The following is a 144,179-nucleotide window of genomic DNA, read 5'->3' as shown; positions in this document are numbered from 1 at the left end:
CGCTGAGCTCCATCCCCCACCCGCACTCAGAGCCAGGACCAGGGGACAGCCTGGCAATTGAATTATACAGCAGAGGGAGTATCTGGTGATTGAATTCTACAGCAGAAGGAGCGAGGAATTTGTACTATGGGAAATTTTAGCTTAAGTGGGTAAGATGTTTGACCTAGGAGGTGGCTATTTTTGCTTGTGGGGAGAGATGTGTGTTAGTTATTCCCGACTTCTGCACTGTGTTAGGTACTACTGACCTTTGTACTGTGCATTACATACTACTGATCTCTGCATTCTGTGTTACACACTACTGACCTCTGAGCTTTCAATTACTTACTACTGGCTCTGCACTCTGTTGATCTTTGCTGTTATAGCACTACCCCCTTAGGAGTTGCTAGAGTTTTGGGTCCTCCTTTAGTCCTGCACAGCCAGGCAACACGCATTTCCTTCCAGACTTGCACTCCAGAGACAGTAAACAGTCCTTGAACTTGTTTTTTTTTTTCAATTTTATTAGGGGATAACATGGATGGGGATGAGGGGTACACGGGATGCCCAAGGAACTGCAAAACAACTTCCTGGAACTATATACAAGTATTCAGAAAGGGTTTTCTCTTCTCTTCTTGGAGAACTAGCCAGCCTCTCCTGTGTACCTCCTCAGACCCCAAATGAAATCTCCTCCTCACCCAGCTGCCTGAGGGAATCCCTGGCCAAGAGGTCCCAGAAGATGCCACCTTAAATGAAAGTAGACCCAGACAGGGGCGGACTGACAACTCATGGGGCCCCTGGGCAATAAGGGATCATGGGGCCCCTGTGTCCTTGTCCAAACTCAAAAAAGCCTATGAAAGGTACCAGGGGCATCTCATTGGGCCCCCTACTGACCCCGGGCCCTCGGGCAGTGCCGAGTTTCCAAATGGTCAGTCCGCCCCTGGACCCAGATAGGACCTAGTCATGTTAACCACCTGAATGCCCTTACCCTTACCTGGCCCAGGGGGTGTGGGGTTACTCACTCAGTCTTTGCTGCAAGCTTGGGGGGGAACAGTGAGCTGAGAGATCCTCCACCTGTAGGCAGGCCCATTTCCAGGCTCCCCTCCCAGGCTCCAAACATCATCCTGCTCAGTTCATCTTCCACCCGAACTCTCCTGCTGCTGATCAGGCTTGGTCACTCTTAAGGGCTGTCCTGACCCAATGCCAAGCCTCCTGTTTGGGAATTAACCAGGATCTCTTGAGAGTGCAGACCGGCCACTCCTCACATCACCCACTGAGTTCTAGAGACTTCTCCAAGTCTCTAGGTTAGAGGGAAGTTCCAGAGAGCTGGATTGCAGAGCATCTCAGCCCTGAATGAACTTTGACCCCCTCTGACTATTCCAGAAGGCTGCTACTCAGCCTCTGACTAAATATAATTATCTAGCTCCCCCTAGCTACATAGGAGGGTGCTCCACTGTCTTCCACACTGTACAGATAGATAGCAACTCTCCAAGGTTGTCTCCCCCGTTACATGGTAAATATGCACTGATAATGCATTCCATAAAAATGTGGCTTTTTTTTTAAACCAAAAATTAAGCTGTCAGCACTCTGCTTCCTTCATTGTGACTTCCTACAAAGTTAAATACTATTGTGCAGGTCTCACTGGGGAGGGAAGACTAAACAAATTCTTCTTCCTGCCAGCAGCAGGCTGATGACATCTCTCTCCTATCATTTTCTTTTCCACTAACATGGGGTGATTATTAATGGCAAAAAGGAACATTTAAATTGTGACATTGTCACAATAGACATGTAAGGTCACCAATAGTTCACTTTAAAGTGTATGTATAGCAAACATTTTTTTTTTCTTTTTTTATGATCGGATAGAGTAGGTAAGGTGCCAAACCCCATCAATTTATTTTTTACTGTCTTTGTTCTGTTGGGGAGATTTACCTTCACTTCCTGTCCAGGAGTTACATTAAAGTGGTTGTAAAGGCTCCAGGTGTTTTACCTTCAAGTATTCAGAGAGGAGGATCGGGGCTGCTCTGTGCAAAACCACTGCACAAAGCAGGTAAGTATGACAAAAAAACAAGACTTTAGTATCTCTTTAACAAATATATGTATAATTTCTTTTTTTAATTTAAAGCACCTCCTCAACCATGCTCATACGCAAATGCGAAAGTGCATGTAAGTCCATCACACATATGTAAACAACTATTGAGCCACACATGTGAGGTATTGCCATGAACATCACAGGGACAGCAATAATGCTAGTCCCGAAGCTCATATTTAACCACTTGCCTACCAGGCACTTATACCCCCTTCCTTACCAGGCCAATTTTCAGCTTTCAGCGCTGCCGCACTTTGATTGACAATTGCGCGGTCATGCAACATTGTACCCATATGAAATTTTGATCATTTTTTTCTCACAAATAGAGATTTCTTTTGGTGGTATTTAATCGCCACTGGGCGCTTTACTTTTTGCGCTATAAATTAAAAATGTGCAAAAAATTTGAAAAAAAAGAACAAGTTTATTTGTTTCTTTTATAAAATTTTTCAAACAGGTATTTTTTCTCCTTCACTGATTTGCGTTGATGAGGCGGCACTGATGGGCACTGATAGGCGGCACTGATGGGCACTGATAGGCAGCATTAAAGGGCACTGATAGGCAGTACTAATGAGGTGGCACGGATAGACAGCACTAATTAGGGGTCACGGATAGGCGGCACTGATATGCAGCACTGATAGGCGGCACTGATAGGTGACACTGATGATGGGTACTGATAGACGGCACTGACTGGCATCACTTCTGGGCACTGACTGGCGGCACTGACTGGCACAACCCCTGGGCACTGACTGGTGGCACTGACTGGCAGCACTGCTGGGCTGCACTAGTGGGTGGCACTGGTGGGCAGCACAGGTGGGTGGGCACAGGTGGGTGGCACTGGTGGGTGGGCACAGGTGGGTGGCACTGCTGGGCACATGCAGGTGGCACTTCTGGGCACAGGTAGGTGGCACTGCAGAGTGGCACAGGTGGGGGCACTGCTGGGAACAGGTGGGGGCACTGCTGGGCACAGGTGGGGGCACTGCTGGGAACGGGTGGGCGGGGCTAGTGGGCGCACTGCTGGGCGGAACATGCGGGTGTCACTGCTGGGCACCGATCATCAGGGCACTGATCATCAGTGCCCTGATGATCGGTGCCGATCCCCGCTCTGACAACTGCCGGTTCTCGGCAGTACTTTCCTCACGATCTGACAGCGTGAGGAAAGTGCAGCCGAGAACCGGCACTTGCATTTCCCTGTGATCAGCGTGTCATTGGACACCGCTGATCACGTGGTAAAAGGCCGGTGGGATCAGCCTTTCACCACATCACGTGATCAGCTGTGTCACAGGTGGGGGCACTGCTGGGCACAGGTGGGGGCACTGCTGGGCACAGGTGGGGGCACTGCTGGGAACGGGTGGGCGGGGCTAGTGGGCGCACTGCTGGGCGGAACATGCGGGTGTCACTGCTCGGCACCGATCATCAGGGCACTGATCATCAGTGCCCTGATGATCGGTGCCGATCCCCGCTCTGACAACTGCCGGTTCTCGGCAGTACTTTCCTCACGATCTGACAGCGTGAGGAAAGTGCAGCCGAGAACCGGCACTTGCATTTCCCTGTGATCAGCGTGTCATTGGACACCGCTGATCACGTGGTAAAAGGCCGGTGGGATCAGCCTTTCACCACATCACGTGATCAGCTGTGTCCGTAGGCGCGCAGGAGAGCGCAGGAGAGCGCGTTCTGGGAGGACGTCATATGACGTCCACTCAGAACTGGCCGGCCGCGGTGAAGCCGTCATTCGGCTATGCGCGGTCGGCAAGAAGTTAAAGTTGATTTCCGGTCCCCGCCTCCCCCCAAAAAAATTAAAAGTCAGCAGCTACAAATACTGTAGCTGCTGACTTTTAATATTAGGGCACTTACCTGTCCAGGCATCCAGCATTGTCCTCACCCCAAGCCTATTCTGCAATCGGCTGTCAAGGGCTGGCACCACCATCTAGACCAGTGGTTCTTAACCTGGGTTCGATCGAACCCCAGGGGTTCAGTGAGTCAGTCTCGCGGGTTCGGCAGAGGTGAAGACCCACACCCGACTCATATGATTCGTGCAGTAAATATTCATTATTATGTTTTTGTTTTTGTGTGAAAATCATGTTTTAATGGTTTTGTTCTTTGTTCTTAACGGTTTTGTTCATTTTGCGCACCTATGTATAAATATATACCTATGTTTTGAATTTTAAAAATCATATTTTATTTTTCCAATTAAGAAGGGTTCGGTGAATGCGCATATGAAACTGGTGGGGTTCAGTACCTCCAACAAGGTTAAGAACCACTGATCTAGACTAAGGGAAACTGGCAGTGAAGCCTTACTGAGGGGATTGCGGCCACGAGTGAGCGGTTCTTGCATAATTAGGCGAAGACGTTAACAAATATGTAATAGGGAAAAGCTTAGCTGCAGGGAGACCACAAGCAACACTGGTGACTAATCCTTTGCGTTCTGCCTACCTTTTTTAGCCATGGCTTTCAGAGTTGAGTTCCTCTTTCAAGCCTCTCAAAAAAGTTCCAAAGGATAAGGGACATGGAAGTGAGAATAATGTCTGCACCCTACCAGCTAGCCAACTGGTTCTTATATTGCTTTAAATTCCGATTTTATATCTACGTAAAATGTTCATTTTTTTTATCTCTATTCTGCGTTTTCGCCCTTGGAAGCTGACCAATGCTAATAATTCACAAGTTTTGATTGTTTTAATAACACTTGTATAAAACTCCTTGGCTTCTGGTATGGTGGCACATTTAACACTCCTTCAGCCTATTATATAATTGCCTTTTATAAGTCGTTTAAAATTACCACCGAAGTGCACTGTGATGCTTCACAGCTGATTAAAGCTATTCACTCATGCCAATTCGACTGCTGTTCCTATTTTGAATTGGCCCTAAATAGCAGTATCATTGAAGTCAATCTCCACGCACAATGCCGAGTGGAATTATTAAGCAAGTATACACCAGCTAGAATATAGATACAGTGATATGAATACATTTTTAGACATTCTCTTCTGTTTTCTGTCCAGAATGTCAGCGGTGATTGTGCTGCAGGAGGCCTAGGTCTTGCCTGTGATAATGATGGTTCATTTGTTCAATATGGTTATTTCAGGACTGCAATGACAGATTTGACTGATATCTTTGTGTTCGCGACAAAGGTCTGATTACAGGGCGCAGTAGTTTTGATTAAATGTGAATCGCAAATAAACACAACATTTATGATGGTTGTGATTGTTATTCTATATATATATTGATGTTGTTGTTTGTTTCATCTTGGTTTCAGGGCTTTTAACTAGGGAAAGATATACACAGAGACTTCAGATCAACTAAGTATTGGAACATACACTCACCAGCCACTTTATTAGGTACACCTTGCTAGTACTGGGTTGGACCCCCCTTTTGCCTTCAGAATTGATTTAATTCTTCGTGGCATAGATTCAACAAGGTGTTGGAAACATTCCTCAGAGATTTTGGTCCATATTGACATGAGTTACTACTGCCTTTCTATCATCTCGAACCAGTCTGCCCATTCTCCTCTGACCTCTACAAGGAATTTTCGTCCACACGACTGCCACTCACTGTATATTTTCTCTTTTTCGGACCATTCTCTGTAAACCCTAGAGATGGTTGTGTGTAAAAATCCCAGTAGATCAGCAGTTTTTGAAATACTCAGACCAGCCTGTCTGGCTCCAACAGCTATGCCATGATCAAAGTCACCTAAATCCCCTTTCTTCTTCATTCAGATTGAACTTCAGCAAGCCATCTTCACCACGTTTAGATGCCTAAATGCACTGAGTTGCTGCCATGTGATTGGCTGATTAGCAATTTGTGTTACCAAGCAATTGACCAGGTGTACCTAATAAAGTGGACAGTGCTTTCCAGGCTCCTATAGACAAAAATAATAAATGCAATTTTTTTTACATGTACAAAATTTGCATTTATTATTTTTGTCTAAAAGGTGAACTTATCCTTTAAAGTGTTACTAAACCCACAGCAGTAAAATCAGTCTGTATATGCAGTAAACCATGCTTGTTATACTCACTGTGGAACCTAAGGGGTTAATCCTCTGCATTGTGTAAAAAGGCTGTTTGACCATCTCTTCCCTGCCCCTCCTCTCGTTGAAATGACCACATGATACAGACTGAATCCCGGGTCACATGCACATGATCAGTTTGGTGTGTACTGCTAGAGATGTTTCTTTTTCTTGGGAGACTGCATGTGATCAGCAAAGGGCCAATCAGCACTGTCAAGACAGAAGGTCAGGGGTTTCACATCCTCCTAGAGCAGAAAGAAAACTCCTCCTACAAGCTTTAACCAGTGCTCTGCTGAAGTCACAAGACTGCTTTAACTGCTGATGAGAAAAGGTATTTAACAGTTTATATTTACTAAAGAAAAAAAAACTAAAGTTTTAAGTATTAGTCTTAAAAACATTTGCTCCCTTCTAACACCTATACTAAATGACCTGTGTTAAAAAAAAGATGTATATACTTACTTATTTTCATCCGCACTGGTTCGATCACAGCGTCGGTCAGCAGCGGCTGCAGAGGAGTGGACAGAGTGCCTGACAACAGTTGTGAAAGCCAGGAACAATGACGACACCCATAGGCTCCCATGTTGTAGCCGTTGTCATCGTTCACTCCTCTTCCCCGTAGCACAAGTGCAGCTCTGTGTACATTCCATGGATGACTCTGAGCAGGCAGCTAAGTGTTTGCCATTACAGAAGAGTCATAGCATTTCTATTTTGTAATAAAGAGCATGCCTGCTTACAGTTTTTTTTTTATTAAGTAAAGGATAAATTCACCTTTGGGAACATGTTTCATGTTCCACCTGTTTTTAGGATGGAACATGTAACGTGTTCCCGTTCCTGAATCCACTCCCTGAACCCAGCACTCCCTGTGACATCAGGTCTGGGATTTTCTCCCCATACCTGCTGTCACTATTTAGACAGAACGCCACCATGCAGGGCTCCGCCCACACTGCAGTGTCATTCATTCTGTAAATGAATGAACTACAAGTACCAACAGCCTTTGCAGCTATCGGCTTGTATTTGTCAATGAACTACCAGGACGCTGTTGAGCACTCTGGTTAGTTCATTGATGCTTCCTTGTGTATTTGTTTGCTTGTATGAGGTATGAGTAGACAGATTACACTGACAGTCTGCAGGAACCTGAGCTTGCACATGCGATCTGCTGATTATAGGTGAAATGCTTTACAGACTCCTAAAGGTGAACGTATACTTTAAGTTTAGTTCTGCTTTAAGCAATGCTTTGAATTATATTGTAACTGTCACTCTTATCACCCAGCTTTTTTTCAGGAGGAATGTAGGGGAACGCAGTTCTGGCACCTTCAGCATGTAATGTATGTAATGGCAAGGGAGTCTGGGGTGTGCTGGAAGGTCTACAGTATTGTTGCTGGCTGCTGGAGGATCTAGTGTTGCTGCAGGGAAGTAGATTTATTGTTGCTGCGGGATCTATTGCTGTGGGGTGTCTATTGTTGCTGGGTAGGTCTTATGTTGCTAGGGGGATCAACTATTGCTGGGAGGGATCTACTTTTAAGTAAGGGGTCTATTGTTTCTGGCTGCTGGGAGGTCTCTGGTTGTTGGCAGAGGTCTCTTGTTGCAGGGCGGAGGTTCTGCCGTTGCAAGGAGAATCCAATGTTGCTGGGGGGCCTATAATTGATTGGGGGTCTATTGCACCTGGGTGCAGGGGATCTATTTAACTGCTTTTCTTGTTACCATTAACAAATTCCATACAAATTACTTAAACTCCATCAAAAGATATGTGGCTCTGTATTCTCTAAAAGGGGCGGTACTGAGAGGTGGGTAGGGGGTGGAACCAAGCAACAGTGTTCAAAGGTGGGTAGGGGGGCGGAGACAAGGGGTGAGTACCTGCACCTATTCTCTGAAAAAAAAAACTGTGAAAATAAAAGAAAATGCCAAATTTTCCATCAACAAATATAAAGCCTTTCTAACAATCCAGCTGTTTAATTCAGAAAAGGCTTGTATCCCTTTGTGTGGGAGATCTGTGAATCCACCTACAAGGTCTCTTTGGTATTCCAAAATCAATGAACTCAGAGACACCGAGGACCTCACAGCCACGAAGAGATTTTTCAGTACACCTGGAGACCGTGACAATATTATATTTATGCTGATGCCTATCTGCAGGAGGTCTCACAACCCAGTTGAAACCTCTCAGACTAAATAATACCTGGCCCTGGGTGAGAAACAGAGACTTTGCTTTTCTGGATTCTCTATATTTTTTGTGAACCGCTTTTCAATGAGTATTCCAGTGTTTGGCACGATCTTTTCTATGTTCCTCCTTTTTCTTTCCTTTATTCAAGGGTTGTTGGCCTCCCTTTATCCTTCCCTTCCACCTCTCATTACCTTTTCTCCTCACTTTTCCGCCTATCTTCTACTATCCCCCTCACCCTTCCACTTCTTCCATTTAGTTATGAGATATATTGTTTGCAGCTCTATGCTGCCTCCCTGCCAGCATACTTACGCATTTGGTGACACACTTTCCTTAAAGGCTTTTTTCTGACCTCTGGAACGGATTAATTGGTTTTCAATGCATTTACAACTTAATTTTTAATCATGTCCCTGTACAGTATTTATGCCTTTAAAGTGCACTTTATAAAGAGTTTTGAACAGATAAGACTTTTTTTTTCTTTTTTCTGACCTCTGGAACGGATTAATTGGTTTTCAATGCATTTACGAGTTAATTTTTAATCATGTCACTGTACAGTATTTATGCCTTTAAAGTGCACTTTATAAAGAGTTTTGAACAGATAAGACTTTTTTTTAACTTTTTTCTGACCTTCGGAACGGATTAATTGGTTTTCAATGCATTCCTATGGGAAACCTCGTTTCAGTTTACAACTTGTCGCAATACAAAAAGTCCCACAGAACGCATTAAATTCGTAAACCGAGGTACGTCTGTATAGGAGAGTAATTGTCCCAAAGCAAATATACAAATGGTTTCTTTGTGAGAACTATAAATCAAAGCAAAGGTGATGCGCCTTAAATCACCATGCATCTAACCAACCATGACCTAAAACATACCATTAATATGCTCAAGGACTTGTCTTCTTAATTGTCAGGTCGTTTTACCTACATACAGTAGGGGACACGGACAGCTGGCCACATATATTACTCTGTTCAAACTGCACTTATAGAATGATGTAATTTTGATATTTGCACCCGTTTTTTGGATTAATAAATTCCTTCATTATCGGAACAAAGGGGCAAGCTTTACAGGGGCCACATTTATGTGATCCCTTTGGTTTTTCTGGCAGCCAGGTTTTACTTTGCATTTGTGAATAAATCAAAGAGTGCGCTAAATGTAAGTAAATACAAAAATTATTAGTTTAAAATAATAATGTTCATGATAAAAAAATAATATATAATAGTCCATCCACCATCACAAAGTAATTAAACAGTTCTGAAATCTTGTATAAATCAAACACCGTGCAAAAAAAAAATCCATCACCGAATGAAATGGGTACACTCACCAGAGCTCCATGCTGACCAGATTATAAATCAGCAAAGATAGCGTTTGCTCTGGGAGCAATGATCAGCAGAAGTAATCCAAACTGGGAGCAATATACTGCAAGCAGCCAATCAGCACAATATGGAATAGCCTTAACAGCAGGTAGTCATCACGTCTCCATACCATAGATCATGTTTGGGGAATCAAAAAAGGAAATCATGGTGCAGTACGTTTAAAACCAAAATGTTTAATTAAAACGTCAGAAATGCACTCACAAACAGGGTGTCTAGCCGACACCAGCAATGACAGCCTCAAGAAAGCAGGGACGAGCCTCGCTCACCTCGATATCACAGCCAACAGTCTACGAGGAGAGTCCTGACGTCACATCCAAAAGAAGCCCCGCCCTACTAGTTTCGTCATCCAACGTCTTCACTAAAAATAAATAAATTTAGGCCAAAACGTATTCTGCTACATGTCTATGGTAAAAAGAAAATCCCAATAAATGTAAATTAATTGGTTTCCATGAATGTTACAGTGTCTAGAAATGGCTGTATATATGTATACTGAAATTTTTTGTTATTTATTTTTTTTATACCAGTAATGGCGGCAATCAGTGCCTTATAGTGGGACTGCAATAGTACAGTGGGCATTCTGACACTAACTGACACTGGGTGAGAACTGACTGTCACTGAGATCTCCAGTGACACTAATATAGTGTTTAGCACTGACACTGTACTAATGAAACTAGGAAGGAAGGGATTACCATCTGGGGCAATCAAAGGGTAAACTGTGTACTGTGTTGTGATTTAACTGTGTAGTGTTTTACTAGGGGATGGTGTTGGCTTTTATCTCCTTGTTTGCAGAGAGATAAAACCAGCAAGTTGATGAACTTCTCTCTGCAAAACAAGCCAATTTTCAGAGCAGAGGTTTGCTCCACCCCACCCTACCTGCAGCCTTCAGGCATACTGTACTTTGTGAATGGACTGCAGGACCATTCACAAAGTGCAGTATGCCTCATACATGCAAAGTGGGAAGCTGGCTGTGAATTGGCTGGGACCCCCTATCCCACTGATTTGTGTTTACTACGCTGGCATGCACCTTTCCAGCAGGTCAAAAGTGAATCAAAATGATTCCCCCTTTAATCCTATGCGACTGTTTACATCACTCTGCTGAGGTTTGAGTCCTGCATACTGCATCTTTGGTGCACTTTTTAAAAGCACAACAACAATGTACCCTTCATTTAAAGTAGAACTATAGACAAAGCTTTTTCTTCATTTTGGATAGGGTAAAGGAGGGTTATAACACCCGTCAGTTTATTTTTTGCCATCTGTGTCCCATTGGGGAGATATACCTTCACTTCCTGTCCCATAGCCATAACAGGAAGTGAGGGAAAAGCCCTGAAAATTAAGGGAATTCCTTGGCGACCCCAAGATCACTAGAACACTGCTCTTGTGCTGCTGAGTTTGCCTTGAGTTCTGCCCTCCTTCAGGAAGCTATAAGAGTCTTCCAGGACCTGGGAGGGAACTAGGCAAATGAGCAGCATGAATATAGATACAGCCCTGGCCAATTGCAGGGGAGGGCAGTTCTGTTGCATGCTGGGAGTGGGGTTTATGTTCTGTGAGCATATGGGTTCAGCGTCTTTCCTGGGAGAGGTTTGAACCGAGGCAGGCTTGCCTCACCTGGCACATGCTGTCATGTGGCCTCAGGTGGGTCGACCTGAGGGCCTGAAGCTAGAGAGAGAGTGACCCTGGTTCTACATTAAGTTGACTGAGGGAGGCTGTCTGCCAAAGCTCTGTCTGGTATCACTGGAGGGTTTCCCTTGGAAGATTGGAAAGGGGGCAACCATTCTGTCCTTGGGCCTTGTGAGTACAGACATTGAGGAATATGGAGACTTTGTGTGCTTGCTACCTCCCCTGGTGCTTGATAGTCAACATGGGTCTGGAAGGGAAAGGGGACACTGGCTAATGTTCTGAAGAGGCTGTCCAACTGTTGCTATTGCATAGACCTTTGCTCAGCTATGTTACCTCTGGGTTGTTGCAGTCTGTCGTAACTGGCTTGTACTTGAGGAGCTCAGCCCTGTAACTACTACTACTGAAAAAGGGACTTTGCTCACTCCTAAACTACTTGCTCCTACAAATAAAAGGGAAGTCTGCTATCTGCTTCAGCCAAGACTTCAACAGTGCTCAACTAAGAAATCAGCTGGATGTCCTCAGTGTGAATAGTTCTAATTTTGGAGTATCCTACTACATCCTCATCCCTATCCCCAATTCTACAATAAAACTCCAAAATCAAACATCCCCTAGACTGTGTGTGTGTGTGTGTGTGTGTGCGTGTGTGTGTGTGTGTGTGTATGCGTGTGTGTATCTGGCTGTGGAAAATACCTTGAGCCTGGCTTTGGGGCAAAGAAGGGGGAAAACCTGGGCACAAATACAAGCAGTCCTAGAGGGTAACACTACACATTCTATGCATGAAGGTAAAAAAGAAACTTCAGTGTACAGCTCTCCCCTCAGCCAACCCCCTCCACCTTATATTCATCTGAGTCTGATTCCAATCCAGCAATGTGCACAAGAGCAGAAGTTCTCTCGGGTCTCTTTCTCCTCATTGGCTGAGCTCCCGCTGCTGTCGGTCACAGCCAGTGATTGGCTACAGTGTTGATCGACTGAAAATTTACCAACTGTCCCATTGCCAATCATTAGATTAACTCCTCACAAAACGGGAATAGCTATAGATGGGTCAAATTTTGCCAATTCCTGCTGAACTGTCCGGATTTTGCTCCATCTATGGCCAGCTTTAAGCTTTATCCTTTAACACATACACCTGTAGGCAACTTGCCTACTACTAGTTTACTAGAAGCTGCCCCGGCCGGGAGGGATAGAGTTAATTCTGTGCTTCAGTTTCCTGGGTTGTTGTTCTCAGGCTTTCTGGGCCCAACCCACTAGTGCTGTGTGGCTATAAAAGAGACTTGGGTCTGGGTCCTAAGAGCTCACCTCCCTTGAAGCCAAGTCCAGAGTCCTGCTGTTAGGTCTGTTCTTGTCTCTACGTGTTCCCCTGCCCCAGGAGCCTTCAATCATGTAGGGAGGATTGCTGGGACCCATAGTCTGCCCTGAAGACATCAGCTGCTAGATATTGCCAATATGGACTTAACCAAGTATGGAATCATGCCTATGCAGGTATGCTGAGGCAACAACAAGCCTGAGTTAGGGATTAGGGTCACTAGGGTAATACTGATTTTGGTTCGGAGTTGTAATGTTTGGAACTTTCAATAAAGCTTTAAAACTTTATCTTTGCCTGGTCTGAAGTTATTTCAAAGAGGTGTATGCAAGTAACCGGCACACGTGGTTTCTATCCTGGGTCAGTAGGCACATTGGGGTATGAAAACACAAGTGGTTAACAAGGGTAACAGAGGTTTACCAAACAACCTGTCGTGAAGCATGTACCTATGGCAGGTGGGACATACTCTTATAGTGAGGGAGTTGTCGGCATTATCTGCCCTGGTGGTCTGTCTCCCAAAGCAACAAGAGCAGATCAGCATTCAGAGGTGTCCACCTTGTGCATAGGTACGAAAGAGTTAAGTAAGTGCACACATGGAGTTTGTGCTGGGTGCACAATGGGGCTCCATTCTGTTACTGGGAATGAGATAGTGGACATATGCTGGACAAGTGGAGTCGGCAACTGAAGGACAGTTTATTGTTCAAGTGTACACGGTGTACACAGCGATATCTAAAGTTGGAGGTCCACCTGAGGGTTAAATTTCCCTTTGCCTGGCCCTGGGCATTGATGGATACGGCATGAGTAAAAGGTACTCTATGTGCAGGAGAGTAACCCTATTCAAGGTGTTTGGCATAGCCCAGAAGAGCCCCAAGGGGTAGCCCTCCAACATTGGGTCCTGTTCCAGCTATGGAGAGGCTGATCAACCACTGTACCCCCCCTCCCTGCTCACACACCTAACAGTAATCCTTAACCTATTTTTAACCTTGTATTTATATATTTAAGCTTCGGCTATTAATCATCTATGTAAACTATTGCCTTTTTTCGGCAAGGCGGCTAATGTCAGCCTAGTAAAAAAAGCACACGATAATTGGAAACTATAAATATTGACTACTGATAGGCAAAAATTCATATTTAGCTGACTAAGGGCTGGTTCACACAAGCCCCATTCCTGTGAGATTCCTGCTCATTCCCGTGCACTGCAAATTTGCAGTCCATTCATTTGAATGGCCCGAAATCACACTGGAACACGGAAAAAGTAGTGCATGCACTACTTTTAGAAAAAGTCACACCAAATTTCAAGGTACTGCGGTACCATGCGAATTGGTGCCTGTAAACGCACTGTATTGTACATTTGGGGTCCTGTTAACATTACATTGGCACCCGATGCAGATTGCAAAGGCAGTGTGTTTTGAGCGTGGTGCAGGAAACTCTCACAGAACACACCTTTCCCACACCGTGTTCTAACACCGGCCCTAAAACAAAATTTTAAAAATATGTAATTATTATTATTTTAGCCCTTGGCATAATAAGCAAAATATATATACATATAAAAATTCCTACATTAGAGCTGTTTTACTTAACATGGTTTTTTTTTTCAGAGATGGGAGATTTTTTGGAGAGATTTTTTAGAAAAAAAAATGTTTTCAATCTCTAATCACTGATTATTTTTTGGACCCTTAGAACAATGGCTTGACGTTTGCTACCCAATTTGATCTGAGGTATTCTCGGACTGGTGGCTTCCTCCCCGGTGCTCAGAAAATCTCCCTTTGTGTATCCAATCACTACTGATCTTCATGTACGTCAGGTGCTGCTATTGAACAAAGTGCTATCACCAACTGGTAATTTGTTGCCTCTTTTTTCATTTATGTCTATTTTTGCTTTGTATAATTTTGTGTATATTGTTATGCTTTATCTGTATTTTCATTGTTTATTGGTTGTATATTTTTGATCCCACTGTAGGTATTGTTGCTCAGTTTTTCCTCTTTCCCTGAAGATGTGGATCACATCCCATGAAACGCGTAAGTTCTTTTGATTGAATATCCAGTTTTCGATTCAATTTTATGGAAAAGCACTTTTGGTTTCTAGTGGAATTGCCACATTTCCCAATTACACCCAATGGTGCATCAGTTGGGTAGTCTATATGAATTTAGATATTTCCACTAATTGCCAAAATCTTTTCATGTCTGTAATTGTTTCACCAGTTTGAGGATGATCATTTTTTTTGATGGTATCAATAGGGTTTTAGGACTCTTGCCCGTGATGTTCTCACATCCCGAGGCAGAGTCTGTGCCCACTATTATTTCTTTATATTTTTGTTGACTAATGTGCCTACATTGGCATTTGTATTGCTTACCACTTTGTGTGGTTTTTCTATAATGTCATAATAAAATATGCTCTATTTTATCCATTATTGTTTATGACTATGCATCTTTATACTCATAATGGTATGGTACCTTAAAAGACCCATTAATTTCTCTTACTACGGTTTGTTTTCTTCTCTTTACCTATAAATTTTAGTGTCCAGTTATATTCTGTGTATCTAAAATAGAATCCAGGCCCTTTTTTAAAGTAATCCACTGAGCTGGCCAGAACCTGCTCTTGAGGGAGTCTATTCCACATTTTCACAGCTCTCACTGTGAAGAATCCTTTCCATGTTTGGATATTAAATGTTTTTTCCTTCAGACGTAAAGCGTTCTCCCTTGTCCTCTGTGATGACCTCAGGGTGAATAAGTCTACACTAAGTTCACTATATGAACCGTATATATATATATATATATATATATATATATGAACTGTATTTATACATGTTGATCATATCCCCCCTTAACCACATGCCGCCCAGCTACTGTATAAATACGGCGGCAGGGCGGCACGGCTGGGCAAAAGCACGTTTTAAAACGTGTGTTTTGTAAACAGGTAGGGGGCATGCGTGAGGCGCGCCACCGCCCTACCTGTACCGCCGATCACAGCCGCGGATGTCAGTCGCCGGGTCACAGCCGGTCGTTACCGGCTATGTCCCGGCGATCGGCGGCAATCGCTGACAGAGAGCACAGCTGCAGTAGCTGTGCTTTCTGTCAGTTCCCTGACAGCTCCTGACACGCTGATCGGGACAGAAGAGTTTCTCTCTCCCGATCAGCAGTGTTCCCTGCAGTACACACCCCCGCCCCCTAGTAAAAAACTCCCCTCATACAGTTAACCCTTTCCCTGAAAAATAAACTTAACCCCTTCCTCCCCAGTGCCATTAGTACAGTGTCAGTGTTTTTTTTTTTGCACTGATCACTGTATTTGTGTCACTGGGATGTTAGTGACCCCAAATCAGTACTCCCCAATGTCAGAATGTCCGCCGCAATCCCGCAGTCCCGCCATAAGTCGCTGATCGCCGCCATTATTAGTATAAAAAAAACTATAAATCCCAGTATCTTTCCAGCCATTTGTAAACGCTATAACTTTCATGTAAACCAATTAATTTACACGTATTGGGGGTTTTTTTAGCAAAGACATGCATTTTGGCAGAAATTTATGACTAAATTAGATTTTTTAATTTTTTTTTACTGGACATGTTTTATAGCAAAAAGTCCAAAATATTGTTTTTTTCCTCAAAATTGTCAGCCTTTTTTTTTATAGCGCAAAAAATAAAAACCGCACAGGCGATCAAATACCACCGAAAGAAAGCTCAATTTGTGGGAAAAAAAAGAAGGATGTAAATTTCATTTATGTACCGTATTGCATGACCGCGCAATTGTCCGTTAAACTAGCGCAGCGCTGTATAGCAAAAAAATGGCATAAATTGCAGTATCTATACCATAGTTTGTAGACGCTATAACTTTCACACAAAGCAATCAATATACACTTATTGGGATTTTTTTACCAAAAACATGGAGCAGAATACATTTTGGTTTAAATTTCTAACCAACTTTGAGTTTACTATATATTTTTTATAGCTGAAAGTAAAATATATAGTTTTTCTTCCAAATTTTTGGCCTTTTTTTGTTTATAGCGTGAAAAATAAAAAGCGCACAGGTGATCAAATACCACTGAAAGAAAGCTCTATCTGTGTGAAAAAAAGGACGTAAATTTCGTTTGGGTGCAGCATTGCATGACTGCGCAATTATCAGTTGAATTAGTGCAGCGTCGAGTAGCAAAAAGAGGCCTGTCGTTAAGGGGGGTAAATCCTCTGGAGGTCAAATGGTTAATCTCCTCTTCTCAAGAGAGAATACATTCAGTTCCTCTAATCTCTCTGCATAGCTGAGCTCCTCCATGCCTCTTATCAGTTTGGTTGCCCTTCTCTGTACTTTCTCCAGTTCCCCAATGTTCTTTTTGTGAATTGGTGCCCAAAACTGAACTGCACATTCCAAATGAGGTCTTACTAATGATTTGTACAGGGGTAATATGATATCTCTCTCTCTGAAGTCTCTTTTAATTCGAGAGGATTTTGCTCGCTTTAGAAACCGCAGCTTGGCATTGCATGCCCTACAAAGATAGCATATGTGGTAGAGTGAATGTTCTTCTATTCAACAAGGATTCTTATGATGTATAAACAATTCTTAGATAATAAAATATTAAGATTGTATGTGGTGAAATGTGATTCAAGTAAATTTTCAAAATGTGACGGGACATGGTGCCACTACCCTATCGTCAGCCCAGAAGAATAACTGGAGGATCAGGTAAAGCCACCCATAGATTATGCAATTTTCATTCCTTCCACCACTGACTGTGTTGATGGGGAATCCCTCCCCCAGCGCTATTGTGTTCTGCAGGGGGAGCCTTCCCTGCCAGCAGAACACAATGATCATTCCTGGCAGCTATAGCGGCCAGCAGTGATCACACAAAAAAAAAATCAACGGGCTGGTTGTACCCAAGTTGATCGATGGATCAAATTCAGTACAACCAGTCTGCCCATAGATGGATTGAATCTCGGCCATCTATGGCTTGCTTAAGTAAAACAGTTTTTGGTTTTTTTAAACAAGAATTTAACTCTTGCAGTCTGGGGGCATCCCTACTGCAAGGGAGGATTTTTCCTTTCCCTGTATTTTAGCTTTAGCCTATTCAAATCCAAAGTTACCTTGCTGTTGCCAACAGTAATGGTTCATCCTGCACTGTGATCAATGGAAAACCTTCCTGGGCCATGAACCAAAAACATACAGAACCAGGTTTATAGTACCAGCAGGAACGTAGAGTAATGCAGTTCCAGGACCTCCAGCACTGAATGTATGTCATGGCAAAAAGGTGCTGGAGTGTGCTGCAGGGTCTATTTATGCTAGTGGGGATTTATTTCTGCGGGGGTGGATATTACTGCTGGGGAGGTGTATTGTTTCTGCTGGGAGATCTATTGTTGTTGGGGGTGGGTCTTTTTTGCTGGGGAGCCAATCGTTCCTTGGAGGGATCTACTGTTGAGGGAAGGGTCTATTGTCGCTCGCTGCTGAAGGGTCCATTGATGTTGGGTGTGAGGAGATCTGTTGAGCCAGAATTCTTGCTGTTTCTTAGGTGTTCAAATACTTATGTTCAGCAGTGCAAGACAAATACATTCTTTAAAAATCATGCAATGTGATTTCCTGAATTTTTTTTTTTTAAATTCTGTCTCTCAGAGTGGGAATGCACCTACAATGTGAATTTCCGACCCCTCCATGATTTCGAAGTGGGAGAACTTGCAAAATCGCAGGGTGTTCAAATACTTCTGTTCCTCACTGTAACTACATATGCATGCAGTGGTTCATACAGTGACAGCGATTGTTCTTTATTGCTCTTGTTGCTCAATGCATGTCTACCAGTATGATGACTAATTGGAGGCATTCTCTATGTGGCTATCTGATTATATCTCAAGGATTGTTCCACAAGCAGGCTGCCTATTCTACACTGTATTATATACCTTTAGTCACTTGAAGCAGCATCTACCTGTCTGTATATGAAATACAATCATGAAAATATGAAAACGGCAAACACGTGAATGCTTCATACAGATAAATGGTAAAATAATGTTTCTGAAATATATTCTGTAAAAAAAAATCATTTCTTTTAAATAAGGTCTCTGTAATGCCTAAAAGACACAATAAAGTGTAATTTCTCCACATATTGATTTACTGGCTCCTCATAACTCTGCATTACGATTGAACTACTTGGACTGTAAGATCCCACAAACATAATGATGAGGCTGCTTAATCCTTGTAATAACTTGTGCCTGTCAGCTTGGAGAACTTAACTATCCCTGTGGGTTCCTTTTTTGTGAATACTTAAAGTAAGGGAAAATCATACAGAAGGATTAGACCCATTATCTGCTGGCAAATTGCACTGTATATAAAATGTAAATGTGACTCATGAATGCTGAATTATTAGAACAATAAAATGTTCTGTTTTTCTCACTTTTGACATTTCAAAAATTCATTTGCAAAAATGGAGGGGAGGGGGTGTATCTTATACAGATTAGTGATAAATCATGTATTTTAATGAATATCAATAGGAAAAAACCCCAAGACATAACACACTATCTAATTTGATTAAACTGTGCTTAAGGCAACACCACCTTCCTAGCTTGGGAATAACTGGGTAATGACTTTGTGAGTTTTATTGCAGGCAGTTTAATGATTTAATGAATGTCCTCTAAATTTAGTACAATAGGCCTAAAATGATTAGTCCTTAAGAAAAATGACCTGACTTGCCATTTTACTGCAGTTGACAGTAAAATAATGTAATACGGACCCTGTATGTGCTTTGGCTTTATGCGAAATGGCATACTTTGATCGTCATATGATTATTTAACTTGTTTATGAGCCTGAAGAGAATATTATACTCACTGGGAGATTAGGTTGGGTTAATGATCTTGATCCTTGGTTCATTAAAATCTAAGTACACAAGCTGATTCTGGTGGGGGGACATCACACAACAATTAAAGCTGTTCCGTAGAATGTCTAGCCTTCTACATCCTTACCTCTCAGTGGTCGTAACTGGCTCACTTACGGGAAGGACTGGCTTTCACATTGTAACACACAACCTGTGAGCACCTTCATTTTTTCATCAGATACCCCAAGCCATACAAAGCAGGTTATTTTAATTGAAAGAGTGGCTATAATAAGGCGGCGGACAGCAATACGTGAATAACAAGGAAAGGTTAAAATAAAGCGAAGGGCAATTTTTTTTCAATTTTAGATAGAAGGGGATCATCTGTAAGGTGGGAGGTAGGGAGGCAGATAAAAATGGTGGTCATGTCCTCTAGGTTTTCCAGTTAACTCATTGGGCTCCAAGTCTGGGAAACATGAGACTTCAACCCGGGGTGGGTTCCTCTGGGCTATGCTAATCACCTTGTACAGGGTCACTTTATTTCACATATTTGGGGTACCTTTACTCTGTCCCATTTTCACCAATGGCCTGGGACAAGGCTGAGGCTGCCATCGGGGAATTCTCAACCTTAAGGCAGGCCTCTACTCTTAGAGATGAATGTACACCATGTATACTTGCACAAGAACTGTTCTCCAGTTATTTCCTCGGGTCCCCGTGTAAAAGTACATCTTCCCACTGTAGCTTGCAATTAGGCGGGATTTGCCGACCACAGCCACCTGTCCAGCGCTTCCCACCACTGGTCCCAGTAGCAGCATGGAACCTTGCCATGCACATAGTGCAGGCTCCAACGTGCACTTAACTTTAACTCTTAAACTTCCACACCTCTGTACAGGATGGGGACCTTTGCAAAGCAGTTCTGTCCCGGTTGCTTTGGAAGACAGAATGCGGAGTACGGAGTGCAGACAACATCTCCCTCGTGGCTATAGGCAATTCCACTTATAACAGGCACATGTTATGACAGGCTGCTTGCTGACTGTGCCTTCCGTTGCTTGTGGCAATTACATGTATAACTTGCATTAAGGGGACTCCTAGCAAAATCCCAATACGTGTAAATTAATTGGTTTCCATGAAAGTTATAACATTTACAAATGGCAGTATATATACTGGGATTTTTTTATCTTTACTAGTAATGGTGGCGATCAGCGACTTATAGCAGGACTGCGGCGGGCATTCTGACACTGGAGGGAACTGACTTGGTGTCACTGACATCCCCAGTGACACTGTCTTGAACTCGCTCCCCGTACTCCTGGAGTCTATGGGAAGCTATTCAAGCAGATAACCTTCTCTGCGCACACAATAATAGACAGTTTTAACTCGTCTGTATTTTATTGGCACAATGCAGAAAAGTGGTAAAACTATAACAAGAAGATAACATATAATCACAAACAAACATGACTACAAACAAATGCAAAACAACATACAATTATCACACAGGTCAATCTTGACCTTGAAGTCCTCAGAAGGGAATGTATTCTGGGGACAGAACACTCCCCGTCTGGCGTTATCCAACGCCACTGACATCGTCGTTGGGCACAAGTAATATCAGGTCTGCTATTGGTCTGATGAACAGTCTAACTTCGCCCTGTTTGGAAGTCTTAATTTCGACCTTCCTAACATGACCATCTTTGCTTAGGAACGTCTGGGTGATAAGTCCCAAAGGCCAGTCATTCCTGCGTGTTTGGCAGTCTCTAACAAGTACCACATCGCTTTGTTTCAGGTCAGGTTTGGCAACTTGCCACTTTTTTCTAGGTTGTAGGATTTGAAGGTACTGTTTCTTCCACCTGTCACAGAAGGTGTTAGCTAAGCATTGCACCCGTCTCCATTGGCGTTTGAAGAGATCTTTTGTAGTAAACTCTCCATGTGGGGCACTGTCTTTAGAGGTTGGCTTTTTGCTGTTAATACAGTCAATTTCCTTAACAAAGGTCTCTTGCTGCACAGTACTGATGATCAGATGTTTGGATTGCTCTAGATTGGCCACTGTGTAAGCACTTTTACAGTGGTGCCAGCCTTTGCAGTCAGTTTCTTTTTCAAAGGAATGCGCTATATCTGATAAGCAAGCGATGCCTCTAATAAGCGATCTCCATGTAGAAAACCTGCTAAACCGATGAGATCTGAGCTTTTGGAGTGAAGTCACTGTGACTTATGTAGACACTTGTGGACAGACCTCTGCATTCTCATTTGCATATATCAAGCAGAAGGTGTCAGAATCAGAAGTGCTGTGTTCTGAGTTGTACAGAAATGCAGGGCCTGTGAACCACACTGTATCCTTCAGACGGTTGGCTAGAACGGCTCTGATTGCTAAGTCTGCAGGATTGTGGTTGGTTGGTACAAAGTGCCACTGTTTTGGATGTGTGGACCTCCTAATCTTCAACACCCTGTTACTGACATAAATATTAGAAGTGTCTGGTTTTGTTGTAGATGTACCCCAGAAGTACTTTACTATCTGTGTAGAACTCAGTGTTTTTGATTTCTAGGCCCATCTCTCTAGTTATCATGTCAGCTAGCTCTACGGCTAACACTGCAGCACAAAGTTCTAGCCTAGGTATTGTGTGTTCTGGGAGTGGGGCAAGTTTCGCTTTTCCCATAACAAAACCTATATGGTAATGTCCTGTGGTGTCCTTAGTCTTAAGGTAAGCTACCGCGGCAATTGCCTTGACGGAAGCATCACAAAAAACACAAAGTCTTTGGCTTTGGACCTCTGTACTAGGCACAGGAGCATATGAGCGAGGAACCTGGAGGTTAGACAAGGCTGTTAAGGAATTTCTCCACTCTGACCACTGATCTCTTTTTTTGGGGGGAAGTGGGTCATCCCAGTTCACGGTCCCTTGAGTCAAATCTCTTAGAAGTACCTTACCTTCAATGGTAACTGGAGCTGCAAATCACAGAGGATCATACAAACTGCTTATGGCTGACAGAACACCTCTGCGAGTAAAGGGTTTCTTTTCTTGACTAACATGGAAGGTGAAGGAGTCTGATTTTAAGTCCCAGAGCAGTCCAAGGCTACGTTGCATTGCGAGAGAATCAGAACTTAAGTCAAAGTCTTTGAGCTCACTGGAGCGATCTTGAGAGGGGAAGGCCTCCATCAATTTTGTGCTGTTAGAAACGATCTTGTGGAGCCTCAAGTTAGAACAGGCTAGCATCTCCTGTGTTCTCTTGAGGAGACTGATAGCTGCTTCATTGGTAGGTAGAGATTTTAGGCAGTCGTCTACATAGAAGTCCTGTTCTACTAAGTGTTTCACATCCGACCCATAAGCTGACTCACCTTCATGAGCCGAACGTCTGAATCCGTAGATGGCCACCGCAGGGGAAGGGCTATTCCCAAATATGTGGGCTTTCATGCGGTATTCCACAATCTTGTTGGAAGGGTCGTTGTCTCTGAACCAGAAAAATCTAAAAAAAATCCTATGTTCCTTTTTTACCAGAAAACAGTGGAACATCTGCTGGATGTCCGCCATGAATGTAACATAGTCTTTGCGCAAATGGAGGAGTACTCCTATGAGTCTGTTCAGGCCTGGGCCTTAGAGAAGGACATCATTTAATGACACATATTTTTCTTTAGAGCAACAGTCAAACACCACTCTAATCTGTCCTGGTTTCTTAGGGTGGTACACCCCGAATATGGGTAAGTACCAACACTCCTCATTGTCTTTAAAAGCAGGAGCTAACTCTGCGTGCTTGTTTTCAAATACCTTGCCCATGAAGGTAATGAAGTGGTCCTTCATTTCTGTTTTTTTCAGAAAATTGCATTTGAGGGAGACAAACCGCATAAGGACTTGTTCCCTGTTGTTAGGCAGACGTTGCCTATGGGGCCTAAACGGTAGAGGTGCAACCCAATTATTTGACTCTCCCTTGACTATCTCCTTTTCCATCATTTGCAGGAAGAGTCCGTCTTCGAGAGACATTGCTACTTGTTGGTCTTCCTTTGTCCTGTGGAAGACTGTACATCCTAGGTGGTCTGGATCATTATCCCAGGCATTGTCATCTCTGTCTGGGTCTACAGAGGAGCAGGGCACATGAGTACTACCTGGCAGTTCCTTTATGACAACGCTGTTGTGACACGGTTGATAAAGGGAAGGATGTCCTTTGTCAAGTATGTTAGTGAACATGCTATTGACCATGGGGGACTTGCGCATACTTCCTAGGCAAACGTTCCCTATGATGACCCACCCAAGGTCAAGTCTCTGTGCGAAAGGAGCGTTGTCGGGGGCCTCAATTTGTTCTCTTACTTTGTGGACCTGCAAGATGTCTCTCCCTAGGAGCAGTATCACCTGAACTTGTTAATCATATTTTAGCAAGAAATGGACTTCAGATGAGGTTGGTGAATTGCTGCGTCTGATGTAGGAATCTCTGTTCTGTTGTCTGGAATCTAATTGCACTCGATTAGAGTGGGTAAAGGTAGGCAAGTCTGACCATCTAAGGATTCTACATAGAAAGCTGTAGCTCTCCTCCCCGCCGTCTCAACAGTACCTGCACAAGTCTTTAGGGAGTAGGGGAAGCTAGAACCAGTAATGCCAAAGGTGTCAAAGAATGTAGATCTGGCTAGAGATGAGTTGCTTTGATCGTCTAGGAATACATACATCTTAACAGCTTTGTTTTTGTGGCCCTTCGGATACACTTTAACAAGACAGACTTTTGAACAGGACCTTCCACCTGCAGAATGTTTGCATACCTCGGTACACTGTGAGGTAACTGCTGAGGTGCTTGAACCAATTACGTCTTGCTCCCCACCGTGCTCGTTGGTATTGCTAGCTGGCTGGATAGACCAAGGAGCAGGGCTAGGATGAAGTGCTGAGTTGTGGTTTTTGCTGTCACACTCAGTGCATGATACACTAACCTTGCAGTCTCTGGCGAAATGTGACGTGGATGAGCAGCACTTGAAGCAGATGTGGATCTCTCTTAGGAAAGCTTTGCAATCTTCTAGAGACATCTCCCTGAAGGATCTGCATTTCAGGAGAGGATGCGGCTTCCTGTGTAGAGGACACTGCTTGCTAGGATCTCTGATTTTGTCCTCTGGGCGAGTGAAGTTGGATGACTTGTTGGAAAGATCTGTAGGAGAAACATTAGTCTTGTGTACGGTCACCGGCATTCTGTGTTGTTTGAGGCTAGGAGCCGTGGCTTGTGGCAGTGTAAAGTCAAAGCTGGAGTCGTTCAATATCTTCGCTTGCTCTGAAACAAAGTCTTTAAACACTTCAAATGGTGGGAATGGTAGCTGAAACCTTTTTTTATACTTGGAACCATATGTTACCCACTTCTGTTGTAGGTCATAAGGAAGCTTCAAAACTAAGGGTTTAATCCCTCTGGCTGCATCCAAGGCGGTGAGGCCTGGCAGGTCTCCTTCAGCTTTGGCAAATAGTAGTTCCTCTAACAAGTCAGCTAGTTCTCTGAGTTTATGATAGCTTTTGCTTGGTATTCTGGGAAAGTCATCAGTCCTCTTAAATAGTGCGTTCTCTATCTCCTCTGTTGAGCCATAGCACTCTTCTAATCTGCTCCAGATCTTTTTGAGCCCAGTCTCTGGATTTTTTATGCTAATGTTGATGATCCTACTAGCATGTTCAGCAGAGTCTCTCAAGCCATTGGACTAGGAGGTCTATTTTCTCGGTGTGGGACACGTCTAGACGCTTTAGAGCATTTGAAAGAATGACTGCCAAGCTCTGTAATTTTCTGACTTATCATTAAACTTTCCAAGTCCCTTGGCAATCAGGTCACATCTGGCAAAGAACTTAGCAAAGTCCATTACAGCTTGGTTGGCATTAGAGCATGATGGCAATTCGCTGCTGCAATGGGAGTGTGGTGTGCGATCGTTCCTGTCAAGAGGTTCTACTTTGGGTCGACCTGTCTCATACTGGTTTGGGGTAGAAAGGTTGTTCTGACACTGGTATGGAGGTTGAGAGTCATTGCATGCAGAGGTATAGGTATGGTAGTCAACATAGACACAAAATATATAACCTCAGACCAGAAAACTTGAATGCGAGGGTAAGTCCAATACATATACTGAAAATCAGCCAGATCTTCTACACATCTACACATAAAGGCCCTATGGATAATCTTAAACGGAACTAGCCTATCTCTGGTGGCTACTAATTGGAGGAAGGGGTATTCCCATATACCCTCCCAATTCTCTCCGTCAATATTTGGAGCATCTGCCTACCATTGAGAATGTCCACATGAATCGAAGGCATGACAGCTTTACAGATCTCAGATAGAGGTTTAGACAAGGAGGACTCCCGTAGTAGAACTTCCATTTCAGGGGGAGTGAGATCCAACTGCTGATTTCCAAATTGATAGTTGTAGGCATAGCAGAGCTGCAGATACCAGCAAAAGTAGAGATTGGGAAGTCCAAACTGTTGTTTTAAGGTATCAAAAGACGTTAAAAGAGCCCCTAGTACAAATCTGACCTAAGGTTTTGATGCACTTGGATGCCCAAACAATTGGATCAGGTATGGAGTGGAATTCTGGCAACATAGGACTGAACTACAAGGGAGTGTGGGGGGACAAACATCTAGAGGCTATATTGCATTTAGTAATTGTATAATGCCATGCTCAGAGTACTGCCATCATAGAACAGGTTAACATAAAGGGGGCGTGGATATGAAATGAATATGTTTGAATGGACATATAATATGCTAGACAGCAACAACTGTTTGTGTGAAGGTCCTGTAGAGCTTATTAAAGTTATAGCCTGTGTTAAGGGGAGGATGCAAATTCCTGCTAATTTATTTTCAGGCATCTCTGTTGCCTCTCGAGTTTCAAAGCGGTGTGCATCCTATTCTGAGATTTCCCCCCAGGCTGTTAAACCTGTTGCCAAATTTAATTCTAAAGTAAGTTTACAGTCCCAGTCTCCTGTAGCAACAGCTAATGTCTCCTATTGCAACAGCTCATAAGATAACAGATTTTGGCATTGCAGTATCGGGTGCTCACTTCCTTGGAAGTCTCCCTCACTTGTGGATTCAAAGTGAGGAAAAGTATTCCTTTCTGATTTGGTCTCTGCATCTATAGCCACACATTAATCTAGTGACTCTGAGACTGCTGAGAACTCCAAAACAGTTGCCAACCCATGACAAGCAACTTGATCCAAAGTACTAAAAATTTGGTGAAAAAAATCATTTTAGGCCTGAAGATTACACAATGCTGGGAACTATGGTGCAAGTGGAGCCTTTGGTTACCAGAGACCCCCTTACATCAGAATTCCCTTTTACACCAGAGTCTGCAATGTTGCCCCTTACATCAGAATCCCCTCCTTATATCAGAATCCCCTCCTTACATCAGTGTTCTCAGTGATCCTGATTAAATCAGAGCCCGCAGAGTTCTCCCATACATCAGAATCTGCAAAGTCCCCCTTACAGTTTAAGGGAACTCTGCGGTTTCAGATGTAAAGGGGGAACTCTGCGGTTTCAGATGTAAAGGGGGAACTCTGCGGTTTCAGATGTAAAGGGGGAACTCTGTAGTTTCAGATGTAAAGGGGGAACTTTGTGGACTCTAATGTGAGGGGGACGCTTGAGATTAACTCTATATGGTTAGAAATGTTATTTAATCCAAAAATATAGGTATAGTGTATACCAGCTTTTCACAATCAGTGTGCCCAGGCACCCCGGGGTGCCTTGAGGTTTCTTCGGGGTGCCTTGGCAAAATGTCTAAGAATTGCCCAAAACTTGCATACAAGCCAGAGGGTAGAACAAGCCCACCTTTTAGTTACACAGAGTCATATGTTTTCATTTTGCACCATAACGACCTTCTAGTCATCAGAGTCCTGACAACCAGTGACATCATCCGTTGATGAGGAGGATGCCGGTTGCCTGCACAGCATCCTAGTTTGACCCTTCCCTGCCCCTCTCCATCATTGCAGGGGTCACATTTGCTCAGTAATGGAGAAAAACTGAGGGAGAAGAGAAACATTGGAATACTAGTCAGTGCCAGTGTGCAAAAGTGTATCTGCTTTGGAAGAATAAAATCACCTCTAATGTTGGGTGTCCTACATATGTGGATGTTGCTGCGTTATATAAAACTATTAGATACGTTTTTCACATTTTAGAATGAGGTGCCCTTTTAAAATTATGGACAGTTTTGAGGCACCCCATTTTAGAATGGGGTGACTCAAGAGTCCATAATTTTAAAGGGTGCCTCGAGACTGTCCATAATTTTAAAGGGTGCCTTGACTGAAAAAAGGTTGAGAATCAATGGTGTATACTACAAAAGAAAACAAATTTGGTGTATGACGCTAAAATGTTCGGGTTTGGCTTGAAGAAATAGTGGCAACCTTATATCCAGCTTGTCTGTGACACTTGTGCACTGGAAGTATAAATCTGAATACCTTGCAATTTCATTTAATAAGGTAAAACCGGGGACAGCTGATGTTGAGAGAGCCAAAATGGTAGAGATGGACTGAAATCGCTGAGCACTTATGGCATAAGGAGAAAAAGGTGCAGAGGAGGGACATACTGGACAGAAGGTCTAAAGCAAGGGACAACTGAGAAAATGCAGGGGGAGATGGAGCAGAGAAGGTGCAGAAGAGGAGAGCAGTGACACTGAGATGTAGAAAGATGAGGTGCCAAGAGTTGAGAAGAATGGCTACATAACAGAGAAGTGGAGACACTTAAAGTGACACTAAATGATATCCTTATTCCCAAAAACTATCCATATACATCCACCACTTAAAGTAGTGGTAAAGTTTGTTTCTCAAAAAATTGCTGACAGACAGGATATTTATGAAAGAAGAGACCCTATTGGTGTCTTCTGCTATAAATGCTTCCTCCTGTCTGGAATCCACCATATACACACACATGTGCATGCATGGGAGTGACATCATCGCGGCCCAGCCATTAAAGCGGCCGAAGACACAGAACCTGCAAGGAAGACCAGATGAAGATGGAAGCGCCCAGAACCCGCCGGATTGATCACAGAGCAGCACTGGAGGGCTCAGTTTGCCAGGTAAGTATGCCATAATGTGCTAATATGTTGTGCTGTACATTGAAGCATAACCCACCTGGGGGCCCCTAAAAAGAAGTAATTTTAGCTGAGCTTACTACCACTTTAACCAGGGACTTCAGTCCCCTTTCACTTTTGTTCTGCCCTCCCCCTCCAGCACCACCATTTTCATTGTTATGGCAGGGCAGAGCCCTTCAGCACATCTGCAGACATGCAAGAGATTTCCCATGCATGCACGATCACAACAAAGTTTTGAAACTACCATACCAGAAAACGGAAACGCAAAAAAAATGTATTTAAAAAATCTTAAATTAAAAAAAAAATGTAATCCAAATGTGAAAGGGAGGGGGAGGTTTGGGAAGCAGGGCAAAACAAAAGTTCATTTAGGGTGAAGGTCCTCTTTAACCACTTGCCCTCCAGAAGATTTACCCCCCTTCCTGACCAGGCCATTTTTCGTGTTACAGCGCTGTGATATTTTAACTGACAATTACGTAGTCATGCAATGCTGGACCCAAATGGAATTTACGTCCTTTTTTCTCACAAATAGAGCTTTCTTTCAGTGGTATTTGATTGCCTCTGCGGTTTTTATTTTTTGCGCTAAAAAAAAAAAAAACTGAAAATTTTGAGAAAAAAACAATATTTTTGACTTTTTGCTATAAAACATGTCCAGTAAAAATAAATTAAAACGCAAATTTCAGCGTAAATTTAGGCCAAAATGTATTCTGCTACATGTCTTTGCTAAAAAATATCCCAATACGTACGTGTAAATTAATTGGTTAAGTTATAGCGTTTACAAACGGTGGTATATATATTTAAATGTTTTTTCTACTAGTAATGGCTGTGATCAGCGACTTATAGCGGGACTGCGGTGGGCATTCTGACACTGGGGGGAACTGACTTGGTGTCATTGACATCCCCAGTGACATCAATACAGTGATCAGTGCTAATAAAAAGCACTGACACTTTACTAATGACATTGGGCAGGCGGGGGTTAACATCTGGGGCGATCAAAGTTAGCTGTGTGCTGTTTCACAGTATGCTGTCTGTGTGCTTTCAACTGTAAGCACACTGCTTTTTATAGCTCTGCTATGCAGAGACATACAAAAGCAGTGTGTCAGAGTTGACAGGGGAGAGAACTGTCTTGTTTACAAACGGATCTCTACTCCATTGGTAATACTCGGCGATCACCAGGTGTCGGCGAGTAATCACTGGCTGGGTCCCGGTAATTGACACCCAAAGGTCGGGAGGGCTTGAATATTTACATGATTTTGCGCACCCCTGCCACCCTGTAGCAGTATTTCTGCTAATGGGCAGAGGGAAAGCGGTTAAAGAAGTTTTATGGTCACGGTGTTCAATTTCATTTTATAACATCAGCATTGTAATAGCAATACAAACAATAGTTACATCTGACAATCCAACATAAGCTTACTTGAAAAATTTCCTTTCATGTTATGAGTGCTGCCTTTCTGCCAGTCATCTCTTTCCACAACTTCCTGGATTCCCTACATGCTTTGCAGCTTCTCCTCTGCTGTTAACATTCCATTTCTAAGGACTACATATCCCATGGTACCTTGCTGCCTGCAAGCAGTGCTTCCTGTACTGACTCCGCCTCATGAAACTCCTCCTCTCAGCACCTCTGTAGTTCAGAAGGCAGGCTCTGTGAATTCTGTGACACAGCCGTGTCTACTCATAGTGAATAGTGATTATATGTCACAGAAGCCTGGTAAAGTAGTTCAAGTTTACAAACTTCAAGATAATTAAGATTAATAGGAGTAGGCTAGAAATAATTGAATAACAATGTGGAAATGAATGTATTATTTTACATTTTTATTGTAGATATGCTTTAATGGGCCCTGTACACTTTTTTTTATTAAATTGTTTCTTACTGTGTTTTTCTGCTTCCTTGTAATGTCATCCATTCACTCCCAAATATCTCCCTTTCCCCCCACACTTCAAGTGGCACTAAAGGTTCTTTTTTTTAAATAACAAACATTCTATACTTACTTGCTCTGTGGAATGGTTTTGCACAGAGCAGTCCCAATCCCCCTCTTCTCAGGTCCCCCACTGGAGCTCCTGACTCCTTCTCCTTGACCAGTGTCCCCAATAGCAAGGCGCTTGCTACGGGGCACTGGTTGCTCTATACATCCATAGGACACAGAGCCATGGCTTGGCCCCACCCCTCACTCTCTCACTGGCTGTGACTTACAGCAGTGGGAGTAAATGGATCCTACTGCTGTGTTTCAGCCAATGAGGAGAGGGAGACCCAAGGCTCCCCTGTACATCGCTGGATCAAGGGGGTGGGGGGGGGGGGCTCAGGTATGCATGGAGGGGAGCTGCATACAGAAGATTTTTACTTTCATCCATTGAATGCATATAAAAAAGGTAATAAAAAACCTTCAGCCTTTAGAACCACTTTCAGTTTCCTTGTAATGAGCAGTGCAAAGTTAGTTGCGATTATGTGTACTGCTCTATGCACACTACAACTCCCATAGTCCATAACATAGGTACCAGGAAATAGGAAATACTAAATTATGTGTTAAATTTGAGGGTTTTTTAAAGTATAACTAAAGGCAAAACTTTTTTTTTTAGTTTTGGACATTTTTATTAGGTTTTTATTGCATAAATATGTAGCTTGTAAGTAGCTGTCTATTTGAGATAATAGAGGAGCTGTTTTGTACTCCACCATTGGGGTTCCTTTGTGCTTTGTCTTTTACATGACCATCTGAGAGACGTCCACATAGGAGGAAGGAAGCTGGCTGTAAACCATCATTAGATCCTTTACACAAATTGTCTGTCAGTGCTAAGCCATTGGGATACCCTGGAACAAGAGAGATTGTAGTGAGTTGGAGGAGGCGACTGTCATCGAGTATGAAAGTTTATCTTCTTGTGGATAACATCTTTTAAGCGATATAGCCAACCATAAGAGGCATGTTCATGTGGTGAGTGCACACCCAAGAGGGGAGACACTATATTATTTGAACATGTGGTGACTTCATTTGGAGGATCTGAATTATTTGGGATAAATAAATAGACTTTTTTCACTTGTATGAGTCTTCACCTTTACACTTATGTTTATGATATTTTGTGCTACTGAATCGCGTAGAGGAAACTTCCCTCTTCTTAGACTCGGTTCACACTATGTGGGCTGGCAACTACCCGCAGCTGAATTGTGCTGCTCTTGTGAGCCGCGTATGGCTGTCGTTCATTCTGAATGGTACCCCAACACATGTCAGCCCGCAGCAGAAACTGCAGGGAAAATGCATGGTCATTTAGGCACAGTTTGAAGTAAGCCTAAATGAGGAAATGAAAGGGAACACTGAGGGGTGGACTGACCATTCGAGCACTCGGGCACTGCCCCATGAAATGCCCCTGGTACCTTTATTATAGGCTTTTTTGAGTGTGGGCAAGGACACAGGGGCCCCATGATCCCCTATTGCCCGGGGGCCCCATGAGTCTTCAGTCCGACCCTGGGAACACTTAAGGGGCTAGTTCACCTTTACTGGCTTTGCCAGAAACATCCCCAAGCATTACAGGGGCTTCAGTACTTTATTTTGCAGAGCTCCGTTGTTCAAAAACATGCTTGCTTTTTCAGCAGCTCATTTCATTGCCCTCCACTCTATGTGCTGACGGCAGGACATAGTGAATATTGGATGCACGGCCTCAGGAACGAGTACTTGGCTTCCTTCGCTACCCATTCATGCACAGTCCACTCTCTCTTGCAGATCTGCAAGAGTGAAAAAGGGTGGACTATGCATGCATGGGTGAGGTGCGAAGCTCAGTGCTCATTCATGAGTTTCTGGACCCGTGCATGCAACGCATATTCTGCTATCAGGACAGAAAGGGGAGGGCAATGAAATGAGCATTGAAAACGTAAGCATGGAAAAAAACAGAACACTGCCTAGTGTTGTACTTAGGACACTATAATGTGTGGGGATGTTTTGGCAAGGTAAATCAACCTTTTAACTGCATAGATACAATCAGTCAAGTCTCAAATTACATTACAGAGCACCCCTTTGACATGATCTGTTCTGAAGAAGACACCTGCCTGTCTATACCCATCCTAGTGGAGATAAATATTCCTATCTTTAACACCCAAGGAAGCTGACATCTTAGCCTTTGTTTGATCTGCAGTTTCCATGGTGCTGTGGTCAATTATGACATCAACCACTTGATGGCTTGACAGTTAGGCCCCATTCACACCTGAATGATTTATAGCTCAAAGCAGAAAAAAATCAATTATTCTCAATGTAGCTGGTTAACATCTCCACTCCAAGTCGCCGGTAATAATAATAAAAAAATAAATCAAAGCTTATGGAAAAGCTAAAAAAAAAAAAAAAAAAAAAAAAAAGATGAAAAACCTAGCAACAAATTATGCAACAGCTGATATCATTCTCTATTGGCTAATAAAAAAAATGCCAAAGCTCAAACATTTTTAAAAACCCACTACCTGAAAACAAACAAAAATGCACAAAAAACGCACGACAAATGCTCAAAGACGCTATGTTCGAGTGTGAATCCAGACTAAGAGAGACAGCACAAGCATCTGTAACAGTTTTCATTCACGGCATGCTTTGAATGTAACTGTTTTGGAAGAATTCCAAATATGGAATAGTTACATTGGTCCCTCTAGAACACAGTTGTCAAACTGACGGCCCTCCAGCTGTTGCCAAACTACAAGTCCCATGAGGGCAGGCAAGATTTACAGTTAAAAGCATGACTCCCAAGAGCAGAGGCATGATGGGACTTGTAGTTTCTAAACAGCTGGAGCACCGACCGCCAGTTTGACACCCCTGCTCTAGAAGCTGGAAATCACTGAAGCAGAGACTTCTTCTCCAGTGATCTCCACTTTCTTCCAGGTCCCGTGCTGAGCAGCTGCCCTGCTGCACTCTGAACACAGGTCAGCCACTTGGCAAAGATGCCATTCAGTGAATGCTTTACATATATTCAATGAATGCAAAGCATTCTTGATTGGACAAGGTGGAGAGGCAGGGTGGCAATGTCACTCTATCCCCCTCATCCAACCAGGAATGCTTTGCATTCACTGAGAAAATGCAAAGCATTCTCTGAATTGCACCCGGCTGACCTCCAAAATACAGCAGGGCGACCACTGAGCATGGGACCTGGAATCTGGTGGAAATTACTGGAGCTACTTCAGTGATTTCCAGCTTCTAGGGCGGGTGTCGGCAACCCGCGGCTCCAGAGCCGCATGCGGCTCTTTTTCGCCTTTGCTGCGGCTCCGGAGCACACTGCCCACCAGGTGACAGGCAATAGGGTTGCCGTAGCTCAGTGGTCGGCAAGCCGCGGCTATTTACACTCTTTAATGCGGCTCTTCTGTGTGCCGGGCGCCCGCTCCCCTCCCTCCTCTCGGGCGGCCGCCCCAAAAGTCAGGACTCTGCAGAGCGGAGCGTGGCAAACATTGGCTGTCAGGATGTAGGCGGGGCAGCGTGACAAACTCCTCTCCTCTCACAGTCCGCCCTGAAGACCGGAACGGCGCGGGAACACGGCGAGAGGAGCGCGCAGAGCAAAGGTAAGTGAATTGACACAATATGGGGAATGAATTACTATAGGGGGGATGAATTACTATAGGGGGGATGAATTACTATGGGGGATGAATTACTATGGGGGATAAATTACTATATGGGGGATGAATTACTATGGGGGATGAATTACTATATGGGGGATGAATTACTATGGGGGGGATGAATTACTATGGGGGATGAATTACTATATGGGGGATGAATTACTATGGGGGATGAATTACTATATGGGGGATGAATTACTATATGGGGGATGAATTACTATATGGGGGATGAATTACTATAGGGGGGATGAATTACTATGGGGGATGAATTACTATATGGGGGATGAATTACTATGGGGGATGAATTACTATATGGGGGATGAATTACTATGGGGGATGAATTACTATAGGGGGGATGAATTACTATAGGGGGGATGAATTACTATAGGGGGGATGAATTACTATAGGGGGGATGAATTACTATGGGGGATGAATTACTATGTGGGATGAATTACTATATGGGGGATGAATTACTATGGGGGATGAATTACTATATGGGGGATGAATTACTATGGGGGATGAATTACTATATGGGGGATGAATTACTATGGGGGATGAATTACTATGGGGGATGAATTACTATGGGGGATGAATTACTATATGGGGGATGTATTTTCAGTTTTAAAAATGTGGCTCTCAAAATAAATTTTAATCGTGGTTTTTGCGAGATTTGGCTCAGTTGAAAAAAAAGGTTGCCCACCACTGACCTAAGGCTATGATGGTGATTATGACGATACACTGTGGCCCTGATTAACCCTTTGCTTACTGGGCCCTTAAACCCCCTTCATGACCAGAGCGCTTTTTGCAATATATGCAGTGTCGGATTTGTTTTAAATGTTGCAATGGTTTTGCGGCTCCCAGTCTTTTTTTCCCTCTCGGAAACGGGTCCAAGTGGCTCTTTATGTCTTAAAGGTTGCAGACCCCTGTTCTAGGGGGATCACATAGGTATGGTACTGTATATGCATAGTTTCTTCTTTTTTACTGCATGTTCCTTGGTCCTGAGAACACCATTGCAAGATTTGGTGAGTCGACCTAATTATTATTTATAATATTTGAGCTTCTCCCACATTTTGGGAATTATCTTGGTGAGGCATCCCAAATTTTCTTTTAATTAAATTGTTGCAATGGTATATGCATAGTTATATTGGCTCAGGATAACTATGTGAAAAATGCCATTCCTGGAATTATTCTTTAAGGTTTTGTACAGTCATAAGTTAAGAGGGGTCATTTGGTGAATTTCTGATTCTGTATGGCTCTCTGCAGCACTGGTGTCATGCTGCAGCTATTCCACGTCAGGCCAAGAACTGAGCGATCAATTGACTGTTGATTATAGCGCCACGTGCCGATAAGCGGAGCCAGCTGTTAATCACGCAGTCAGGGGAACCCTAACAATATGGTGGGGATCCTTCGAGTCTGGAGCGTTTTGGCTCCAGTAAGTAAGTGCACTTCTGTGACCCATAAGAGACATTTGACCAAAAAAAAAAAAAGCTTTGGCCATACTTCTCTTTTGACAATTCACATCATGTTGGATGAAATGTTGTGTACAACTTTTGGGACACATGGCTATTGACCCAAACCTAAAAGCATTCACTGAGCAGGTGGAAGCCAACTGAGAAACATACCTTTGCATGCAACACTTATATAACATAATAAAAAATCCAACCCTTAACCATTTCAATACCGGGCAATTTTACACCTTCCTGCCCAGGCCATTTTTCACGTTTCAGCGCTCTCACACTTTGAATGACAATTGTGCGGTCATACAACATTGTACCCAAACTAAAATTTTATCATTTTCTTCACACAACTAGAGCTTTCTTTTGGTGGTATTTAATCACCGCTGGGGTTTTTATTTTTTGCTAAATTAACAAAAAAAGACCGAAAATTTTGAAAAAAAACACGTTTTTCTTTGTTTCTGTTATAAAAGTTTGTAAATAAATAATTGTTCTTCATAAATTTAGGCCGAGATGTATTCTGCTACATGTCTTTGGTGAAAATAACCTATAATTAGGATGTATTTTTTAGTTTGTAGGAAAGCTATAGAGTTCACAAACTATGGTATAGATCTGAAAATTGATCAATCCTGAAGTACTGACAGCCAATCTAATTTCTTGAGGTCCAAGAATGTCAGAACAGTACAGATATCCCCCAAATGACCCCTTTTTGCAGAGTAGACAGTCCGACGTACTTCATAAGAGGAATGGCGCATTTTTTGAAGTTGTATTTTTTTGTCATAATTTTTCAGAAAATTTAAAAATTAAAAAAATTATTTTCACTATTTTTTTTTTACATACTGTCACCAGTGCAGTACAGCGTCATCATATAACTGGCATGGCGGTGAACAGGGACACTGACTGGTGACAGTATGAAAAAAAAAATATATATTTTTTTTTATTTTTTTTTATTTTTTTATTATTTTTAATGGTGAAGCATTTTTGCCGCCGCCAAGCGGCTATAGGCCGGGCGGCTAATGGTTAAAGTGTTACTAAACCCAGGACCCTGCATTCACTATATCTGGTCTTCTGCAATACACAGAACATGGAAATGCAAATATTTCAGTAAATATAAACTGCTAAATACCTTTTCTCATCAGAATATATAGCAGTCTTTGATTTCTATCAGTGCCCAGCCAAGCACTGGTTAAAGCTTGTAGGAGGAGTTTTCATTCTCCTCTGACTGACCTATGAAGCTCCATGACTCCTGACCCTCTGTCTGGACACTGCTGATTGGCCCTGTGCTGATCACATGCACCCTTCCCCCAAAAAAACCCCAAAAAACCCAAAACTCTAGCAATACAAACTGAACATGTGCAGAGTGCCTCTAAGGGCTCTATGTTATCAGCAGATGGATTGGGTACAGTAAACACAGTAAACGAAGGGGAGGATCAAAGAAGTCAGGATCAAACATCCTTTTTACACAATGCGGAGGATTAACCTCTTAGGTTCCATAGTGAGTATAACAAGCATGCTTTACTGCATATACAGACTGATGTTACTGTTGTGGGTTTAGTAACACTTTAATCTTTGTCCTGAGTACATGAGACCAGTCCTCACTGTGCTTGCTCTCCTATATTGTGACACTATTTGGTAAATTAACAACAGAAAATTGTGTTCAAATATAAAAAAAATTACATATAAAAGCAGACTTCAGACATTCTGAATACTGAATAAAACCAAATATACAAATAACCTGCAGAGTAGGCAGACAAGTCTGGACCAAGAGAGATAAGCCCATAGCAGAAGATACAAAAGAATAGATCATTCTAACAACAAAAATATGGACAGAATCCTATACAATAGCCTTTTACTGTAACAAATCATTCAACCTAGCGTTTGATGAGCTGGGGAATTTGTAGCAATGTGGAGATTGCTCCTTTTCTACAGATAAGTTAACCGCTGCTTCGCTTTTCCACATTGTCCCAAAAATAGACAAACCCCGAAGCTGTAATTACATCAGGGTTAAGTATAATGCAGAATATTATTATTTCATCTTGATTCTTACAAAAAAAAAAAAAAAAACTTTGTTGTTCAGAAAGCTTTGCTTTGTCGGATGAGCAGACCTGAGTTGACAAAAAAAAATGTATACGCACATATACATATTGTCTGCAAAGAATGCACTCCGATCTTGTCCTCAGCACAAACTCTGTCCCGTTATTTATGGACAAACAAATGTCAGCCGTTTTTGGTATTGCACTGTAATTGAAAGTGAAGTGACACAGGGTGCTGTGCTGCAGAAAAACAACCATTCTTTAAATTGGGAAATAAATATTCCTCTCATTTACATATTTTAAAATCACAAGCCGCTCATTGACTTAACCTGTCTCTGGCTATTATTTCATTTATTTACCAGTTCCTTCTGCATTCACTGTGTTGAAATATATTTGTTAATCCTTTTCTAGAGTTTTTCAATACAAATATGCTTTACTATAGACTTTCTCAAACAAAAGGCTGAAGCTTTGAAAGAGGAGCTCAACTTAAGGGCTCATGTACACTGCAGCTGATAAACTGACGTTCAGGAGCTGTTCAGCGTTTTTTTTCCAGCAGCCCCTGAACTCTCCCTAATGTCTTCCTATGTGTCCATGTAAGCATCGTCGTTTACAGACAGTTGAGTTTACAGTCGTTTTTTTGAACGCACCAAACTTGCGTTCAGGAGTAGATTTTATTAGAGTTTCAAATGCCAGATGCTTGTAAACACATGTAAACACGGCTAACCACGTTTAGAAACGTTTACGTTTAGAAGCGTTTAACTGTTCCATGCCCAGATGCTGTCCAGAGACTTTTTTCATCATCAGAAATGCATGCAAAGTGTTTTCCATGTATTCAAATTGACCCGGTACACCAATGCAGTCAGTTCCAGGTTTCACGCGAAGGAAAAAAAATGGTAGAATGTGCTGCATTATGCTCATGATGGGATCCATAGTGAATACAACCTGAAAAGACAGGTCATCTCAACACATACTGATCTCTCCGCTTCTGCTCTCTCCATTCCTCTCAAAATGTCTGAAATATTTAATTTTTTACTATTTTTCAGTGCATTCGGGAAGGTTTCCTGAGGTTATCTTTTAAAAAACGCTTCTAAAAACGCAAACGCGCATAAAAACCCGGTATGCAAACACAGCTAAACTGACATTTTTTAACCTACATTTCCCAGCAGTCAGTTTCCATCGTTCAGAAGAGTTTTCAAAATGCCCCGTGTACATGAGCCCTAAAGTGATATTAAAGCCAAAAGTCATTTATTATATTTCAGCCAACCAATTCTTAGAAGTGATGGCTGCTTTAGTTTTCTTTGTTAGGCTCTTCCTTTCTTCTATTTTCATCTGGGGATCTAGCCATTAAATTTGTTGTTTTTCACACACTCTCCAGCAGAATGTATCAGTAATGCCCCTTTCACATGGGGTGGTCTGCACTTGATTCTACTTTGCTTAGCGGGGGATCTGTACACTGATCCCTCACTGAGCAGAGCAGGCGAATGCAGAGGAGACATGGACACAGCCCGCTCTGCTCTATGGACAGCGGTGTGTAAACGGATCAGCTTTCAGTTTACACTCTACCACCCTCCAATCTGATCCACTAGAAGGAAATGGAACGGATCCCTTTCCATTTCTTTTTAGCAGACTGGATCAGATTGGAAGTAGGCGGGTGTTTACGGACACAGGTCGGTTGACACCTGCCACTCCATAGAGGTGAATGGAGGGTTTTGCCTGAAGAATATGAAAGAGGCTTTACAGAGATAAGACAAACCATGTAACACTAGCAGGAGTGCTTACAATGATCAGCTTTTATTTATTTATGTGAAACCTTTATCCCAACAGGCAAAAAAAAAAAAACTGTTTGCTGTAACCGCTTATAGAGTGTTAGCTGGAGTTTGGCTTCAGTTTGTTAGTATATTTAAATCTGCTAGTACATCTAAGGCTCCAAGCACACGGGGTGTTTTGGTAACGCTGGTAACGTTAGCTGTGTAAAGTCACGTTAAGTCCCATGAGTTTTTCAGCTTTTTTTAGCATCTTTGCATTAGCATTTAGCGGCGTTTTGCTGCGTTTTCCTGTGCTTTTTAAGCGTTTTTTTGGACCAAAACGAAAAATTTGGGGGGGTTTAAAAAATGTCCAAAAATGCCAGTTTGTGGTGTTTTACTGCATTTTTCAGCGTTAGAGCATTTTTAAAGCTAAAAAAAACTCCTCTAGAAACCCACTAGTCATGGGGGTTTTTTCCAGCCAAAAAATGTCCCAGCCAAACAGTCTATGTGTGCATGAACACACAGGATAACATGCTGGGGGGTTTACTAGCTGTAAAAAAAAAACATCAAAAGCCAAAAACAGCAGCTGTAAAAACGTGCAGTGTGCATGAGGACTAACACTCCCCTTCCCCTAAACTGACAATGCTGCTGTTCAAAGATGTCTCTGTTGCTCCTTCATCCAGAGTGGATGTATTTAATACAAGGTATAAAACGTACTGGCCAGATCACCAGGGGAAAAGCCTAAAAAATGAAAATGAATGCAGCCACCACATCTAATTATTGGAAAGCTGCAATAGATTACATTTTTGGTTTTGGGTTTAATCCCACATTAAAAAACTAGTTTGACTTTTTAATTTCCTTTATAAATCACGATATATAAAATGATCCTCCTTTGCGTCAGCTATGGCTAGGGTTCTGTATATGGAGCTTTTCTATTTTTTCTTTTTGGTTGGGTTACATTCACCAGCCTCTTTATTAGGTGTACCTGTTCAATTGCTTGGTACAGGGGCAGACTGACCATTTGGAAACTCGGGCACTGCCCGAGGGCCCGGGGTCAGTAGGGGGCCAGTAGTGGGCCCCATGAGATGCCCCTGGTACCTTTTTCATAGGTTTTTTTGAGTGTGGGCAAGGACACAGGAGCCCCATGATCCCCTATTGCCCGGGGCCCCATGAGTTGTCAGTCCGCCCTTGGCTTGGTAACACAAATTGCTAATCAGCCAATCACGTGGCAGCAACTCAATGCAATTTAAGCATCTAAACTAGAGATGAGCGAATCGAACATGACGAAGTGGAATTCGTTTCGAAGATTAGGAAATATTCGATTCGCGCCGAATCCGAAAATTAGCAAACTTCGGATGCACGAATCGAATTTTCCCAAAAATGGCGGCGACATGTGTGGCGACGGAGCGGGGATCTCTGGGAAGGCGTGCAGACAAGGCGCGCTGACCCATAATGCATTAATTCATGACATGTGATCGCATTAGCCAATCAGCAGCCAGCCAGCCAGCACTGTGTAATGGTGGAGCTATAAATCGCGGCCATCTTAGAATTCTCCATTAGCCTCCTGTCATTCAAGAGAGACAGACCTCTGTGTATTAGGGAAAGAGTTAGGGCCACAGAGACTTTAGGGCCACAGAATCGTTACTTAGGGACACAGAATCGTTACTTAGGGACACAGAATCGTTACTCAGGGACACAGAATTGTTACTCAGGGACACAGAATCGTTACTCAGGGACACAGAATCGTTACTCAGGGACAGACACAGAATTGTTACTCAGGGACACAGAATCGTTACTGAGGGACACTGAATTGTTACTCAGGGACACAGAATTGTTACTTAGGGACAGACACAGAATTGTTACTCAGGGACACAGAATTGTTACTCAGGGACACAGAATCGTTACTGAGGGACACAGAATTGTTAGTCAGGGACACAGAATTGTTACTCAGGGTCACAGAATCGTTACTGAGGGACACAGAATTGTTACTCAGGGACACAGAATCGTTGCTCAGGGACACAGAATCGTTACTCAGGGACACAGAATCGTTACTCAGGGACACAGAATCGTTACTCAGGGACACAGAATCGTTACTGAGGGACACAGAATCATTACTCAGGGACACAGAATCGTTACTCAGGGACACAGAATCGTTACTCAGGGACACAGAATCGTTACTGAGGGACACAGAATCGTTACTCAGGGACACAGAATTGTTACTCAGGGACAGACACAGAATTGTTACTGAGGGACACAGAATTGTTACTCAGGGACACAGAATCGTTACTGAGGGACACAGAATTGTTACTCAGGGACACAGAATTGTTACTCAGGGACACAGAATCGTTACTGAGGGACACAGAATTGTTACTCAGGGACACAGAATTGTTACTCAGGGATTCAGAATCGTTACTCAGGGACACAGAATCGTTACTCAGGGACACAGAATCGTTACTGAGGGACACAGAATCGTTACTCAGGGACACAGAATCGTTACTCAGGGACACAGAATCGTTACTGAGGGACACAGAATCGTTACTCAGGGACACAGAATCGTTACTCAGGGACACAGAATCGTTACTCAGGGACACAGAATCGTTACTGAGGGACACAGAATCATTACTGAGGGACACAGAATCGTTACTGAGGGACACAGAATCGTTACTCAGGGACGCAAAATTGTTACTGAGGGACACAGAATCGTTACTCAGGGACACAGAATCGTTACTCAGGGACACAGAATCGTTACTCAGGGACACAGAATCGTTGAATTAAAGAGTATGTCAGACAACACGCAGAGGAGTGGCAGAGGAGGCAATGTTTCAGGAGCGAGCAGACGTGGCAGCAGAGGAAGGGGTCGAGGCAGCACTAGTCGCAGCCAGAGGCCAGTGCTCCCGGTGTCATCCAGCGGTCGTGTCTCCACCGACAACCCTGCCGTCATCGATTGGTTGGCTCGGTCGTCTTCCTCTTCCCAGGTCACCTCTGACACCTACAGCCAACGGTCGGTGGGTACGTCAGACACAACCGTTAGTTGGCATGGCCCGGGAGCAAGCCCACTGAAATCACGTGTCCTCTACCTGCCCCTGTCCTTTGGTGTTCCCTCACCAAGCGAAGTATCGCATGCTGTGGGCTCAGCCCCACTGTACAGTGAGGAAGAGCTAACAGAGGGCGGTCAGGAACGGGGGGAGACATCCGCCTCTTCAGCAGCCAGGCGAAGAAGTACTGGCGAGGAGAGTGGCTCGGTAGCCGGTCTAGAGACAGGTCTGTCTCCTGACCCACACGCAGCCGAGGGGGCTAGTAGTGAGGCGGAGACCCTAATTGATGATGATGAGGCTGATCGCACTTGGCAGCCTCGTCGTCATCAGGCTATTGCTTCCGCATCATCAGGAGAAGAGGGTGCCAGCTTGGCAGCGAGCAAAACAGTCGGTGGGTTGCCCAGGAGGCAGCAGGGTCGCAGCAGTGTCAGTGGAGGCAAACGGCCACGGAGTAGAGCACCAGCTCCACTGCAGCCTACCACCACGGCCAGTAGTGGTGCCGGTGTGCACGGAGGAAGTAGCAGTCAGCCAGTGAGGAGTAGCGGGGGCAAAGTTTCCTACTCGGCGGTGTGGCAATTTTTCGTCAAGCCGCCCGAGGAAGTAAACGTAGCCGTATGTCGACTATGTGGCCAGAAAGTCAAGCGTGGCCAGGGGGCCCATGTTGGGACTACAGCGTTGCGTCAGCATATGCAGCGTCGCCATTCGGTGGCCTGGGAAAACCGTGATAAAGATACGGCGGTTCTGCCTGCCCCAGCCCCCGCTCCATCACCCGCTCCGTTACTTGCTCCGTCACCCGACGTCAATCGCCCTCTATCAGCCAGTCAAGGCTCCAACACCTCTGCTGAGGGGAGTTGTCGCTCGTTGGCATCTTCCGCTCGTTCAGATGCTCCTTCTCCTGCTACTCCTCTTCACGGATTCCGTCAGCAGTCTTTCTTGGAATCCGTTTCCAAGAGACAACAGTTTGCGAGCACGCACCCGACGGTGCAGAAGCTGAACGTCCTCCTGTCCAAGTTGCTGGTGCTGCAGTCCCTCCTTTTCCAAGTGGTGGACTCAGCACCTTTCCGAGAAATGATGGCTTGTGCCGAGCCGCGGTGGAGAGTGTCAAGCCGGCATTTCTTCGCCAAAAAGGCAGTGCCAGCCCTGCATTCACATGTAGAAGAGATGGTGGGCCAGTCTTTGAGCATGTCGGTCTCTGCCAAAGTGCACGGCAGCGCCGACGTGTGGAGCTGTAACTACGGTCAGGGACAGTACATGTCATTTACGGCCCACTGGGTGAACGTGGTGCCGGCACAGCCGCACCAGCAACTTGGACAGGTCACGCCGCTTTTGCCTCCACGTTTGCACGTCCTTGGTCCAGCAAAGATGTCCGCCTCTACCACCTCTTCTTCCGCCGTGTCCTCAGCCGCCACCCCCGTGCCAAGTCCCATTACCCGACCGGCATATCACATGTGCAGGGCGCAACGGTGTCACGCTGTGCTGCACCTGGTATGCCTTGGCGAACGTAGTCACACAGGGGAGGAACTTCTGAGTGTAATGAACAGAGAAATCGACAGATGGCTGTCTCCACGCAAACTGAAAATCGGAACCATGTTGACCGACAACGGAAAGAACATGGTGTCTGCTCTGCGTCAAGGAAGGTTGTGCCATGCGCCATGCATGGCTCACGTGTTCAATCTGCTTGTCAAGCGGTTCCTAAAATCCACCATCCCACTGCAAGACATCCTTAAAATGTCACGTAAACTTTGCATGCATTTCAGCCATTCCTACACCGCAAAGCACACCCTCCTTGAGCTGCAGCGGCAGAACGGAATTCCACAGCATCGCCTGATCTGCGACGTTGCAAGAAGGTGGAATTCAACCCTACATATGTTAGACCGCCTTTACGAACAGCGAAAGGCCATCACCGATTTCCTGATGTTACAAGCGGATAAAGGTACTCCCCTGTGTAACTTAGATGTCAGCCATTGGCAGCTCATGCGTGACACCTGCCGCTTGCTCAGGCCCTTTGAGGAGGCCACGCTATTCGTGAGTCGGCAGGACTATGGGATGAACGACGTCATTCCTCTGTTGCACGTCCTGGAACAAATGCTGTTAACAATGGCTGGTCAGGGTGCGGTAGACGTGGCGCACAGATCTCAACGCCACATGACCCCTGTGGGGGCAGGACAGGAAGAAGAGAAGGAGGTAGAGGAGGACATTGGTGCTCAGGAATTATTGAGTGAAATGGGTGGTTTTTCCACTCAGCGGACAGGAGTGGAGGAGCAGGAGCATCTGGTAGAGGAGGAGGAGGAGACAGAGGACCCAGACGCACCGTGGCAGTATGCTGTGGAGATGGAGGCAGGGAGTCTCTCGCATTCCTTGGCACAAATGGCCCATAGCATGCTCGGTTGCTTGCGTAGGGACAGCCGAATAATAACCATCAGACAGAGGGATGACTTTTGGCTGTCCACCTTGTTGGACCCTCGCTACCGTTCAAAAATGGTGGCCTTTTTCACACCTGCTGAGAGGGAGGCCAAAATAACGAACTATAAAAACCACCTATGTAGTCAGTTGGTCTCTGCCTTTCTGCGCCAACGTCCATCCTCAGACACTGTGGGCCCTGTGCGCTCGCGTTCCGCTGCCATGGCAGCAGGGGAGGGGTGGGGTGGTAGGAGCAGTGGCAGCTCCACCAGCAGCGGCTGCCTCAGTCTGCAGTCGATGATGAGTAGCTTTCTTCACCAGCGCAGTGAGGAAACTACTAACCAGCCGCAGCAGCAGCAGCATCAGGTGGACCTGGAGCAGGACCTCAAACAACAGGCTTGGGCCTACTTGGATAGCACCCTGCCAACCGAGGTAGACAATCCCCTTGACTACTGGGCAACGAAACTTGACCTTTGGCCCCAACTAGCTGAATTTGCCCTTGAAAGGCTGTCATGCCCGGCCAGTAGCGTGGCATCGGAGCGTGTGTTTAGTGCGGCAGGAGGTATTGTAACTCCGCGGAGGACACGACTGTCCACCCAAAGTGTGGAGAGACTCACGTTTGTGAAAATGAATCAGGCGTGGATTAGTCTGGATTTCAAACCACCAGTTCCTGACACAACTGACTAAATCCGCCATGAATCATGCCCCAAACATGTGCCACTTTCAGGTCTCCTCACACTGCTGGTGTGTTCCATTTTTTGTCATAGGGTGCTGGCAGATTACGGGCCTCCCATAGCTGCTGCCAGGCCCCTAATCTGCCATGGGCCCCTATACCACCTCCTCATGCTGCTGCCAGGTGCAGAGTCTCTCATGGGTCCCTGTACGGCCTCCCATTGCTGCTGTCTCCATCGCCACACTCTGCCATGTGCCACTTTCAGGTCTCCTCACACTGCTGGTGTGTTCCATTTTTTGTCATAGGGTGCTGGCAGATTACGGGCCTCCCATAGCTGCTGCCAGGCCCCTAATCTGCCATGGGCCCCTATACCGCCTCCTCATACTGCTGCCAGGTCCAGAGTCTCTCATGGGTCCCTGTACGGCCTCCCATTGCTGCTGTCTCCATCGCCACACTCTGCCATGTGCCACTTTCAGGTCTCCTCACACTGCTGGTGTGTTCCATTTTTTGTCATAGGGTGCTGGCAGATTACGGGCCTCCCATAGCTGCTGCCAGGCCCCTAATCTGCCATGGGCCCCTATACCGCCTCCTCATGCTGCTGCCAGGTCCAGAGTCTCTCATGGGTCCCTGTACGGCCTCCCATTGCTGCTGTCTCCATCGCCACACTCTGCCATGTGCCACTTTCAGGTCTCCTCACACTGCTGGTGTGTTCCATTTTTTGTCATAGGGTGCTGGCAGATTACGGGCCTCCCATAGCTGCTGCCAGGCCCCTAATCTGCCATGGGCCCCTATACCGCCTCCTCATGCTGCTGCCAGGTCCACAGTGTCTCATGCCATGTGCCACTTTCAGGTCTCCTCACACTGCTGGTGTGTTCCATTTTTTGTCATAGGGTGCTGGCAGATTACGGGCCTCCTATAGCTGCTGCCAGGCCCCTAATCTGCCATGGGCCCCTATACCGCCTCCTCATGCTGCTGCCAAGTCCAGAGTCTCTCATGGGTCCCTGTACGGCCTCCCATTGCTGCTGTCTCCATCGCCACACTCTGCCATGTGCCACTTTCAGGTCTCCTCACACTGCTGGTGTGTTCCATTTTTTGTCATAGGGTGCTGGCAGATTACGGGCCTCCCATAGCTGCTGCCAGGCCCCTAATCTGCCATGGGCCCCTATACCGCCTCCTCATGCTGCTGCCAAGTCCAGAGTCTCTCATGGGTCCCTGTACGGCCTCCCATTGCTGCTGTCTCCATCGCCACACTCTGCCATGTGCCACTTTCAGGTCTCCTCACACTGCTGGTGGGTTCCATTTTTTGTCATAGGGTGCTGGCAGATTACGGGCCTCCCATTGCTGCTGCCAGGCCCCTAATCTGCCATGGGCCCCTATACCGCCTCCTCATGCTGCTGCCAAGTCCAGAGTCTCTCATGGGTCCCTGTACGGCCTCCCATTGCTGCTGTCTCCATCGCCACACTCTGCCATGTGCCACTTTCAGGTCTCCTCACACTGCTGGTGGGTTCCATTTTGTCATAGGGTGCTGGCAGATTACGGGCCTCCCATTGCTGCTGCCAGGCCCGTAATCTGCCATGGGCCCCCGTACCGACTCCTCATGCTGCTGCCAGGCCCGTAATCTGTCATGGGCACCTGTACCGCCTCCTCATGCTGCTGCCAGGTCCAGAGTGTGTCATGGGTCCCTGTACGGCCTCCCATTGCTGCTGCCAGGCCCGTAATCTGCCATGGGCCCCCGTACCAACTCCTCATGCTGCTGCCAGGCCCGTAATCTGTCATGGGCCCCTGTACCGCCTCCTCATGCTGCTGCCATGTCCAGAGTGTGTCATGGGTCCCTGTACGGCCTCCCATTGCTGCTGTCTCCATCGCCACACTCTGCTATGTGCCACTTTCAGGTCTCCTCACACTGCTGGTGGGTTCCATTTTGTCATAGGGTGCTGTATGGCCTCCCATTGCTGCTGCCAGGCCCGTAATCTGCCATGGGCCCCCGTACCGACTCCTCATGCTGCTGCCAGGCCCGTAATCTGTCATGGGCCCCTGTACCGCCTCCTCATGCTGCTGCCAGGTCCAGAGTGTGTCATGGGTCCCTGTACGGCCTCCCATTGCTGCTGTCTCCATCGCCACACTCTGCCATGTGCCACTTTCAGGTCTCCTCACACTGCTGGTGGGTTCCATTTTGTCATAGGGTGCTGGCAGATTACGGGCCTCCCATTGCTGCTGCCAGGCCCGTAATCTGCCATGGGCCCCCGTACCGACTCCTCATGCTGCTGCCAGGCCCGTAATCTGTCATGGGCCCCTGTACCGCCTCCTCATGCTGCTGCCAGGTCCAGAGTGTGTCATGGGTCCCTGTACGGCCTCCCATTGCTGCTGCCAGGCCCGTAATCTGCCATGGGCCCCCGTACCAACTCCTCATGCTGCTGCCAGGCCCGTAATCTGTCATGGGCCCCTGTACCGCCTCCTCATGCTGCTGCCAGGTCCAGAGTGTGTCATGGGTCCCTGTACGGCCTCCCATTGCTGCTGTCTCCATCGCCACACTCTGCCATGTGCCACTTTCAGGTCTCCTCACACTGCTGGTGGGTTCCATTTTGTCATAGGGTGCTGTATGGCCTCCCATTGCTGCTGCCAGGCCCGTAATCTGCCATGGGCCCCCGTACCGACTCCTCATGCTGCTGCCAGGCCCGTAATCTGTCATGGGCCCCTGTACCGCCTCCTCATGCTGCTGCCAGGTCCAGAGTGTGTCATGGGTCCCTGTACGGCCCCCCATTGCTGCTGTCTCCATCGCCACACTCTGCCATGTGCCACTTTCAGGTCTCCTCACACTGCTGGGGGGTTCCATTTTTTCATAGGGTGCTGTATGGCCTCCCATTGCTGCTGCCTCCACCGCCACACTGTGGCTCCACACTCTGGTTTTGGCCCCGTGACTGCCCAAATGAGTGAAGTGTGCGGTGATTCTAAGATCGACGGCACTCATCTGCATGTCATACTGACTGACAGTATTATTTCTCTTCCCCAGCAGACTCCAAGGGCATTTAAATTAAAGGTACAGTGTTCTGCACTAATATAAAGGCTCTCTGAAGCCTAGAAACACCCTTTTTATAAGTTAAATTCGCAGCGAATATATTCGACTCGAAACAAATTTATTCCGCGAATTCGCCGAATCAGCCGAATCGAATTTTTGAATAATTCGCTCATCTCTAATCTAAACCCATATTCAATCAGCACAACACACCCTAAAATAAAATGATAGTGCTCTAAATAGTTGCTGCTAAAACACTGTTAGTGACTTCACAACACGTGTACCAAAATGAATAACAATAAAATGTAGCGCAACAGACTAATATCTCGTAAAAATAAATATTAAACAATAATTAGAGTCCCATAAAAAGTATCTTATAAGACCATTGTGCAATGTGTACAATATAAATCTTCTCTCTTCTTCAGTGCCAACCATGCCACCACCATTAGATGAAAAACCTGCTCACCTCACTTTATGACCTCATCAATAGGTCATTATGTGCTCAACATGTGGACAGACTTGTGTACACCCTCTGAGGTCTTCCTCCAGCTCCTTTCCCGGCACTGCCACAGTATACACTCCTCCAGCTGACGCTCTCATATAATATGTTTTATGGAAAACAGAAAAGTGCTCTCTATTTATAAAACAATTTATTAGCGCCAAGATTAAAACCACTTACAAAATGTAAGAAACAAGCCAGCATATAATGTATCATTTCATTACATGGCTCACCACCCCACTCTCCCAGATGGTCATCAGTTCAAATCGCTTAGGGCTCAGATTCTTCCACCTATATGCATTACACCCCAGATTCAGGCTTCCTCAGTAGGCCTACTATCCCCCAGATCCCGGCACCCCCCCTTTGTGAATGAGTACAAGGTACATAGTACCCATACCCATTCACCAAAAAAGTGTCAAATGTGATTATAAAATGAACACTTTTTTGACAAGTCTGCACCCATCAAGCACTCACCGTTATCTGACATTTGCCGGTCAGATGTAAACAATTGAGTGGAGCTAGCAGTGCCGTCACTGTGACGTCAAATGTGCTGTGATTGGCCACAGCATTGCTTTGGCCAATCACAATGCACTGTCAGAGCGCAGTGCATCGTTTGCCAAACACACAAATGCCCAATGTTCAAGTCAAACTTATACTTGACTCGAACATCACTGTGATCAGTAGGTTGATGAGAATAGCCTGGTCAGAGAGATGTATTGAAGGACTTCTAACCCCAGGGTGGGCACCCCTATACAGGGTGATGGAAGGACTGTGCTGTAAACACCAACCTGGATTGCCATGCTTCACATCTGATTGACCTACCACATCCATCCTTCTACTGGGTAGTGTACAGACCATGTATTGCTTCCTGTGTGTGCCAACTACCTTCAGGATCTGGTGAGCGTGCTCAAGTCCAAACCCCCCATTTCTTTAGTAACACTCAACACATGGGCACTGCATGCAGACATCATAATATGGATTTCAAAGCAGCTTTCTACTTTTTCTATATCCACTACTCACTTGCTGACTGCTTAAACCCCCTGAGGACCTTGCTATAATACTATTGAGCTCCAATGTGCTGGCAAAGACTGTGTTCAGGCCTGACACTTGGACTACCCTCTATCCAATCATCAGCAGGGTATGAACTGGCCCAAACAGAGCTTAGTCGTTCACCATAGGATTAGGGTTCCGTGAGTAAAGCTCCCTTCTAGCCATAGCTTCCCCACCAGTGAGTCCTCTTGGCACATCCAATTAATCAGTGTCTACCATTCTCTGCATTCAAGTGTTATTGCTCATTACGGTTTGCCTTTGCTATCCTGAAAGTACCCAATTGACTGGTGTTCCATCCAACCAGCTAGATGCTGTTCCAGGGTTTGGCTGACTGACACTCCTTTAAATCCATTGTTTGCCTTGTTTAATACAGAAGTCTGTTGTGTTCAGTTTACATTGTGCCTAAGGGGTATACATTGTGTCAGAACCTAGGGTATCAGAAGGGCTGGGAAGTCCCCAGGGTCAGGGCAGTAGAAGAGGACAAGCAATATCCAGAAGCCTTCATGGGGGTAGCTCTACACTGTATTGAAGTGAATGTGTTGTTTAGTGACCTTTACTATTGACTACTTCAATACAAATTATTATTATTCAGTATTTATATTGTGCCGACAGTTTGCGCAGCACCTTACAACATGAGGGCAGACAGTATAGTTATAATACAATTCAATACAGGAGGATTCAGAGGGCCCTGCTCATTAGAGCTTACAATTTAAAAAAGGAGGGCTGAACTAGAGTGATTAAAATGCAAGTCTGCTATCACTGAAGGTGTTAGTTGGGACAGCACATCATTAGACCATAGTGCTGAACAGGTGGAGGAGCACACGGTGGAACACAGGATCCTAAGAAGAAAAACCTGGTCAGCTTGGAGCAGGTGGTGGATTGGAAATGAGGTCTCCCTTTTGTCGGTGAAGAGTTGATTATCTCCATGTAGCATGATAAAAGTGACCTGGGCCCCCATTTCACATGGGCCTAAGGCATTCAGCAGACTGTCTGAGCCCTATCCTGTAACCAAGAGGGAAGATGCAAGACGTTGCACAATGTGTGTCACCAGCTGTCAGGGGGTTGTTGCTAAGGAGACCAGGAGTATGATGAGTGAAGCCATACATGCACACCAACTGCCAAAATGGAGCTCTGTGTGAGCTGTGGACTGTGCGTGGTAGATGTGTCCAGGCCTTTGTCTTGATCTACAGAGGGACCCATAGTGGAGTGTGCGGTTGACTATGTCACAGTTGGCCCTGCTGTCACACACCTTATGACCCATTCATGAAATGCAAGATGTATCAATTCACAGAGTTCTCTCTGCCTAACAGAGCATAGAGAGCTTCTTTACTGAAGTAGAGTTGGTCAGTGTGACTTTGACAGGTCACATGACTGGGCTCATCTCCAACATTTTTTCTACTCTTCCACCTATTTATTTTTGTTGCACTCAGCCTTGGATGCCCAAAGTCAATGAAGTGCAATACACTGCTGTGACGTATAAATTTATAACCTTTTAGGCTTTTCAACTCTTTGGACATGTCTGGTTTCATTCAGAGCCCGAAGAGGTTAAACAAGAGCCATGGGTGTCCGGGACTCCGGGAGTTACCGCGGCATGCGAGTCTGCGCATGCGCGGTGTGCCTAGGCGCACTAGCGCGCGGGCGCTAGGACCTGGGCACCCACGGCGGCAACGGCGGCCGCGCATGCACACTCACGCTTGCGGACACGCTCCTGGCACCAATGAGTGCACAGGGTGCACTATTTAAACAGACTCTGGCAATACTCAAATTGCCGTATGGTCTTTCCTGCTTTTCCTGTTATCCTGTGTTCCTGAGAGATTGCTAGTTGCCGACCTGCCTGACCCTGATCTGTTGACCGTCTCCTGCTCTGATCCCTGGCTCATCAATGACTAGTCTTCTGCCTACTCCTGAATTATTTGACCTCCTGTTGCCGAACCTTTGCTCGTGACCCGGTTACTCCCTGCCTGCTGCCCTGTACCGTTCTGCCTCTGCTGTTACCGACCTGGCTTGTCTGACCCCACTATGCTCCATACTGTCATCCACCCATCCATCCCGCTCGAATCCAGTTGCTACTGTCCAGGGCCTGCCAGTCTCTTCACATCAGGCTCTCCTCTTGTACATACCTCCGGCGGTCCTCTCTACCACAGTTGAGCGTACCCAGGGGCCGCGACCTGGTCTCAGTTCTGCTCCAAGTCCATCCCCACCATCAGGGGCTCTGGTGAATAAGCAGACTGGGGCTTAGACTCCACGCCCTGGGGAATCCCGTTCTGTGGTTCAATAGAGATACCGCTGGGCGGTACCTAACAATGGGCGTAGTTCTGTTTTCTGTAAAAGAGATCAGGGCAGCTCTAGAGGTGGTGATTACATCATGACCTTCAGTGAGAAAAATTGTGGTGTTCTCTGAATAGTACTTGTTCCAACCGTGTGGACCTCTGTGGTTACTATGAGCTGGCCAGCCATTTGGTACAGGACCCAGAAGAGAGCAAAGAACACTGTAGTAGCTGAGGCAGAGTGGGCTGCTAGGTATAATTTAGTTGGCTCCACTATAACCAGAGGAACAGGGGTTGATCAATTAGGTCTGGTCAGTGTCTCACAGGTTGCTGCTCTGTTACTTCCCCCTGTCTTCTACAGCATTCTAGAATCATAGCTGTAGGAAGAACAGGGCATGCAGTCTGAATATTATTGGGACGCCAGACAATCCCTGGGGAGGTGGTTGTGACGGACACAGCGTCAGACCCCCAGCCCTTCTCACCAACTCGTGACCAAAGGACTAGCCAATCTAAAACCGTGCTGTCACGTGCGTAACAATGCCACACTCAGCTGCACAAAGATTTTCCAGCTAAAGGACCACAATCTATGTACATGCAGCCTGAGAGCGATTGTTACTGTGTCAGGTTAATTACGCAATTAACCCTTCACACTGCCAGCATCGCCTTTTTGTACAGAGAAGGAGGAAACACACCAATATTAGCAATAACACTATGATGTTTGAATAATCGTCTGTACATGCACTGTCACCACAGGCAGATTTATATAGAGGTTTAAAAACACACAGTCGTGCTCTTCAAAGACAGGGAATCTTAGTTTGCATTAAAGAGCTTTAGAAACAGTTCAACACTTTTCAGAAAATAAGATTTATTACTAAAAAAGGTCAAAATGGTGCAATAAAAGTATTTACAGAAAAAGATGTAGCCAATATATATATATATATATATATATATATATATATATATATATATAAATACAGAGAGCAATACCACAACAGAGAGATAACAGGAAGAAGTTTAGAGAGGTAGAATACTTGCCGTCAAGTGTCAGAGCAAAAGGGTGCCTTTTCTCCCAAAGTTGGTTCCTGATGTTAAAAGGGAGATCTCTTCAACTTACTGCTCCAAGCATAACAGCCTTTTTCTAGGAACCCAGCAGGGTGTCTCCTTAAAGCAGAGAACCAATCGCCTCATTTGGGAGGGGTGTTTTAGGTGGGGAACTCAGGCTATGACCAAATCCCTCCCAAGTTATACCATGGTCAATAACCTTCCCTTGGTACATGTAGCAGCCTAGCCACTAGTAGATTAATATGCAGAATGATATCTTGAACGTCCAGACATCAAATATGCCATACCGTACTACTTCAGCTAGAACTATATGGCTTTCTGCACTCCTGTAGACTTTAACTAGGGGTGTAAGATATCAGGTGACTCGCATTAAACTGAGCTATCCGAATATATGCTTTGCTTCATTGTAGTTATTTCCCATCTTAAGATATGGAATTATATGGAAAAGTGGGTTTTAAATAGGATGTCTGTTTTACTGTTATCTCAGAATGTCTTTCATGTTCAGTGAAGGACTGGTTTATAGCTTTACGATCACCTCCAAGCAAGAGTCTCACAGACATACTGGCCCCAGGCTAATTGGGGTTTATAGCCATGAAGCTATCCTGCTGTGCCTGATGGCTGTTATCTCAGCATACATACAGACCATATTCCTGAGGGAGGGGGATTGAAGGGAGAGAGAATGATACAAGATGGAGGATCTGTAGCAAGATGGATGACCGCGTCCATCTCTGTACGTACAATTGCTACAGTGGTGAGACAATAAATAGCTTCAGGCCTGTGCAGCAGGGTGCAGAGTTCCTGGGTCCAGTCCTGCGGAAGGAGACCCCTGGGCAGGGGGGTCTCTGTCCCTGGGGAAGATTTCTAGAAGAAACAATTAGGAAGATACTTAAGTCCCAGCTAAACTTAGCTGGGGGAAGGGGAGGGGGGGCTTTTTAGCAAGCTTGAGTCCAAGTTGGGCCTGGGGAAGCTCACTGGAGAGAGCCAGGAGGAAGTTGGTGGGCAGGAGTTCAGTGGTCCTATGGTGGTGTGAGTCTACATCTACCTCACTATGAAGAGCCTGTGGATATCGGCAAGAGGTAACTGATGATCATGTGGGTATGTAAGCGACCCCAGTGCTGAAGAGTTAGTATCTCTGTGTAGCTTTTATACTGTTAAGGAGTATTAGTCACCATCAGCATATAACTCCTGTGGGACATTCCTTTTTGTACTCTACAGCCAGAAAGTTGAGTCCTGAAGTTATTCAGTTCTACATTTTATTGCGGTATCCCCTGCTCCTTCTCCCTATCCAAGTTCATTGTTCCACATTAAAAAACAAAAAAAAGAAATCCATATACTGTTTTTTGGAGCCAGAGGAAGAGTTAGGAAAATGATAGTCGCCTGGCTGTGTGTGCTCTAAATGGGGAAATAAAACTGCATTCACCAGTAGCTATTAAGGGGGTGCGCTACACATACTTACATTGGTCCAAGCTGAGCCAAAGTACCTATGCAAAAAACAAAAACAAACTAGAATTCAATTTTAAAGGATAAGTTCACATTTGTAAAAAAACAAAATTATAAATGAACATCATTTTGCAATAAAAAAAAAGTGCAGATATTGCAGATATAAGTGGCCAGATATTTTTTTACTAGGAGCCTGCAACGCATTAGACCTGCGATCAGCAGATCATGAGTGCAATGTGAGGCTCCTGCAGACAGTCATTGTAAGCTATCTGCTCATACTTTGTATGGGCAGGCAATTACACACTGACAGGAAGCATCAATGAACTATCTAGAGCGCTCATCAGCGCTCTAGTAGCCCATTGAGAACTACAATCCGACAGCCGCAAAAACTGTCAATACTTGTTGTTCTCCCATTTACAGAATTCTGTGAATAAATGATGCAACAGGGTGGCAGAAGCAGTTTATTTAAATTGTGACAGTGGATGTGGGAAGATGATCCTTGGCTCACTGCCACAATGGGGGATCAAGGGGTGTGGGGGCTGCTGCAGCAGCAACATGTTACACTCTGAATACGGGTGTAACATGTAACATGGTACAAAAGGTGAATGTATCCTTTAACAAACCAAATGGGAGAAAATAAGAAGTTTACATACACTTTAATTAAATCAGCTATTTGCTGGAAAGTCATCCTAGACATATGGATGGGGTGAGCATGTGTGAATTTGCAGACATGTGTTAGTTATGTATATATAGCATTCGAACATCGAGTTATATACTGCAGCTATATAAATATAAACCAGTCTAGCACTTCTCCGTGGAGAGTGCTAACCAATCCATATTGGGTAATCAGAAGCGTGAACCGAAAGGAGTGTTCTTACATGATGATTAAAAGAGAATGGTTGGCAATTTCAAACATTCCCTTTATTCATTAATCTCCAGCCGTTAAAGACAAACAAAGAGCAAAATTAATGTGACTACAAATGAAGCACTTGTGTCCTGTGGCAATACACTTGCCCTGCTGAGAGGGAATGAGCTGATCAAACAAGTGGGCCTGATTGAAGGCTGGAAAATTAGTTCAGCTTCACTAAACTCACAGTTACGTTTCATGAGTAAACCTGATCCAGAGACAGGTGAGTCACTTAATTAATCTTGCCTACAATTTTGAGTGTTATGTGGAAATGGATGACCAATTTATAGCGGTTCTGCTAGATTTAGGTAGCTGGGCAGGCATGGTGTTTGAAATGGTCTCATTTGGTCTGATGCAGTGTATAGTTGCTGAAATTAGAAAGTGTAGTGGGAAACTGGAAATTATTTATATTCACAGCCAAACCTCAATATTCTATGAATAAATAATATAGGACAGCAGAAAACCGTCCTGTGTTTTATCTAGAAAATGAATAAAGTATAAAGGCAAGGCAAAATAAATACAGTACTTCACTAAACAATAATCAAGTATAATATTACATATCCATAAGAAATGATCTTATTTCCACACAATTTCGGTTTAAAGGATTACCATAGCTTTAGTACAGTTGTACTTTAATTAATACTCTCACCCCCCTAGATGCAGTCACCCTGATAAAATACCTATATAGTTATAATGTTAAGCTGGCCAGAGATGGATCGAAATTTGACCAGATCAGCAGGGACCTGCTGAATTTCCATCAACCACTTCAATACTGGGCACTTTTATCCCTTTCCTGCCCAGACCAAATTTTCAGCTTTTAGTTCTCTCACACTTTGATTGACAGTTACTCAGTCATGCTACACTGTACCCAAACAAATTTTTTAATGTTGTCATGCAAATGGAGCTTTCTTTTGGTGTTATTTAATCACTACTGGGTTTTTTATTTTTTTGCGATATAAGCGAAAAAGAGCGAAAATTTGAAAAAAAAACACACTTTTTTTTTTAGTTTTTATTATAAAATTTTGCAAATAACTCATTTTTATTCATACATATAGGCTAGAATTTATACTGCTACATGTCTTTGGTAAAAGTAACCCAAATCAGTGTATATTATTTAGTCTGTGTGAAAGTTATAGTCTACAAACTATGCCATTTATCATATGTATTTTTTCCCACAAATTCCTTGGAAAATGAAGAAATTATTTTCTTTTTTTTCATGCAAAATTGTCATATTAACAAGTTATGTCTCACACACGGGATAGGCTTACTTGCAATTGCACCCCAAAATACATTCTGCTACTCCTCTTGAGTATGGGGATACAGTATATGTGAGACCTTTTCAAAGCCTAGCCACAGGGAAATCCAGAGGAATAAATTACACATCTAATTTCCTGATCTCTGAAGACCCTGTAACACCAGGACAATGGAAATGGAATTACCCTCAAAATGACCCCAAAATACCCCAACGTATATTCTATGAGGTACTGTATAATGAGTCTTTTAAACATGTTATTTTTTTCCACAAGTTATTGGAAAATGTGGAAAGAAAATGAAAACATTTTTTTCAAACAAAGTTGTCAATTTATAAGATATATCTAACACACAGCATATACACACCAAGAATTACACCCCAAAATACATTCTGCTACTCCTTTTAAGTATGCGATACCACATGTGTAAGACTTTTCCACAGCTTGTTCATATAGAGGGCCCAACATCAAAGTAGCACCTTCAGGCGTTCTAGGGGCATAAAAAGGTCCTAAATTACACATCTCATTTCCTGACTGCCTGTCACATTTTTGAAGGCACTGGAGTACCAGGACAATGGAATTACCCACAAAATAACCCCATTTTGGAAAGAAAACACCCCATCGTATATTCTATGAGGCATAATGAGTCTTTTGAACAAGTCTTTTTTCACAAGTTTTTGGGAAACTGTCATACCCTCCACACCCCTCACCTACACATAATGTCCACTGTCATACCCTCCACACCCCTATCCTGTACATACTGCCCACTGTCATACCCTCCACACCCCTCTCCTACACATAATGTCCGCTGTCATACGCTCCACACCCCTCTCCTGTACATACTGCCTACGGTCATACTGATTTAGTGTGGACTAAATTGTCCAGCGCTTATCTGCTCCTGTCCTAATTTATCATTCTAGCTTTGGAATGTGCGCACACTGGAAGAGACTCACGCTGACACACAAGTTCAGTCTATGAACACTTCTAGTTTATTATAATGAGAAAGTGAGCTTATATATGCAAAATGATGCAAGAGTCATGTGACAACAGCATAAGCATTACATTAGTCTTTGATTGGTCATTTCCACACGAAAACAATCTCCGTCATGGTATAGGTGTGATCTTCTTCCAAGTCTTATCTTATAGAAAGAAAAACATTCCTTTGTCTCAAGTTGGCACGATGGGAGGGGGTCGGTGCGTGTGAGCAAACATTTCTTAAGCAAGGATTTCTTAAAGTACCCCAAAGCCCAGCAGGCAGAAAATATTCACACAACATATGTATTCATACTAAACATTTATAAATATGAAGAAAGAAATAGTATTAAAGAATAAAAGTAAATATATATATATATATATTATTATTTTTTTTTTTTTTTTTCTCAATAGGAAACCAAATAGGCATTTTACCATATCCATCACAATACCCTCCACACCCCTATCCTGTACATACTGCCCACTGTCATACCATCCACACCCCTCTCCTGTACATACTGCCCACTGCCATACCCTCCACACCCCTCTCCTACACATAATGTCCGCTGTCATACCCTCCACACCCCTCTCCTGTACATACTGCCTACGGTCATACCCTCCACACCCCTCTCCTGTACATACTGCCCACTGCCATACCTTCCTCACCCCTCTCCTACACATACTGTCCACTGTCATACCCTCCACACCCCTCTCCTGTACATACTGCCCACTGCCATACCTTCCACACCCCTCTCCTACACATACTGTCCACTGTCATACCCTCCACACCCCTCTCCTGTACATACTGCCCACTGTCATACCTTCCACACTCAACATCTGTACATACTGTCCACTGTCATACCCTCCACACTCCTCCTCTGTACATACTGCCCACACAAAGTTGTCAATTTATATGATACTTCTAAACACACATAGTTGCCAACATTTCAAAAAATCTTTCAGGGACACCTTTTTTGAGACAACTAGCAAGCCATTGTAGGCGAGGAATGTATTTTAATTAAGGGCAGGGCATTCATTTAAAATGGGAGTCATTCTACAACACAAATATCATTAAACCAATGCCATACTGTAAGGTAACCCATATAACTGTTAATACGAATGTACACTGATCCCAAGGTTTTGCAAGGTGCAGACATTACCTATGTAAAGAATTATTCTGCACAGTAAAGAGTGGAAAGACACTATATGCATAAAAATTAAGCAATGAGGCTGTCCTGGTCATCTTATATACCTGCTGTATTGGTGTTTCTTTAGGACAGAAGGACCAGCAGTGACAAAACTAGCATAGTTGAAGCAGGGAACAGGTTATTTTTTAACACTCCCCTATGTTCTTCTAAATATCACAATTATCTTTAGTGGTAACTATTCAATTATATGAATACTTATAATGGGTGGAAAAAACTGGGAGATAGTGACATTTTTCTTTAACTAAACTAGCCAGTGTGCCCAATCCAGAATTGGCAATGGTGTGGATATTTTATATAATGTTGATGAACTGTTTTAGTAGGTAAGATCTGTAAGCATGGAATATGAATAATATGGTGGCAGCCAAATGTACAGAGGAGGAGTGTATGACAGTGAGCAGTATGTGTAGGAGAGGAGTTTGGAGGGTATGACAGTGGGCAGTATGTACAGGTGTGGAGGTTATGACAGCAAGCAGTATATGTAGGTAAGGGGTATGTAGGGTATGACAGTGAGCAGAATGTACAGGAGACTGTGGAGGATTTGAAAGTAAGCACCATGTGTGGGAGCAATGTGGAGGGTATAAGGGGAATTAATATGGGCAGATTGAGCAGGGTATGACAGTGAGCAGTGTGTGTGTAGCACTACACCCTTGAGGGCTGCTGAGCGATTTTCGGGGTCCCCGTCTTTCCTGAGCCTGCCTTGAAGCCCAACCTCTGCTTACACCACCTTAGACCTTTGGCCAGAGGAACCCTGTGGCTGCAACCATAAAACAGACTCACACACAGTTTAGAGAGAACTGATATTTTGGTTATATTGAGGTCAAAAGTACAGTAGAACAACAAGAAAGTATGTGAATGGAATAACAGCTAATACTCAAATCAATTCTAGATTTCCTGCAATTCTGAATGTAAATGGTAATCCTGATTTAGTGAGGACTAAGTGTCCGGTGATTATCTGTTCCTGTCCTAATTAATCATGCTGGCTCTGTAGAGCTTGCACTTGAAAGAAAACCCACACTGACACGAGTTCAGTCTGTGAATACTTCTAATTTATTGGAATGAAAAAGTGAGTTTATATATGCTAGATGATGCAACAATCACGTGAGAGCAGCATAAGCATTATATTAGTCTTTTATTGGTCATTTTACACGAAAACAATCTTCTTTCAGAATATAGGTGTGATCCTCCTCTAGGTCTTATCTCTAGAAAGAAATATTTTCTTTGTTCTCAAGTTCACTCGATGGGAGGGGTTGCTGAGCAGACATTTTTTGAGCAAGGAGAACTACAAAAACCAGCAGACAACAGATATACACACACAACACATATATATATTCATACAAAACATTTAGAAATATAAAAAGTATAAAAGTAGATATGTATAGAAAAATGTATATATTCAACAGGAAACCGAATAGGCATTTTACCATATCCATCACAATCCCAGCCCAGAGAGGTTTCTTCCCAAGTGAGCAAAAGGGGAAACAATTAAATTGGCAGACTAACTCACATTTTGCGCTCAGGTACTGGAGGCTGGGTTTAATTTGAGGAAAAGAAAGCTCTTTAATTAGATAGGTCAATGTCCCTTTAAACTGCAGAGTCCAATCTTCTTTGTGCTTGATGGGTCCCTAGTTGGTGCACAAGGATTTAATTCTTTCTTGATGCAAAGGTAGGATTGCCTTAAGAGAGTGTGAACACAAAGAAAAGGAAACTGCTCCTTTGAGTGATGTTGAATTTGGATGGTGTCTCCTTAGTACACACTGAGTCAAATTTAAAATTAGGCTGAAATTAAGGAAAGGGGCAGATACAAACCTCTGTAGGGGTTAGTTCCTCTTTAAAAGGCCAGCAAACTACAGTGATAAAGAAATTTCTTGATAAATGACAGACTGGAACAGAAGCACTAATACAACTTGACCCGCATGGTGCATATATTGCAGCAGGCTCTAGTGATTTGGTGTGTTGAAAGTGTAAAGTGTAATTATTAGTATGCCGCAAGGCAGGATTAGACCTTAGTACATGTAACTTGTGAAACAAAGGATGTTAAACTGAGAAGAAAGTAATTGTACTTAGCAATGTCATTTGTAACCTAGATGATTTGGGTATGGAGCTCTCTCACCCAATCCTTGGCCTCAGTCAGGTAGTGGACAGTCTCTCTGTAGATGGGAGACCCCCATGTTCTCTTGATTCCTCCGTCCCAGATCACTCCAGATGATAGCACTCCAGTCAGTCTACCCGCAGGATTGTCAGTCCAGCTTGCCAGGAAGCAATTCCTCCTCACTCCTTCCCTCTCTATGGCCTGGCCCATCGTGGATCTCTGGCATCCTGCACAGATTTCCCCTCCCACCTGCTCTCCAGCTCTCACAATCCACTTCCGTCCTCTGGCTCCCGGAATTCTGTATTTATCTGCCTCCACCCATTAGCTAGCTCTTCTGGGAAATGCAGTCTGTTTGCTCATTATTAAACAATGAAGTCCTGCTATCAGTCTACAAGTCCAACAAAGCTTTTCTTCAATAGAGTCTGTGTGACTGAGCTGCAGAACACTGCCATCTTGTGTCCATTTAACATCCTGCACCCAACATTTCTGCAGGGTGTTACACAAGGAACATCTGTCAAGTTATGAGAGCCGATAACACCTTGCTCACCCTTAAATGAACACTGCTAAAACCAAGGACTTTGCAAGTATTTACCTTTTATCGCCTCTGTCTTGCTGTGGCTTGTTCTCTTTGTTACATTTTGTAATATCTTTGTTTTTGTAAATATTTTATGTGCACCATTTGACCTTTTTCATTATTAAACCCTAATTTAAAGAGTGTTGAAATTGTCTCTAAATGCGCTAATGCAAACTAAAAGAATCCCTGTCTTTTGAAGAGCGCTACTGTAGTATAATCCTCTGAACATACAGTACTTGTCTGTGGTGATAGTGTGTTTTACATTTATTCTAAAACAATCACAGTTGTTGTTGCTAAGATTGTGTGTTTCCTCCTTCTCAGTAAAAAGGTGGTGGTAGCTTAAAGAGTTAATTGCTTAGGTAACTTAACCCAGTGACAATCACTCTTAGACTGTTGGAACCTAGATTGTGGTCCTGTGAGCTGGAAAATCTTTCTGCAGGGTGCAGCTGAGAGTGGCATTGTTATGTAAGTAATAGCATGGTGTGAGATTGGCCAGTCCTTTGTCACAAGTTGGTGAGAAGGGCAGGGGTCTGACATCAGCGTTCATCACAGTCCACTGCCAACATGGTGGGTTGCAAACTGTTCGGCAACCGCCTCAGCAACACTTCACCGCAATGGCCTCACTGGCCCCAGGCTTGCAACTTGATTGTGATGTGCTGGCATCTACCATATACCAAGGAAAAATGTTCTTCATCACCTCTGTTGCACAACGCCAGGGATTCCTAGGGCACAAACTGCACCCCGGTGTCAACCGGTGTTCTGCATTGTAGCTCCACCAGCCTGTCTGGATGATTGTAAGGAGGAGCCATACACGCCTGAGACGTCACGCCACCGGATCAAGGAGGTCCGGTGGCCCCCATAACTATCCAGCTGGTCAGTTTTTCTAAATGGTTTATGAACGGTTTTGCTGCATGCTTTGTCTACATTTCATTGGCGATAGCCTCCATTTGCTTTTATGTATGTTCATTACTTTTAACCAATAATAAAAGAATTTATATTTTGACCTACTACACTATGGCCACTATTCTCTGCTCCACATCAAGCATTTAACCCCCCAGGACCATATTGTGACCACCCTGAGGCCCAGAGGAGAGTGACTCATATAAGCTGACCCCCATCGCAGCTTCCACCAGTAGAGAAGATCTCTTGAGGTGCCAGTATTGTGGGACAGCCTGTCCAGTGTGAACTGCACCTTCCACAGGATAAGAGGGGACCTCTGGCTATTAACATTGTGCTTACCTAATGCGCATCTGGTGAGTGTGCATTTCTTATATTTCCTACACGGTTTTGACGAGTGCCTCACTGGGAGTAACAAAGTCACCATTTCATCCATTTGTCATTTACCGGACATTGTTCCTATAGACTTCATACTGTCTATTTGAGGGTGTGGCCAGTCTCTGATATAGCACATTTAATTTGTTTATTAGCGCTGCACTTTTTCATATTGTATATATTCAAGAGGTTATATGGTTTCCTTGTAGTGTATCAGCAGCTTATGTTCTCGTCATCTTAGCGCTCGCTGAATCACCTTTATATTCTATCTGGATAATTGCTGCTATTACCGGCAGTTTCGGTAATTATTAGTCGCTCTCCACACTTACATGCGCCATCTTGGTGCTCTCTCTACGTGGCTTCCTCCTCTACACACTCGGAAGTGACGCATCAGCTCCTCCAATCCTTCCAGATTGGCCAAGCTCGGGCGGCGACTCCACCCGCTCGCTGCAATAGGCTGAAGCTTTAGTGGTAACTCCTCCTGTTGGGCAGACTCTTCCAGCACGCTTTTTTCCACGCTGCATGTTAACTCTTTCTCCACCATTACTCGGAAGAACTCTGGCATTAACAGTCTCTACTGTGACACAGGCAGCATCTGCAGTAACACACACACTGGCGATAGGTTCACTTGCCACCAAACCAGCTTTCTCTCCAAGCCCCAAGTTAACACATTCAAGGTGACCTCTTGGAAATGCTCCTGCACTGGCAGTTGCTCCCACTGTAGAGCAAACATTCCCCACCATGACACTTCTCTATACTGATTGCTTCCCTGCAATCCAACATCCTGATTGCCTCTCTTCAATCCACACTCCGGCAACAACATTGACAGTTTCTCATTATCGATAGCAACCACTGCAATATCCTTAAGGAAAATCCCAGATAAGCCCCCACATGTAGCGCTTAGTCCTGTAGGAGCCTCTAGAATTTTGCCCAGGTTCTTCCCCAGTGGATTGACCTGCAGCCAGGCACAAGAACACAATCACTCTTTTCCTCAATAACTTGTCTAGGGGTGTTTTTATTTTTGGAGAACTTCGGATAGGGTTGAGGGAATTCAATGGGATACGCCAAAAACAGAAACTATGTACAGGTTGAGGACAGTAATCTTCTCTTTCTAAAAACCTGAAGCAGAAGTCCTTCCATATAGCAAACTGTGGACTTGGCTTTGTAATAGAAGCAGTAAAAGCACAGAAGCTTCTTCCTTTGGAGCAACAAGAGCAGAGTCCCTTCACAGAGAACTAGATAGACTAAACTCTTCAGAATACCAAACAATGTTCCCTTTAGCAAACACACTGCTGACTTTCTAGCACAAGAGGGGTGGCAGCAGCCAAAAAGTCTCTAAGATCTTTCACAGCAATCTGTACTCACTGAATGCCCAGGGACAGTTGGTTGCCTCCTTCCAACTTCCAAGCGACACCTTTCTCCAGTGATACCAAACTAGATCTTCAGTAGACAGTCCTTCAGTCAGCTCATTGTAGATTCAGCATCCAGGCCCATAAGTTCACCCATCTGAGGCCCTCATGAAGGCAGAGAAAGCTATCACGTTGACAGCAGCTGAGAACACTGAACTGACCCAATTAACCAGCTGCACTGTGTTAGTGAGCAGAACTAAATTTACCTAACACAATTATTACAGACACACTGGTTACAGTGAGGCAAGCTAAATTTACCTAACCAAAAGACACACAACTCCACTGAACACAGTGAGACAGCACTAAGTCCTAGCACCTATTTAGGAGGGTGCTACATATATTTTGTGATTAAATAACATTTCTAATCATATGGACATCTGAATCTGCAGAGTTCCCCTTTACATTTGAATCCACAGAGTTCACTTACACTGTAACAGGGGACTCTGCAGACTTTGATGGCAGACTCCGGGGACTCTGATTTAAGGTGGAACACTGAGAAATCTGATGTAAGGAGGGGACTCTGATGTTACACTGCAGACTCTGGTGTAAAGGGGAACTCTGATGTAAGGGTTCTCTAGGAACCAGAGCCCCCACTTACATCATAGTTCCCAGCATTCCCCTTTAATCAGGGTTCCCAGAGCCCCCTTACATAAAAAACTGCAGGGTTCCCCCTCCTTACATCTGATCCCGCAGAATTTCCATTTACACTGTAAGGGGAGCTCTGTGGATTCCAATGTAAAGGGGAACTCTTATGTAAGGGGTGCTCTGGGAACCCTGATTTAAGAAGGGCTTTGATGTAAGGAGGAACACTGTGGACTCTGGTGTAAAGGTGAACTCTGATGTAAGGGGGAATTCCTCTTACATTAGTGCAGCAGAGAAAAGGTAGGGAGAGGGGAGACTTCAGTCACAGGGAATTAATATTATCGGCTCATTCATCCCAGGATGTAGGCTCAGGCATCAGCATCATTCATGCAGCCATAGTGTAGCTGCCAGCTGCTAGGCAGACACAGGAGGAGAGGAGCAGGAGGAGACTTTGCTCAAGCTTTCTCTCTCATCTCCGGTCCATGGGATGGACTGTGCTGACTTTGGGCAGTGTGAGAGAGTCACAGACACTCTCAGCTTACAACTGCAGCCAGCAGCCCTGCTGAGGAGCCACAGCCCAGGCTAAATAATGTGTCCAGGTTTCAGGTGGTCTGAAACCTGGGGATAATTCAAAACCTGGACTGTACATAGCAAGCCCAATGTACAGGCAATAGAGGCAGGTAATGGAACTTTAACGCAGGAGAAACATAGTATGTCTCTTCTAAATTAAAATCCAACCTACTTGCCAGATATTTGGCAACCACTTGAAGACCAAGTGTTTTGTGGGATGTTTTGTTTTTACAAGCTTAAATCTATTTTTTTTGCTAGAAAATTACTTATAACCCCCAAAATTTTATTTTTTTATTTTTTTGCGAAGTCCCAAGAGAATGAAATGTTGATCATTGCAATTTTTTATGTCACATGGTATTTGCGCAACGGTTTGTCAAACGCAATTTGTTTTAAAAAAATACACTTTAGTGAATTAAAAAAAAAACACAATATATATACTCCAATTTTTCTGTAAAATATGAAAGAGGATGTTACAGTGAGAAAATAGATACCTAACATGTCAAGATTTAAAATTGCGCACGCTTGTGGAATGGCAACAAACTATGGTACTTATAAATTCTCATAGGCAACGCTTTAAACATTTTTGCAGGTTACTTATTTAGAGTTACAGAGAAGGTCTAGCGCTAGAATTATTGCTCTCGCTGTAACATTTGTGGCAATAGCTGTTGCGAACACCGTTTACATATTTATGCGCTATTTAAGTATCTGTTTGCTTCTGCGAGTGAGCACGGTGAGATGGGGGTGCTTTGAAATGTTTTTATTTTTTTTACACTGTCCCTTCGATTTTTTGTAAACATACCTTGTAACAGAAATATGCATGACAGGTCCTCTTTAAGAAGAGATTTGGAGTCAAAAAGATTTGGAGTAAAAAAAAAAAAAGGAAAAATTAGTTTACTTCTGTCGCCGACTGGATGTGATGTCATGACGTCGCTCCAGTCTTCCATCATGATAGAGGCAATCAAAGACCATAGAGTCTTTCATTGCCTCCATCTTAAACAGGCCGCACCATTGCATCATTACTCAGGCCAACCGGCGTTACCGGTAAGCCCGAGAAGCACCAGCGAGCGGCGGGAGGGGACGTCCCCTCAAGAGCCGCTAGGACCGCTTTCAGAAGAAAATTGTCAGTTTCCTAAAAAAAACAATACCGGGGTTATGGCTGCTTTGTTCAGCCATAACCCCAGTAAACCACTTGAAAACCGCAATGTTTATATACTTATTACCGACTTCAAGTGGTTAAAAAAATTTGGGGCCAGATTTCCTTTGATAATAAAAAAAAACAAAAAAAACAGGAGATATTCATTACCATTTACCACCAAAAGAGAGCCCAGTTTGTCCTGAAAAAAGTGGTATTATCCACCTGGCTGCACAAAATAGTGCTGATGATATGTACGGTTTTACTAACACATGTCAAACTTGAAAAATTGTGCTTAGGCATTAACATGTGTTTTACCCTTAGGTGCGAAGGGGGCAAAATGTGCTTCCACGTCGGCACTGATGTTACAGCATGGTGTTAAATGACATGACCAGGAGTCAACGTCTGGATGTTCCGCCTCTACTGCGTTTTCATCACTCATTATTAGGAAGCCTTGGCGATGTGTGGAGCGGCGACGCCAGCACACCTAAGCCCTGTACACACGATCAGAAAATCATATCACAAAAATCTCTTTTGGAGGGATCGTAATCTGATCATTAGTACACAGTTTTCAACAGCCGATTATGACAGTTCATGCGACAATATCCGAAGGAACAAGCATGAAAATGTTTCTTGTATGATAACAGTGCACATTATTTTCATTTAATCAGTACAATATTCGTCTGAAAAAAATCGGGAGACCAAGACTACATATGCTCAGAAACGAAAGAAAACATCACAGTACAATACAATGCAGTACATCATTTCTGAAGTTCTGTGCTGCCGTATAAGAATTTTCATAACTTTAGTAACCTCTTCATTTTGGACATGAGACTAACATGCAACAAAAAACAAACAATAAGTCATCCGACTATCTGATCGTTTGTCCTATGCATTAACTCCGATGTGGAGGCACATTTTAATGTGAGTGTCTTTTATTTCTGTATTTTACTCATGTTTTAGTTAAACTTACTATACTATAATACTATTCTCACTCTCTGGTTCCTGTGTGGGATAATGGAGCATATGAGAAGATCTGGGTGAATTATAATTATATCAGGCAATTTCCATACCTTGGATGGGCAAAACAAGTGCAGGAGATCTTCTTTTTCATTAAAGAGCTCAAGTTTGTATGGTGAGCCATTTAGTATTGCCTATTCCACTGGGTGAAATTTGGACATTGTGTGGTGAAGGATTTACAGCATCAAGCAGTTGAATTTCTTCAAGACTGCATTTATTTGTTATTTATCTGGACTTTTTCCCAGACTTTATATTGAATTTATACACTTATGATTCTATTTATTTATGTTTCTATGTTGGTTTAATAGCACAGAGTATATGTACAGTATGTATTGATTAGGTACATTTAGTCTTGGTTCACAATACTGCGACCTGAAAGTCATGCGACTTACAGTGCAACTTTGCCAGGTGACTTCATGGCGACTTGAGTACTACTTTGATGTGATTTTGATGTGACTTTAAAGCCGCTTTCAGGGAATCCCTGGGTAATCTTCCTGTATTGTTGGATCCAAATCACATCAATTTAAATTAAGATCCAACTCAGGGGTGGACTGACAACTCATGGGACCCCCACAAAATAGGGGATCATGGGGCCCCTGTGTCCTTGCCCAAACTCAAAAAAGCCTATGAAAAAGGTACCAGGGGCATCTCATGGGGCCCCATACTGACCTTGGGCCCTCGGGCAGTGCCCGAGTTTCCAAATGGTCAGTCTGCCCCTGATCCAACTTGGTGGTGACTTCCATTAAAGTCTATGGGTAAAAGTCGAACAGAAGTCGCCTTGAAGCAGTACAGGAACCTTTTCTAAAGTCAGGGCGACTTCAGTAGGGCTGCTTCAGTAGTGCTAATTAACCACTTCCAGTACGGACACTTTCACCCCCTTCCTGTCCAGGCCAATTTTCAGCTTTCAGCACTATCACACTTTGAATGATAATTGCGCAGTCATGCAACACTGTACCCATATGAATTTTTTAGCATTTTTTTGATACAGATAAAACTTTATTTTAGTGGTATTCACCACTGGGAATTTTATTTTTTTGCAATATAAATTAAAAAGTCCAAACATTTTGAAAAAAAAAGTGTTTTTCTTTTAAAACTTGCAAATAAATAATCTGTCTTCATAAATCTTGGCCAAAATGTATTCAGCTATCTTTTTAGTAAAAAGAAAAAAATAACCCAAATTAGTTTACAAGCAAAAATTTAAATTTTTCAAAATAAATTTTTACATTTTTTTTATTTTTTTTATATTATTATTTGTTTTTTTTTTAACATACTGTCACCCTAGCAGTACAGTGTACCATAGTGACACTGTACTACTTGTGGGGGTTGATGAAGATTTTTTTTTTTACACTGATTGCTTTTACACTCATAAAGGCTGTAAAAGCAATCATTTCTCCTCCCTGGCTGCATTCTTGCAGCCATTGAGAAATACTGTGAGAGCTGTGATTGGTCACAGCTTGTCAAATGGTACAAGGCTGTTGTGAATAGCCTTGTACCATGTGACCTCTATGATCATTCACAGATTTCACTAGTAGTAAGCAATGATGTCAGAAGTGACATCTTGCTTATTACTATTCATGTGATCACTGATTGGCCAATCAGTGATCACATGATCGGGACCTCACACAGTTCTGTTGTGTCCTCCGAATTGTGGTGCCACACGCTCCCAGGGAGCGACCACAGGCAGGGAATGTGGGAGGATGTTTATAAACAGCCACCTTCTCCTGCACTGCTCCCTTCCGGGCATTTATGTACATGGGCTGGAAGGGAAGTGGTTAAGACAGCTCTCATTGACTAACATGGGATTTTACATGCCATGTGACTTGGGGTCTCACAAGTTAGATCCCAAGTCATGGCAGTGTGAACTGAGCCTTAAGTTCTGATTACACAGCACCCCAATAGAGAGTATTTTACAATAAATATTCACACAACTTTAGTCAACATTTGAACATTCTTTACTGAAATGCTCTGCGTGGAACAAACAACAGCAATCCTCAGTTCTGAAGCTCAGGTACACAGGTTTTCATAGAAACACTTTTCTGAAGGCCACCTATCCCACATTAAGAATTAATGCTTCCTCCCCCACACCTCAACTCCCTAGAGGAGTAATGTTCAATGACTCCCAGGTGGGAAGAATGGCCAGCTTTGTCATTCTCACCTACATTAGGAGGTAGCTGGAACATTACACCTTCTCATATACTGACTACTCAGGAAAGGCCAAGGACATGATCCATGAACTTCCACCCTCCAGGTCTCTAAGGTACTACACCACTCCATGGATGCTGATGTGCTGGCTCTTGACCAGGATTTCTTTATCTCTTAATTCATTTTCTACATAATTAATACAAATAAAATATATAACATGAGAACATGAAACATTTTAAAAAGACATATTGGCTCAAAATAAAATACTTTAAGGGTTCAAGCCTGGTCACTTTTTTCCAAATAAAGAACTCTTCAAATTAGGGGAGCACTTTATAGAAAAACTAGTTCAGACTGCAATATCATGCCAGCAGCATTTGCCAGTGGCCAGGATGGCCACTGGAGTGAGGGTTTAGTACTAGGAGCTGGTTTTGTAGTAGGGGCACATTTTATGTTAGGATTATACCATGCAGTTATAGAATTTTAAAGCTGCAGCCCGGATATGTAAAAAATAGCAGTAAGTTATTCCTAAAAAAACCTATAATGAAGTATGTTCCACAATGTCCAGGCTGCTGGATTCTGAAGAAATCTTCACTGCAAGGCTGCACTGTCCTCTTCCTCCTGCTGAACTTCTGGTACTGAGGGAGTTTACAGCTTTGTGTCTCCAGGTTCAGATGACCCAAAGATGATCTGAAGGTGAAATACTCACTCCTACCCTCTACCACAGGTGTCAAACTGGCGGCCCTCCAGCTGTTGTCAAACTACAAGTTCCATGAGGCACTGCAAGATTGACAGTTACAAGCATGACTCCCAAAGGTAGAGCCATGATGGGATTTTGCAACAGCTAGAGGGCCGCCAGTTTGACACCCCTGCGGAATTGAGAACAGTTCTAACACTGTCTGTAACCTGATCAGTGAATGAGGGAGAGTATGATCAGATATAGGATTCTCTCCCACATTGACAGATCTTGTTACAGGCAGTGTAATCAGTGAGAAAACTGTTCTCAATGGAGTAGAGTGTAAGAGGGGATATACCCCAACAGATCATCATTAGTGCAGCTGAGCCCAGAGACTCAAAGCTGTTAACCCCTATAGTGCTGGAAGTTCAACAGCAGGAAGACGGCGGGGCAACCTTGCAGTGACAATTCCAGCAGCCTGGACATTATGGGACATACTTCATTACAGGTAAGTAAAGTAACTAAAGCTGTAGAAAACCACTTTTAACCTAAACTTCTGCTTTAATAATTTTTGCATAGGTGCCTACTGAACTGGATTTACCGAGACAATCCTGTATTAAGGTGCTTTGGCGTGATGATGATGATGCATGCCAATGTAAATTTTTGTTTATTTAAAATCTTTTATATATATATATATATATATATATATATATATATATATGCAAAAACAAACACGCTTACATCAGCAAATAACAGAAAAGAAAACAACTTTTTTTCTGAAAATAACATAAATAGAACTATATACAAAGAAACATAATTTTATTATCCGAAAAGTAATCAATTATGCAAAACACAACCCTACTTCCACCTATACACACCCTCAGGCTAAGAAACAATGAAACAAAAAATCAGTTGACTAGAGAAAACTGCAAAAAGATCGGCATGTAAATCCAAAGCAGAGTACACAATACATCAAAATGGCTGCAAAAAAATCATTATTACGATCACAATGATCCTGTGGAGAATGGGCTTTAAACATGGTGAACACACGGTCAATCAAAAAAATAAAAGCAATGTATTAAATTTATATTTTTTTTGATTGACCGTGTGTTCACCATGTTTAAAGCCCATTCTCCACAGGATCATTGTGATCGTAATAAAGATTTGTTTGCATTCATTTTGATGTATTGTGTACTCTGCTTTGGATATACATACCAATCTTTTTACAGGTTTATTTATTTATTTCAGGTACTTGTATAGCACTGGCAATGTACACAGCACTTTACACATATATATTGAACATTCACATCAGTCCCTAACCCTCAAGGGGTGTACAATCTAAGGTCCCTAACTCACATTCATATATTAGGGCCAATTTAGACAGGATCCAATTAACCTACCAGCATGTTTTTGGAGTGTGGGAGGAGACCAGAGAACCCGGAGGAAACCTACGCAAGCACTGGGAGAACATGCAAACTCCATGCAGGAGGCACCATGGTCGGGAATCGAACCCATGACCCATTTACTGCAAAGCAGACATGCTAACCACTAAGCCACAGTGCTGCCCCACAGTTTGCTCTAGTCAACTGCTTTTTTGTTTATATGCTACTTGTTCAATTAATAATCTACACCTTTACTTATGGTGAGTCAGAGAAGTTATGATGAGTAATAACAACGTGTGATATGGCATTATTCTTTTGATTATAAGAAACGATTAAACATTTATCCCATGCATGCAGCCTTTTTCCAAAAATATGATCTTATAAAAATCTAGGTGCATGCCAATGTAGCACTTTCTAGTGTACATAGTTTGAGTGCAGTTAAAGGCTTGCTAGAAGCCTGGGTGAGAGGGTTACTTCAGGTCTGGCCAGTCCTCTGGTTCCTCCCCCTGCTCTAGAAGCTTGGAGAAGTTTCTAGAAGCCATTAGGTGGAGGTGGGGAGGGGCTGATCTACATTATTATGGAAGTCTGACCAATCCCAGGCAGGAGGCCTGGCAGTGTGGAAGAATGACCCATAAATATGACAGAGCCTGGCGAGGAATGTTGAGTCAGATGGAAGATGGAGGATTGAAGTACCGCTGTGTAGTGTGGGAGGGGGCCCTGGTGAAAGGGGTTCTGTGACAGACAGCAAAAATAATATTTTATTTTTGTTTTGTTGAAATTAACACTTGTGGCCAACAGTCAACTTGTCTGCTTTGTTTATAATTTGAAGTTCCTGTGCCCCACAGGGGGTGGGAGATGAGATTTATCCCAGCAGGGAGTGCAGACAGCATGGTGTCCTGTGACTGTGAAAAGCCAGGCACGTGTCGGCTCCGGGAGCTTGGTCAAATTGATAGGGTCATATATTGTCCCTATGGGGGGAGAAGGGGCAGAGTTTGAGTCAGGATGGAGAAAGCAGCTCATGGCTGCAGGCCTTGCTAGGTGATGCATTGAACTGTGCTTTGCTTTGTGCACTTCTGGAACTTGTGGTTCTACGTTGCCTGTGTGGTCTTGAAGCTACGGCCAAGACACACGGCCCTCTGAAGACCCATGAGGAGTTGGTGCCTATCTGCCTAGACTTCCTCTGCTGAGACCACTGCTGGCTGGTGAGTCCCTGAATTGCTACCCTGTGCTCTGCCTTCTGCTGTCTTCCTGGACTTACTCATTGCCTACCAGTCTGCCCGGACATACTCATTGCCTACCAGTCTGCCCGGACTTACTCATTGCCTACCAGTCTGCCCGGACTTACTCATTGCCTACCAGTCTGCCCGGAGTTACTCATTGCCTACCAGTCTGGACTTACTCATTGCCTACCAGTCTGGACTTACTCATTGCCTACCAGTCTGCCCTTCTGCTGTGTGCCCGGACTTACTCATTGCCTACCAGTCTGCCCTTCTGCTGTGTGCCCGGACTTACTCATTGCCTACCAGTCTGCCCTTCTGCTGTGTGCCCGGACTTAACCCATTGCCTGCCAGTCTGCTCTTCTGCCACGTGCCAGGACTTAACCCATTGCCTGCCAGAGCTGCCTTCCGCTGTGGGCCCGGACTTACCCATTGCCTGCCAGTCTTCTGCCCTGTTGTGTGCTCCTTGTCGGGTGTCCTACCCTGTGGTACACTTAACTTTTGTTTGCCAAAACCTTGCTATTCTCACCGTGTGCCCTCAAAATCTTTAAACAAAAGCCCTGTGTGCTCCATTACTCTTCGCGTGTGTTCTGTCCCAACTACACCTCCGTCACAGGTTCTGTCTCCACAGTGGAGGCTGGAGAAAGAAGGAAGCTGATACAGGAAGCTCTACTGCCCTACAGTCCACCGGGGAAAGATAGCCTGCATAGCCAGGAAAAAGAACCAGCCCAGCGGAAGGCCTGCAAGCAGTTCTATCCATAGCTGCAGGCAAGGCCAGTGTTAGTACCTCTACACCCTGTAGCGAAGAACAAAAACAAAGCACTCCGACCTTGTGCATTACCTCAGTAAGCAATTGGTAAATTTATTGATTAAAGAAATATACTCACAAAAGTAGCAATATAAAAGGCATATAGAATCCAAAATCGAAGCACTGGATTAGGAGACACGTGCGAATCCCATTGAGAGGGGAGACTCTCAGGATAAAGCTGACACGTTTTGAAGGGAGTTCCTTCTTCCTCAGAGCTCAGTATACCTATATAAGGTATACAGATCATCTGACCCATGTGAGGTATACAGATCATCTGACCCATGTGAGGTATACAGATCATCTGACCCATATGAGGTATACAGATCATCTGACCCATATGAGGTATACAGATCATCTGACCCATAAGAGGTATACAGATCATCTGACCTATATGAGGTAGACAGATCTGACCCATGTGAGGTATACAGATCATCTGACCCATGTGAGGTATACAGATCTGACCCATATGAGGTATACAGATCATCTGACCCATAAGAGGTATACAGATCATCTGACCCATGTGAGGTATACAGATCATCTGGCCCATGTGAGGTAGACAGATCATCTGACCCATGTGAGGTATACAGATCATCTGACCCATGTGAGGTATACAGATCATCTGACCCATGTGAGGTATACAGATCATCTGACCCATGTGAGGTATACAGATCATCTGACCCATATGAGGTATACAGATCTGACCCATGTGAGGTATACAGATCATCTGACCCATGTGAGGTATACAGATCTGACCCATATGAGGTATACAGATCTGACCCATATGAGGTATACAGATCATCTGACCCATAAGAGGTATACAGATCATCTGACCCATGTGAGGTAGACAGATCTGACCCATGTGAGGTATACAGATCATCTGACCCATGTGAGGTATACAGATCTGACCCATATGAGGTATACAGATCATCTGACATATATGAGGTATACAGATCATCTGACCCATGTGAGGTATACAGATCATCTGACCTATGTGAGGTAGACAGATCTGACCCATGTGAGGTATACAGATCATCTGACCCATAAAAGGTATACAGATCATCTGACCCATAAGAGGTATACAGATCATCTGACCCATAAGAGGTATACAGATCATCTGACCCATAAGAGGTATACAGATCATCTGACCCATGTGAGGTATACAGATCATCTGACCCATGTGAGGTATACAGATCTGACCCATAGGAGGTATACCGATCATTTGACCCATAGGAGGTATACAGATCTGACCCATAGGAGGTATAAGAGATCATCTGTCCCATATGAGGTATTCAGATCATCTGACCCATATGAGGTATACTGATCATCTATTTTTATTATTATGAGGTATACAGATCTGACCCATATTATTATTATGAGGTATACAGATCATCTGACCCTTATGAGGTATACAGATCATCTGACCCAAATGAGGTATGCAGATCTGACCCATATGAGGTATACAGATCTGACCCATATGAGGTATACAGATCATCTGACCCATATTATTATTATGAGGTATACAGATCTGACCCATGTGAGGTATACAGATCATCTGACCATATGAGGTATACAGATCTGACCATATGAGGAATACAGATCTGACCATATGAGGAATACAGATCTGAACTATATAAGGTATGCAGATCAGGAAAGTCAGAGGTCCCTATAATCCTAGTCTGGATCTATGATTCCCAGGTTTGAATGAGAAGGGACCAGCATGACAGGCAGGCAATTATCATTGTCAGGATCTGAGCTTAGCCATGACAGTCCCATGTCCCCCTCCCTCCATGACAGCTTCTCTTCCATTCCTCCTGGTGAAGTTGTCCTCCAGTCACCGCTCATACCCAACTCCCACCACTAGATGGCACCTGCGCTCTCTCCTCAGGAAGCCGGCCATCAGTGAGGGCGGAAGGCCGGCCATATCCGAGGCGCAGTGCAGGCTGGGAAAGGCTGAGAGCCGCCAGGGATTCTGTGAGCCACCGGGCGCCATGTTGGGGGCTTTGTGTTTCTTATAAATAAAGATCAGCGGACGGGCGGGCGGTGTATTGGATGGTTGCCTGGACACTTTGATCTCGGGGGTGATTGACGTGTCGGCTGCTGTGTCCTGACTTCACCCGAGCCATGAGAGAGTTCACGTGAGTGTGTCCGCACTACGGCTCTCGGGACTGGGAGGGGCTGGGACGTGTAGTCCTCCACAGCTGGGGGAGCTTGTTAGACTGGTGGGGGAGGGGGAGCCTACCTGCTGTGCTCAGTCTATGGAGTGCTGTCTCATAATAGAGGATGACATGTAAATGGGGGAATACAGTGTATGGAGCTCTATGGGGGGGCAATACAGTGTATGGAGCTCTATGGGGGGGCAATACAGTGTATGGAGCTCTATGGGGGGGGGGGCAATACAGTGTATGGAGCTCTATGGGGGGGGGGATACAGTGTATGGAGCTCTATGGGGGGGGGGATACAGTGTATGGAGCTCTATGGGGGGGGGGATACAGTGTATGGAGCTCTATGGGGGGGATACAGTGTATGGAGCTCTATGGGGGGGGTACAGTGTATGGAGCTCTATGGGGGGGATACAGTGTATGGAGCTCTATGGGGGGGGGGGGGGATACAGTGTATGGAGCTCTATGGGGGGGGGATACAGTGTATGGAGCTCTATGGGGGGGGGGATACAGTGTATGGAGCTCTATGGGGGGGATACAGTGTATGGAGCTCTATGGGGGGGGATACAGTGTATGGAGCTCTATGGGGGGGGATACAGTGTATGGAGCTCTATGGGGGGGGATACAGTGTATGGAGCTCTATGGGGGGGGATACAGTGTATGGAGCTCTATGGGGGGGGGGGGGGGGATACAGTGTATGGAGCTCTATGGGGGGGATACAGTGTATGGAGCTCTATTGGGGGGGATACAGTGTATGGAGCTCTATTGGGGGGGATACAGTGTATGGAACTCTATTGGGGGGGATACAGTGTATGGAGCTCTATTGGGGGGGATACAGTGTATGGAGCTCTATTGGGGGGGATACAGTGTATGGAGCTCTATTGGGGGGGATACAGTGTATGGAGCTCTATTGGGGGGGATACAGTGTATGGAGCTCTATTGGGGGGATGGGGGATGATACGTGTATGGAGTTTTAGGGGGGGGGGGATACGGTGTATGGAGTTTTAGGGGGGGGGGATACGGTGTATGGAGTTTCAGGGGGGGGGGATACGGTGTATGGAGTTTTAGGGGGGGGGGATACGGTGTATGGAGTTTTAGGGGGGGGGGATACGGTGTATGGAGTTTTAGGGGGGGGGGATACGGTGTATGGAGTTTTAGGGGGGGGGGATACGGTGTATGGAGTTTTAGGGGGGGGGGATACGGTGTATGGAGTTTTAGGGGGGGGGGATACGGTGTATGGAGTTTTAGGGGGGGGGGATACGGTGTATGGAGTTTTAGGGGGGGGGGATACGGTGTATGGAGTTTTAGGGGGGGGGGATACGGTGTATGGAGTTTTAGGGGGGGGGATACGGTGTATGGAGTTTTGAGGGGGGGGGGGATACGGTGTATGGAGTTTTGGGGGGGGGGGGATACGGTGTATGGAGTTTTGGGGGGGGGGGATACGGTGTATGGAGTTTTGGGGGGGGTGGGATACGGTGTATGGAGTTTTGGGGGGGGTGATACGGTGTATGGAGTTTTAGTGGGGGGGGGTGTGATACGGTGTATGGAGTTTTAGTGGGGGGGGGATACGGTGTACGGAGTTTTTTTTTTTTTTGGAATGAAAACAGGATGTGAGCGACTCCCATGTTGTCAGCAGAACTAGTGAACCCATTGGGAGAATTCCCCTCTTACTGTTCTGGTGACATCACACAATGTGGGATTTTCTGTACTTTCTCTGAATGGGTGATCTGGACGGAGGGTATATAATTCCTGCTGTGGCATGTGTGCATTTGTTTGGTTTGGATACAATAATAAAACGTTAAACCCGTCATACTTTTTATAGGCCAGTTCACATGATCAGACAGGGTGACCTGATTGGACCCTCCATTCCCCTCCATATAGCTGAGGATGTAAGCAGACTTATCTGTTTACACCCGTCTTCCTCGGATGAGGAAAGGAATCCATTCCCCTCTGACTGATTGGATTGGAGGGCAGTCGGGTGTAAATGGACAGCTGGTCCGTTTACAGCTGACTGCCCATAGAGCAGAGTGGGCTCTGTCCGTGTCTGCTCTGCATAAACTGAGCGAACACAGAGCTGTCATCCACCCGCACCACTCTGCTCACAGACTAATCCCCCGCTGAGAAAAGTGAATTCCGCCCCACGGGAAAGGAGCCTTTTTTTCCTCTAATGCGTATTTCCATCGATGGAAAAGGATCAAAATGCATGTCGGTGCCCATTCCTTTCTGATCAATTTAGCCTTTTTAAATCAGATTTGATCAAACTGAGTTGGTCTGCCAGGGTGTAAAATTGATCATATTGCACTGATGAGCAGCACTGAGATCCTTTGTCTTTGATCATTTCATTTGACCAGGTAATTAGGTTTCCTGGGGAAAACGTTGTGATCAATCACTTATGATCATAGTTGTATCTAGGGATGCACTGAAATTTTGGTGGCCGAAACGTTTTGGCTGAAAACATCCCTTTCGGCCGTTGGCTGAAATTAAAAAAAAAAAAAAAAAGCACTGATACAGGTGGCAAAAAACCCCGCTCCTCGCGGGACCCCGATTTAGTCCCTTGAACAAGTAGTTTTTTAAATTCTTTCCACACCCCTGCTTAGTTGTCACCAAACACGTGTATCCCCACTCCCCTCTGTCTGTTTTAGGGACAGCTCAGACTTTTAGATTTATCCTTACTTGGATAAATAAAGGGGAATCCTCCTAAAGGCTAAGTTCCTTTTCTGGAAAATAGCCTAGGCAGCCAAGGGGCCCCAGTAGATATTAAAGATATGTGCAGCTTTGTAAAATAATCGTTCGTTTGTTTTTTATTCTTTTTGACCATTTGGGTCCCCTCCGAAGGCTGGCTAAAAACTTCTAGTTAGTAACCCCCACGTCCTGCCTTGTTGCTAGGATGTAAAAATCATTGGACACTCACTCCCAGGATTGCAAAACTGCTCCATGACTCTCCTGACCTCCCTACATAACCTTAAAGTGGTTCTAAAGGTTCATGTTTTGTTACCTTTATGTATTCTATGCAGGAAGATAAAGCCTTTTGTGCAGCGCCCCCATACCCCCCCCCCCCCCGAACCTTACCTGAGCCCCCTCCGATCCAGCTATGTTCTCGACAGCCTCTTCTATCTGGGGACTCTGTCCTCATTGGCTGAGACAACAGCGAAGCCCATTGGCTCCTGCTGCTGTCCTTCAGTCACTGAGCCAATGAGGAAAGAGGGGGGGGGGCAGCTATTTGTCTTATGGATGTATAGAGCAGTGGCTCAGGGACGAGCATGCAGCAATGCCCCTAGGGCGAGCAGCTTTCCCTGGGGGAACTGCTCAAGGGGGAAGAGGCAGGAGTACCCGCGGGGACCCAAAAAGAAGAGGGCTTCTCTGTGCAAAACCACTGCACAGATCTGGTGACTAAAGACATGGTAAAAAAAAAAAAAAAGCTTTAGGCTAGGTTCACACTAGTGCACTACATTGCATGTGATTCGCACCGGAACTGTACCGCTTTCCTCTGCAAATCACATGCGATTTGTGTGGCTCAAATGGCACCGTACCCACACCAGGAAGGTGCAGGAACCTTTATTTGGGTCTGCACTAGAATCGGATAGCATGGGTATTCACACCTATGCAATCTGATTCTGCACATCGCACCGTGTTTTGCAGACCGATTTCGGGGTGTTAACATGTACAACCGCAGCGATTCGCATGAACTGGGTGCGATTCTGATGTGGTACGGAGTTTGCACAGAAAATGCTGCAAATTCCGTACCACATCAGTGTGAACCCAGCCTTAGTGTCACTTTAAGCCCAGGTTCACACTGATGTGACTTGTCATGTGATTTGACTGTTTCAAATCGCATGACAAGTTAAACCCTATTGTTTACAATGGATCCATTCCAATTGGTGCGACTCCGACTTTGTGTCACTGATTTGAAAGTAGCACCTGCACTACTTTTTTTGCGATTTCAGGTGTGACTTGGAAGACATCTGTGTGACTTCATGCACAGATGTCTATGCAAGTCGCACCTGAAGTCTGATCCAGTGTGAACCCGGGCTTTGGGTCAAGTCACACTGACGTGCGCTAATATGGATGTACATTTCCATGCATTTTAGTCGTGCGCTGACATCCATTGACATACATTTTGATGTCAGTTGACCTGCATTTTAGCGCACGTTAAAGTGTACTGCATTTTCACAAGATAACTTCTATATTACGTTGGCATCCACTTACATCTGTTGCGTTGTGCTAAAATGCATGTTGTATCTTAGCGCAACGCGTTATGTTGTGAATTAAACACATTGGAAATTGTTTTTCAGATGTCCTTCCGTTGATGTGTGTTTTTACAGCTGCGTTAAAACGCAGATCAATGCACTTGGGTGATTTTGCCCTTATGAGAGGTTGGAGTGATGGAAAATACCATAGTGTCACAAGTGACAGCTCTGTTTCTGCTGACACATCCAACATGGTGGCATCCAGCAACAGTCTTGGGGCCTTTGGATGCCGCCATCTTGGGGGAGCAGTGTTAAAACGTGCCACGTTTTGCAAATGCATTTAGTGCTTGGCTGTTCATTCCATTTGCCAAACTTTTATTGTAGGCATTGAAATGAACTCTCCAGCACTAAACGTGTGTAGCCTTTAAGTCCATTTAAACTCGTTTTTACATGTTTAGGTTTGTCAGACTTTTTTTTTGCAGCAAAACACCCTTCTCCTGAGGGCTCTGGGTTTATATTCTGCCTCTACACCTGTAAATGCCTATGTTTGCAAGGACACATGGGGGTTGATTTACAAGGTAGCCAATCATCTTCTAACTTCAGCTTGTTCAATTAAGATTTGAAAAAAAAACTGATGATTGCAAAAGCTGGTGAATCTCTGCAGATAAACCACTCTCCAGTTTTAGTAAATCGACTCCATAGGTTCACATAGCGGGACTTTAAGATTAGGTTCACACCTGTGCAGGTGGTGCCGCTGCGGATCTGCACAAAAATCTGTGCAGCTGCACCACCTGCACAGAGGACTGCGGACCCGCGGGCGGATGCCAATAGTTCTAATGGCATGCCGCCCGCACTGGAAAACACAACCATACTGGGAACTGAGGTTCCCATGCGGGCTGCATTTTCGGAAGAAGTGCAGGGACTTCTTCCCTGCGGGGCATGGGAGTCCATTCAAATGAATGGGCTCTCGTGCCCACGCAAAACATAACCCGCACGGCCTCATATATGTTAACCAGGGCTTAGAGGCAGAAAAAAATTTGAACATCCTTAAAGAATAAGTTACCTTAAAAAAAAAAAAAAAAGACATGCACATTTTTTTTTTTTTTGCAGGTAAAAAATTGCGCGTTTATTATTTTTTTGTTGCAGGAGCCTGGAAACCATTGCACCAGCAATCAGTAGATCGCTGGTGCCATGCAGGTCTTCTGTGGATTTGTCAGTATATCTGCTTTTCAGTATGGGATGTGCAAGCAGGCAGATATACTGACAGGAAGAATCCATGAACCACCACGGCACTCCACAGCACCATGGAAGTGCATTGAGAACTGCAAGTCAACAGCTGTTAAGGCTGTCGGGACTTGTAGTTTCTCATTCACAGAAGACTGTGAACGATGCGCGTGGCCAGGGGGTTAGAGCGCTGTACGGGTGTGTGGGTTTTTTTTTTTCTTTTTTGACAGATCTCCTACTAGCTGAATATGGGTGTAACATGTTTTGAAAGGTAGCCTTATCCTTTAGGCCCCATGTACATGGGACACTTCTGAACGATGGAAACTGACTGCTGGCAAATGTAGGTTAAAAAACGTCTGTTTACCTGCGTTTGCATAACGCGTTTATGCGCGTTTGTGTCATAGAAGCATTTTTTAACGATAAGCACAGGTGAACCTTCCAAATGCCCAGAATGCACTGAAAAGTGGTAAATTATTAACTATTTCAGACTTTCAGAGAAATACAGAGAGTAGAAGCAGAGACAGCAGTATGTGTTGAGATAAGTTCAGGTGTGAGTTGCTCATTAACATTTCTTTTGTTTCCAAGGGTGGGAAAGGTGTCTGGAGTGAGCCATTAAGGCCACCTGGCAGGGAGAATGAGGAATTTGAGGTGTGAATGGTCATTAACATATCTTTTGTTTCCAAGGGTGGGAGAGGTCTGAGGTGTGAATTGGTCATTACAATGTGTGACAAGCTTGGTAGGAACATCCTGTGTTCAGTGTTTTGTCCATCTGAGTGCCTTGAAAACACTCTGCATGCATTTTTCATCTTGCGTTTACAAGCGCTTTGCATTTGAAACGCTGATAAAATCGACTGAACGCAAGTTTTCTGCGTTCAAAAAAAGACTGTAAACTCAACTGCCTGTAAACGATGTGTACATGGACACATAGGAAAACATTAGGATGAGTTCAGGCGCTGCTGAAAAAACGCTGAACAGCTCCTAAACGTGAGTTTATCAGCTGCAGTGTACATGAGCCCTTACAGTGCTTTTGACAGCACGGTGCGGTCTGTTTTGGCTGCAGCGAACCAGTGGTGAGGAACAATGTGATGCACATTTCAGGGCATTTTTTTTTCTTGCATCTTTATTTAAGGTGCACAAAGTTAGTTCAGTGAGATGTGCAGCTGTGTAGAGGCATGCAGTGCCTTCCTGTGTGCTGCAGTAAAATGCAACATGTCTTTATTTTATTGCAACTCACTCCACCGCACATCTGGGCTGCATTGCAATGTGAATATGGTGCTTAGAAAACTATTGTTTTCTATGTGCCCGAGCTGTGACTGGCATTCCTCCAGTGCAGGAAAACACCACTTGCTATGCTATGTGTGAACAGGCAATTAGAAGTTTGGGATTCAAAATTTTGAGTACCAAGAGCGGAAACCCTGAGCTACACTCGGGCTTACCATGCGGCGTTGCTCAAGGGGTCCCTGCAGCAATTACCTTGTCCTTCACTCCTGCGATGTGTCCCCTGCAGCATCCCCGGCCATCTCCTCCGGCCGATGCCGGCATCCGGCTTCCGTGTTCCGGTCCCTGTGATGTCGGGACGTACGGGCGCCGGAACCGGCGGGAAATTTGAAATTTTTAAAAAATGTCATTTTTGCTGTCATTGCTGTTTCAATACATTTCACGTATATTTTGTCCCGAGTGCTTTGTCCTGTGCCCTGCCTGCATTTTGACTGTTCTTTCTGCCTGGAAACTTAGAAAAGTCCATGGCGTCCAAAAAGCGTCACTTTACGTCAAAAGTGGTTTTAGAACAGCGATAGTAAATCAGAACCACTTGCAGAATTGAGTGATAATGATTCGTGGGGAAATTCGTCATCAGACACTGAAAACAATGTTGCGACTTTGCTCAGCGATGTGCGAATTTGCCTCTGTATTTCAAATTTCAGTGTTTTTGGTTTGATTATATTATTGAATTAAATTTATTATTATAATATTATTTTTTGATTATTTATTAAATTATAATTTATGATTTCGTGTTTCAAGTTTTATCATATCCGGAATGTTTACTAGTCTCTTGTTCGTACAGCTTTCAGTGAGTTATTCCTAAAATTTACAGCCTACAATAAAAAACTACATATTTCCATGCAAAAAAAGGTACCGCTTTGAGCACAAAAAATCGGAAAGAATCATACCGCCGAGGAGGTTAAATAGGGTTTTGCTCATGTTGCTAGGTAGATTTTAAAGCTGCAACCTTTTCTGCTAGTTAACCAGTGAAACAAATGGTAAGTCACTTTCCAGAGGTGTGCTGTTCACTTAAATAGCTTCGTGTGAGTGGGGAGGGGGAGAAGCGTGTATCTATTTTTGAAAAGGAAAGATATGCTTGACTGTATTTATTTTAAAACTTGCATTACTCAGTGCAGCAGCTGCATTTCCTGGGAGATGTGCATTTTGTGTGTTAGATGAGTAGCAATAGTATTTCAGTTTTCTTAGTTTCTAATAATAAATGTTTTAATGTATTAACATTGCTTTGGACAGCGAATATATATATATATATATATATATATATATATATATATATATATATATATAATATAATTTTTTTTTTTTTTTATACGTATTCCCTTTTTTCTGACAGCTGCCTGTGAATTACATATTGCAAGTAATGATTTATTTAAAGAAATGTCATGCCTGATATCTTTCAAAATAACATGGCACACATGTGCTTAATATTCTCATGTGCATTTCGGATTGCCTAAAACTGATCACAGGGAAAGATGCTGTAAAAAAATCTATAATATACTATGTAAAGCTAGCTAGAGCTATTAAAGAAAACATGCTGAATGTTATGTACGGACTGCAGTTGCGGACCACATTCTGGAAATGCTAGTTGCCTGGCTTGCATTCATATTTTGGGACACTCACCTGGAACAAGCAGACAGATTAGGAAAGGCAAAGTGAAGTCCAAGTCCTTGTGTTTTGGAGCTATGTAGGCATGAGAACACATTCAATATTTTACTGGAACAGTTTTATTTTTATAGAATAATGCAGAAATTCTAAGTGATATTTTACGTTCATATATGGCTTAAAGAAGAATTCCAAGTATGGTGTATTTTAACAGTTACATTGGTCCAGCCATAAATCTTGAAATCACTGAGGTAGACACCCGTCCTCCAGTGCTCTCCACTTGTTTCCGGGTCCCATGCTGCATTCTGAACACAGGAGGTTGGATGCACAGCACAGGTGCCAATAAGAGAATGCTTTGCATTTTATTAATGGGTGCAAAGCATTCTTTGATTGGATATAGTGGAGAGCAAGATGTCATCGCCCCACCTCCTCACCTCGTCCAAGTAGAAAATTCTTTGCTCACATTAAGAAAATGTAAAGTGTTCTCTGTATGGAGCCCATGCTGAGCAGCTGACCTCCTGTGTTCACAATCAAGCGGTGAAGTATCCGGAGGCAAGTGGAAATGACCAGAGTAGTGGGGTCTACATTAGCAATTTCCAACTTCAGGGGCATAGGCTAGGTATGGTATATATTAGAAGTACTCAGTTTAAAATTCATGGAGGTCCGGTTCGTGACATCTTCCAGCAGAGATCCAAATCAAATGTTTGTGATGTGACTCAGGTCCTTCATCACAGCACCCTCTCCTCCTAGGCATTCCCAATCTGCAGCTGGGGAATGCAGGCAAAATTGCACATGTTCCTGACAAAAAGTCAAGCACTTCTTTCCCCTCATTTCTCGTGGGTAGTGCTGCCCGTTCAAATGAATGGGGTGACCTACCTGCGATATGCACATGCACAGATCTGAACCAAGCCCCATATCACAATCCTTACAGCAGTACCCACTGAACATTACAGTTCTCTCCTTCACATCAAGATTCCCCCTTTACAGTAGTGTTCTCATACCCCCTTGACATAGACACCCTGCAACAGTACAGTCCTTAGCACCCTGCCACATTACTGTCCTGGGGGATTACTGTCCTAAGCCCCCCATTATCATACTCCGTTCCCCTACATTACTGTTCTCAGGGACCCCCCTCCCCTTCTCCCATTCCTGTCCTCAGCTCCCCATTAGAGTACTCGGCACTCCCAGTTAGTCCTCAGCACCCTTCCATATTACTGTCCGCAGCCCTGCTGTGAAGGGAGGCTGCCGATCCATCTCTCTCCCCTTGTCATGTGACGTCACATGGCGGGAGGAAGGAAGTAGATGCTTCACAGTGTGGTCTGCATGTACAAGGGGGAAGGGGTGGGGGGCAACTCAGGCCCAGATCTTCATTTTCTAGTCCTCAGACCTCCCCTCTCTCCTCTTCAGACCCCCCAGATCTCCCATCCTCAGACCCTCCAGGTCCCCCCTCTCCTCAGATCCCCTTCTCTACTCTTCAGACCCCCCTCTTCTCCTCTGCCCCCCCTCCCCCAACCTCCCCTCTCCTGGACAGTCTGCTCTATTGGCTTCAATGTCTCATCAAAGAGAATCTATCATAATATTGTATCAAATAGGAGACTTTTAGTTTAAAAAAAGTGTCAAAAAAGTAACTTGCAAACAGTATGAACCTCCCCTTCCCTGCCAACATACGCGAATGTTCAAAAGTGAACACACCGTCAGGGCACCTACTAATGAAAATGTTGCTTCTATTACACATTACAAATTGCTGCCACACCCATTATTTGACACAGTTTAAACCCGGCCCACTTTTCGCTTCACAACAGTTTCTTTTCATCTGCGTCTAGGGCCCAACCTATGATCCTGCACACAGGCCAAATAGACTGGTTGTGCTTTTGTCTGTTCACATGCACAAGCTAATTGCCCATCCTGGGAATGTCTCATTGCTATGCTTGAATCCTATGGTTTTGATAGTGCTTTTCTACAAATCTCAGGGTACTACTATTGTACACCTATATCTCAAATATCCCTCAGCGATTTTAAGTCCTCACCAATCCTCAGAGATAGCACCTTTGTGGCCTTCTCGTATTTGTAGCCTGTCATTGGAGTTTTTTTGTATTGTTCATATTTCATGTTTGAAGTTTACAACCACTTAAAGTTGTGTTTTTTGTTTTTTTTTCTTTTCTTTTCTTTGGCAGGAATGACCACCTAGAGGTCCAAGCTCAAAAATGTTTTGGCATCACCTCTCCAATTAGTTGGGCTGGTCCCAAAGAAAGCGATAAAATCTGCACTGAGAAGCTGATTGAGGCTTTGCAGCCTTTTGGAATATTTGAAGACGATGAGGAGCTCAGTCACAGGTTAGAATTCTTCAAGCCCAAATGACCCCATGGAGCAAAAGTTTATTAAATGGGCAATTTGTGAAATGTTCTGTCTTATGAAATGTGAACGATGTACACAAAGGTTTGAGTTGTGAATTCTGCAGGGCTATAACTGCATCTTTTCTCCTTTTTCAGAATGTTTGTATTGGGCAAACTTAACAGCTTGGTCAAAGAATGGATTGCTGAACTAGGAGAAATTAAGGTAACAATTAAAGAGGTTGTCAGAATACTCTAGAAGAGATTTCTTAAGATTAAAGTGTAAGTCTTGGCAAATGGCTAGATAGACATTTAACCACGTTTAGTGAACCATCCTACCCACCACAAATGTGTGATCCTACCCTGCTCGATACCTCTGCTAAATACTATGCAAAATGTTGACCAGTTTTGACTGTAGTCCAAAGTACTTGAGCTTGCCAAAGACCATAATTGACCGTGAAAGAAGAGCAGATCGCTGATGTGGTCATCTCTATACTTTTTTTCCAATCCGCAAGCTTGGTTACGTTCACAATATGCATCTTTTAAACTTCAGCAAAGCCTGATTGGCTTACTAAAATCCCTATCCTTTACCAGTCTGACTTGCGGGGAGTTTGAGGAGATTAGTATCTTCCATCTTGCTTGAGGTGATTGCAGCCGTATAAGTGCATGTGCACAGAAAAAACGAGTACTGTCCATGATCCTTTTATTTGCATTAGCATACAATTTTGGGAGAAGATTTTGGGGTATGTCCCCTTATTCAAGGTCCAAGCAGTACTAATATGCAAAGTTTTAGCAGAAAGTTGAAGACAATCTCTCTGAAGAGGGGGAAAAAACCCCCACAAACAAATGTACACAGCAATGGTTATTTATTTAGTTCAGGTACTTGTATAGCGCCATCAATTTATGCAGCACTTTACATATATATTGTACATTCACATCAGTCCCCAACCCTCAAGGGGCGTACAGTCTAAGGTCCCTAACTCACATCCATACATACACATACTAGGGCCAATTTAGACAGGGTCCAATTAACCTACCAACATGTCTTTGGCATGTGGGAGGAAACTGGAGTACCCAGAGGAAACCCACGCAGGCACAGGGAGAACATGCCAACTCCAGGCAGGTGGCGCCGTGGATGGGGTTCGAACCAATGACACTAGTACTGCCAGGCAGAAGTAATTAAACTAGGATAGCTGGTGAGAGAGAGCTATAGACAGGAGGAGGTCAGAAAACTGTTGGATAATGAGCAAGACAGCCCAGTTCTATATTTAGGCCCTTATTTTTGTGTCAAATAGAATGACAATTATTTCCTTCCCTGAATAGTTTTGAAATTCCCTTTTTAAGAACAATTGAGGTCTTCTATGGTGTGTTCAGGTCGTGAAACTATGTCCCACAGGTGTGCAGAAATCCTCTTTATGTTCCTTGATGGTGTCTGTGCACATTCATCCTTGTTTGCAACATGTACATAACAGTACTGGAGGTGCAGTTGTATGATCCTGTGATATTGAAGGTCCTTTTTATGTGTCACCAAATCAATCCATCAAAGCTGTGGTTCACACCTCTGCGACTTCAGTTTCCACATGAGACTTGCAAATCACACCTGAAGTTGCATCTAATGTGTTTCTATGGCACTGTCTTACAGTACATTTTTGAAGTAGTGTGGTTTCAAAAATAGTTGCTGCACTGCTTTTTTTCCTTTCATTGCAACTTGCATTGACTTCTGTTTAATGAAGTTGTAATCCACTGTGAAATCGGAGGTACAAATCGCACTGATCTACAGCTTTGAAATTCAAGTCAAGTAGCGCAATTTCAAAGTTGCATTCAGTGTGTACCAGGGCTTAGTGTCAGTTTGTAGCGTGTGGGTTTTTTTTTTTTTTTTTTATTGCAGGGTTTGCTTCCATTATTTGTGACTTTGCAATGAGAATGAAGCTTCCTATTAGTTTGTCTGAGGTTGGATGGTTGTCTGAATGCCAGGGATAGGGGGTTACCAACACAACACTTGACAGGTCCTCTGTGCTACCTACAGATGTAATACTAACTGCTTGCTTCTGACAAAGATTGTATATTTACCACAAGCCAAACAAACCATTAGCAGAAAGTGCAGCGCAAACCAACAAAAAGTTGACATACAATGCAAATAAATCATAAAAGTGCCTATGCTGAAAGTACTCAACGATCTACGAGTCCATGGAATAAATAACCAAAATCTCTGATACGTTGAAATTGATGTCAAAACGTCAGTGCAATAAAAAATTTCAAATACAAAATACACTTGTAAATAAGAATTAATGTGTCAGTGCCATTTGTGCAAGTCTCTTATTTTCCATTACAGTGCTGAACAATAAATGTCCACATGTAAACTCAGATTTACAATTCTGTATGTATAGACTTTCTAATCTGCGTAATGTCTTATCCATGGATACACTGCACCTTGTTGTGCTTAAAACCACAGTGCTCCTCCTCAATATGTCCCAGTGATGGTACTCGTAAAAGATAAAATAAGCCTCCCAGAGTGTAAATTTGTAAAGCTCTCACTTTAATCCTAATAAAATTGCATTCACTTTACATATACAGATACCCATTAATGGGTGTAAACACGTTAAAATCAGTGGTTTAGAAATAAAATATATATTTTACAGTGTAAAAGTTAGTCAGTCGTGAAAACTGCTGTAAATTAAGAATGCTTTCAGAAATAGAAGTGTTCATAGTTTTTATCAATTAACAACATTGGACGAAAATGAACAGAAGAGAAAATCAAATTTAGTTTGACCTTTCTCTTTTGGCTTCAAAACGGCATCAATTCTTCTAGGTACACTTGCATACAGTTTTCAAAGGAACTCGGCAGGTAGGTTGTTAAAAACATCTTGGAGAATTAACCACAGATCTTCTGTGGATGTAGGCTGCATCAAATCCTTCTGTCTCTTCATGCCAGACAGACTCCATGATATTGAGATTAGGACCCTGTGGGGCCAAACCATCACTTTCAGGACTCCCTGTTCTCTATGCTGAAGATGGTTCTTAATGAAATTGGCTGTATGTTTGGGGTCAATGTCCTGCTGCAGAATACATTTGGAGCCAAGCAAAATTCCAAAACCCAATGCACTTGTTCCTGCATCAGAGAGTGGCTATGCGTGTAGGTGGGTGCTGTACAGTGACCATTGGCTGCAACCGAGAAACATCACAGGGGAGAAATGTCACCAGCACACCAAAGTACTCCAATATGGGCCTAAAGCTTTAATAAGTAATCGCATAGCAGCAAGAGCAACATTCTGGAGACGTGCAGGACCCCTTCACATGCCTGTTGAAGGAGTCCTGTGAGACTCCGAAACATTGCTCTTGCTGTAACTGTGATTGGTTATTAAAGCTTTGGACCCATATTGGAGTACTTTGGTGTGCTGGTGACGTTTCAAAACAGTCCTCCTTCCTGTCAGCTCCTGCACGCTGCTTTGCATGGCACTGCCAGTGAAGCACAAACACCGCACACATTGTAAAATGGCACACAGTTAACCCTTTGATCACCCCCACATGTTAACCCCTTCCTGCCCAGTGCCATTAGTACAGTGTCAATGCTTTTTATTAGCACTGATCACTGTATTGGTGTCACTGGGGATGTCGGTGACATCGTCAGTTCCCCCCAGTGTCAGAATGCTCGCTGCAGTCCTGCCATAAGTCGCTGATCGCCGCCATTGCTAGTAAAAATTTATTTTAAAAAAAGCCCAATGTATACACCACCATTTATAGATGCTATAACTTTCATGCAAACCAATTAATTTACACTTAATGGGATTTTTTTTTTTTTAGCACAAAAAATAAAAGCCAACACAGGTAATCAAATACCACCAAAAGAAAACTATATTCATGGGAAAAAGGAAATTTCATTTGGGTGCAGTGTTGCATGACCACGCAATTGTCAACCACTTCCCGTCCGGCCCATGTATATAAACGGCTGGACGGGAGCAGTGCAGGGGCGAGTGGCTGTTTATAAACGTCCTCCCTGCCTGTGCGCACACCCATGTGATCTCTAGATCATTCACAGATTTCACTAGTAGTAATGTCAGAAGTGACATCTTGCTTACTATTCATGTGATCACTGATTGGCCAATCAGTGATCACATGATCAGGACTTCAGTGTCTTGGTTTTCCATGCCCTTTGTTCATGTGCTCAGTACTTTTTTTTTTTTTTTTTTTTTTTTTTTAATTACACATAACTTACTTAATTTTTGTTTCTTTGTATGGGTTGCATGGATTGTTACCGACGTGGTGAAAATTTTATGTCAATAGCACCGTTTTTAGAAATGGATTTACATAAAACAAAGTACTGAACACGGCATCATTTTTCTATTAGCTTTGCCAGAGCCCCTATGTACTACTTATCCTTGTTAACAGTTGTCTATCCTTGAAAACATCATATTGGGTTTTCTGATTGGTAGTTATTGGATGCCAGTGATGACTTTGAGTCTTTTACAGTCATATTAAAACTGTCAATCCATGCAGCAGTTGAAATGGCTACTATAACAACTGGTGAATAACTAATAAAATTTTTTTTTTTTTAGAGCCTTCCATCTACTACAATATCCTCAGCTGGAGGCAAAATCTTCACATTTGGATCTTACCGGCTTGGAGTTCATACTAAAGGTTTGCGGTCATCTGTGCCTGCCAATTATGTATTCTTTATGTAGTTGACATGTATGATAAATGTTGTTTTCTTTTTTAAAGGCTCTGATATTGATGCTCTGTGTGTTGCACCAAGGCATGTTGAGCGATCAGATTTCTTTCAGTCGTTTGTTGAAAAATTAAAGCTCCAGGATGGGATAAGGAATGTCCGGGTATGTGGATGCATTCTCTGTCCGATTTAATACATTCCATACAGCCTACGGTTTAGTCACCACCCCAATTGAGGTGGCAGAAAGTTAAAGGCTCAGTAGTTGGTCAGTTCAAGGTTTGCCCAAACAAACTCCTTATTGGGAACAGGGAAACCTTTTTACTAGAATAGACTCCAGAAATAGGAATGACAGCTGAAATTCTAGATGCTTAGTCCACCTTTTTAGCAAAAAAAAAAAAAAAAAAAATCTTGTCCCAAATGTAGTTTTGTGTAAAATTGTGTGTATAAAATAAGGCCAATACAAGCCTTTTCAACACTTTATCCTTCAGTTTAAGGGCTGTCTTTTAAGCGAAATGAACAATATTGTTGATGGTGGCTCTTCAGGCCAACTCTTCATGCTATGGGGAATTAAAGACTTTGGTTGCTGTGGATAATGACTTGAGGCTTCTTTTACCCTCTGTAATCATTGATTAGTAAAATGTAATCTGGAGACTGGTGAAATCGTAGTATTTTGGCTTAATGCAAACTGGGAAAAGTTAACAGATAAAGTGGACTTTAAGGTGGTTTGCAAGCATGCCGTGTGCTTTATTGCTCCCAAGGGTAAAGGAAGATTCTTTGAACGTTCCTGATCCTTTTCCTGTGCCTGATAGCCCCTTGGTAGGGTTTTATTTTTTTTTTTCACAGAACGAAAGAACAAACTGATAAAAGTAACAACTTGTAATAAACTAAACTACTAGTAATATACTCCAAAACACACCCTCTAAATACAAATGAGCTAGTGATCATCTTGTGAGTTCTTGCCAATAACAGAATCACTAGTGTGCTAAAGTTTCCACAATTCTGAAAACTGTTAGTGCCAATCATCAAAATGTATGGATTTCTTGACTGAGGGCAAATAGTACTCCTTTCCAAGTAACCTATTTCATATACACCTGAATTTGGACATAAAATATGGTAACAGTCCTAGTATACAAAAGGTAATAAATGCTTTTGTTTTTTGTTTTTAAGGCTGTGGAGGATGCTTTTGTACCTGTTATAAAATTTGAATTCTTGAAGATAGAGGTATGAAGCCTTATGTAAAGTATTGCTTTATAAATAACTGAATGCTATTTGCCATAAGATGAAGGTGAATTTTTTTTTTTTTTTTATTATATTTCCTCTGGCATTGTTATAGGTAGGTGAAATAGGTTTTCCTATGGAAGTGGTTATAGTACTAGTGCATAATATGACCATAACTAACCAATAGTGTGGGTGCTCTATCTGTATGGGAGTTGGCCCACAGAACTGGCAGCCAGCAAATATACAGTGCAGAAATTCCTAAGCATTTACAGTATTCTGACAGCTTGATCATCACTCCTATTCCGGTGAATGAGTAGAATGTGTCTGTAAAAATTAAGGAATATGCGTGCTTATGCCCTGTGATGGCAAAAATGGAGGTTGGTCAATTCCTTTTACGGTTAAGTGATCCCAGGTATCAAAAAAATAGGATTCCAGATTGCTGCATTGACGTGCATGTGTCTATAGTGGAATCAACAGTGACCAACTGTGGAAACCTTCACGATTTCCCAAACTCCTTGGTGCCTGCTGACACTTGTTAATTTGAAGTGTCATTCATTCACCCTGACGTTCACAATATAAAACACAGAATCTTGGTGGAATATACTTGTAGCAATATTCTGTAAGATGCTGTACACATGTAACTTTTATATATGTATGTAGTATCTACAATTATACAGCATTAATGCAGCCTGTTGTCTACCTTTTTAATAACTATATGTAGTCAGCAACCCCTGTGCCGCTAATTACACACTGGTATTTGTGCAGAATAGCTTCAGCTGTCATTAAACGATGGCAGGCTAATGCCCTTCTGTGCATGTGCACGTATGACTCCTTTACAGTACCTGCATGTCAACAGTGTATTCAGCGGCGTGCCACTGGTTACATATTGTTGATACTGACATGTCCACTCTGAGGCTCCATGCACACGGGGCGTTTTAATAACGCTGGTAACATTAGCTGTGTAAAGTCACGTTAAAAATCTGAGTTTAGCATTTTGCTTTTTAGAGTTTTTTTGACCAAAAAAAGTCCAAAAAACACTGGTTTGCTGCAATTTTTATTTATTTTTTTTTTCCCGTGTTTTTTCCGCGTTTTTACAGCCGGAAAACTCCTAGAAACCCACTAGTTCTGGGGGGGTTTTTCCAGCCAAAAACACCCCTGCCAAAAGTTGATTAGTCTTTGTGCATGGACACAGAATAACATGCTGGGGGGTTTACTGGCTGTAGAAAAATGTCAAAAGCCAAAAACATCCAGTGTGCATGAGGACTAAGTGTTTGTTTACAAGCTGATAGTGTTCAATACAGAATAAAATGGCCCCAGATGCAGCTTGATTCCCTTTTCGATTTGATGCAACTTCACTGATTGGGGACAAAGATTTGCACACTGCTGTGTACACATGCTTACAATATTACACACTGTGTGCATCTGTGCACAGCGGTTTTTTTTTTCCCACCCATCTGAATAACCCTTCTGCATCAATCCAAAGGTTGGCAGATACAGTATAAGGTAGGACTTTTTTTATGTATGAATTTTGAGTGGTGGAGAGTCATAACTGTCTGGTTTTTATTGCTGTCTGTCTCCATTAGGGGATTCACTCTAATTGATCCCCACCGTTGGTGGGAATGAAAGTGAGGCTAAAACCAAAATTTTGACTTGCCACCAGAACAAGAATAGAAAGGGAGTTCTTCTACTGGGAGACTTCTGTTCCCTTGACAGCAGTCTAAGCCTTTTGTTCCTGTGTGACTAAGGGATGGTAAAACCAGACGGTTGAGCCACGGTTTAACCCCCTGCCTGAACCTGGGCGTGCAGCCACTCGGGCTGTACACATGCTGTGGCATTACTGCTGTTGAATGTGACCCATTCAAGTCTGTGGGGCTGTAGCACAACTTCTTGCAGTGCACATGATTAATGTGAGGTAGTACGACATTTACAGGCGATGAGAAGACAAAACCGCCTCACTACCTATCAAGTGCCCTCTGAAGGGCAATCCAATGTGGATCATGCTTCAGAGGGCACTGCATGTGCGAAGAAGCTCTTAGATAGGATATCCCCCAACATTGGAAAGCTATTTTGTCAGTTCCTGTTGTACCTACAGAACAGAAAGTTAAGGGAAATCTCCCTATGGAGACCCAGGTGAAAAAAACCTGATAAGGTTTTTAATGCTCCCCTACTCTATCTAAAATAAAATGATAAAGGTTTGGTTTCAGATATACGTTAATCTTGGGGCACAGTTAACTAAGGGGGTGTTTGATGTATTCTAACTAGTGCGTTCTTTGATCCAAGTACTGTTCAGCAGGGAGCCTGTCTTGGAAGGCTTGGGCGGAAGCAGCCATCCTCTGACAGGCTGTATTTACTGTACATGGACTCTGCCCTGGAACTTGCATGCAGAGTGTGAGTCAGTCTGATACTGAGGTATATAGTTCATTAGATTATCTGTAGAGCATCTAGGCATGGGTTCATTAAGTCATATTTATTTTGCTGTCCTTTTTGCAGTTATGTTTAACTTGTGATTGTAAAAATATATTTTCTTACCTTCAGATTGATTTAGTTTTTGCTCGGCTGCCCTTACAATGTATTCCTGATAATATGGACTTGCGTGATGATTCACGTTTGAAAAACTTAGATATAAGATGCATAAGGAGTTTGAATGGTAAGTGGACTTATTGCAGGAGTTTGTTTTTGTTTTTTTTGTATTGGCACTGTCAAGTTCTTTTAAAAGCATGTCTAAACCCAAAAACAAACATATTGCAGCATATTAGTACTTCAAGTAGGTTCCTGCATTAGTTTTCTTTCAGGCTTTTTTTTTTTTTAAATTTTCACTTTGTAGTCCTGCACATAAAATCCTTCCTGTCTGTGCAGCTACATTCTTACTCCTCTTATCTGTAGCGGGAACAAGGGTTGCCACCTAAGCTGGACTACAAATGTCTGGTTTTGATTATCTCTGTAACATGGGGGATGGGGAGAGTAGTAGTATACAGAAGAAATAAAGATGAGATCATTTTTGCTTTCAGTGTAGCTCATAGGAAGAGACAAGGACACTTCTAGCAAGATAAGCACCTTTTTCTCTTTTTTCTTAGTCTACTTACTAAAAATGTTCTCAGCCTGAAAAAAAATCTAAAGCATCCACCACATACAAGTTCTGGTAAGTTGCAATGCCTTAACTTCTGTTCCTGGGTCAAAAAACATCCTGCAAATGTAAGGTTTACCTACACTTGGACTATACAAAACTAGTAACAAATGTTTTTTTTAATCTGTACAGGCTGTAATACTGTGCATTTCATAACAAACCATACAGTATAGTTCCAAAACACTGTATTAAAATGTATGTGGCATGCATAGTACAGCTATTACCCGAGTACTGGAGGTAAAACACAGATTGTAATTGTGCAATATGAAAAGCAATTTGTTTTGGTTAACTAGGTCTGGGTTTTTTCCCCTCTTTGAATGCACCATTTAGAACCCTGGTGCCCAACCTGCGGCCTGAGGACCAGATGCAGCCCTTTGGTGTTTGCAGTGCAGGTCTGGGAGCTTTGGTTTCTAATAGGGCTATGGTTACTAGCAGTTTTGTGGCATGTCCCCAGTCTGACTGTATCCTACAGCATGACTAATCTAAAGCCATTCTTGTAGCACAGTTCTGACTATCCCCTCTAGTGTCCTCAGGCTTTTACATCATTACATATAATACATATTGTATGCAGACCTTGGTGATATCGGGCCACATTTGAGGCCCTATATATACGTAATATGTTTACAACCACTGATTTAGAAGAAAATATGTCTTAATCATGGGCTGTGTAGCAGCATGTGAGTGGCTCACAATGGGAAAATTCATCAAGTTTTTAGCTGTGTGTACATAGAATTATTTTTTTTTTAATTAATCATTTTTTTTATACTATACAGGATTTATATAGCGCCAACAGTTTGCTGAGCACTTTACAATATAACGGGAGACAATACAGTTCAATACAAGGGTTAGGAGGGCCCTGTTTAAGAGTTAAATGTATTTATTCGCAAACCTTAAACCGTGCAGTCATGGTTTTTGTATTGGACTGATCAAGTAGATAGTATATAAAACCATCGCTAGGATCTCTGCCAGGTTGTGATTAAGTTTGTGCATTTGAATTGAGGCACAGCTGAGTAAAAATTTGGCATATATACTGTAACAAATGGCCAAAATGTTACAAATGATGACATTTCACTTGTCTGGCTTGCAAATTAAAAATCATGCATGACAAATGGGTCACTGCCAGTGTGCCCATGTTGCTGGCATAGATCCACTGATCCTCCCCACCTAGTTATAAGTGCATCTGATTTCAGAGTTGCCATTTTGTTGTCACTGCTGATTCACAAGCCTTTCAATCAGCACCTGACCCACACCTGGTTCTGTCCACTGCTCTCTAAATTGGCAGCACTGACACTGGTTCTAAAAACTCCCTCTCTCCCTCTCTCCCTCTCTCCCTCTCTCCCTCTCTCCCTCTCTCCCTCTCTCCCTCTCTCCCTCTCTCCCTCTCTCCCTCTCTCCCTCTCTCCCTCTCTCCCTCTCTCCCTCTCTCCCTCTCTCCCTCTCTCCCTCTCTCCCTCTCTCCCTCTCTCCCTCTCTCCCTCTCTCCCTCTCTCCCTCTCTCCCTCTCTCCCTCTCTCCCTCCACATTTTACTTTTTTTTTTTTTTGGTGTAGATATAGAGAGAGATACCTTGTAATGCATATTTGTTTCTGATCATGCGCAGTCTTTCACATATGATTTTTCTTGTACAAAAACCGTACACCTTGAGCAAAAATCAGTTTTGTTCACGTACAAGAAATTTTGAAGTTTGTCCCTTCAGAAGTCATTTGTAAAGTCTGAATCGGATGTTTAACATTGTATACAAACTATATGAAAATTGAACAATCGTTCCTCGTACAGCAGTTTTTTTTCTTCAGATTTTCTTAGTGTGTACCCAGTTTAAAACACAAATGAAGGAGCATTTCTGTCAAGGAAGCAAGCTTTTGTTTATGAAGATTGTACAACGCAAGATTTGGGACTGTCATGTGTGAGCCTTTAGCTGCTTTAGCTACTTTAACATTGATATATCTGCATTGTGATGCATGTTTTTTTGGCATTAATTGAGGCTTTACACATTCCACATGTGAACACAATAAGAAAATTCCTTGTGTGTGAATTATATAGAGGTGAAACTCGAAAAATTAGAATATCGTGCAAAAGTTCATTTATTTCAGTAATGCAACTTAAAAGTTGAAACTAATATATGAGAGAGACTCATTACATGCAAAGCAAGATAGTTCAAGCCGTGATTTGTCACAATTGTGATGATTATGGCTTACAGCTCATGAAAACCCCAAATCCACAATCTCAGAAAATTAGAATATTACATGCAATCAATAAAACAAGGATTGTACATAGAACAATATTGGACCTCTGAAAAGTATAAGCATGCATATGTACTCAGTACTTGGTTTGGGCCCCTTTTGCAGCAATTACTGCCTCAATGCGGCGTGGCATGGAAGCGATCAGCCTGTGGCACTGCTGAGGTGTTATGGAAGACCAGGAAGCTTCAATAGCAGCCTTCAGCTCTTCTGCATTGTTCGGTCTCATGTCTCTCATCTTTCTCTTGGCAATGCCCCATAGATTCTCTATGGGGTTCAGGTCAGGCGAGTTTGCTGGCCAATCAAGCACAGTAATCCCACGGTCATTGAATCAGGTTTTGGTGCTTTTGGCAGTGTGGGCAGGTGCCAAGTCCTGCTGGAAAATGAAGTCTGCATCCCCATAAAGCTCATCTGCGGAAGGAAGCATGAAGCGCTCCAAAATCTCCTGGCAGACTGCTGCGATGACCCTGGACTTAATGAAGCACAGTGGACCAACACCAGCAGATGACATGGCTCCCCAAATCAACACAGACTGTGGAAACTTCACACTGGACTTCAAGCATCTTGCAGTGTGTGACTCTCCATTCTTCCTCCATACTCTGGATCCTTGGTTTCCAAATGAGATGCAAAAGTTGCTCTCATCAGAAAAGAGGACTTTGGACCACTGAGCAACAGACCAGGTCTGTTTTTCTTTAGCTCAGGTAAGACGCTTCTGACGTTGTTTGTTGTTCAAGAGTGGCTTGTCAAGAGGAATATGACATTTGAAGCCCATGTCCAGGATCTGTCTGTGTGTGGTGGGTCTTGAGGCACGGACTCCAGCCTCAGTCCACTCCTTGTGAAAGTCCCCAACACTTTTGAATGGCTTTTTCCTGACAATCCTCTCCAGGCTGCGGTCATCCCTGCTGCTTGTGCACCTTTTTCTTCCACTCTTTTCCCTTCCACATAACTTTCTATTAATGTGCTTTGATGCAGCACTTTGGGAACATCCAACTTCTTTTGCAATTACCTTTTGAGGCTTTCCCTCCTTATGGAGGGTGTCAATGATGGTTTTCTGCACAACTGTCAGGTCAGCAGTCTTTCCCATGATTGTGATTCCTACTGAACATGACTGAGAGACCATTTAAAGGCTCAGGAACCCTTTGCAGGTGTTATGGCTTAATTAGCTGATTAGAGTGGGACACTTTGAGCCTAGAATATTGCACCTTTTCACAATATTCTAAATTTTCTGAGATTGTAGATTTGGGGTTTTCATGAGCTGTAAGCCATAATCATCACGATGACAAATCACGGCTTGAACGATCTTGCTTTGCATGTAATGAGTCTATCTCATATATTAGTTTCACCTTTTAAGTTGCATTACTGAAATAAATGAACTTTGGCACCATATTCTAATTTTTTTACCATACTGTGCAAACATTTTAGGAAGGTATGGAAAAAAATGCTGTAAAATAATGCGTTCAGAACTAGAAGCATTTAGTTTATTTTTATTGCATACTTGAGTCGCTTGGGACATGGAAACAAGGCTAAGTATGAAAACCTAGGAAATGGGGTGCAGAAAAATTTCATCAGTTGATCTGGACTGATGATTCAAGATTCAAAATACTTGGCTGTAGCAGGAGACAGTTTGTTTGGCAAAAAGGCTTGGAGAGCGGTACGAGTGTCTGCAGGCAACAGTGAAGCATGGTGGAGGCTCCTTGCAAGTGTGGGGCTGAATTTCTGCAAATGGAGTCGAGATTTGGTCAGGATCAATAATGTCCTCAATGCTGAGAGATGCAGGTAGATAATTTTCCATCATGCCATACCATCAGGGAGGAGTGTGCTTGGTCCCAGTTGTATTCTGCAGCAGGACAACAACTCAAAACTTACAGCCAATGTCATTAAGAACCATCTTCCGTGTAAAGAACAAGGAGTTCTGGAAGTGATGGTTTGGCTGCCACAGAGCACTGATCTCAACATCATAGACTCTCTGGCATTACATGAAGAGACAGAAGGATATGAGGCAGTCTACATCCACAGAAGATGTTAGTTCTCCAAGATATTGGGAACAACCTACCTACTGAATTCCTTCAAATACTGTATGCAAGTGTACCTAGAAGAATTGATGCTGTTTTTGAAGGCAAAGGGTGGTTACACCAAATACTAATTTCATTTGGATTTCTCTTCTGTTCATTTACTTTCTATTTTGTTAACTGATCAAAATAAACTATGAACACTTCTATTTCTAAAAGCATTCATTTACAGCATTTTTTTTACACCTGCCTAAGATTTTGCATGGTACTGTGTATATACAGTGTAGAAATGTTTGAATAGATCATTCAGCTTGTTTTTTTGTTTTTTGTTTGTTATACCCCCCAGGTTGTAGAGTTACAGATGAAATTTTGCATTTAGTGCCAAACAGAAACAATTTCAGGATAACCCTGAGAGCTGTCAAGTTGTGGGCAAAGAGTAAGTGTGGCTTTTTTACATTGGTGGTTGAGCATATGGTTTGCATCTTCAGAATCATGCGTGATGTGAGATGCTTTAGTATTATGAACTTGCCTGTGAGTGTAACTCAAATATACAAACTGTGCTGCTCTTGATATAAAGAAATTCTGTAATGCATATTGGCTTGTCATAAAACATCCACTCCCATTCTAACCAGTCATTAAACCATGATCTTGTCTATAGCATTTATACAGCCTTAAATTTATAGTCCTCATTCTGATTTGTGTACAACCATCTCTAGTGTTTTGTGTTTGGTAGAGGAGGCCAAAGAATAACTAGCCAAGTTTATGATGAGGGTTAAGAAGGAACACCTCCATTAAAATGTATCATTGCCTTAAAACTGTAATTGCATTTTTATTCCCTATCCAAAAACAAATTCTTTTATTCCATCATAGCCAGCCAGTTGGCCATTTGTTTGGACTATGGTTAACAAAGTGGAAATAATGCATTCAACTCGCAGCCGAGAAGTTAGGGGGTTTGTGCTAAAGCAAAAACTAAAATGATTAAACCTGTGTTTTTCAATTTGAGATTAAAGTGTATACGCCAGTCGCACTGGATCACACAAAGTAGTGCATGCACAACTAAAAAAAATAAATAAATAAATAAAAATGGTCCTGTAGTACCATGCAATCCGGTGCAGGCAAACCCACTGCCCTTAGTAGGACATTCTAGTGCACTGCAAAATTCAAAGCAATAGCTATGGCTAAAGGTAGCAATTGCTTATAACAGCCATTAGGTGGCACTGTTTTTCTTCATAGGGCTTTGCTAGCTGCTCTTTTGCTTTTTATTTCTTACAATGAAGTTTGAAAGTGATCTTTTTTTTCTTTTTTTTTTTTTTTTGTTCTAAGAACGTGGTATTTATTCAAACATATTGGGATTTCTTGGTGGTGTTTCATGGGCAATGTTGGTTGCGAGGACTTGTCAGCTGTACCCGAATGCTGCAGCGTCCACTCTTGTCCACAAGTTTTTCCTTGTCTTTTCTAAATGGTGAGTGTTAAAACAAGTTCTCTACAGAATATTTGTGGCATCAAAGAAAATATGTAATGAGGCTTTTCAATATCCCTACAGGGAATGGCCTAATCCAGTGTTACTGAAGCATCCAGAAGAAAGCAATTTGAATTTACCAGTTTGGGATCCAAGAGTATGTAACATTAATATCCACTATGACAGCTGTTGGCCAGGCTAAGATAAACTGATATTAATATTGATAGACAACTTTTCTAATGATTTATGTACACGTGTTTTTTTTGTGAATTTAATATGTATCCCTACTTTGAAGTGAGTCTGGTTTTGAAACCAGAGGGGAATTCTGGGCTGTCTGGCCCTAACCTGCTGTGAACTCCAGTTAGCCTTTTAATTGGATGTTGAGCATTAAAGTGGTTCTTAAGGCATAAGGTTTTTTTTACCTTTTTTGTGTTCACTACAGTAGTCACTATGGACAGTGTCACTTGCCTTACATATGGTGTACCTTTTTTGTGTTGTGCTCATCAATGCCCTGGGACAAAGCGGGAACGGCTGTCAGGGAAATTCAACCTTAAGGCGGTCCTCCAACTTGGAGAATAGGCATACACTGAGTGAACCAACTGGACTCTGGTTAGCTGTCTGCTCCCTTGTCAATGCACACCTTGACTGTAACTGTTCCCATTTAGAAGGGACACGCCGAGCCTATGCCCATCTCTGCTCCCTCACTCCACTCCAAGACAAAATGGGATCCCGCTGTGCATCTAGCAAGGACCTCATGTGTACACTTTCTTCTTTCTCTTCTGTACCTGGCGGCCACGTCGAGGGCCTCAGTAATGCTAATCTGCTCCTGTTGCTATGGGAGACAGACCACTAAGGGAGTGAGCCCTAGAGGCAATCCTTTCGCTACCAGAGTGTCTCACCTGACCGTTGTCGTGCTTCATGACCGGCTGAATGTCCTCATTACTAGACTTCTATTACCTTTTTGACAATGAATTGCTGTGCTGTGTCTCCCTACCCCGATGTGCTTTGCTGACCCAAGATGTTGGCTATATGTAGAGTGCCGGTTATTTTTCATATACCCCTTTTCACGTAAAGACATTAAAACGTTTCAAAGGCTTTGCTGTAAAATTCTTCAACAGTACAGGATGAACAGTCAAGCCAGTTCCCCAGCTACTTTTCCGATCTGCAGCTGCCCAGCATACCTACACAGGTGAGAGTCCGCACATGGCAGAGTCCATAGTGGTGGATCCCAAGGTGCTGGTATTTTCCAGGTGGACTGCAAGTCCCAGCAATCTCCCTACATGAAGATGATTACAGAGTTCAGCAGACTGACTGCAATTGATCCTACTCTGTGAAATAGCTGGAGATTACATGCTGTGTCTTCTAGTTACATGCTGTACTTCCAATGCAGCAGCTAGAGCCCTTTATTTACATTACAGGGAGAGTGGCAGAGCCCAGAAAAGAGCATGAAATTGCAATAGCAATAACCCCAACCCCCCCCAGCTAGGGCAGCTATAACTACCTCCAGTAGGCGACCTGTCTACAATCTGGTAGTACAATCTCATGTTGGATTTACCAACATCTGTATAAGCCATGCCCCTAACTGGATGCAAATAAAGAATTACTAAGACAGGCCCTCAATCTGCATAGCTATTGGTAAATCTAAACCTGATTTACAGTGATGGTGACATGTTTCGCCTAAAAACAGGGCACATTTTACATTTGAAACAATCTAATGACTGTACCAAAAACCTCTTTGAAATTTTGAGTTCACATCAGTAGCTAAAATGTTTTGTAGAATCTCCCATCTGTGTGATTCCGCAAACAGAAAATGATACAGTGTTCAAAATTTGTTGCTGTATAACTTTTTTTTTTTTTTTTTGCAAGGTAAATCCAGCTGATCGCTATCACCTTATGCCTATAATTACTCCAGCATATCCTCAGCAAAACTCTACATTTAACACGTCTACCTCAACTCGTGCTGTTATGATGGAAGAGTTCAGGCATGGTATGATTTAGACAGTATGTTTACATGTATCACTTCAGGTTGGTTCAGATACCTGATTTTTGTATCTCATTGACTGACTAAATAAACTGTGACAAGAAACCCATGATGGATTTTGTCTTTAAAGGCCTTGCTGTCACTTATGAAATCCTTCAAGGCAAAGCAGACTGGATGAAACTCTTTGACCCACCCAACTTTTTTCAAAAATACAAGTAAGTCATGCTGGTTATCACTAATTGAGAGATTTGCCCTGTTGCATCAATTGCTGGTATGATCTAGAAAAGTTTTATAAGACTTTCTCTAAATCCCCCTTCTGAGTCTCTGTGCGCCTCTTAGTGACTTTATTTACTTTTAGACTAAGCAATTGCTTTTATCTTTATTTACTAAACATTTACATTGATTTTCTCAAATCTTAAATGGCTGCATCTTACAAAAGCTACTAAGGAACATCTACACTCACCGGCCACTTTAATGGGTACACCTGTTCAATTGCTTGGTGTAACAAATTGCTAATCGGCCAATCACATGGCAGCAACTCAATGCATCTAGACGTGGTGAAGACTACTTGCTGAAGTTCAAACTGAGCATCAGAGTGGTGAAGTAAGGGGATTTAACTGACTTTGACCGTGTCATGGTTGTTGGTGCCAGACGGGCTGGTCTGAGTATTTCAAAAACTGCTGATCTACTGGGATTTTCACACATAACTATTTCTAGGGTTTACAGAGACTGGTCCAAAAAAGAGAAAATATCTTTTGAGCAGCAGTTGTGCAGACAAAAATGCCTTGTTGATGTGAGAGGAAAATGGGCAGACTGGTTGCTTCAACATTCAGGTGGTAGGGTCAGAATTTGGCATGAACCCATCCCGTCTTGCATCAACTGTTCAGGCTGGTGGTGGTGTAATTATTATTATATAGGATTTATATAGCGCAAACAGTTTGCTCAGTGCTTTACAATATAAGGAGAAACAATACAGTTCAATACAAGAGAGGTGGGAGGGCCCTGCTCCTTGGAGCTTACAATCTAGGTGTAATGGTGTGGGGTGGAGATATTTTCTTGTCGCTAGCAAGGTGTACCTAAATAAAGTGACCCGTGATTGTAAAAAAACATGTCTTGTATTATTCTTTAAAGTGTTTGTAAAGCTTTTTTTTTTTTTTTTTTTTTTTTTTTTCTTCTTTACTAAAATAACATACTTACCTACTGTGTGTAATGGTTTTGCTCCTGGCCCCTCCTCTTCATCTAGTGCCCTCATAGGAAGCCACTTCCTATGGGGACACTCATGCAGGCTTGCTTCCAAGCCCCCCGCTGCCTGTGTTCATGGACACAGACAACAGGGCACAGCCTTGTCCCCCCCTCTCCCTTGTATGACTTTGACTACAGCAGGAGCAATAACTCGCACTCTCTGTTAAGGAGGGAGAGAGCAGGTGCTCTCATGCACAGCGCTGGATTGTGTTAGGGCTGAGGAGTATCATTTATTTTTTTTTTATTTTTTTTTTTTTCCCCTCCCTCTTCACTGGAACTGATTGCACTGGAGTTATATAGTACATTGAAACCCTTTATAACCTACTGTCCATGCATTTTTGATGTAGAAAAAACGCACTGGTGTGAACTGGCCCTAAAGCAGAACTCCACGCATAAGTGAATTGTCACTAGCTGTACTCCAAATCTTTGCTATGTTCTATATATCCCTGTCTTCTGAGGTCCTGCCCCTGTTGATGGCATCAATTTTGACATCCATTTATGATACTTCTGGGATCCCACAGAATTTAACGTGCAGTTGACCTCCTTCTGACCTACTTCAAGTGAGTTTCGCATTTCTATAGACCTGTGTTGAAATGCAAACAAAAGCCCATTGGCAGAGCCCACTAATGTAAGATTAATGTGGAGTGCAGCAATGCCCAAAACTTCTGCTTCAAATGGATGCTCTTACTAGAATTTTCCTGGTTGGGGAATATTCAGCTATTCTATGGTGCTCTGCAGTCTTCTACATATTTATCCAAATAAACCGCTGTATAATATATGTATAAGGAGTATTTTTGTGTTTTTCCTTGCTTAGGCACTATATTGTTTTGATTGCCACCACAGCTTCAGAAGAGCATCATCTCGAATGGTATGGACTACATTCTGTATCTATATATCCTTTGCTTTTTGTGAAATGTAGACCGGCAGTGAAACAGTGTATAATCTTACTGGAGCCTACAGATGGCTCATTTTGTAGTGTACAATATAATACATGGCCATTTAGCCTAAAGGTACAAATGGGTAAAGATCAGAAGCTTGGCCATGCTTATATTACAGCTTCTTTGTGGAGGAATTTTTTTTTTTTTTGACGTGCTGGTGGTGGCACTTCACCAGGATGTGAAGGGAAGGGAAATAAATCTACAACAAGCAATAAAACTCTTCTCTCTGTCCAGTTTTCATAGCTGTCTGTAACTCCACTGGGACAGCAGAACAGTGAGTGCATAGTTGGGGGAAATCTTTTCAACAGCATTATAAACCAAGCAAAGGTTTTAACCCTTCCCCACTCTAACAAGCTGCAGGATTAACCGCTTGCTGACAGCTTTATAGCAGCTTTACTGCTACAGGGCAGCTGCTCTGTGCAGAATTGTGTATGTATTGCAATTCTGCACTTCCGGCTAAGGGCGCATGTGCTCTGCTGGCACCCCACTTCTGTGATTTTGTCACAGCAGAAGCTGATCAACAGGTGCGGGCCAATGGATGACCACCGCCACCCACTGATCAGCGAGCAGACGTACAGGACAGAGCTCTGCATATGTAAATAATGTAGAGCTCTGCCCTGTCAGCGGGGATGTGCTGGATTTTGTTTCTCTGCAGGGAATAAAATCCAGCATATCCCTTAGTAAAAACACATAAATGTAAACAAATACTCTGGATAGACAGTTAATCCTTTTTATCACCCTAGATGTTAAACCTCTTCCCAGCCAATGTCATTAGTACAGTCAGATTGTCCACTGCAATATTGCAGTCCTGCTATAAGTCGCTTATCACCGCCATTACTAGTATTACAAAAAAAAAAATCCAGTATAAAATCGATAGTTTTGTAGACACTAACTTTTTGCTCAAACCAATCAGTATGTGCTTATTGGTGTTTTTTTTTTTTTTTTGTTTTGTTTTTTCTCAAAATTGTCGGCCTTTGTTTACAGTGCAAAAAATAAAAAACCCAATGATTATCAAATACCACCAAATGAGAGCTTTATTTTGTGCGAAAAATGTACATTTATGTACAGTATTGCATGACTGCGCAATTGTCAAAGTAACGCAGTGCTGTATAATGAAAAATGGCCTGGTCAGCAAGGGGGTATATCTTCTGGAGGTAAAGTGGTTAAAGGACACCATCCAGCACTCCTGTCTGCCTCTCCTGCACTGCAGAGCCCCCTGAAAATCCTGAACGTATTGGTATGCAGAGATTGCATAATCACTTTTTTGTACAAGTGCTTGATGCCTAAATTACTTATTGCCAGGCGTTGCCTCTCACACTGGGTCCCTTGAGTGTGCCCATTCCTGTACTAATGGTGACTTCCGAAAGTTTGTAGTTGTTTAGCAGATTCAGGGGCCTGTAGTAATGACTAGGAAGAAGGGCAGGCTTTGTAAAGGTAAGATGCGATCCCAAAAAGTGTCTGGAATGCAGCTGCCGCTATGTGATTATTTTCCCCTTTTAAGAGTATATGGATAGGTGGTGCTATAAGGGGGCAAACCATTTGTTTAGCTAGTTTGAGCGACAAAATGTAAAGTCTTTTGAATGAGATGTATAGATGGATAAAAAAAATGTTTAGATGAATCCTTTTTAGATATATGAAGCATTCTTTCATATCTTTGTAGGTTTGGTTTGGTAGAATCCAAAATCCGTGTCCTTGTTGGAAATTTGGAAAGGAATGAATTCATTACACTTGCTCATGTTAATCCACAGTCGTTTCCTGGGAACAGAGAGCTCTGTAAAGAGTAAGTGTCTAAGCTGCTGTATAGAAAATATCATGAATCTTACTTTTGTCATACAAATATAAACTTCCTACACATCAGATGTTCAGAAAAGTCCCTCCCGTACTTTTATCCTTGTCTAAGTGTACAGTCCTAGATATTGCAGTAGACCCCCCTTCGTTCAGTGTGCCTCGTCCATTCTCCAACCCCTAAGGCTAACTGGTTCTGGATATATACATGTTGAGAGAAGGGGGCTGCTGTAAGAGCAAAATAAGTGATTAGGATCTTAGCAACAAACCAGCTCCACACTGTCAAATTCATTCAAATATTGCAAGTTTGTCATTTTTATATTTGTGTGTTCTATTTACCATGTTACAGGGACAAGTGATGGATCATTTGTTTGCAAAGCTCTAATAATACATTTTTAATGGTCTGCTTTGTAAAAATCTGTTTTGTCTTCTTGGTTACACCTTGAATTTGTTTAGCAATGCTAAAATTCCTCTAACACCTCCCTTCCCACAGTAATACAAGTCTTCTAATCGCCAAGTCAATGCAGCCTGTACATTTTACTGCTTATTGGTAAGGTTAGTTTACATTTTAGGACCTTTTTATTACAGCTAAATCTAATAAATGTAGATAGGTCCATATATATTTGGACACAGGCACAATTTTAGATTTTTTTCAGATATTTACTAAAGCGTATTCAAGATATAGTTGCATAATGGATATGGGCTGAAAGTGCAGACTCTTAGGTTTAATTGCAGGGTATGTATATCCAAATTGGAGGAAGGGTTTAGGAATTATAGCTTTTAAGAGCAGCTATCCCCCATTTTTCAAGGGACCAAAAGTAACTGGACAATTGAATCAAAAAGCTGTTTCATGGCCAGGTGTAGGCTAACTCCATTATTCATTAATTAAGCAGGTAAAAGGTCTGGAGTTGATTCTAAGTGTGGTATTTGCATTTGGAATCTGTTCCTGTGAACCTACATCATGTGTTCAAAGGAGCTGTCCATGCAAGTGAAACAGGCCATTGTAAGGTCAAAAATTAAGCAAATCCATCAGAGAGATCGCAGCAACATTAGGAGTGGCCAAATCAACAGTTTGGTACATTCTGAGGAAAGAACAGCACACTGGTGAGCTCAGGAACATAAAAAGGCATGGACGTCCATGGAAGACAACAGTGGTGGATGATCGCAGGATCCTATCTTTTGGTAAAGAAAAACCTATTCACAACATACAGACAAGTGAAGGGCACTCTCCAGGAGGTGGGTATCATTGTATTTGCTCTCGTGAAGTTCTCTTGATTGTAGACTGACAGAGGGTTCACCACAAGGTCCAAACCATTCATAAGCCTGAAGAATAGAAAAGTCAGATTAGACTTTGCCAAAAAAAAAAATCTAAAAAAGCCAGATCAGTTCTGGAAAAGCATTCTTTGGACGGATGAAATTAAGATTAATCTGTACCAGAATGACGGGAAGAAAAAAGTGTGGAGAAGGCTTGGAACAGCTCATGATCCAAAGCACACAACATCATCTGTACAACATGGTGGAGGCAGTGTGATGGCATGGGCATGCATGGCTTCCAGTGGCACTGGGTCATTGGTGTTTATTGATGTGACAGAAGCAGCCGGATTAATTACTTGCTTAAGGTAAAACTAAAGGCAGAAAGACCCACAAATAACTGAAGACAGCTGCAGTTAGAGCCTGGCAAAGCATCAGAAAGGAGGAAACCCAATCTTTGGTAATGTCCATGGATTCCAGACTTCAGGCAGTCATTGCCAGTAAAGGATTCTCAACAAAATATTAAAAATGAACATTTTTATTTAGGATTATATTCCATTTTGTCCAATTACATTTGAGCCCCTGAAAATGTAGGGAGTGTATAAAAATGGTTGCAGTTCCTAAAATTTGTACTTAATATTTATGTTCAACCCCTTGAATTAAAGCTGAAAGTCTGCACTTCAAATTCATTTGGATTGTTTTTGTTTTAAATTTATTCTGGTGGCATACAGAGCCAAAAGGTATTACAATTGTACCTATGTCCAAATATATACGGACCTAACTGTATATACATTATAACAATGCTGTACACTTCCTCTAATTTCTAATATGGATTAGATCATATTCTGTAGGAGGTAAAAATGTACAGTTTGCTCAGGTGTCTGCATACAATTACCCCACAGACGAAAAATGTGTACTTATTTAGTGGTCACTTTTATTCGGCACACTTAATAAGGGATTGCATATGGTCAAGCATGAAGTGGTTTTAAAGTGTTATTAAACCCATAACACTAAAATCAGTCTGTATATGCAGTAAAGCATGCTTGTTATACTGTGTAATAAAATAATTAACCCCTTTTAGATTCCATACAGGATTTATATAGCGCCAACAGTTTGTAAGGTCTACCTTCATTTTGTAAAGCACTGCACAGTTAAATACAATTTTGGTACAAGAGGAAACAGGTCCCTGCTCATTAGAGCTTATAATCTAGGAAATCCTCTGCATTGTGTAAAAATGCTGTTTGATCCTGACTTCTCTGATCCTCCCCTTCTTCCAGTGCCTCCCCTCATCTCCTGATAAGAAATAGTGTGGAGTCACTCTGCACATGCTCGGTTTGATGTGTATTGCTAGAGAGGGGTTTTTTTTTTTTTCCCTTTCTTGGGAGTGTCTGGACAGTGCCAATTTTTGGCCCTGTGCTGACCACATGCAGAGGTCAGGAGTCTTGCATCCTCCTAGGGCAGAATGAAAGCTCCTCCTTCAAGCTTTAAAATGTGCTCAGCTGCACACTGATAGAAGTCACAAGACTGCTCTAACTTCTGATGAGAAAAGGTAATTAACAGTTTATATTTACTACAATAATTGCATTTCCATGTTGTGTGTACTGTGGGAGACCAGATATAGTGAATGCAGGGTCCTGGGTTTAGTAACACTTTAAGGTGTGCCAAATTAAGACCTCTTGCACACTAGATGTTAAAACAATGCCAGTGCTGCTGTCAGGAAAAAGCAGCACTAAAATGCGCTTTTTTTTAGCTGCATTTTATAAAGTGTTTTGTTCGCGTCAGCCTTTTGTAACAAAACACGCCCTTACTATTTTTCACTTCCCAATTCCAACAATGCATTGAAAAATATTAGATTACATTTTCTGCTCCATTTTGAGAGCGGAGAGCATGGATTTCTTCAGAAGCTGCATGTATTTTTCATCTGCATACACTATGGATACCATCATGCAGAAAATTGCTGAAGTACTGCTACTGATCATGTTATGGTGGCTGAGGAGACGGCTGGAGGAGGGAAGTAACCGACATCGCTTCTGCACCCATCCCTTGTTATCGCATCGCCTCAGTTGCAGATACTTTGCAAACATTTATGGAGAGTTAGAGATGTCCTGATAAATTCTTCAACTTTACCCATATGTCTGTTGCTTCCTTCAACACCCTTCTTGAGAGTCTAAGACTAACAGGACACCCAAATGAGGAAGAGTGCTACCTGAGGAAGGTCTCCTTGTGATATTCAGTATGTTATATTCTCAACTTAAACCTGTTTTAATATGTTACACACTGCTCGGCATAAATGAAAAGTAAGATTTTAATCCATATCTCAACACAAGAACAATTTCCAAAATTTTGACAAAACTGCGTTTTTATAGAACTTTTGTTAGCTCGTTATATGAAAGTAAGGTTAATATAACTTGAATTACAAAATCTTCAGTTTTACTCAAATTGATGCAAAAATGAATACACCCCACAACAAAAACTACATCTAGTATTTTGTATGACCTCCATGATTTGTAAGGACAGCACCAAGTCTTCTAGGCATGGAATGAACAAGTTGGTAACCTTGCAACATTTTTTTTTTTCTCTCCATTCTTCAAGAACTACCTCTTAGAGCCCAGATGCTGGATGCATAGGTGTTCAATTTGGGTTCAGATCAGGAGACATACTTGGCCACTGAATCACTTTCAACCCTGCTCTTCAGAAATGCCACAGCCTTAGATGTGTGTTTTGGATCATTTTCCTGTTGGAAAAGTGCACAACAACATGGTAGCATCTTATTTCAGTATAGAGCAGTACATCTGTGAATACATAATACCATCAATGAAATGCAGTTCTCCGATACCAGCAGCATTTATGCAGCCCCACAGAAGGACGCTGCCACTACCATGTTTCACTGTGGGCACCATGCATTTTTCTTTGTACTCCTCACCTTTGCGATGCCAAATGGTTTTGAAGCCATCAGTTCCAAAAACATTTTTCTTGGTCTCATCACTCCAAAGTACAGAGTCCTAGTAATCCTCTTCTTTTCAGCATGAACCCTTGCAAATTCTTGGTGGGCTTTTTTGTGCATGGACTTTAGGAGAGGCTTCCTTCGTGGAGGACACCAATGCATGCCATTCCTCTACAGCATACTCTGCGTTGTCACGGGAAGCAATCACCCCAGTTTGTCTTTCTACTTTAGCTAACTCCAGTGAACATTCTTGGCGATTTTCTTCAACCCTTCTCATCAGAAGATGCTCCTCTCGAGGTGTTAACTTCCGTGGATGGTCTGGTCATCTCTGTGAGATGGTTGCAGTTCCATCTTTGTTACATTTTTGTATCACTTTTGCTACAGTATTCTCACTGATAAGTAAAGATTTGATTATGTTCTTGTAGCCTTCACCTTTCTTGTGTAAATAAATTATTTTCTTTCTCAGGCCTTGTGACATTTATCTTCCATGTGCTGCCATTGCTGACAGCATGAAATGGGAAGAGGTTTTCTTGGTTAAGTAATGCCCTTCTATAATCAGATGTCTGTGGACACCTGTTTAATGAATAATTACTCACTTGTAGTTGAATTCTTGTTATAGGATTTTGTTTAAAATTTTGCTTTGTTCCCAAGACTTTCACTGTGGTGTATTCATTTTTGCAACATGGTCTTGAATAAGTTTATTAGGAAAAATACATTTTTGTGTGTGAAAATTAATTAATCTTGTTTGCAACACGACCATCGTTCAACACGATGGGATGGCAGAGCTGATAATTGAAGATGTTCTGCTTCTGGCTGAAAGCATAGCCAGTGTATGGCCTCATATTTTATGCCAGTCCAAAGGCCTCATCCGCTACAATGACCAAGAGTATATTGATTTTTTTGCTGTGCAAATGAACTTTCTCTCGTTATATTTCTTGAAAAAGTTGGAAGATAGGCAGGCATACAGATGGACAGATACAGTGGCTATAGAAAATCACACCACCCCACACTTTTTTTTTTTTTTTTTTTTCCCTCCAACCACTTTGTGCTCATTTTTGCTGTTTGCTTTGGGTCATTGTCGCATTGGAAGGTAACCCTTCTTCCCATTGACAACATTCTGGCAGGGGACAGCAGGTTTTTCTCAAGAATTTCATGGTATTTTGCCCCATCCATGTTTCCTTCTATCCTGAGAAGTGCTCCAGTCCCTGCTGCAGAGAAACGCCCTCAAACCAGGATATTGCCACCTCCATGATTTTACTGTAGGAATGGTGTTATTTGGATGGTGAGCTGGGTTGGATTTCTGCCAGACAATTTTAGTCTCATCTGACCATAACACCTTTTTCCATGTGGCCTCAGAATCTTCAGAGTGCATTTTTTGGTAAGTTCAGTCGTGACTGCATGTGGCATTTTTCTCAAGTGGCTTTTTTTTTTTTCTTGCAGTGCTCCCTTACAAACCACATTCGTGGAGAATTTCTGTTACTGTTGTCACATGCACACAGTTAGCACTTTGTCATAAATTCCTGCAGCTGCAGAGTTGCTGTAGGCCTCTTGGTAGCTTCTCTGACCAGTTTCCTCCTGGCTCTATCATCCAGTTTGGAGCGACGTCCTGATCCAGGGAGGGTCTGTATTGTACCAAATATCTTCCACTTCTTAATAGACTTAAGGTGCTACTAAGCACTGGTAAAGCCTTTGAATTTTTTTGTATCCATCTCCTGACTTGTGCCTGTCCACAACTTTATCCCAAAGATTTTTTTGACAGTGCCTTGCTATCAATAGTTGATTGTTTGCTTCAGTTGCTATACCGTGGACTGAAATGCTCCAGGAAAGCTTTGAAATTCTAAGCTAATCAAAATAACCACAGCTGATCTACACCTGATTGAGTTTACAAGTCATTTTTAGGAGGGGGTGATCCTTTTCCAACTTTTTTTTTTTTTTTTTCTGACATGTTGAAGTTTTCTCTTTGGATGTTATAGGTTGCACTAGTTAAATACAGCTAGGTAAAAAAAAAAAATTGTGTCTGCATTTCAAGCTGCAAAGCAACACCATTTAGATTTTTAACGCAGGGTTTCTTTTCCACTGTATATCCACTGTAGATGAATACCTGTGATGTGGACAGATCTGTGCTTCCACCTGGTGATGTTGGATGGGTTTGACATAAAAGTATTGGAATCCTCAGTCCTCTAAGTGCAACCCCTCGACCTGGTCTCGCAACTGCTCACTCTTGTTAGAGGATGTCTTGCAAACGGAAATAAACATGGAAAATCAAGATAGGTCAAAAAAAGTGTGCTACCTAAAGAGAAAAAAAAATGTACATAAAAAAATTATACAAAATTTTACAGCCATGCACTTATCCAACAGCACCGCATTGCCATCCTTAAAAAAAAATTGGGGTGTATAAATGTATGGCTATATGCAATTTTTCACCTGAAAAGGTGTAGGGGAGGAGATGAGATAGATAAAATATATACAGTCATGGCCGAAATTGTTGGCACCCTTGATATTTCTCCAGGAAATCATGTATTTCTCACGAAACGTATTGCATTAACACATGTTTTGCTATACACATGTTTATTCCCTTTGTGTGTATTGGGACAAAACAAAAAAAGGGAGGAAAGAAAGCAAATTCGACATAATGTCACACAAACCTCCAAAAATGGGCTGGACAAAAGTATTGGCACCCTTTCACAACTGCGGATAAATAAGAATGTTACAAGCATGTGATGCTCCTGTAAACTCACCTGGGGCAAGTAACAGGTGTGGGCAATATAGAAATCACACCTGAAAGCAGATAAAAAGGAGAGACGTTCACTTAACCTTTGCATTGTGTGTCTGTCTGTGCCACACTAAGCATGGACAACAGAAAGAGGAGACGAGAACTGTCTGAGGACCTGAGAACCAAAATTGTGGCAAAATATCAACAATCTCAAGGTTACAAGTCCATCTCCAGAGAACTAGATTTGCCTTTGTCCACAGTGCGCAACATTATCAAGAAGTTTGCAACCCATGGCACTGTAGCTAATCTCCCTGGTCGTGGACGGATGAGGAAAATTGATGAAAGATTGCAACGCAGAATAGTCCGGATGGTGGATAAGCAGCCCCAAACATGTTCCAAAGACATTCAAGCTGTCCTGCAGGCTCAGGGAGCATCAGTGTCAGCGCGAACTATCCGTCGACATTTAAATGAAATGAAACGCTATGGCAGGAGACCCAGGAGGACCCCACTGCTGACACAGAGACATAAAAAAGCAAGACTACAGTTTGCCAAAATGTACTTGAGTAAGCCAAAAGCCTTCTGGGAAAACGTCTTGTGGACAGATGAGACCAAGATAGAGCTTTTCGGTAAAGCACATCATTCTACGGTTTACCGAAAACGGAATGAGGCCTACAAAGAACAAAACACAGTACCTACGGTAAAATATGGTGGAGGTTCAATGATGTTTTGGGGTTGTTTTGCTGCCTCTGGCACTGGGTGCCTTGACTGTGTGCAAGGCATCATGAAATCTGAGGATTACCAAAGGATTTTGGGTCGCACTGTAGGGCCCAGTGTCAGAAAGCTGGGTTTGCGTCCAAGATCCTGGGTCTTCCAGCAGGACAATGACCCCAAACATACGTCAAAAAGCACTCAGAAATGGATGGCAAAGAAGCGCTGGAGAGTTCTGAAGTGGCCAGCAATGAGCCCAGATCTAAATCCCATTGAACACCTGTGGAGAGATCTTAAAATTGCTGTTGGGAAAAGGTGTCCTTCCAATAAGAGAGACCTGGAGCTGTTTGCAAAGGAAGAGTGGTCCAAAATTCCGGGTGAGAGGTGTCAGAAGCTTATTGATGGTTATAGGAAGCGACTGATTTCAGTTATGTTTTCCAAAGGGTGTGCAACCAAATATTAAGTTAAGGGTGCCAATACTTTTGTCCAGCCCATTTTTGGGGTTTTGTGTGACATTATGTCATATTTGCTTTTCTGCCTCTGTTTTATATTTGTTCCAATACATACAAAGGGAATAAACATGTGTATAGCAAAACATGTGTTAATGCAATACCTTTTTTGTGTGAAATACTTGATTTTCAGGAAAAATATCAAGGGTGCCAACAATTTCGGCCATGACTGTATACATTTCTTTGTGCACTAGTACGCAGTAATGTTAGAACGGGAAGGGGCCATCCGCAAAGTTGGGAGCATGAAATTGTCCAAAATGTCTTGGTATGCTGATGCTTTAAGAGTTCTTTTCACTGAAACGAAGGAGCCAACCCCTGAAAAACAACCCCACACCATAATCCACCCTGCACCAAACTTTACACTTGGCACAATGCAGTGAGGCAAGTACCGTTTTTTGTCAACCACCAAACCTAGACTCATCAGACAGAGAAGCGTGATTCGTCACTCCAGGGAACACGTCTCCATTGCTCTAGAGTCAGTGGTGGCATGCTTTACACAACTGCATCTCACGCTTTGCATTGCACTTGGTGATGTAAGGCTTGGATGCAGCTGCTCGGCCATGGAAACCCATTCCATGAAGCTCACTGAAGGCCAAATGAAGTTTAGGGGTCTTTAGCTATTGACTCTGCAGACAGATTTCGACTTCTGTGCATGCACTGACCCCGCTCTGTCGTTTTTTTTACGTGGCTGAGTTGATGTTCCCAGTTGCTTCCACTTTGTTATAATACCATTAACAGTTGACCATGGAATATTTTGGTAGTAAGGAAATTTCATGGACTTACTGCACAGGTGGCAACCTTTAACAGTACCATGCTTGAATTCACTGAGCTCCTGAGAGCGACTCATTCTTTCACAAATATTTGTAGAAGCAGTCTGCATGCCTAGGTGCTTGATTTTATACACCTGTGACCATGGAGCTGTTTGGAACACCTGAATCCAATAATTTGGAGGGTTGTCCTAAAACTTTTGGTGTGTGTGTACTTGTATATATCACACACACTGATGCTCACCCCTATCCTCCATTTTTCAACATGACTTTCTCTTCCAGCTTGGTGTAATTCCTCTTGCTTTTTCCATCCACACCTAGGCTTTATTAATCTGGTCCATGTAGCTTTGATATGATGTGTGCCACAATTCTGGGTTCACCACTAACGCTGATATCCGTTGCAATTGGGAAACATCTCTGGCCATCTTGGACATACATACATACATACATACAGTGTGTATGAGGACTAGGTCAAATTTTGTCCAAAGAAAACACCTCTGTACTCATTACACAAAAGGAGCCTCAATTGTAAGTCTCATGCACACAGGTCGTTGTTGCAGCCACTTTTAGAGGTGTTAGGTGTGATTTTGTGTGGTGTTTGGAAGACTAAAAAAAAAAAAACCAAACAGCCCTCCATATTGTTCTGTGTCCATGCACTCAGACGTTTAGAAGCTTTTAGTAGCAGTAGCATTTACCAGTAGGAGAAAAAAAATGACCAATGTGTCTAAGAGCAGTAGCGTTTTGGCAGAAAATGCTGACCGCTCCTAAATTCTGCTAAATGCCAGAGGGTCTCTTCCTCAAAAACCTGGCCAGTGGTTGTGGGGGGCTGCAGGTGGGGTGCTTATCAGAATCTGGAAGCCCCCCATGTGAATGAGTACCCCTCTATTCATTCACCAAAAAGTTGTAAAAAAGACAAGTGTTTTAAAAATAAAGTCCTTTTTATTAAAAAAACAAAATAATAATGTCCACCGGTGTGTAGATCCATCGTCAATCACGCCGCCACTGCCGACCCAGGAGAAAAAAACAAACAAACCTTCAGTCATGACTAAGGCTGCCACTGTCTGACTGCTCTTAAATAATGAAGAAGCAGGAGTGAAGTAACCAGGTGGCCCGCCCCTTTAAAAGCTGCCAGATGGCGGGGGCCTTCGTCGGGACCGGAGGTTTTTTTCTTTCTTCGGGTCAGCGGTGGCAGCGGGCGTTTCTGTCGATGGCTGAGTGCACATCCCGGAGCCCGGTGAGCAATGTGTCCGCCGGACACAGCGGATCGCATTACCGCTGTGTTTGGATGATCACATAGGGTTTTACTATGACTGCTGTGACCAATCACAGCACTCGCATAGGCTGCGATATTTACTTTCACTGTTTACTATCCGGCTGCTTGTCCACTCACACTGCAATGCCAGCCACCCGTGTCCCTGATCACTGCCCCAGTATATACATAAATGCAGGGAGCACCTGTCCCAGTGCGCTCAAAACACCCCCATACACCATACTAATGTCCTGGTCACTGCCATGCCCCAAACAAGCATCCTGATCACTCTTATGTCATACTGGTGTCTGGCATTTTAGGATGTTAACTGATCAATTTTTAAATGTGTATCCCATAGTTTGTAGACTATATATCTTTCACACAGACTAAATAATATAAACTGTTTTGGGTTATTTTTACCCCAGAAATTTAGCAGAATACATTGTGGCCTAAATTTTATGAATCAAAAATATCTATTTTGCTAAATTTTACAACCAAAACTAAGCAAAAGGATATTTTTTTTTTCTTTCAAAATGTTCGGTATTTTTTTAATTTGTATAGCAAAAAATAACCGGTGATAAAATGCCACCAAAAAGCTCAATCTGTCTCCAAAGGATAAAATTTCATATGGATACAGTGTTGCATGACTGAATAAGTGATGGTGCTGAAAGCTGAAAATTGGCCTGCACTGGAATGGGACCCCCACAACCATTGGCCCGAGATGTGGGGAAAAGGCCCTTGATCTAATCAACGTGGGGGGGCTCGTTGGTCCCCTGCCCCCCTTTCCAGACCTGCCAGGCTGCATTCTCTGATAAGGGTCTGGTATGGATTTGGGGGGGGGGGGGGGGACTCCCATGCAGTTTATTTTAATTTTGGTGTGGGGTCCATCTTAAAATCCATACCAGAGCCGAAGGACCTGAATGTTTTTGTTTTTTTTTGTTTTTTTTTTGTGTTTTGTTGTTTTTGTCGAGTTTCTAAGGCAGTTTAGCTCTTCTAGTGTGCTTGAGACCGTAGACACGATAGAGATATATATATACATACATACATACATACATGATCTGTGCATTCACACTGTTTATACCAAATTCTGTCTCCATGTGGCAGCCCTACTGTCCAGTGACTCTAGTTATTCTTTGTTATAAGTGAGTTCATTAGTTCACTAATGTTTGATACTTTTGCTTATAAAACCTGTTCCTGTTGAGGCAGTTTTACGATACCCTTATTTCCATTCATGAACTTAAAGGTAGCCAAAATGGTTTTTGCTGTGATTCCTGTCAAAATTGGTCAATAAAACTAAGTAAGGTATTATATTTTTGAAACTAGTTTATAGTTTTAAGGGTTTTCTTTTCCAGCGGTTCAGCAAGAGAGAAGAGATGGCAGCCATAAACAATGGACTTTGCATTTTGGATGCAAGGTCCACTTTGATGTACACGGTCGCAATTAAAAAAAAAAAAAATTCTATAAACGAGGAATGGTTGACTATAACAGGTTAGACAATCCCATTTATGACTAGCACCTTCTCTAGTAATACCTATAGAATATACTTGTAGGTTCAGGCACATACTGGGTCTGAGGTGATGTTGGCAGTGAATTTGGATATGAGAACAGGCATGCAGCAGACTCTGTGAAAGCACCTATATTAGGATTGTTTGTCAGCAGTATATAATACCTACTTGAGCAGGGGGTACAAGAATGTGTGGTTTTTTTTTTTGTTTTTTTTTGTTTTCGAGGGTTTTTTTTCCATTTGTGTACATGGCATTGGCATTGTGTGCATTGGCTGCTTCTCCAGCAAAGGGACAAGTGATGTTCACTGTATTTAGAGATTAAAGGAGAAGTTTAGCCCAAGTTATTTTGGCTGTACATCTCCTGAGGATCATAGAAATGCAGTTTGTGCTGCGCTCCTGTGACCCAGATTCAGCTAACCGCAGGCTAAAGTCTGCTGTCTGTTTGACGTCACTCAGCTGGTCCAGGTTTTGGAAAGATTCTGAATTTACAATCGGGATCCACCAAGATGCCTTTACCACCAGCTGGCTCAGCCTCTGGAAGATTGAAACAGCTGTTCTTGCCCCTCCACAGCCCTCCAGTGAGAGCTGGAGGAGAAGAGCCTCTGCTCACTGAAGGCTGAGAACTGAGCATTCAGTGGTCTTTGATTGCTCAGTTCTCAGTCTTTGAAGTGGCAGGGGACAGATGCAGCATCAGATGATGCTGCAGCCACCTAGGTGAGTGTAAATGTGTTTTCTTTGTTTTTTTTTGTTTTTTGTTTTTTTTTTTCTTTAACCGACTCTTCTCTTTTTAAGGAAATGTTTCTAGATTCTGTGCTGTATGCAATAGTAACACTTCTGTGCCCAAAATTTATATCTTCTAGTAATGAGCACCTGTCTATGTGGTTTCTTGGAATAATCTTTAAGAAGGTGGAGAACACGGACAGCGTAAACATTGATTTAACGCAAGACATTCAGTTATTCACAGATACTGGCAAGTCTTTACTGCTTTTGAATGTGTGTTTTGATCTTTATGCAGACCTGTCCTGTATAGTAGAAATGTCCAGTACTAATACATGTGTCTGCTAATGTCTCCCATGCACTTTTTGCCTTAGCAGGTTGAGTACAGGAAGTGTACGTGATAGTGCCTGCTGTCCTGTTACAGCTGTGTTCCCAGAAGTGCTCAGAGCCGAGAGCTTTCACTTATTTTGCACAGAGGAGAGATCAGGCATCAGATCTATCCTCCATTCTTCTCACTGGCCAGCCTGACCATGATTGGGGCTGGGAGGGGCACTTATTAAGTACAAAGTGGTCAACTGGCTTTAGAGCTTCTTTGATCACTTTAACAGTAAAGATAAAAGCCGAGAAATAAGTTGTAAAAGCAGCTCACAGCTGCTATTGCAACCAAGAGCAAATTACCAGGCTTTATTGCTTAACCACTTGCTAACCGCAGATAGCCAAATGACGGCTTCACTGCGGCCGGCCATTTCTGGGAGGGACACAGCTGATCACGTGAGGTGGTAAAAGGCCAATCACAGCGGCCTTTTACCACGTGATCAGCTGTGTCCAATGACACAGCAGATCACCAGTAAATGCGGTTGTCACAGCGTGAGGAAAGTACTGCCAATAACCGGCAATTGTCAGAGGAGGGATCAGCACCGATCATCAGGGCACTGATAAGTGCCACCCACCTGTGCCCAGCAGTGTCACCTATCAGTGCTGCCCAGCAGTACCACCTATTGGTGCCCTTGATTGTTGCCTATCAGTGCCACCTGTCGGTGCAGTCTCATCAACGCACATCAGTGGAGAAAAATTAGCTGTTTGCTAAATTTTATAATCGAAACAAATTTTTTTTTTTTTTCGCTTTATAGCGCAACAAATAAAACGCCCAGCAGCAAGTACATGCCACCAAAAGAAAGTTCTTTGTATAAAAAAAAAAGATAAAAATGTCATATGGGTGCAGTGTTGCGTAATTGTCATTCAAAGTGCAACAGTGCTGAAAATTGGCCTGGGCAGGAAGGGGGGGGGTATAATTGCCTGGTAGGCAAATGGTTAATGGCAGAAATGAAAAGGTCGGTCACGAAGGCTGGCTGTGCTGTCTGTCAGGGAAATGTAAATCTCAGAATTGGATGCACAGAAATACAAATCATTTGCCAGGCAAAAGCCATTTCAACTCTGTAATTGTTTGGATTTTGGTTTTAAACAGTCTGGTTTTTTGTTTTTTTTATATATTAGTACAGTTGTGATTAGCGTTACTGGAATCCTGTGATAAACTTGCAGTATCTTTTTCATTGCAGTTTACAGACAGGCACATAACATAAATATGCTGAAAAAGGATGTGAAGATTGAAGCCACACATGTGAGGAGGAAACAGCTCTATAAGTACCTCCCACCAGAAATGCTGCAAAAGAGAAAGAAAGTAAGGATTTACATTAAATGTTAACTTAGTCTGTTTTTAAATGATTAGTTCACATAGAACTGGGATTTCATGTATGGGTAAATATTGGTAGGCGGGATTGCCTGTCTGTTTCATGTACAGTGGGGATCGAAAGTTTGGGCACCCCAGCTAAAAATTTGTATTAATGTGCATAAAGAAGCCAAGGAAAGATGGAAAAATCTCCAAAAGGCATCAAATTACAGATTAGACATTCTTATAATATGTCAACAAAAGTTGATTTTATTTCCATCATTTACACTTTCAAAATAGAAAAAAAAAAATGGCGTCTGCAAAAGTTTGGGCACCCTGCAGCGTTAATATCTTGTACTGCCCCCTTTGACAAGTATCACAGCTTGTAAACGCTTTTTGTAGCCAGCCAAGAGTCTTTCAATTCTTGTTTGAGGTATCTTTGCCCATTCTTCCTTACAAAAGTCTTCCAGTTCTTTGAGATTTCTGGGCTGTCTGTCACGCACTGCTCTTTTAAGGTCTATCCATAGATTTTCAATTATGTTGAGGTCAGGAGATTGTGAAGGCCATGGCAAAAACTTCAGTTTACGCCTCTTGATGTAATCCCCCGTGGATTTCGAGGTGTGTTTAGGATCATTATCCATTTGTAGAAACCATGCTCTCTTTAACTTCAGCTTTTTCACAGATGGCATCAAGTTACCATCCAAATTTGCTGAAATTTTATTGAATCCATTTTTCCTTCTACTCGTGAGATGTTCCCTGTGCCACTGGCTGCAACACAACCCCAAAGCATGATTGATCCAACCCCATGCTTAACAGTTGGACAGAGGTTCTTTTCATTAAATTCTGTGCCCCTTCTCCAAACGTACCTTTGCTCATTCCGGCCAAAAGGTTCAATTTTAACCTCATCGGTCCACAGAACTTGTTTCCAAAATGCATCAGGCTTGTCTATATGTTAATTTGCAAAGTTCAAACGATTTTTGTGGTGAGGGCGTAGAAGAGGTTTTCTTCTGATGACTCTTCCATGAAGGCCATATTTGTACAAGCATCTCTTTATAGTGGAATAGTGTACCACAACTCCAGTGTCTGCCAGATCTTTCTGGAGGGATCGTGCAGTCAAACGTGGGTTTTGAATTGTTTTTCTCACAATCCTACGAGCTGTTCTGTCTATTTTTCTTGGTCTTCCAGATCTTGCTTTAACTTCCACTGTTCCTGATGACTGCCATTTCTTAATTACATTCCGAACAGAGGATATTGACATCTGAAAACGCTTTGCTATCTTCTTATAGCCTTCTCCAGCTTTGTGAGCGTCAACTATTTTCAGTTTCAGTTTTCTAGACAACTGCTTAGAAGAACCCATGGTGCTGATTGTTGGGGCAAAGTCAGATGAGTCTGGGCATTTAAAACCTTTGAGATTGACATCACCTGGTCTTCCCAGACGATTGAGAACAATCCATGACACTGGCAGGTCTCAGCTTGGCAAAGGGGGCAGTGCATGCTATAAATTCTGCAGGGTGCCCAAACTTTTGCAGACGCCATTTTTTTTTTTCTGTAATTTTGAAAGTGTAAATGATGGAAATAAAATCTAACTTTTGTTGACATATTATAAGAATGTCTAATCTGTAATTTGATGCCTTTTGGAGATTTTTCCATCTTTCCTTGGCTTCTTTATGCACATTAATACAAATTTTTAGCTGGGGTGCCCAGACTTTCGATCCCCACTGTATATTACAGCACCTGTGACAAGACACTTCAACAGTTATTTTTTCACCCTCACCAGCCACAATTAAACTGCACACCTCCTTCAGTAAAATAAATCCTGTTGCAGCATTCTGTTCTACACTGTTTAGTAAATCAAGCCCCAACATTCAGCACAGGAAAGTGGAGCTGAAAATTCAGGTGCTGGAGTGTGAGATCTGAAGATGTGGGGTTATTTTTGTCAGCACCACCTACTTTAAAAATGAAATGCCAGTTTCAAATGGACTGATTCACGTTTACCAATTATGATTTTTTTTTTTTCCAGCAAAGTATTCCAGATATTGGTAAATCATCCTCTGGTTTGTTGTCTAAACGTTCATCCCTGGATGGCAATTGCCTGGACAGCTCCCTGGATACAGACTCTGGGTCAAATTTGGAGTCTCTTGCATCTTGCCACAAATCCTCTAGATCAAACAGTCCAACTTTCTGTGAGGCACAGAGGTCAGTACAGTTTCCTTTCCAAATTGAAGTTAAGATAAGGTCACCTTTTTTTGGAGGGGGGGGGGGATGCACATCTTTTTTGCAGGTAAAGTGTTTTTTGTTTTTTTGGGTTTTTTTTTTTCCCCTCTACCCCCCCCAATCACCTGCCATTATAAGAGGTTTCAGATGTCGGGAGGTGGGGCTTGGTTTCTGATCATGTGGCCGCCGTGATTGGCTGTCAAAGTGGTCACATGATTGGAAAGCTCCCGATCACAAGTAGTGGGAGCTTTTGGCTAGCTGCTGGCAACTGTGCTGGGAGCGAGCACGGTGTGCGCTCTTGGCATAGTTCTGTTTATCTGTAGGTACCCATATATACAGCCTCGTGGCGTTAAAGCCTAGCTGCTGAGAGGCCACATAAATACGTATAGCCAGTAGGAAGGAGTTAAATCGTGACAGCGAGCTCAGGAGAAGATCCCACCAGGCCTGCTGTCACAATGAGGGATTGCGGTGGGGTGCAGGGGCTGCTGCAGCAGTAATGTCACATGTTACACCCTGAATACCGTGTAACTTGTTAGGAAAGCTGAGTTCATACTTTCATTTCACCAATAATTATAAAAATCTAATTTCTTCTCTTAATTGAGAAACTTTTATGTATATTAGACATATTTTAACATTAAATGACTGTTTCAGGAATACCATACCGGAGGACTGTATATCAAACCTTGTTCCATCAACTCAGAGGTTGGTCTGTTCAGGTGTGCCTTCCACAACTACTCAAGGATTGGACCGTATAGATCCTGAAGAACACTATGAGACATCTGCATCCTATCAAAAATCTAGATCAAACAGCCCTTCAAAGCCAGGAGCACACAGGTCAGAGCAACCACCACAAAAAAAGCCATCCTCCCAGATCCTTGGTAAACATCAGCAGAACACCAGTCCCCGTGCTTGTTGTAACCACTTTCTCGCTGCCCTATAGCCGAAGTACTGCTGCAGGGCTGTGCAAAATCACGTGTGTGTATATATACGTGACTTGCATTTCTGGGTAGGGCAGTGTGCGCTTTGGCAGCTAGGGATGTCAGTCATCAGGTCCCGGCTGGGACTTGGCGATTGGTAAAGCTGAAAAGGGTGTGAGACCTATATGTAAACACAGGTCTCTCTCCTGTCAGCATGGACATGCTGTTTTGTATCTCTTCACAGCTGAGAAATACAAAACAGCATGTCTCCCTAGTAAAACACACAGCACACTGTTAACTCTTTGCTTCCAGATGTTAACCCTTTCCTGCCCAGTGTCAGTGCTTTTTATTAGCACTGATCACTGTATTGGGGTCAGTGACAGTTGCCACCCAGTGTCAGAATGCCCGCCGTAGTCCTGCTATAAGTCACTGATTGCTGCCATTTCTACTATAATAAAAAAAATTCCAGTATATATACCGTCATTTGTAGATGCTGTAACTTTCATATAAACCAATTAATTTACACACATTGGCATTTTTTCTCTTTTTTTCAGAGATGTGGCAGAATACATCTTGGCCTAAATTAAGAAATATTTGATTTTTTTTTTTTTTTTGTATTGGATATGTTTTATAGCAAAAAGTCAATTCTTTAAGAACAACAATTTTTTTAGTGCAAAAAATGCAGAGGTGATCAAATACAACTGAAAGAAAGCTCTATTTGTGAAGAAAAAATTACATAAATTTCATTTATGTACAGTGTTGCATGGCCACGCAATCGTCAAAGTAACACAGGGCCGTATCGCAAAAAATGGCCTGATCAGGAAGGGGGGGTAAATTCTCTGCAGGGCAACTGGTTAATTTGCTTTGCATCCAATCCACAAAGTAGATTAGCCACAGAAACACTGAAGTTTATGGTGCTGTATCACTGTCACTATAGCCACTGAAATCTGTAATGCAGTTGCCTGTACCAAGAAAAAGTTGAATCTCATGACATGACCGCTCCATTTTGTGATACTAGAATTGCCTGCTGTCTTGACTAGTTTTATTATTTTATTTTTTTTACTTTAATTTTTTTTTTGTATATTTTACTAAAATTGATCAATTTTTAGATATTGGACAAAGTACAATTTCAATGTTGCTAAATTTAAAGTGTGATTCATTATAGTGATGGTTACCAACTATGCCAGAGATGAACATTATCTGCTCCTTGACATTGATACATTAATGTCTTTTTTCAGGAAGCCTAAATCAGAAATTTCCTCACCAAATCTCACACCCCCATTAAATGTTGTCCCTTCCGAAACCATTCGAGGGCAGTCCATTCCTGGAATTGGAAAAGGTAGGCATTTACAAAGTCTTTGTTGTGTCCAGGCTGTGTTATTTGCGAGGAGAAAGACTATGTAAAAAAATGTTTTTTTTTTTCCTTTTTCCCCTCTATTGTATTTTTAGAAGCTGATCTTGATCCTGCTGTAGCAGTGAAGAATCAGGTGCCAACTGGATACAGTATACCTACAGTAGTTGGACTAAATGTTTCACGTCCCATTCCTTCTCCAGAAATTTCTCAGGGATCTCCGCACAATGGAGAGCTAAATGTCAGTCCGAATTCTGCATCTAAAAGGCCTCATTCTCCAATTCTGGAGCTTTCTCCAAAGCGAATAAAAGACACCCAAAAGGTTTGAATGCAATTAAAACATTAAACATTGTTTTTGTTTGTGTTTTTTTGCTTTTTTTTTTTCCCTGTCCCTTTTCTAGTCCCAAACTCTTCTGAAACCCTTAAAAGATAAGAAACTCAGTGAGTGAATACATTGTTCCATAGGAGTCTAATGGCACACCCAGGACTATTATACGCCCAATATACATGGGCATGCTCTTACATGATTTACACAGATATGCATTGGTGAAAAGCACTTTTTTTATAACTTTTATTTAATGCCGACCTATTATGCACTACTGTACAGTTGAACCCTCTCCCCAAATTACCTCACAATCTAATGTCTCCCTCAGTCTGGGGAGAAACCAGTTAACCTACTAGTTTTTAGACTTTCAGAAGGAATAAATAACCTTGACAAAACGAATGACCTGGGGGGAAATATGCAGCAAGTGAAGCTGATTTCAGAACTTCCAGTCTTTATACTGGGTCGGTAGGAGAGGTCATTGAACTATCAGTCTGTATGCCTCTCAAGGCTGGCTTAAAAAAGATGGCCAACCGAATACTCAATTACTCATGTTTGCTGACCATATGCATATATGCAGCCTCACGGAAGTGGGTCTTTGTCCATGCGTATCTTCATTCTGGGAGTGCGCAGCACAATGTACACTCTGTTCCAGGTTGCTGTGATAGCCTCTGATTGGCTATCGCAGTGACCAGTAACTGCAAGCCTGCCTCTGGTGTTTACTTCCTCTTTAAATGAAGAGAAATATACAATAGCTTTCTCTTCTTCCAGGAGAGGAAGAAATAAACAAGTTTGTAAAAAATAAATAAAATTAAGAATAAAGGAAAAAATAGCGAGATCAAGGATTGATCTAGGTTAGTGTGAGGCTCAAAAGTCAGGTGGTTGTTTATTTTTGTTACTAATTGAACAAATGCTCTAAAAAGAATCCGTGTCCAGTATGTTTTAGGTAGGATAAAGTGAAAATGCACACCATTGTTTCTGGGCCATACTACGGTTGCAAACAACTGACATACACATATTTGGTATTGCTGCAATCGTGAGGCACAGAAAAGTTTTCTATTTTGGGTTCTTTTGATAAATTATGGTAAGGGCTAGAAATGTATAGCTAAGTTAGAAAATTTACTATTTTTTGGTCCAGTTTTCCTTTTTGATAATAAAAAAAATCAGATGTCCATTACCACTTACCAAAAGAGCTCAATTTTGTCCTGAAAAAAAGGTATAATCCACATGGATACACAAAGTAGTTGCAATAATATGTATTCAGTATCAAAAGCGGTAACCCCGAGCTACACTCGGGCTTACCATGCGGTGCTGCTCCGGCATCTGTTCTTCACTTACCTTGTCCTGCGCTCCCGCGATGTCCCTCCTGCCGTGTCCCCGGCAATGTCCTCCAGCCAATTCCGGCATCTGTCTTCTGGGTTCCGTCCCCTGCGACGTCGGGACGGAACTGGCGGGAAATTTGAAAATGACAAAAAGTGACATTCACTAAAATCACATAGTAAAACATTACTGTATCAAACCATTTCACATTTTGTCCCGAGTGCTTTGTCCTGTGCCCTGCCTGCATTTTTACTGTTCTTTCTGCCTGGAAACTGAGAAACGTCCATGGTGTCCAAAAAGCGTCCCTTTAGGTCAAAATCGGTTTTAGACCAGCTAGAGAACAGCTGTAGTAAATCAGAACCACTTACAGAATTGAGTAATAATGATTTGTGGGGAAATTCGTCATCAGACACTGAAAACGATTCTGCGACTTTGCTCAGTGATGTGCGAACTTGGCGCTCTATTTCAAATTTCAGTGTTTTTGGTTTAATTATATTGAATTAAATTTATATTTTTTTATGATTATTTATTAAATTATAATTTATGATTTCGAGTTTCAAATTTTATCATACCCGGGATGTTTACTAGACTCTTGTTCGGACAGATTTCAGTGAGTTATTCCTAAAAAATTACAGGCCTACAATAAAAAAAATACATATTTCCATGCAAAAATGTACCGCTTCGAGCACAGAAATATGGACATAATCAGACCGCTAGGGAGGTTAATGATGTTTTCCTTCAGCATATAGTCTATTTTTCTCTTGAATGGATCTAATTTTTCTCTAAGGCTAGGCTCACATTGATGCAGCTCTGCATGCCGTGTTTTGCTCGGGCACCGAATGGGCTGCCATACTTTCTAAAATGCAGGGAAAAGGTCCCTGCACCATTTCTGGAATTTCAGTCTGCATAGAAATGACATGTGCAGTGCAGTTCCCAGTGCGGGAGCCATTTCCAGTGCGTGCAGCATGCCATTGGGATTAATGGCACTCGCATGCATCCAGCATGCTTTTCTGTACAGGTGGTTGTGGGAACAGATGCGGACCCACAATGGGAACCACCCACACAGATGTGAACATAGCCTTAATATTCTGTAACCCTTCTCAATCTCTTCTTGAGACATCAGACTGCTGTAAAGTGTCACTTTTCCTAGTGCTGTAATTTTAAACCTAAAGACTACTGGTCCTCAACACAGACTTTCAGCTTGCATTTAAAAACAAAATTTAAAGGACATATACTCAGATGCATCATTTTGCTGGCAGTTTTTATCCTAAGTTGTTTTTTTTTTTGTTTTTTTTGTTTTTTTTTTCCCCTTTCCTTAATACAGTACCAAAGGAGTAACTGCAAAAAATGACTCCCATATACAGCAGAAATCTTTGAATTTTCTGTTATGTCCTGATCTTCCTTTTTATCTTCTTTAGCTTCTGGGATTGACAGATTCTGCCTTTGTGGAGCCTTCTCTCCCTGAGCAGGACGATCGGAGGAAATCTGTGGTAAGGCGGATTTTTTTTTTTTAAATGCATATTTCTTTATCGTACATCATGGAATACAGAGCATGCTATTCATGACTATTGACATAACATGGGTTATATGCCACCTATAGGTAAATGACGCTGGCAGATCAAACTGGAAGTCCTCTCATATATAACCCCTCCTACACAGGAAGTACTTCAGTTTTTTCACCATGTCTATACGTGGATGGTCACTGATGTGGTGCATGTGCTCTTGGAGCATACTTAGAGGTCTGGAACGGTTCTTCTGAGAATCAAGGACTTCAATTGGATCCATTCAAAAAGCTCTTAACCAAAATGGATGGTACCCAAGCCTCTTTGGATAGGAGAGAAGAATCCTTGAGGTATTTCTGTAATGTGGGCTTACGGCGTTGGACCCTGCATTATGGAACCCTGTGCAGAGTTTGTTCTGACCCCAAGGTGCTTTCCAGCAGGGTGCTATATGGATCCAAGGGGATGGACCCCAGATATAAGGGGGACTAAGTCAATGAAGTTCTTTATGACAGAGCCTGCCGTGATGGTTAAAGATTGAACTTTTGCTATTATTCAGAGTCCTGCAGCGGGGTTGGTAAGTTCTATTGGTAGTGTTTGTTTAAACATTGGTCTGGCCACTGGGAGTAGTGTGCTGTTTGGTCTAGTCTGGTCTGGCCATGCTCTCTCTGAAGGAGTATTGGGCTGCAGTTTAGTCCAGCCACTAGAGGCCGCAGGGCCACTCTATAGCCTACTCTTGTGCAGTGGAGGCAGGAAGTAGAAGGGTGGCCATTGTGGCTTATGGTTGACATCACATTTGGGCTGATGGTTTAGTGAGGCTTCTGAGAGAAAGCAGGGACTAGATCTGTGGCTGGATTCTAATACCTGAATAATTATTTGAACTGTTTAATGCATAAACTGCATACATACATAATTCCTGCGTGATTGTATAACTATAGACCAACATGGCTTTGGACCTGCATTCCTACGGGACTGCAGTCAATGGCAATATAGTTGCTGCATTGTTGAATTAAAGGGTCCCAGAAGGGGCAGTCGAGAGGCAGGTGTGCTGCCCTCAGGTCCAGTGGACCCAGAGAAAGGGGGTAATCTGGTGGTGTTTCTTTTACGATAGACTAGTGGTGTCGGGTGTATCTGGGTCACTGCGTCTGACATTGCAGTTATTTTTGGTGGCGAAGCTGAAATAGGCTGGGGCCGCATCACTCTGAATGTGCCTGATTTTGTCTGACGCTAAGCAGGGTCAGCTCTGGTTAGTACTTGGAGGGGAGTCTGCCTGGGAATACCATATGTTGTAAGCTTTTCCCCTCTAGAATCTTGAGACCGCTGTGTTTTGTCAGGCAGAGGATGCTATGACAGTCTCCGAAGTGATTCAAGGTGCTCGACAGGTTTGCAGGCTCAAAGCCAAACTGGGATGTAAGCTCCATCTTGGATCTCAAGGCGCTAGACAGAAGTCTTGATGTCCTGTTTTGGGTGGGAACGGTCTGATCAGTGATGGCTTCTCTGCAAGAGAATTTGGGTGTCCATAGTCCTCAACACATCTTCGTGTGCCAATTTTTTTCAGGCTCAAACCAGGGCGTCTGTGATTTTGAAGAATTACCATTTTTTGTTTTGGGGCCCTGCCCTTTGGGCTTCCCACAGCCCCCCCGAGTGTCCACAAATCTCCTAGCCCCTGTGCTGGAATTGCTGAGGACACAGGGGTGTCAATCTCAGAATAACTTAATGTTCCTTTGCTCAGGGAGCAGTCAGTTCCAAGTTCGAAGCAAAAAGTATCCTACAATATGTCTGCATGAGAAAATGGTATCTACATTAAAGCGGTTTCCTACTTGTGGTTCCGCCCTAGGTCTTTTGTAGATTAATTTTCTATCTGGTCCAAGCTTTGGATTGCCAAAGGGCTTTGTCCCTGGGGTATTGCAGAGTCAGAATTGGCGATGATTGTTCGGAATCTGGAGAGAGGGTAATTTGTTTTCCTTCCAGTGATATGGAAGATTGTAACCACCGATGCCAGTCTCTCCAATTCTACAGCTTTGCAATTGCTGTGCTGCAGCTGAAATTTGATCATCGGATGTGTAAGACTCTGCTGTCCAGATGTGGGGGACTTGGACAAGCTTCTAAACTCTTGGAAAAAGTCTGATATTCATATATGCTCCTTTTTGTTTTTCTTGAAAGGAAAAGCTTGATGTTCTTTTGTTAGTCCAACGTTTTTTTTGGGGTTTTTTTGGGGTTTTTTTAATATATATTTTTCAGCCCCAACATAGCAATGAGATTTTCTGTGCAGGCAAATCAGAACTCTTGTTTCTATAACTAGGTGCTTTCTTTCCACTGTTGACATGTTGCCTTTATGTACAGTCGGAGGCATTAATATATATTTGAGACCGGGGTAGAGTGATAGGGAAACTGCATAGATGTCATATTGTTTGTAGAATAAAGTCCATTTCATCCTCCGCACTGTTGCAGCTTACAAGTCATAGATATGCAGGCACATAAACACCATGGGAGATGGAACTTTTGCCTATTTGTATATACAGTTCATGTACTTGCACAAACCTGCTGCTGTCAAAAGCACTTGCCTCCTTTCTCCAACATGCTTCTGGTTGATGTCAAGGCAGGTGTGTTACCAAGATTCAGTCCAACATTTCGTAACAGACAGCAATGCCCCTAATAAGCCTATTATAGATTTCTGAACCGGTAAATCCATGATCCCTAGTGACCTGACCTAACCCTAAAACAACTTTTTTCCATTTTTAAGGGTGAAATATTGTCATAGGAACCCATACATAATGTGTCGCCATGCTCTACAGGCCAGTCCCACACACATGCAACTGGGAATTTTGAGAAAAACCAAATCTGGGAACCTAATTCATTGTGTGTTGAGCGCTCCTTGCGTGCTCCCGGCACATTTATCGGCACCTCACGGAAAGATCCTGACTGCTACTTGTGATCGGGACCTTTCCGATCATGTGACAGCCAATCACGACTGTCACATGACCCTAAACACCGCCTGCATCCTGGCGTCACAAAGCCCTTAATGGGCCAGGAGGCACGGTTACTCTTAGCTTGGTCATACACTTACAATGCTATATAGAACTTTACTAGTTGACCAGCTTGTGCTTATGAGTGGCATTAACCACTTTCCCGCCACCCTATAGCAGGTACACTGCTACAGGGCGGCAGGGGCATGGCTATTCGTGGCCTCTGGTGTCGAAACACCGGGTCCCTACCGGTGATTGAGCAGGATTACTGATGGAGGGAGAAAACTGTAAGTAAACAAAACAGCCCTCTCCCCTGCCAGCTCCTTTGCATTGCTCTGCAAAACCATGCATAGCAGTGTAAAGCAGTGTGCTTACAGTGAAGCACACAGTAAAACAGCACACAGTTACCTCTTTGATTGCCTCACATGTTAACCCCTTTCTGCCCAGTGCCATTAGAAAAATGTCAGATTTTATTAGCACTGATCACTGTAGTGATGTCACTGGGGATGTTAGTGACACCAAGTCGGCTCCCCCCAGTGTCAGAATGCTTGTCGCAGTCTCGCCAATCGCTGCCATTACTAGTAGAAATAAAGTGTGTGTTAGTGCTATAGTGCTATTCGCGGCTTCGTCTGTCATTCACCGGGTCCCGGCTGGTGACTACTTCCTGGCACCCAGTGATCAAGAAGCATTACCGACGGAGGGAGAGAACCGTATGTAAACAATATAGTTCTCTCCTCTGTCAGCTCCTGCACACTGCTTTGCATGGCTCTGTATGGCAGAGCCATGTAAAGCAGTGTGCTTACAGTGGAAAGCACTAACACAGCCCTATAGTAAAACTAACAGTTAACCCTTTTGATCGCCCCACATGTCAACCCCTTGCTGCCCAGTGCCATTAGAAAAATGGCAGTTCTTATTAGCACTGATCACTGTAGTGATGTCACTGGGGATGTCAGTGACACCATCAACTTCTCCCAGTGTCAGAATGCTCGCCACAGTCCCGCCAATCGCCGCCATTGCTAGTAAAAATGAAGATCCCAGTGTGTGTTTGTGTAACAAATAAATATATATATATATATATATTCGCCATTTGTAAACTCTATAACTTTCACGTAAACCAATTAGTTTGCACTTATTGGGATTTTTTTTTTTTTTTTTTTTTTTTAAACAGACGTAACAGAATACATTTTGGCCCAAATTTATGACATTTTTTTTTTCCTCCCCTCCTGGACATGTTTAATGACAAAGTCAAATATATTGTGTTTTTTTGTTTTGTTTTTTTTATATCTTAAAAAAATAAAAACCACACAGGCAATCAAATACCACTGAAAGAAAGCTCTATTCATGGGGGAAAAGACGTAAATTTAATTTGGGTGCAGCATTGCATGACCGCAGCATTGTAACGTGAAAAATGGCCTTGTGGGTGGTGCTTAAGTTGTATTCTACACCTTCTTCCTTTTCTACTCCCAGTAGGCTGGAATGCAGAGCTAAACATGAGTTAATCATGGCTGCTGTTCAGGAATTTAAAGGGTATCGACCTGAATCAGCCATTTTTTCTTATTCTAGGATTATGTGAATCAAACAAATACTTTTGCAAAAAAAGTTGTAAACATTTCCTATGTTTACATTTAAACTTGCATGTTATACACATTTAATAAATGGTCAAAAATGAACACACTATCCTGTATTTCAGACACAGGGGAGGGGGAGGAATGTGGAAAGTCAATCCATCTCCTTTTCTCCCTCACACAGAACATGCAAGGGAGGGGTCATCCACACACAGGCACAGACTGCAGCCAGCTCTACTACAAATTGATCTCATTCTTAATTTTTCTCATAACTTTTCATCTTAGTTTCTTTACTTGACCCTTCTAATGTTAAACTTGCGTAGACCTTCAAACATTAGTAAAACGTATTTTACACATCAGCAGTACTTGGCGTTGCATTTCTGCCTTAACCACTTCCTGTCCGGACACTTTTACCCCCTTCCTGTCCAGGGCAATTTTCAGCTTTCAGTGCTATCACACTTTGAATGACAATTGCACGGTCATGCAATACTGTACCCATATGAATTTTTTACCATTTTTTTTAGACAGATAAAGCTTTATTTTGGTGGTATTTATTCACCACTGGGATTTTTATTTTTTTTACTATGTAAATGAAAAGTCCAAAAATTAAAAAAAAGTGTTTTTTTTAATAAAATTTTGCAAATAAATAATATTCCATCATAAATCTTGGCCAAAATTGATTCCGTTATTTTTTTAGTAAAAAAAAATCCAAATTAGTTTATAACCAAAAATTATAATTTTTAAACATTTTATTTTACATTTTTATTATTTTTATATTTTTTTATTTTTTTTTTACATACTGTCACCCTAGCAGTACAGTGTCACCATGGTGACACTGTACTACTTGTGGGGGGGTGATGAAGATTTTTTTTTTACACTGATTGCTTTTACACCCATATAGGATGTAAAAGCAATCATTTCTCTTTCTGTCTGCATTCTTGCAGTCATTGAGAAATACTGAGTGAGCTGTGATTGGTCACAGCTTGTCACATGGTACAAGGCTGTTGTGAATAGCCTTGTACCATGTGACCTCTGTGATCATTCACAGATTTCACACGTAGTAAGCAATGATGTCAGAAGTGACATCTTGCTTACTACTTTTCATGTGATCACTGATTCGCCAATCAGTGATCACATGATCGGGACCTCGTACAGAGGTCCCGTCCGACGATCGGTGTTTCACTGTGTCCGGAGGACACAGCGGGCACCGGATCGCGGTGGTGCGCGCTCCCAGGGAGCGCGCACAGCTAGAAAAGGCGGGTGCCGTTTAGGAACGGCAACCCGCCCCTGGACTGCCACCGCCCTGCTGTTTATAAACAGCAGGCGGACGGCAAGAGGTTAATTCAGGTAACCGTTACATTTACCACAGACAAAACATGCATTCATCATTTTTTTTTTTTTTTTCATATAGAAGTACCATTCCTCTGGCTAGCTACAAACAAAACCTGTTCCGATTCAGACACACAAAAATCTTACTTTACTGCAGTAATTAAAATCTAAGTATAAGCTCATAGTTTCCAAATCTCAAAAAAAGCTAATTACTCTGAAACTGCCCAGAGTCCACCGCCTTTTTACGATCACAAATTGAGGCTTCCTGACCATACAACCATTCCCTTGTACTTAAGTCTGTTGCCCAGTTTATCAAACACTGTAGTGTGGCATCGGTGATTAGACGCATGCATGATTGCAAGCTCTGAAGACTGGACTGAATCTTATGACTGTGGTGATATAGGACCTGAATATAGGGATTGACCAACCCCCCCTCCCCCCCTTGCAAACATAACCTTCTAAAAAAGATGGCACATTCCTGAAAGGAGGTTGGTGGGCTGGCTTGACCATATAGTCCGCTTACAATGAAATTCCTATAGTCAGCTAAGGTAACCAGGATAATAGTCTCTTACTTGTGAGGCCAACGTTTAAAGGAATATGAAATATGCAGTTTCCCTATCAAGTATGCAGAAAATTCCTTTTTTTTTTTTTTCTTGTGTAAAATCTCCTTATTGCTATTCATTTTTTGTTTTCTGTAGGAAAAAGTGGGTGCCACAGAAGCTATGCCAATTCTGACTATTGAACGCTGCAGATCACAGGTAATGCTCATTAGGGCTGGCTTTACATCCTATGCATTGCTGTAACACATGCATTACCACAATGCCCAGTGGTGCATATGCTAATGCATTGCCATGCCAGTTATTCCACAAGGCACGATATCGCATTCTGACACTGCACTATTTTTAATGAAGCACTAAGTCATGATGCATGGCAGTGCGTGTGTTGTGTTTTCTTGTCTGGTGTGGTGCTTTGGGTCTCCTGTTCAATTGAATAGGCTGCCTTTACACAACGTTTGTTAATACATGGGGTCTCAATTTAGTTACATAGTTAGTCTGGCTGAAAAAAGACAAGTCCATCCAGTTAAACCATTAAAAAAAAAAAAAAAATTATCCTATACCCACAGTTCTTCCAGAGGAAGGCAAAAAACACAGCAAAGCTTGATCCAATTTGCTCCTGCAGGGAAAAAAATTCCTTCCCGATCCCCGAGAGGCAATCAGAATATAACTAACTGGATACTAACATTTATAGATAAAGTTGATCCAGGGAATATCCGTGTATCTAAGAAAGATTCCAGGCCTTCTTTAAAGCAATCCACTGAGCTGGCCAGAACCAGCTCTTGAGGGAGTCTATTCCACATTATCACAGCTCTCACTGTGAAGAAACCTGTGTTTTGGAGATTAAATTTCTTGTTGTCCAGACGTAAAGAGTGCCCCCTTGTGATGACCTCAGGGTGAATAGCTCTACACCGAGTTCACTATATGAACCACTGATGTATTTATACATGGAGATCATATCCCCCCGTAATCTCCTCTTCTCAAGAGAATAAATTCAGTTTCTCTAATCTTTCATCATAGCTGAGCTCCTCCATGTCTCTTATCAGTTTGGTTGCCCTTCTCTGTACTTTCTCCAGTTCCCCAATGTTCTTTTTGTGAATTGGTGCCCAAAACTGAACTGCATATTCCAGATGAGGTATTACTAATGATTTGTACAGGAGTAATATGACATCTCTCTCTGGAGTTTATACCTCTTTTTTAATACAAGAGAGGATTTTGCTCACTTTAGAAACAGCAGCTTGGCATTGCATGCCATTATTAAGCTTGTAATCTACCAGAACCCCCAGATCCTTCTCCCCCAGTTGTACCCCCCTAGTATGTATTATGCATGCATATTCTTAGGCCCCAAGTGCATAACCTTACATTTATCAACCTTAAAACTCATTTGCCACATAGTTGCCCAATTAAACAGTGCATTGAGGTCAGCTTGTAAATTGAAGACATCCTGTAAGGACGTTATTCTACTGCACAGCTTGGTGTCATCTGGAAAGTCTGAAATGGGATTTTTAATCCTAGACCTATATCGTTTATATATCTACTTGTCCTCAATGGTGTATAAATGAAATATTGCGTTTATCTGTACATATTATAATTCCTATATAGGAGATTCTATTAAGTGTGTCTTAAAAGGCCTCCAATCTTAAACAAATCACAATCTTATGTTACAAATCATTTACGAAAGGTAAAGCTGCACTTGTTTTACACTGGGTCATTACAATCTGAAAAAGATAGTAATGTGTAAATATGCCTCCCTTATGTCATTGGTTGTCAAGAAGTCAGTGTGATGTAGGTAGGCAATAACTGTATGTCCTCAAAAGATTAAGACCGTGAAAGGCATTGAGATGGGATGAATGCAGCTCTTGGATTTCATAATCGAACTGTAAACCAGGTTTGCATAAAAACCTTAATCTTTTGGTTGGGGGAATGGGAACATTAACCTTCTGGGACAGCAATCCCTAAATGGCTAAAAAGAGATCTGTCCAACATTGGATATGTGGAGGAAATGCTTTTTCTGATAGTTTAACTACTTCCACGATGGCATGTGGTAAGTGGAAAAGGTTTAAGTACATAGAAGGAAATAAGATTGATTTAAGGTGGTGAAAAGCATTTTGGCTCTTTAACCACTTGCCTTTCAGACGATTTACCCCCCTTCCTGACCAGGTAATTATTTGCGATACGACGCTGCATTGCTTGTGTATTGTTTACATACACATCTCTCCCCTGTCAATGTTCCTCGGAGTTCGCAGGGTGATGGCGGGGAATCTCTGGCCGGGACCTGGTGATCAACAGCTGTAGCCGCTAGGGCGGTGCGCGCACCCAGTACATGGAATTACAAAATAACGTGTGTGTGTGTATATATTGTGTGATTTTGCGCAGCCCTGCCTCTGGCTAAGCTGACTTGTACTTCCATCCAAGGGGTTAGACATTGTACTGTGGCTGTTAGGCCTTTACTTCAAGGATTGAATCTAGTATTATCAGTGTTTGTAAAGACTTCAATTTGAATATACTTGGGATATTTCCTTGATGATCCCCTTTTTGTCCTGTAAGGGGCTCCATTTCAGTCTTGCATAGACAGTCTCCTTTTTTTTAACCAAGAACCTCTTCTTTACCCAAAGCAGTCTCCTGCTTTTTTGCTCCCTTTTTATTGCCTGGATATGGTGAGGGTCAACATGCTTTACATTTCAGCAAGTTTGTTTAGGCAGACTATTTCCCTGTTTGTTCCAGAGGTTCCTAAAAGAGGTTCTCTGGCTTCCATTTCAAGTACTTCTATGTGGATTCAACAGGTCAAGGTCTGTGACTGTGCAGTCCAATGAGATCTGTGAGAAAGTGCTCCCTTTTCCGGTTTTAAACCCCACTCCACTATGGCATGTAGTGCTTCTTGGGCTTTTCATCAGGCCTCTTAGAAAACTTTTATGCATAGGACATGTTGCAGCCTTACAGATCTAAGTTACAGGTCAGTGTGTGCTCCTCTGCAGATTCTAGTTTCTGTCAAATGGTTCTCTAAGTGCCTATTTACTGCCCTTTTTTGTGTGTTTTTTTTTTTTTTCCTCTTTGATGGGCTGGTTTATGTGTGTTGTGTGGATGTGCCCAGTACCTTTTTTTAATTTGACTGCTTTTAGATGTCCCTAGATGCGGTTTCCCTCAGTGGGCAATAGAGAGAATGGGATTTATTTTATTCACCGCAACATTTTTTTCAGTCTGAGGAATAAAGCTTTCTCCCTTTTTATATTCATGGATTCTGATTTGGACTGCTTGCTACAACCGAGGAGGTGAGAAGGGTTAAAGTCTCAAGAGTGTTGGCCTTCGGCTTTCTATATGCCTAGTATCCATTTCTCCTGTAGGTGGAAGAATAACGTTAGGTTGCTTATTTTTAAGCAGTGTCCTAACTCTGAAGTCCTGGTTTACTGTTTTTGGTGTGCTTGACACAGTGACACCCTTTCTTTAAATCAATATTACTTCAATTATGTTAAAATTTTAAATTTGCCAAAAAATGCAATTTCCTATTTTTCATCTTGAACAATGCCATGAAATCTGATGCATTTCACCTGAGAGCACCATGACAGCAGGTTTTCTTCTTGACATACTTTTGTTCCAGTGATCAAAGGCCCTTGCACAAATTGGGGCATAGAAAAGTGCCAGCAAAGATGTAGGCTGGAAAATCAGATGACACTCATCACATCAGCACATACTTACCTTTTACTTCACTACCCCCACTGCTCTGTTCAGCACTGTTCATGCCTCTTCAAAACTATTGACTGATGGCACTGTGCAGTGAGAGGAGTAAACCTTGTTTGGCCTGCCTGGTCATGGGAAATCTCAGAATTCCTCTATAGACACGTCCTCCCAGGAGGATTCTCAGGGTCTGGGGCTGTTTTCTGACATACAAGACTGTGGTGGGTGTCTGTACAGACAGGATGCACTCTAACTTGAAGTTGCCACTTCTCTAAAGATCACCAAAACCTGAATCTTTTCCAGGGTACTCACTTGCAGGATGTGTTGTATGCCAATTAGGCTCACCCAGAGGAGTCCTACAAAAAATTGGGGTTTGAAACTATTGACCCAGCCATTTCCTACTTAAAGAGCTAAATGAGACCTAGTGGTTGAGGGTTTGAGTCTTCAAAGATCCTACAGATATGCTGTCAGAAGCCCTCTGTAAGACTTTCTTCTCTCTGGCTGGTGCAGCTCTTCAGACTGCAAAGGGAGTTTGTGAAGCCCTTAATGTTTGGGCTAAGTGTATGCTCTGTTCAAGAGAATTAAACCCAGGGGATCCTGCCACTTGGCAATTCTGGAAGATTTCCGAGAGCCTGAAGCTTCAGTGGATGCCTGGGAAGATTCTATAAACAATTTTCACAGATAAGCACCATACCTGTCCACTTGAGAAGGAACCTATGGCACAAGTGATGGTCGGAGGGACTTTTCTGGAAGAAACAAAACAAGAGGCTGCCCTTCAAAAATGAAGCTCATTTGAACCATCCTTGAATGCCTTCATCCAAAAGGCGATGGGTAAAAGCATGCTCTTTACCCCTAAAGGAAAAGGTGACCGGTCAGAAAGGGGTGATGCATCTGAAATCCAAGAAGTTTGTTACATAAGCAGCAAGCCTCAGGCCCCTCCCCTATCACCCCCCAAGTTTCTGTTTTCGCCTGCTTGGTCAAGATCATGCTATGCACATATTGATCATCTTTTGGCAAATGAGCAATGGGTTCTTCCAGATCACCCAGATTGCTGGTTAGAGGTGTTTTTAGACTGTAACCCCTACCTCCTAAAAGCAAGAGTCTTCCGAAAGGTGTACTGAAAGTTTACAGAAAGGTGTACCTCCGCATGTGTGAGGCTTGTTTGTATCGCCACCCAACACTTTGGCTTTAAGTACCTTCAAAGGACATTCTATTTTCAAAGACAGCTCCACACCAGACTAGAGAAGACCTTTCCCTCTCATTCCTTGGTAAAAAGCCTTTTGTACAGGGTGTCATGGATTGTTCTGCTCTGCATGTGCAGGTCTCCAAGGCGACCTCATTTTGTTCTGTTTTTTGCCACCTTCTAGATATTCCCTTGTCACACTAGGTCATCTTTTGGTTGCCATTACTTGCAAGGTCTCTAAGTTGGCTATGCTTTCACATGTTGGAGTTTAAGTCCACAGCATTATTTTTTTTTTTTTTTTTTTTTGACCGTTTGATTCCCTGTTTATTCTGCCTGAAGGTCCTTGCAAAAGTCGGGCTTGAGAATTAGCTGACAAATCCACCTAGAAACAGCAGATCAAGAAGCAGGCTGTTATCAAGGGCAATGTGCCTCCTTTCCTGGTCAAGGCCTATTCCACCAGGAGTTGGAGCTTCCTGGGTATTTCAGCATCAAGCTGCTGATGTTCACATTTTAAGGCTCCTACCCATTCTTCTCTTAACAAGTTTATGAAGTTTTACAGTTACAGTATATTTTCCTGTCTTAGCAGGAGCCAGTTTTTGGTAGCCGATCTTCAGGCTGCTTTGTGACAAGGTCCTCCCTGTTCATTTTTAGGGTCTTGGATGTGTTTGGCCTTGTTGCGGTGTTGCCCACCCCTCATGCTTTGTGCTTTGAGACATCTCAGGTAGTCTGTGTCCTGTCATGTGCAATTACAATAAGGATTTCACATGTAAACCAAAATCCTAAATTTTCTAGAGTCCAGCACAGGACATGGGGATGTCCTTCCCTATTATTTGCTCCTCATTGCTACAAAACTGAGGCTTAGGCTAGCCATACATTATACAACTATTATATGGTTTTTGGTAAATCTAAACCAAAAATCTCCAGATAAGAGGACAAACCTAAACAACACTTTCAGTTGTATCTAATTAGGCAGGCCCTTGCACTACACAGTTGAAGGTAAATCTAAAGGAAATTGGGCAGAAAATTGGAAGATAATTGTATAATGTATGGCCAGCCTTTGTTGACCTGGGAGGGGTTATGCCTGGGTAGAGTTCCTGCCTTTCTTTTGGACCAGTGTCCACCTGAAGGTGGCAGCGAAACCCAAGTATTCATGAATATGAAGTCCTCTTATATACTTGTTAAATCCTTTTTTTTGGGGAGTATTTTATTCTAGCTTATATGTGTATTTTAATCAATGTTTATTAGATTTACTGGAAATCGGTAAAATCTAATCCATCCTGCTGAAACTTGTAACAAAAGCAGGGGAATTGATTGTGTTCTACTAGAACTAAAGTCAAAAACAGTTTCATGTAGACTCCTGAAGTAGACAATTAAAATGTTATGTAATCTATTGCATCGCTACTATTGTAGTAACTTTTTTTTTTTTTTTTCCTTTTACAGAGGCTACAGAGTAACGAGCTGCCTGATGCGTCTTCACCCGTACCAACCAGTAGAATACGAGTAGCTAAAAATTCTATTAGACTTACATTAAACCGGTAACTCGTATTAGATGACTGAAGCAATAACTGAGCAGCTCACAAAGCTATTTTGTGGCAAATGCCCGCATAGATGCTTATACATGCTGGTTTGTATGAATTGTGGAAGAATGGTAGGGATGCAAACCACCTGTTTCCAGCCCAAAGCTGCATACTGCCAACACTTTCTGCACACAATTTTAGTATTTTTAAAGTCCCTTTCTCACCTTTTTTTTTTTTTTTTTTTTCCCTCCTTTGCAAAAAACTTTAAAAAGTAAAAAAAAAAAAAAGTAATTGTATAATTTTCCATTTTGTAATGTGTTCTGTGCTTTTTTTTTTTTTTTTTTTTTTTTTTCCCAAGCAATGTATTCTCAAAATTTGTTTAAAAACCAAGAAAAATTATGTCTTCTTTGTATACAAAGCTGTTGAGAGCCTTTGTTTTGTGTCTGTCTGTCATTTTTGTTCTGGAATCTGATTAGTGTTCCAACTTGGATTGATTTACCTTACCTCACATACTATCTGGGTTGGTAGATTTTCCTGGGTGGTAAACTAAAGCCTAGATTTCTGTGGGCTTGCCAGCACTTCATAATCTGCTTTCAATGCAGACAAAGATTTTAATTTCTATCTGGAATACATAGGTAAACTGTCTCCCATGGAGACTTCTAGGGTAGGTTAACATTTATGTTCAGGACAATATTTGGATAGATCCCTAACTTCCCTTAATTTATCAGGAAACCCTAAATGTAAATTCAAATTGCATCATCCATCCCATTAAATATAGATTGGTGTCTTGGCATGGTATACCCATGCCTCTGTTGTATAACCCACACAGATGGTATTGACCACTAGAATAGTCATTAGTAAAGACCTATTCCCACAGTTAGTTTACAAAATTAATTAAAATTTCAAGACCCCTTTGCTAATCTTGATAGTCACACAACCTTTCCTGTTTCCCCATGGAATTGAAGCCCTCATTTTCAGTTTCATCTGCAGGTGAAAACTGTTATCAATTCACACAAGTACCTCTCTGACCTACAGACTTAGACCTAAGGGAACACCTGCTTAGTCTAATTTTTAATGATCAAATCGGGGGGGGGGAGGGAAATGTTCATATTTTTAGGTGCCTCCATGAGCCCAGCTGAACCTGTTTAGAGAAAGATTGATTGGCCAGGATGAATTTTTCTGGCCATTCACTACTTCCTTTGAGACAGCCAGCATCTGCACAACGCCTACCTCCCTTCACTATAGGCACAAACATGCAAACTCGCCCTTGCAACAGAGAGCTAATTTGACAGCCTAGCCAATGTGTAATGACTTTAGGCAGTTTTGATTTTACAAAGCAAGTAGGAGTGTGGGAGGTTAAGCCCAGAGAAGGTATTCTGAAGCAAAAACATTCACCTTTTTTTGATTACTCCATAAAAATCTAAAATGGCTGCTAAAGTTCAGGCTTTCTGTCAGAGAAAAAGTATTCTTCTATAACTGCCTCAGGAACTATTTAAAATCTAGCTTGTGCCGATAACATTTTATTATGCTGTTCATTATTTTTAGAGATTTTTTTCACATGAATTCATCTATTTTGTTGTAAGTATATTGTATGTGATGTCCAAATGTACTGCCAAATAAATCGTACTATAATGTAAGCCATATATTCAGACTATTTTTTGTATATCCTCATCTTTCAAACATGACAATAAAAGAAAAACTACTCCCCCCACTTTTGGTTGTGGTGTTTTTTTGTTTTAGGATAAATAGTTTAACCACTTTCCCTCCAGAGGATTTACCCCCCTTCCTGACCGGGACATTTTTTTGCAATAAGGCGCTGCATTATTTTGACAGACAAATGCGCAGTCATGCAACACTGCACCCAATTAAATGCATGTCCCCCCTCCCACAAGTAGAGCTTTCTTTCAGTGGTATTTGCCTTTGCAGGGTTTTTTGGGGTTGTTTTTTTTGCACTATAAATACCAACAATTTTGAGAGAATGTTTTTGACTTTTTGCTATTAAACATGTCCAGTAAAAAAGTTGAATCAAACTTTGTCATAAATTTAGGCCAAAATGTAATCTGCTACATGTCTTTGCTAACAAAAAAAAAATCCTAATATGTGTAAATTGGTGTACGTGAAAGTTAGTGTTTATTTGTTCTGGAAATTTTTTTTTTTTCTATTAGTAATGGAGGCAATCAGCGCCTTCATTAACCCCTGTCAGTTTCATTTTTACCATCTGTTACATGGGGGAGATTTACCTTCACTTCCTGCTCCATAGCCAAAACAGGATGAGAAGAAATCCCTGAAAATTAACCACTTGCCTACCAGGCACTTATTCCCCCTTCCTACCCAGTCCAATTTTCAGCTTTCAGCACTGTTGCACTTGAGAATTGTGCAGTCATGCAACACTGTACCCATGTGAAATGTTTATTATTTTTTTCAAACAAATAGAGCTTTCTTTTGGTGGTATTTACATGCCTCTGTTTCTATTATAAAATTTTGCACCTTGTTTAGAGTGCAAAAAAATAACACCCAAACATTTTATATTTTTTTACATTTTTTGCTTAAAAGTATTTTTTTTTTTTTTTTTCTCCACTGATGTGAATTGATG

General features: G+C 42.7%; 1 protein-coding gene across 1 annotated transcript; it reads left to right on the top strand.

Moving 5' to 3' along the window:
• Window positions 1-75,633: 75,633 nt before the first annotated feature.
• Window positions 75,634-143,297, top strand: PAPOLG (poly(A) polymerase gamma). The gene is made up of 23 exons (XM_089669210.1): window positions 75,634-75,848; window positions 86,338-86,496; window positions 86,653-86,719; window positions 91,047-91,128; window positions 91,210-91,319; window positions 92,324-92,377; window positions 94,910-95,021; window positions 100,090-100,179; window positions 101,067-101,205; window positions 101,287-101,359; window positions 103,069-103,189; window positions 103,314-103,398; window positions 105,240-105,293; window positions 107,024-107,143; window positions 119,655-119,764; window positions 121,068-121,189; window positions 123,198-123,373; window positions 124,043-124,225; window positions 125,547-125,647; window positions 125,758-125,981; window positions 128,720-128,791; window positions 135,359-135,418; window positions 141,510-143,297. Exons 1-23 carry the CDS (start codon window positions 75,835-75,837, stop codon window positions 141,606-141,608), a joined length of 2,427 nt encoding a protein of 808 aa, XP_089525336.1. The 5' UTR covers window positions 75,634-75,834; the 3' UTR covers window positions 141,609-143,297.
• The last annotated feature ends 882 nt before the right edge of the window (window positions 143,298-144,179 follow it).

Source organism: Staurois parvus, unplaced genomic scaffold (genome assembly GCF_062004578.1).
Source record: "Staurois parvus isolate SC_StPar_1 unplaced genomic scaffold, SC_StPar_1.0 ptg000070l, whole genome shotgun sequence".
In the NCBI taxonomy this organism is placed as follows: domain Eukaryota; kingdom Metazoa; phylum Chordata; class Amphibia; order Anura; family Ranidae; genus Staurois; species Staurois parvus.
Note: the sequence above shows the minus strand (reverse complement) of the source record. Positions and strands in the feature narration are given on the sequence as shown.

Coding starts and splice junctions, on each gene's coding strand:
- PAPOLG (XM_089669210.1), top strand. Junction 95,022..100,089: donor ATGCATAAGGAGTTTGAATG/GTAAGTGGACTT, acceptor TATACCCCCCAG/GTTGTAGAGTTACAGATGAA. Junction 103,399..105,239: donor AACTTTTTTCAAAAATACAA/GTAAGTCATGCT, acceptor TTCCTTGCTTAG/GCACTATATTGTTTTGATTG.